General features: G+C 39.3%; 3 protein-coding genes and 1 long non-coding RNA gene across 11 annotated transcripts in view; 2 read left to right on the top strand and 2 right to left on the bottom strand.

The window, feature by feature from the left end:
* Positions 1-17,046: 17,046 nt before the first annotated feature.
* Positions 17,047-94,613, bottom strand: PIKFYVE (phosphoinositide kinase, FYVE-type zinc finger containing). 8 transcript variants are annotated; one of them, XM_029225104.1, is made up of 43 exons: positions 94,582-94,613; positions 90,806-90,986; positions 88,881-89,030; positions 88,595-88,630; positions 85,769-85,887; positions 84,722-84,893; positions 78,297-78,504; positions 76,404-76,493; positions 69,445-69,583; positions 68,141-68,298; positions 66,896-67,007; positions 65,779-65,926; positions 65,070-65,237; positions 59,375-59,434; positions 57,629-57,758; positions 57,023-57,203; positions 56,343-56,417; positions 53,157-53,264; positions 49,628-49,768; positions 48,830-48,956; positions 47,438-48,597; positions 45,379-45,479; positions 44,116-44,187; positions 43,279-43,450; positions 41,083-41,261; positions 39,337-39,450; positions 38,843-38,951; positions 38,584-38,738; positions 37,601-37,691; positions 34,115-34,175; positions 33,097-33,234; positions 32,156-32,276; positions 31,281-31,376; positions 29,652-29,735; positions 28,791-28,888; positions 26,981-27,145; positions 25,527-25,586; positions 24,670-24,846; positions 23,785-23,888; positions 22,756-22,884; positions 21,407-21,668; positions 20,910-20,984; positions 17,047-20,338 (listed from the first exon to the last, which is right to left on the bottom strand). In XM_029225104.1, exons 2-43 carry the CDS (start codon positions 90,975-90,977, stop codon positions 20,223-20,225), a joined length of 6,333 nt encoding a protein of 2,110 aa, XP_029080937.1. In that variant the 5' UTR covers positions 90,978-90,986; positions 94,582-94,613; the 3' UTR covers positions 17,047-20,222. The 8 variants fall into 8 exon arrangements, with proteins under 8 accessions (XP_029080937.1, XP_029080936.1, XP_029080938.1 ...); XM_029225103.1 differs by having other exon boundaries at positions 94,439-94,588; XM_029225105.1 differs by lacking the exon at positions 94,582-94,613 and adding an exon at positions 93,436-93,519.
* A 1,296-nt stretch (positions 94,614-95,909) lies between these two features.
* LOC114897074 lies at positions 95,910-98,396 on the bottom strand. Its single transcript, XR_003793992.1, has 3 exons — positions 97,978-98,396; positions 97,237-97,344; positions 95,910-96,130 (listed from the first exon to the last, which is right to left on the bottom strand). It is a non-coding gene; the product is annotated as an uncharacterized LOC114897074 (long non-coding RNA).
* Positions 98,397-98,548: 152 nt separating this feature from the next.
* Positions 98,549-118,164, top strand: IDH1 (isocitrate dehydrogenase (NADP(+)) 1, cytosolic). The gene is made up of 10 exons (XM_029225728.1): positions 98,549-98,719; positions 99,738-99,803; positions 102,139-102,276; positions 105,666-105,957; positions 108,582-108,687; positions 109,980-110,157; positions 111,498-111,649; positions 114,569-114,709; positions 115,410-115,572; positions 117,226-118,164. The coding sequence occupies exons 3-10, from the start codon at positions 102,155-102,157 to the stop codon at positions 117,314-117,316; spliced, it is 1,245 nt and encodes a 414-aa protein (XP_029081561.1). The 5' UTR covers positions 98,549-98,719; positions 99,738-99,803; positions 102,139-102,154; the 3' UTR covers positions 117,317-118,164.
* Positions 118,165-136,115: 17,951 nt separating this feature from the next.
* Positions 136,116-139,116, top strand: part of CUNH2orf80 (chromosome unknown C2orf80 homolog) — a 12,563-nt gene continuing 9,562 nt past the window's right edge. The window contains exons 1-2 of the mRNA XM_029224552.1: positions 136,116-136,156; positions 138,136-138,217. Coding sequence (XP_029080385.1) covers positions 136,116-136,156; positions 138,136-138,217 — 123 coding nt within the window. The remainder of the gene's footprint in view (positions 136,157-138,135; positions 138,218-139,116) is intronic.

The following is a 139,116-nucleotide window of genomic DNA, read 5'->3' on the forward strand; positions in this document are numbered from 1 at the left end:
TTGGCAAGAAGGTGCTATTCCAGGTCTACATACCCACAGCAACCTGCAAACTAACAGGAGCTAAATCCTATTTGCATGCTAGAAATTAAAAGATGCCTTTCATCATCAGTCCTCCAGTGCTTCTGTTATCTTTTGACATTTATGAGAGTTAATAAACTGCCATGGTTTCTGCAAATACAACTGGCAGTAATCCACAATTGATTGAATTAATTACACAGAACAGTTGTCAAGAGCTAAAAATAATGTGAAGGAAGGATTTTAATGAAACGGTGCATAATGCTATAGAGCTGCACAAAAGGGTGTAGACAGTTTATTTGCAAATTTTCCCTAATAAACCGCGCGTGTGTGTGTGTGTGTGTGTGTGCTTGTTTTTAATGTATCATTCTATAAAGTATAGCATATTCCTAACATTCAGAGTAATGGAAAATAAATTTTTAGAAATTCAGTCTTTTCCAATAGCTTGACTGTATAATACTTTCTGATGTTTAAATTCTGATACAATGAAAGCATCTTCTCATGATGAATGCCCATTTATTATTAATCATAATCTTTTTTAAATTTATTTATTTATTTTTGGCTGCATTGGGTCTTCATTGCTACGTGCAGGCTTTCTCTAGCTGCGGCGAGTGGGGGACTACTCTTCATTGCGGTGTACCTGCTTCTCGTTGCGGTGACTTCTCTTGTTGCGGAGCACAGGCTCTAAGTGTGTGGGCTTCAGTAGTTGTGGCACGCAGGCTCAGTAGTTGTGGCTCGAGGGCTCTAGAGCACATACTCAGTAGTTGTGGCACACAGGCTTAGTTGCTCCACGGCATGTGGGATCTTCCCGGACCAGGGCTCGAACCTGTGTCCCCTGCATTGGCAGGTGGATTCTTAACCACTGCACTACCAGGGAAGTCCATAATCATAATCTTTTGATTCTAAGATAAAGGGGGCAAAGATGTTGATGCTAAGGTTACTTTATTCAAGTCAACATATTCATTAAATGTTCAAATATTCTTTCGTTGCTTTCTTATTATGTGTGCGCAACGCTGCAAGGAACCTGGGCTACAGGATATTCACTGCTTACATCCACGAGTTCTTACCAGGTATCAGACCTTGGGTGGGTAGAAGGATAACCAAACACCAGAAGAAGCAGAGTTTCAGGGATCTGGGCAGTGAATTTGTGTGTGTCGTATTCTAATAGTTTGACCATCATTTTTGACAGTTTTCTTTCTAAAGTCGTGTTTATTTCACCACTTCTACTTTGTCTATTCCAGAGCAGTTACTCTTACTTGATATTTCAAATCACACAATCTGTAAACATGTATTTCATTCAAAGATAGAGGATTTCAGGAGTTGCAATAGCTAGGTACCAACACAGAGTAGGCAGATAGATAAATATGACCTAACAGTTTACCCCAAGTCTTGATGGAACGGGGCTCATGAGTGGACACAACAGAAGAAAGAGGTCTCATGGCAGTGTTGAGGAATGGCATGAAATGTTACCCAAGATGAGACCTTCCTGAAAGTATGTATGAAATTCTAACTTTAGTGGTGTTAGGTCCAATGCAATTGGTCTTAAGCTGTTGCAAGTTCATCCTGACCTCATCTACTACTATGTAGCCTATCTCCTCAAGGAGTTTGTGAACTGGCTTTGAGTGCAAGAGCCCTGCACCCAAATCCAGGTTCTGTCAGTGCCAGAATCATCTGTGATCCTAGAATAAGTTATTTAACCCTTAAGCACCAGTTTCCTGCTTTTTGTAAAGCAAAGCAGAGAACAATACCTATATCAGAGATTTGTTGCAATGATGGAATCCGTGACTGAGACAGATGTGGTCACTCCCCTTCAGAGAATAGTCAAGTAAAAAGATTACAATACCTCTAAGTATACTAGTATGATGGTAGAATAAAAAAGCAAAATCTCCCCAATGTCATTTTGACTCAGTCATTTTCATTATGGAAAATGATCTAATTGCAAAGAACAGAGCCACACTTTTAAAAGGGGATAAAATTCTAATATGATTAAGTGGCTCTCATTTCTGAAGCCCCAGGCGTTTGTCCTATAGGAATCAAAGCAGCAGAGTCAGGAGCTCCAGCGATTGGGAAGGCAGGGACAGAGAATGTACCGGCGGGAGACTTTTAGGAGGGTGCGTAGTGTTGTAAGTCAGGAACTGCTTGTTGGATTAACGTTTTAACTTAAAATTCTACCAATTATTAATTAGGCTTTAAATATAGAATATAAATTCTTAAAATTTTTACCTTACTTGTTATGGGCTGAATGTTTGTGTACCCCCAAAATTCATATGTTGAAGTCCTAACCCCCAATGTGATGGTATTTGGAGGTGGAGTTTGGAGCTCTCTTTCTGCCATGTGAGGGTACTGCAAGAACCCTAACCTTGAACTTCCCAGCCTCCAGAACTGTGAGAAATAAATGTCTGTTATGTAAGCAACCCAGCCTGTGGTATTTTGTTACAGCAGCCTGAACTAAAACATTATACAAATAAATTGTTATGCTTCTTAGCAGGTTCTCTTTTTCTGTGACTCTCTCTGCTTGTCTCCCTCCAACTGTCTCACTAAATATTGATTGATGGCAGTGTGCCAAGTGCTCAGAGCTTCACAAGTATCAATTTATTTAAGCCTCACAACTCATTATTGTATTGATGTGGATACAGTCCAGATGTATATGAAATATAGATGTAATTATACAGCTGTCTGTATCTATGTCAATACTGTATCTACAGCCATCTGTAGCATCTGGGTGTATCTACATTTAAATCCATGGATCACAACACAGGCTCAATGTGTTACACATACACAATGTATACACACATTGTTGTGAGTTATATGAGCACAACTCATCAGGGATTAACCTATGATGTCCAGAAGATGAATATGATGAAGGATATAAGTCTAAATCTCACTTTCTCTTAAATGAGGTAACTGGGACACCTTCTTTGCCAGAATTATGAAACAAATGAAAGATTTGATGATTCAGATCTTTTCAAGGATTCAGTATTTGAAGAGACATAGTAAAATCAAGAGTGGAGAACAGTACATAGTAAAATCAAGAGTGGAGAACAGTGATCTAGCTACTTAAAATGATTACTAACAGAACATGGTAGAAATGAATGCCCAGATTTCTGGGTCTCTGAGTCAGTGTAGGCGTGGTGAGTTTTTTCATATGTGTGTTTCAGGAGGGAAACACTTGTTTGGTTTAATATGAATAAAACTTCTTTTTCTTACAGAAGAACTTTTTTCTCAGTTTAACTCTATTGTCCTGGTAGTTGGTAATTTTGGCAGTAATTTATCGGTCAAATTTGTTTCTTTATCTTCCGGGTCTAGGTCTTCATAGGTCTTTTACTATGAAGTTGGGAGAATTCACATCAAGGCTGAAAGCCTGATTCCATTTCAAATCCAGAGCCCTACAAATAAATTTGACCCTGGAGATTGACTGGTAATATGTGGTTGAAAATTAGAGAATGAACCACTGCAAAAAAGATTACAGCCCAGGAGAGAGTTGCAGTGTTTCCCGATCTTTACATTACCCTGACACCTCTTAACCTCACCAGGGTTTCTTTCATTGACCACAGAGCTTTATGGAGCAAAGCCTAGAAGTGGAAATGCTGGGTCAAAACATAAAAATATTTTAAAAGTTTCTATTATGTGCATCAATTTGTGCTCCCAAAATGTGTGTTGATTTGCAACCCTATCCATAAAATGTACACAACAATTTTAAAAGTATTAATTTGAGAGGCACAATCGCATTTTAACTTGCATTTCTTTGAATATTAATGAGGGAACATTTTTGACGTGTTTATTAACCACTTTTACTGCTTGTTTTTTAAATGACCTGTTCATGTCCTTTACCTAACAGGCCACCTGAAAATAATCATAGCACATGTCCAAATAAAGAACATGGTTTCTTGGGACAGATTGTTTCTCTGTATTTTTTAAAGAAAGGTATTAAATGAAAGCGTTATTATCACTATCAGGTTAACAATTGTAACTTGGAGAATGACAAGTACACATAAAATTTTTCTATCCAATATTTTAAAGCAAAGGCTTTTATTTCTTTTCTAAGAAGGGAGTGCAGGATGGGATGATTCCCTGAGTCTCAGCACAAAATTGATAGTGAACTGTTTTCATTGTGGATCATTACCACCATCCCTCACACCCAGACTTTAAGTTCAAGCTATTAGCAATCGACATGTTCCCCATTCATTACTTCAACCAAATGTTGTATTTCTAGATTGTTTTCCTGGGACCGTTTACAGTCCAGAAGAAATTTAGATAAAGAGGCCAAAAATAATCACATTTTTCTATGCTGCACAATATGGCCAGAATATATAACATTTTAGAGAGTTGTTAGTGTTGTCACTGAATATTGTCTGAGTTTCACAAGGACATTTCAACATTTAAGCAATTCTACCTTTTGCAACAATTCTACCAGGAAATTTAAGGAATTCCTTACACCTTCTAAAGTGCCGTGGGGTCCGTGACAATGTTATTATTTCTCCTTGGCCGTATATACCGCTCCCCTTGTAAACTTCTGCCTTGTAGCTACACGAGAGCAGTTAAGCAGGGATGCCCGATTGTTGGAGGAGGTCATCAAGAGGACGTGACCCATACCTGACATATGAGCTGCACCTGGACAATCGGAGGCTCCCCACCCTCTGCCCACCGTTCCCATAGCCAGAGCCATTTTCAAGGACACAACCTTGAGAGAGCAATGTGTTATTGAGACCATCTGGACACTGAACTCAGATAAAACCTCTATATCAACTTTTAAGATTCTGGCAGGCAGGTGCAGAGATCTACTTCTCGTGGCCTCCCAAGACAAGCTTCATATGTAAGTTCCTTTGCTAATTAAACCGGCCACCTACCAATCTTTGGTCTCTCGTTGCCCTCCATGTCCACGGGCCAGTTTCAGATTTCACCCAGGGAGCGCCTAAGGTTCTGAAGCAACACAGATACACCCTTACTTCATATCCATGATCTTTAAAAAATTTCTGCCCAAAGTTTAAGTATCAATTGGTATATGCTGTACAAATAATAAAAGGAAAATCATCCTTGCTTTATATCCAAATTACACTTAAAAAGAAAGAAAAATATTTAGCACCTTGCAATCTCTAACTACTTCCCCTGGAGTAGTTTTCTCACTGATGAATTTCTAGAGAAGATAACAGTGTGCCTGTAAAACAGTCTTGGCACAGGAATTGAGGGTTTGGGCCAGCCCTAGATCTACCCGTTAGTGTGAAACAGAAAGAGTAAACTGGTTAGTGCCCAGGTGCAGCTCTTAGGCAGACTAGACTAATAGTAAGTCAGCGCCCCAGGTCTCCCAAGGGGACAGTAATGGGAAGGCAGAGCAAGGAGCTTAGAGCGGAATCAATGCTGAAGGCCCAGCTTTATGATCCAGGGCACACTAACAGCACAGAGTGAACCTCAGAGAATAACAGAGCGTACTGGTCAACGCTGGGCTGATAAACCCCAGGATGAGTTGGCAGCTGGGGGTGACCTGTATGGCCAACCAGAGATCCGTAAGTACAGAGTAATATCAAAATTTCCTTGAAATAGCTTAAGTTCTTCCTGCCTCTGTCTGATGGTTCAGTAACTAGAGCGGAAAAAGGCCTAAAGCCTGAAGACTGCCTCTAAAGGTGAGGGGTTCAGGAGATCAGACTCAACAGTGAGATGGGATGGGCAGTTTTCCAAGCCAAGTTTCCCATGTACCTGCTCCATCCACATTCTCCGTGTATTACCTGGACAATTCCTGCATTGATGGGGAAGCTTTTTGATTCTCTAAGTTGGCGGATATATAGCATCCAAAGAGCTATCCTATTTCTTCTTTTAAAAATCAAGTATGGTAAAAGCATTTTGGAAAACAGTTGGGCAATTTATCATCTTAAACACATGCTTATCATAGGACCTAGCAATTCTACGACTATGTATTTAGTTAATAAGGTAGCTATCATCACCCCCATTTTATAAACAAGCCTCCATGAAGGGTAAGTGATTTGCCCAAAGTCACAGAGTTAATGAGTGATGGGAGCTGAAATTGATATTTAGGGGCATGTCCCCTCTACCAAGCCTGGCATTCCATTATACATGGCACCTCCTCAAAAAAAAGAAAGAAAGATTTTTATTCCAAGTTTGGTTTAGGAGAAAAGTAGTCAAAAAATGAAACACTTTTTAAAAAATAACTCATTATTAAGAAAACTATTTTTCTGAATATTTCCATCATAGTGATTTTAATAATACCATTCACATGTTTCTTGTTTTATTAAAATATATGAATATTTACGGCTTCCCTGGTGGCGCAGTGGTTAAGAGTCCACCTGCCGATGCAGGGGACACGGGTTCGTGCCCTGGTCCAGGAAGATTCCACATGCCGTGGAAAGGCTGGGCCCGTGAGTCATGGCCGCTGAGCCTGCGCATCCGGAGCCTGTGCTCCGCAACGGGAGAGGCCACGGCAGTGAGAGGCCCGCGTACCGCAAAAAAAAAAAAATATATATATATATGAATATTTAATATGTCCAATCAATTGTTTATGGTGCTGACTTCATAAAAATGGGGCCTATATGATTATTATTAAAAATAGTTCGCTAGAGTTTTTATGGAAATCAATTTCTCATTTCAAGGCTGATTTGGGAAAGAATGAAACATGCCCACTTGGTTAAATATCATGAGTTAAACGAGACTATTATTTTCCTGGAAAACAATTTTACATTCATTTCCAATTTGTTTACTAACATAGAATATAGGTCTGTAGAACTTATCTTTAGTAATTTCTCTATTCTCTGGATATAAACATGAACCTGATTAGAGAATAAAGAAACCTAAATAGAATAAAGAATAAATAAAGAATAAAGAAATTACTAAAGATAGGTTCTATGGATCTATAATATTATGCAGCAAACAAATTGGAAATGAATATAAAATTTGTTTTTCTGGGGGAAAAATCAAAACGATTATACACTTTGATTAATATAAATAGGCCAGAATTTTACCTCTAATGTAAGACGGAACCACACAGGGCTTGTAAGGGCTGGCAGTGTATCAGAATAAAAATCATGACTGCACCAAAGAAACTCTTTTATGTCCTTTGTAGTAACAACTAGTTAGACTCCAAAGAGCATAGCTGAGAGGTACTGTAAGGTACCTCTGAGAGCTGTAAGGTACTGCTGGCAATACTCCTGTTTGAGAGGAAGTAGTTATTATTGAATTTTATTGAAACAGAAATAACTTTTCACCAGAATAAAGGTTATTCTTTATATGTGAGTTATTATTTTCAGTAAGTGAAGATCTGCCAGTGAAATGAGTCAAAAAAGAAAACTAACAAAGAAAAACTACCAAAATTTATAGAATGATAGGTCAGGCTCTGTTTAGAACTTCCATGATCTTAATTTAGCAATAAATGCTTGCCTGTGAATTCAGGCTTAAATTAAATTCATAGGAGCCTAATACAAATCCAGCAACAATCCTTAAATAATCTGGCTACTTTCTTGCCTTCCTGTATTTTTCCATGTCCTTATGAAATTCTTGAGCTTTCATGAAGAGGCCATTATATTTCCCGCATGTATACTTATAGTTTTTTACTAGTTATAACATTTATTCATATGAAAGGTCTGGGTTAATCATTTAAAAATATTTACTAAATGCTTTTAAATAGGAACTGGGAAAAAACCCATATTGTCAGCTGCCCTATAAATTCAGTGCCACCTGGAAACTCCCAAATGGCCCACTGAGTTGGCTTGATAACTTAATTAAATTAAACCAAAACAGATCTGGATTCTGTTAAGAGCTCAAGTCAGTCTTAGGCACTAAGGAAGGATACCAGCTATGCCTATGAGACCAAACATGTCTGAATAACAGTTTTTCCCCCATTTGAATCTGAATTCCTGATTTTATGTGTGCAGACAGACCATTTTTTAAAAAAAAGGGGGAAAAAAGCACATGTTCTCAAGCCCCTGAGGAAAGGGGATGCATTAGGTGCTGAAGACAATCATCTGTCAAATGTACCTTAGACACTTGAAAGAGGCATCTTCCATTACAGGGCTGGGAATGGGAGCACATAATAAGGAAAGATGGAAGGGGGACTGGGTACTGCAGAGAACAGAGCTCGTATATGTGAATATGACCAAGGCATGTGCTAAATATTATGAATGAAGAAATAAAATGCTACGTCACGGAGTGGAACCTAGATTTTAATTGATGATGCAGATTTCTTTTTTCTTATTCTTACTTAATTGCCTGTGTGGGCTGGGGAGCAAGTCCAAAAATAATAGCAAAACCCTGTGGGTCCTCTTACGAATCAATTTACAGATTGTAAATGAGCTTCTGCTGATCAATTCTCGCGGTAACATGAAATTTCGACTTCAAACAAGGACAAGTTTTACAACCATATTTAATCTTCAGTCAAACAAAACCTATCTGATGAAAATCACATATTTGGAGTCCTAATTTTATTTGTATGTACAAAATGCGTTAAAATCTAACAGCAGGTATTTGGATTTAAATAAGAACTAGTCTAAAATAATACGGATAATAAAATTTCTTCTCAAGCTTGCCGGGTAGGTTTTCTTTGTACTACTTTCTAGAGTGCTCATTTACATTAAAAAGCATAGTAGTTCAAGTTATGCCATTTAACACTATATTATTTTGGCAAAAATGCAAGCATTACTGACTGAAAAACATAAAACAACATGGTGAATTTGGCATGCTGCTACAATGTGTGATATGGCAATGGAGGTATTAATAATTCCTTCTAGAATTATTAGCGCCTAATAATTAGGCATTAGACTCTCACAAGCTGTAAGGAGCCGGCTACTCCCAGGTCACCCAACAGGCATTTGTTACATATGCGCAGGAAAAAAGTGGGAAACCCTCAGACCTATTTGGGCTTCACGGAGAGCTAGAAAAGTCATTCTTATTCACGAGGAAGTGTCAACTCTCACAACTCAAAGGTGTGCCGGAGACATGAACGTCTAGTCATCCCACCAGAAGCCAGCTCTCTCTAACTCCTTCTACTGAGCCCACAACACTCACGACTCAGCTTCCCTCTCAGTTTCTCCCTCTGACGTCCCATCCCGGCTGACACACACAATCCCAGGTTCTACTGCCTTCCCCGGGACATCAAAACGACCAACAGAGAGAATTTGGCTGGATCCATTAGACACTATCCAACATGGAGCATCTCTATTGGACTGAGTCCTCAAATCAGATCACCTCATTGGCTGGTGGGCTCTATGCTTCTAACCTATGTGGCGAGTTGCTTTGGGCGTAAAGAAGGGTTCGATCCATCAGTAAGAGTCATGATAACCAAGTCACATGACAAAAAAACTGAAGAAACTACAGCTAAAAATAGTAGCACTCTGTCCCTAGAGTGCCCTGGCCTTGTCTCTAGTTCAACTATGCAAAGAACTGTTACCGAGGACACAAAAGTGAGTAAGGAGAGATACCTACCTTCCTAGAGCAGTTTCAAACTATTAATATGTTTTTAGGTGGGATTTCATGTTGATCATTTTCCCTGTGAATTAGAATATACATACACACAGCAATTTGGGAAAATGTTGCAAAATCACACAAGAATTGAGAACCAAAATAACATGAAGCAAAATAGCCATGGGTTGATTTATTCCAGGGAAACCCTCTATTCACTCAGTGATTTATTACCACCAGGATAGAGCATAAAGTGTTGCTGATATAGTATGAAGAATAGCACATGCCATGTTGCTGAGAAGTAGCAGACAAAAATCCCACTCCTGTGGCAGCCAGACTGAATGTGCCAGGTAGCATCTTCCCAACTTGGATTAAGGCAGTGAGTATCCACCTTCCAACATAACCAAAGAGCTTGGATTTCTCAGTCATCTCATCCAGTTTCTCCAGTGTCACCGATAATTATATTCACTTCTAATGGACAGAAGGAAAGCACAATCCTCTTAAAGTAAGAAAAATCCTTATCATTTCCACCTCTGGGCATTTATAGATGAACACAGAAAAGAAACAACAGGAGCCCTGTGCAGTAGAGATGAGACCAGTCAAAATATAGAATTTACTAAAGGAATCATTTCCAGAATGCTGAGGTGTAGGCTTCTGGAAGCAGCTTGAACTGCATTCCCCTAAGGAGTAGCTCTTTAGTAATATCATGTTGTCGTTTGGCCCTTTAAGTGATATTACTAGAGGGGATGATGACCGTCAGTCTGGGGGGTTGCAGCTGCCAGATGCGTTTTTCCTGCATGAAGTGGCAAGTTAGCAGCAGAAATGACAATCAAATTCTATGTGGAAAAGTCTAGAAGAAGCTGCCAAGTTCTGCTGCCGATAAGCTAAAGGGCAATTAATTATACCTAGACATTCTTGAGCAATCTCGATGTGCAGCAGCGCTTTCAAGATGAGAAGCTAAAAGGCAAAGATGGTGGCAACACCAGGAGTCTGGCTCACGCGTTGTGTCTCCCTGGAGTGTGCTCTGTCCAGGAGATGACATGTGTCTGTGGATAGGGTCACAAACATGCTCAAGGCATATTTTCCCATATTGAGCTAATTAAAAATTTCTCTTCCTAAAAAAAAAATTTCTCTTCCTGGTATGCTATTGTCTACTCTGATTTGTTGCAGATAACAGGACTTCAATTAGGAGAAGAGACTGGATTTTTAAAAAACATTTTTAAAACAGTAATGAATAGAGAACTACCTTTTACTTTGGACAGAGAAAACATTGTATCAATGATCCAACACAGCATTTAGATATAATCATTATAAAATTTCGTCTGACTTGGCCTTCTGCTTCTGGGCAAGGTGAGATAATAGGGACCAGATTTACCCTCCTGCTTGAAACAATCAAGAAAACCAGGCAAAATATACAAAACAGCAGTTTTCCAGAGGGCGGCAGATACTAGCCAATAAAGGACAGTAATCCTGGAGAAAGAGGAAACAAGTCAGGTGAGCCCTGTTTGTCTCGTTATGCCTGGAAGGATCCTGTTCTACTCCCTGGGGTCAGGAGACAGAGCTGAGAATCCAGGGAGACCAAGACCCTGAGTTTGAAGGGCAGAGTACTAGAGGAGAGAGCTGCAGAGAGAGAGAGCCTCAGAGATCTGCAGAGGATGGGTATCCAGCAGGGCACTGATCTGACATACATGAAGAAACTACCCAAGGCCAGGGAGAGAGCCATCAGAAATGGCTCTACAGTCATCCCTCATTATCAGTGAGGAATTGGTTCCAGGCCCCCCACAGATACCAAAAGCCATAGTTGCTCAAGTCCCTTGCAGTTGGCCATCCATATCCACAGATGCAGAACCCAACTGTGTATCTTCATTTCACTTGCTTAGCTTCAAAATGTAGAGCAATTGGTTCTTTGGATTGGGGAAAGAAAAAATATTTTAATAGGACAGTAAGAACAAAAAAGACCTTCTAACTTAATCTCACTAAAATCAACGTCTCTAAGGTAGGGCTCTTCCTATCCACTGTAGAATCACTCATTTTATTGTTTTTGTTTTGTTTGTTGGTTACAGAAGAATAGCAAAGATAGTATAGACACTTTCCATCTACTACTATTTCTGTACCCTGTTTCTCCTGTACCCTGTTTCTCCTACTATTGATGTCTTACATTTAGTAAAGTACAACTGTCACAATTAATGAATCAATGTTGAAACATTATTATTAATTCAAGTCCACACTTTATTGAGATTTCTCTAGTTTTTCCTAATGTCCTTTTTCTGATAGTCACTCATTTGTACAGTCTTGACTCTACTATTTCAGGGATGCGTGGACAACAAATTTATCAAGCACGTGCTCTGTCAAATGAAAAGCTTTTAGTGTTACCTTCATCTGAAAAAAGAATTACACTCAGTAAAAAATATTAAGCTATTTCCAACTTAAACCTCCATATGAAAACGACATATTCTAAGATTTAACGCACTCTTGTAAAAGAATAACTTAGGACTCTGGCAAAGATTTGGGGGACTTGGGTTCCCCCAGTCCCACTGGTCCCTCTAACGGCTTCATACTGCTCTGCCAAGCAGATCTGTAAATCTTAAGATCAAGTAGTGATACTTCAGAGCCCTCCACTGGCCACTGCTCACTACTGCAACCTCATTTTGGTCCATTCTTGACCCTAGCAATCTCCCTGAAAACATCCTCCTCCACCAACACGAGCGAGGTCAGCTTTTATGGAACCTTGCTAAAAGCCACATAAGTGCAAACAATGTCTTAAAGGTGAAAATTTATACAGTTAAAAGTTTACACCCCGCCACACATATTGTGGCAAATTTGAAAAATTTTAAAGTAATAGCAAACAACAACCAATCAGGGCCAAATTCAAGACACCTAACTCCAAAGATGCATTAAAGGGCATTGACTACAGTAAAATTATCTTTTCATAAATTTTATTTTCAATTTAACAAATCAGGAGAAGATATAAAGTTAAAAAAATTTCTTAATTAAAAAAAATTTTAACTTCTTTCAGTAAGGTGAAGACATCAGAAAAAATTCCTAGGGCAGCAACTGGTGATTTGCTCATATATCTCACTCATGACTATCAGTTTCAAATCACTTTACTTTGATCTCTGCCTCATCTTTCTTTTGTTTTGGCCTAAGACATCAGTATACATGTTCTGGAACAAAAATTTTCTTCGGGGGCATAAATTGTTAACAAGAATGAAATCATACCAAGTATCTTTACCAACCACAATGGAATGAAATGACAAACCAGTAACAGTAGGAAAACTAGAAATTTCACAAATATATGAAAATTAAACAACACATTCTTGACCAACCAAAAGATCAAAGAAGAAATCACAAGAGATTAGAAAAAAATCTCAAGATAAGTGAAAATGTAAACACAACATACCAAAACTTAAGGGATGCAGTAAAAGAAGAACTAAGAGGGAAGTTCACAGGTGTAAATATGTACATTAAAAAAGAAAGAAATCAATAACCTAACTTTATACCTCAAGGAACTAGAAAAAGGAGAACAAACTAAACCCAAAGTTAGCAGATGGAATGAAAAAATAAAGATTAGAGCAGAGATAAACAAAATAGAGAATAGAAACACAATAGGAAAAAAATCCAAGAAACTAACAGTTGGTTTTTTGGAAAGATCAACAAAATTAACAATCCCTTAGCTAGATTAACTAAGAAAAAGAAAAGAGAAGACTCAAATAAGTAAAATCACAAATGAAAGAGGGGACATTACAACTGATGCCACAGAAATAAAAAGGATCATAAGAGAATACTACAAACAACTATAGGCCAACAAATTGGATAACCTGGAAGAAATGGATAAATTCCTAGAAACATACAACCTACCAAGACTGAATCATGAATAGAAAGTCTGAACAGATCTATAACTAGTAAGGAGATTGAATCAGTAATTGAAAACCTCCCAACAAAGAAAAATCAGGACCAGATGGCTTAACTGGTGAATTCTACCAAACGTTTAAAGAAGAATTAATGCCAATCCCACCAAAAAATTGAAGAGATGGAAATACTCCCAAACTCATTTTATGAAGGCAGCATTACCCTGACCTCAAAGCTAGAGAAGGACACTACAAGAAAAGAAAATTATAGGCCAATATTCCTAACGCATACAGTTGCAAAAATCCACAGCGCAGTGGTTGAGAGTACGCCTGCCGATGCAGGGGACACTGGCTCGTGCCCTGGTCCCGGTGGGTCCCACATGCCGCGGAGCAGCTAGGCCCGTGAGCCATGGCCGCTGAGCCTGTGCGTCCGGAGCCTGTGCTCTGCAACGGGAAAGGCCACAACAGTGAGAGGCCCGCGTACCACAAGAAAAAAAAAAAAAATCCACAGCAAAATACTAGCAAACTGAATTCAACAGCATGTTAAAAGGATCAGACAACCATGATGAAGTGGGATTTATCCCTTGGATGCAAGGATGGTTCAGCATATGAAAATCAATCAGTGTAATATACCACATTAACTGAAGGACAAAAAACACTTGATCATCTCAATCAGTGCAGAAAAAGCACCTGACAATAGTGAATACAGCTTCATGATAAAAATACTCAGTAAACTGGGAATACATGAAAACTACTTCAACATAATAAAGGTCATATATGAAAAGTCCACAGCTAACATCAGCCTCAATGGTGAAAACAGAGCTTTTGCTGTAAAGACAGGAACAAGGCAAGAATGCCCACACTTGTCACTTCCATTCAAAATAGTATTAGAAGTCCTAGCCAGAACAATTAGGCAAGAAAACAAAAGGCACAAAAATTGAAAAGGAAGAAGTAAAATGATCTCTGTTTGCAAATGAAATGTATACAAAAAACCTTAAAGAGTACACACAAAATAGTTAGAAGTAATAAATTCAGCAAAGTTGCAGATACAGAATCAACACAGAAAAATCAGTTGTGTTTCTATACACTAATAATGAACAATCCAAAAAGAAAATTAACAAAACAATTCAATTTATAATAGCATCAAAAAGAATAAAATACTTAGGAATAAACCTAACCAAAAGGTGAAAGACTTGTACTCTGAAAACTACAAAACATTGCTGAAAGAAATTAAAGAAAGAGCAAAAATGGAAAAGCATCTTGTGTTCATGAATTGGAAAATTTAATATTGTTAGTATGTCCATATTACTCAACACAATCTACAGATTAAACACAATCCCTATCAACATGCCAAAGGCATTTTTTGCAGAGATAGAAAAATTCACCCTAAAACACCTCTAGAATCTCAAAGGACCCAAAATAGCCAAAACAATTTTGGAAAAGAAAAATGAAGTTGGAGAGAGATCTCACACTTCCTTATTTTAAAACATACTACAAAGCTATAATAATCAAAATAACATGGTACTGGCATAAAGACAGATATATAGACCAATGGGATAGAATACAGAGCTCAGAAATAAACCCTTGTTTATAGTCAAATGATCTTTGATAAGGACCACTCAACTGGGAAAGGACAGTATCTTTACCAAATGGTGTTAGGAAAACTGGATATCCAAGTGCCAAAGAATGAAGTTGGACCCTTATTTTACACCACATACAAAAATTAGCTCAAAATGGGATAAAGACCTAAATGTAAGACCTAAAACTATAAAATTCCTAGAAGAAAACAGGGGAAAAGTTTCAAGACATGAGATTTGGCAATGATTTCTGGATATGACACCAAAAGCACAGGCAACAAAAATAAAAGTAGACCAATGGCACTACATCAAACTTAAAAACGTTTGTGCATGAGAGGATACAATCAATAGAATCAAAAGGCAACCAATGGAATGAGAGAAAATATCAGCAAATCATATACCTGATAAGGTGTTAATATCAAGAATATATAAAGAACTCCTACAATTCAGCAACAAAAAAATCAAGTAACCCGATTAAAAAGTGGCCAAAACATTTGGACATTTCTCCAAAGATAATATTTAAATGACCAACAAGCATACGAAAATACACTCAACGTCACTAGTCATCAGAGAAATGCAAATCAATACCACAATATTATGTCACACTCATCAGGATGCCTACCATCAAAATAAATAGATAAGCATTGGAGAGGATGTGGAGAAACTGGAACACTTGTGCACTGTTGATGGGATTGTAAAATAGTGCAACTACTGTGGAAAACAGTATGAAGTTTCCTCAAAACGTTAAAAAATAGAACCACCATATGATCCAGCAATCCCACTTCTCTGTATTTACCCAAAAGAATTTTTAAAGGAATTTGAAGACATATTTGCACTACCATGTTCATAGAAGCATTATTCATAATAGCCAGGAGGTGGAAGTAATCTAAATGTCCATTGATGAATAAATAAAGAAAATGTAGCAACATACACACAACGGAATACCTTTCAACCTTAAAAAAAAGTAAGGAAATGCTACAACGTGGATGAACGTTGAGGACATTATGCTAAGGGGCCAAATCCAGTTACAAAAAGACAAATACTGCATGATTTCACTTATAAGGACGAATCTAAAGTAGTCAAATTCATGGTAATGGAAAGTAGACTGTGGTGGTTAACCACCGGCTAGGGTGAGGGGGAAAAAGAGTTAATGGGTATAGTTTCAGTGTTTGCCAGAAGAAAAAGTTCTGGAGATGTATTGTGCCATGTAACAGTTCTGAAGTATATGCTTAAAAACAAGATGATAATTTTTAATTTCTTTTCTGTAATTAAAAAAAATAGGTTTAGGGACTTCCCTGGTGGCACAGTGGTTAAGAATCCACCTGCCAACGCAGGGGATGTTCAAGCCCTGGTTCGGGAGGATCCCACATGCTGCGGAGCAACTAAGCCCGTGCGCCACAACTACTGAGCCCGCGCACCTAGAGCCCGCGCTCTGCAACAAGAGAAACCACCGCAATGAGAAGCCTTAGCACCGCAATGAAGAGTAGCCCCCCCTCGCCGCAACTAGAGAAAGCCTGCGTGCAGCAACGAAGACCCAACGCAGCCAAAAATAATTAATTTTTAAAAAATAGTTTTAAAAACAGTCTCTTTTAGCGTTAACCCAGGAATTTTATAAGTAATTAATTTCTGACACGAGACGTCAAGATAGTGGGGACAGAAAACTGGTACTATGCATACACCTTTTCCACCACTGTTGGGGGTTGAGAGGGAGCAGAGCCAGGACGCCTGGGCATCCCTGGGCACAGGGGCCATCCCCTCTGTCCAGCGGTTCTCACTTTCGCCCTGTGAGTCTGGGCATGGTGAGTGGGAGTCGCTGTGCTTACAGCTGCGGGTTGCAGCACATTGGATCCACTTCAGGGATCCTGTGAAGGGTGGGAACAACTAACAGTGGAGGCTGCCCTCCAGGTGGACTCAGCCATTCCCCGATGGGCAAGGCCAAGCTTTCTAGAGCGCTCCATAAGGAAAGCAGAAACAGAATTGAAGAGAGGCGGGAGGACAGAAAAGGCCAGGCCCATACAGGGCAAAGTGAACCCAAGGATTTAGCACCCCCTTTCTGAGACCTAAAGAGGAGGGTTATTTACTGGAGAAAGAGTTCAATTCTCCCGTCGGAAGGGGGAAAGAATGAACAGAAGACAACACTGCTGGGCCGGGGGCACCAACTCCATCTCCTCTTAATTTCCTCAAGCAGATTCAAAACAAAGTGAAGTTGATTCTCAGTTTATTGTAAGTCCTCTTTTTACAGTATAAGTCTCCAAAAGGTCAAGGCAGTTTTATCTCATAAATAACATGTCAATCATATAAAACAGCGGAACCAAAGTAGAGAAATATATACAATATAATACATTAAGTATTTTCAATATTGTTAATTGAATTTTTCATATTAAATTAAAAGAGGCTATTTTGATTTACAATGTCATTTCTCTAGTTAAAATTAAACCTGTCAAAGACGTAATATACATTTCTTACAAAACAAGCAGAGCAGCATTAATAAAACTGCTCATGATTGTAATTTTTATTTTTCTATAATACAACTGCACCCGTGTTACAAAAACAAACAAAAAAGGCATTGCACTAGATGGTTTGAATACTGCTTAAGTCAGTATGTTAACACTTGAGGAATAATGAATGGCCTGATCTGTTTCACCACCAGGCTCATTTGCAAGGGTTTTCACTCCACCAGCTAAGCAAACTTTCTATACAGGTAGATTATTTTCCTCAGCAGTTTTATGCAAGCCCACGACACTAATGGGTAAAAAGCCAAGGAGAAGCTGATGCCACAAAAAACAATACAACCCTACTATTTACAATACCCAATAAAGGCCAAAGCTAGAAAACCACTCACTGCTGGATCCAGGAAAAAATTATAAGTAGGACATTCTGTAGGAAAATTTGAATATCTATAAATTTAAAATATTCAATAGACTACAAAAGGGCTTGCAACAGCTTATTCCCCTTATTTTTCTTAGGCTTGGGTAAGAAAAAAGTGAATCTTTTTTTTTTTTAAATAAAGTTTTGATGGCATCAAAACACTCACATTTATAAATAAGATTTTTATACAATGCGACATGTCCACATAGCTTTCTTGTGCTATCAATTATTCTCAGAATTCATTTTTTTATTCTAAAGAAGAAAGTATTAAGACTTCTTCCTCGTTCTTAACTTATCATCATCAAGGTTCTCCAGGCCTCAATGGGGAATTCAAGAGAGGTAAACAGCCATTCGTGCCTGACACTGAGTACACAGTATTTGAAAAGCCTTATGTACCTGGTAGTGGCCTAAACAAGAGCAGCAAGAGGCCGGGTGTATAGTTCTACCACTCAAAACAAATTAAATTTTATATTTCCCCTCCATTAAGACAGTTTTAAAAGGACAGATCACCCTTGCAAGGCAACAAGTATTGTTTCAGATTATATCATATTGGAATTTTTTTTAGCCACAAAATTACCTAAGCAGCAGCAGTACTTTAAAAAAAAAATCGGTTCTTCAAGTCATGGGCAAGGAAAACAAAATCAACATGACACATTATTGTCAAGAGCTATTCCAATGGAGCATTCAAGCTATACACGTGCTACTGAGACTGAAACAAAGAAACAACGTGATTACAGCGGCCGGAAGACACCTGCCCCTGGAAGTGCTCCTGACTGGGGTGAGGGAAATGGACAGGATAAATAACCCCAAGCCTCCTGACAGAAAAAATAAACAGATGCAAAATATGTTTGCATTCAATATGAGATGCAAAATCCATGTTCCTGACACATGAGAAGTGAATAATGTTCCACATCTTTCAGCCCCGTACAACTCCTTTACTGGCCTTTGATATCAAAACTAAAATCGTCATTGTTTTGTACGTTTTCAAAAGGCACATCACATGTTAAAAAAGAAAAAAGTGCTTATCATCAGATCAGTAGTAAGTCCTTGGTCAGTTTGTTTCTAGTACAGAACAAATCATGTTTCTAAATAAGCACCAAACACCAAACTAATGCTTTCGTTTTCTCGAGCAAACTTTCCATAATGTTCCTATTTTACATACTTAGTCTCTGTAATTGGAATGTAACCAGATTTTTTTCTTATTATGTGAAAGGTGCAATAGAAACGTGCTACTATAGGAAGCCTGAAAAGAGTGGAACCCTTAAAACTTTACAAACCCCAAATTATCCTTATTACGGGAAAGAAACCAAGAGAAAATATTCGGGGTTGTGTTATTTCCTCAAAGACAGTTTAGTACACTTCTGATCACTTTTTAAATAAACAAAAACTCTAGTAAACAATAAGTTTCTCACTAAGAATATCTTAACTGTTAACATTTCTCAAGAGTCAGAACTGGCCTAGAAACTGGTACAGAAAGTTAGAAAACAGGGATGTCCATACTGGAAACTTCTTAATTTTATAGATGCCACATAAATTGCTAGTTATATTGAAAAGGATACTTTACCTTTATAAAAAATAAAGCAAGTGCTTCCCTCACCCAATTTATTGGATCAGGCCTAATTTATTTTTTATATTAAAAAAAAAACCCTTCATCAATAATTATCCCTTTGGGGATTTAGTCACTGTAGACTAATTTACTAATGTTTCCCTGAAAGTGGGAGAAAAATCTAGAGTATGAGCATGTGTAGACAAGTGCAGTTCAGCATATTACTTGCACAAAAGCTGTAAATAAGCTTAAAAAAACAGCTCCAGGAAAAGGCTTAAAGTTAATGGCTGTAGCCTCCCGTCACCCACAGAGAAGTAGAGACAGAACTTGAAAAATATCAAACACACTTGAAAACAGGGAAAGATACAGAACATGACAGGATTCTCAATTTAAGTCAAATTCCTCAGTAAAACAAGAATAGATTGTATCAATCTGTTTAACTGGCCATTAATAAAATAATTCAGAATTTTTTTAAGGTTTCAGAAATTCTGATAAGAGGTAACATTAAATTGTTACATAAGAAACACAAAACAAATTCACCAGCTCTACAAATGCTTTCTAGGTAAAGAATCTGTCTAATATGATGCCAGGAGAGTCATAATCTATGAGACACTGTTTTCTCAACAGGATTGTTAGCAAATATGACAACCCATTTTTTCACCGTATCTCATCTCTAACCATACATTTGTCCTCAGCCCTTTGAAATGTGCCTAGATTTCAGCTTAAGTGAACAAAATGTTCATGCAACGTCCCAGCCTACGGATAGCTCATTTGTAGGTTTCAAAAACCAAAGTGCAAGTCCATAGAGTTTTAACCCTTCAGGCTACAGATGGCCTCCACAGCCGCAAAACTGAAAGGGCTTTGCATACAGTGGTGAATGTGATGAAGGAATAAAACATGTAGCTTATTTTTGGTCCTTGGTTCCAGGCCCCTTTTCTTCCTGGTCCATTTCAAAATATGTGCTTTGTTTCAGCAGTTCAGACCCAAGCCTGTCCAGTGGTCTGGTACCATCAGGAAATACTTGTCCATTGCTTCACAAAATCTGGTCCTATACAACTCTGGAGAGACCACAGTCGGCATTTTACCTAGGATTATGAAAGAGAAGAGGGAAAAGGAAGCCGTTACATAATTGATAAGACAACTGACTTCAACGGCTATGTTCTTTCATGTCAACAGACATAAAATGCCATGGTCTGTAAACAAACACACCTCGGCGGGTTCAGAAAGGAGGGAGGGTGTTCACTGTGCCACATGACAAGGGACAGGTCCTTCTTGGTAGGAGTTTTTTTTTTTTATTTTAAAAGACGCTCTTGCTTAGAGATGAGAGATGTCTAAAAGCACAAATGGCACTGGCAGCTCTCAGAGAACTTAGAGGGTTTCAAGTGTTAATTCAGGACAACCTCCTGTTCAGAACTTCTGGCCTTTTTAACTTATCATTTTGAGAACCTCTGGCATCTTAACACAAATTTAAAACCCCATATTTCCCCACCTAAACAATTCCCCTTATTATTTGATCACCTTGGAAATGATGATAAAATCAAAGATAACCACTTATGTTTTAGAATTTTTTTTAAAGTATCCATTTAGTATATGTTAACTGATGAGGAAGATAATGACAACAGTTTAAAGAGTAAACAGAACAAAAATTCTGCTCACCTTGTCCTCCTAAAATTCCTGTTGATTTCACAACCATCTCAAGCTTTTTGTCCCATGTAAATGTTCGGATATAATCTGTTGCAGGGGGCGAGATTAGCAGTAAAGGTTCTCTTAATAAATATAAGCAGATGACAACCGCAATTACCATTACTATTACTTCTACAATAGTTATTGAGTGCTGGCAATACTGCAGGTGCGGACAATATGCCAGGGACTGTCCTAAGGGTTTTTACCATATTAATTCATTTAATCCTCATAACAACCTCATAGGGCTTCATCTTCAAGTGACTTTTGAATACAGATATTTTTGGTAAAAATAATGAAAATGGAAATGAGGAACCTGAATAAAAGGTACCAGAACAGAAAAACTATTATTTTTAAAATTTCAAATGAAAGTTTGTGAAATTATTCAATAAGCTATTACTACACCAGACAGTCTTCAAATTTTACTCTGGCTTAAATCATGAACTATACATAAGGCATGCTCATCAACTTACCTATAATTCCAACTACCAGCTCATTGCTGGTATCATCTCGCCCAACCAGCAAAGAATAATCTATAATGAGGTGGCTAGAAAGGAAGTGGGAGTCGCTACGGATTGAGGCTCTCAGCACAGCTTTGGAATGAGAACGGATATACAGAGGGTTGTCTCGAACCATTTTTAAGAGATTTTCATCCAGCAGGACTACATCACAACTCTCTTTCCCGGTATCGGTTTTTACATTTCGATTCCTAAGTGAACCCTTCAAATCAAAAACCTAGCAGAAAGAAAACTCTCTGTCATTTATGTGTGAGCTGTTACAAATGGTTAATTAAATTAAAAAGGCAGAAAGCTTCCTTGTAGCCACTACAGTTATAAACACTTTAAAATGTAATTTTAAAACCTAATAGCTTATGTAAGTCACTAAATGCATACATTGTAATTGTATAATACATAAAACACATGGTGATGTAATTGTATCATGAAATTAATAGCTAGGTACTCATTTATTGAAATATACTGACCCATTTAATCAGCTCTAAGAAACATTAACAAGTAACTCCAAAAATATATTGTTGAATCATAAAGCAGTTTAAAAAACAGATGCAAACATTCAGAGGAAACTTTTAAGTACTGATACCAAAACTGTGCAATTACGTAGGACAATGTAGAAGCAACAGCATATCTCTAGGAATTTCTGGGCATTAGGAAAAGCAACGCACTCAAAGGTCAGGGACCTGGGTAGTAGACCAGTGCGACCTGAAGTGTTATTCAACAGACCACTGCTAGACAGGCTTTCCTGGTTCATGATGACAGAGAGGCTAGTGCCAGAATGTAAATCAATTACATCATTAAACCCACAATTTAGTACAGCAGATGCTTCTGCCATAGCAAGACATTCTCGATGAAGAAAGCAGTGCATTAAATTACATTCTATTGATTAGTACAAGCTCTTATCTCACCACGGACTGGAAACAGCTCAAGGACCAGCACATTGAAGAGTACTGTTCTAGAATCTAGACCAACCTGAGTTCTAGGCATAGCTGTGTGACTTTGATAAAGTACTCAATGTCTCTGAGCCTCAGTTTCTTCATCTTTAAAACTGTTATGTTGCATCTGCCTTCTTTTTCTATAATTCTGTGTTTCTAGGATGTTGGATATGTTAAATTTTAGGACCAGTCCACAATATTCCTCTTTATTCTTTCCTACAGGGTTCAATAACTCAAAAGTTAAACTTTGCCTAGTAACCAAAGTTTAATATTTACTCTCAAATATCATGTTACTCTCTGACTCATTATGTTCAGGAAGCAGAAATACAAAGGGTAAATGCTAGCTAAATGCTTTGCATAGTCCAGTATCCTTACCTGTGCCATCTTTCTCCCATAGAAAAGATTTTCCATGACAAGGAGATCTAGCTTCTTCTCAGTGTTGTTCTGGGAATTCTTATAACCAATTCTGTAAACTCCAAGAATCTTGGCCAATGCAGTGGGCCTCTAATCAAGAAAATAGTAAACTCTTATCAAAAAGGACTATGTATGAATAGTATGCTTAGTGAAATAAGTCAGTGAAAGATAAATACTGTATGATATCACTTATATGTGGAATCTAAAAGTAATACAAATGAATGTACATGCAAAACAGAAACAGACTTAGATATAGAAAACAAGCTTGTGGTTACCAAAAGGGAAAGGGAATGGGGGAGAGACAAATTTTTTGTATGAGATTAATAAACTACTCTGTATCAAACAGATAAGCAATAAGGGTATATTATATACACAGGGAATTATAGCCATTATCTTGTAACAACTTACAATGAAGTATAATCTGCAAAAATACCAAATCACTATGCCGTACACTTGAAACTAATATTGTAAATCAACTATACTTCAATTTTTCAAAAGGATTATTTATAATTTAATACCAATATCTGGATTATTCGTGTATTACCCAAACATGATTTTCTATTAATATGATCAGTCAGAGGACCTTAAAACAAACTCAAACCTTTGAATCTATGAAGTAAAGCACCAATGCCAACAAAATTATTAGATCTTTAACATTCTCCCAAGGGGTAATCGTTCTCAATTTCTCAAACTCACAAATTTTATTATGACATAATTCCTCCAATAATAGGCAATAAACCCATAAATGGAAAAAAATCTATGTGACTCTTTCATACTCACGGGAGGCTCACTGCTTCATGACAAGTGGGTAATCTCTCTATATATATGTAGGAAAAAGAGTTTGAAATCCCTGCATTCTACCACACCTCAATAGCACAGCAGAGATCTAGTCATGTTCTGTTCACATATTACCACGGAGAAAACTGCCATTAGGACTCTCAGGATGTGAAAAAGCCCAGTAAACTTACAGATCAAGGTTTGGGTTTCTACCTTTTGTTGAACGGCATTTGTAATATAATTGAAGTAGTGTGGTGCAAAGTCAAGGAAAGACTGGACTTCCAGACGAGGCATTTGCTTCAAAATGAATCTATCATCTAAAAGGCAAAAATTTCATGTTTATTCAATTGTAATATTTACTGAGGTATTCCAAAATAAATCATTCTAAAAATCCCAAATGATCTGTTTGCTTCACATTTTTAAGGGATATTTTCTGACACCACTGAGAAGATTTTGATCAGAACACAGTTCTCAAGTAATTGAAGGTTTGGAAGGGCTTCTGAGGATTTATATAGTCAAGAAACCTCTACTTGCGACAGTACCACACCTGAAGTCATAGCTAAATGATCTATTTTTTTTTAACTACCAAGTAAAATGTTATAAATTCCTTTGTTAACAATCCAATAAGTAACAGTTATGAAAGTTCTCATCTAGCACATCTTTCCTGATGTATTTTCTCAAATAATTTCGCTTTCAGTGAGTATGGAAAATAGAATGTGAAATAAAAATGGTCATGATCTTCTGTAAAACTTTGTAGGTTAAGAACTTGGCCTTCTGGTTTTCAGGTCAAATGTTTCTATTTTTATCTTTCTCTCATGAGCTCTGAGGTACCTTCTGAGTCTTCTAGAAGTTCTCTGTTATTATTTACATTTGGAAAACTCAGGACTAGAAAGAATTTAATAAGGATTTGATCAATATTTGTCTCTCATTACACACCATATATTCTTTTAAATATGCTTCTTTCATCCTCTCAAGCATAAAAAGAAAAACATGTTTGCAAAAAGACAGTATCGTATTACCTCAGTTCAAGGGGTTCATAAATTATCCGAGGGAAAAAGATGGATACCGCTTAATTAGTAAATGATTAAAAAGACTTACCTTCAGTCGCGTAAAAGGCAGCTCCTGATTTGCCTCCTCGGGCCTGCCACGGAGAAGAGTGAGAAAGGGAACGAATGAAATCTTCTTCGCTGCTGCCCAGAATCACTTCTCGCATCTTATGAAACTCTCCCGCATAGTAGAGACGACAGTAAAACTTGGCGTTGGCATCGGAAAATTCTATAAACAGAAGTGTTTTTTTAAAAAAAAGCTCCTCTGGATCAGAAATACCTTTTCCTTTTCCTTCTTGCTCACTCCCCACCCCCACCAAATGCAATCATTTAAGTTTCTCCACGATAGCATTTTTCACATTAAGTCTACTACATCCCTGTTTATCACAATTCAGTTAAAGTTATCTTCAGGAAGGATTAAAGAGCATCTTATGACCACCCTTCATATTTCTAGAAAAATCAAACAGAAAATAAGACCCATTTCTAATTTTATGCTGGTCACTGTATTTTCATCATTGTACTTTTACATCTTAAATTTTTCTATAGTGTTATAATGCTGGATAATAAATTTTGGCACTCACATGTACACACACAATTCTAGATGCCTTACTAAGGCTCTTTGGCTCTAGATTACACAAAAAGTAATTATTTAAACATCAGACATTGCATTAAATTATAATTTATAAATTAATTATAATTTTAATTAAATTTATAAATAAATTTCCTTCTAAATTAATGTATATTTTATAAACTAAATTTAGACTAAACAAATGTTCATCAGTACACAGACTTAATATTCATTTCAAGAAGTAGAATATTTATCTAGTGAGAAGCTGGAAGCTTCAAATAATGGAGTTTGCTCAATTATAGTCCTGGTCCCCAAACCAAAGGTATTTATCTCATACTTACGGAGCTCCACGTGAGGATTTGTGAGTTGTTTCTTCTGTGTATCTCCTCCATCTACTTCATCTAAAAGATTTAACATCATTAGTAAAGCCAAAGTTTTAGACAGTTATCAGGTCATTTTGTCTGTTCTTTTTCCCCTGATATAATACTAAAAACAAGTCAATTCATGTTATCCTAGTCAAGTCACTCTCAAGCAAGCATCATGTATACAATTAACTGTGTAAATTACAATAAAAATCTATGTACCTTTTGAAAGATTAATTTTTAGATTAAAATCAGAGAATTCAGATTGAAGAATAATTTTTCTTATAGTTAAGTAATCTCTATGATAGCAATAAAATAACTCAGCTCTAACATCACGACTTTCTGTGGCTTCTTTACCAGAGTTTATGACCAGTTTTCCCTGTGTATGGAATAATGCTTCCCCAATAGTCTGAGATGCTTTCTTTATCATACACTAAGATATATGTACAATATAGAAAATATACTAGTGTCTACTTCAGAGCTATTTTTTTTATTTGACTGATTTGTCTGGCAAACCTACTGCCAGATCCACTCTAATTATTGCAGAGTTGCGATACATTTTAATATCTAGAAGAACAAGTCATCCACTAAGTTTCACATTTCAAAATTACTTTTTTCAAAGCACCAACGCCTTCCAAGGATCACAGCTCAATAGCAGCCTATAGAATACTTAACGCATATCTTAATTACTGATGAAAACTTACCATGCAGTTCCTATTTTTTAAACTAATAATTCATGATCTAACCCAGGGGTTGCCAAACTATTCCTGTAAAGGGCCAGATGGTAACTATTTTACTCAGTTGCAACTACTCAACTTGCCAATATAATGCAAAACCAGCCAGACAGTAAGTAAATGAAAGGGTGTGCCTGTGTTCCAACAAAACTTTATTAACAAAGACAGGTCAGCATAGTTTGCCAACTCCTGGTCTAATAACCCTGTATTCAAACACAATCAGGTAGATATATTTTTTAAATATCCAAATGAAGGTGGGTATCAACAGCTTCCACCTTACAGAGACTGGAAAAGAAAGGAAACGTCTGAGGGGGTAGTGGGATGAAAACATTTGAATATATACTGTGAGCTACATAGTGAGACACATGTTTTACATGTATAATGTCACTTAGTCCTCAGTAAACCTTAGTCCTCAGTAAACCCAGTAAACCTTGGAAGACACTGCTTTTCCAGTTTACGAGTACAGAAAGTAAGGATTTCTAATTCCACCACACAGTAAGTGATAGCAATGACATCTGAAACCAGTTGGATCCTCCAAGCGCCATGCTTTTCCCACTCTACCCCCACCAAGGTGTGAGAAGAGAGGGAATGCCCTGGTCTCAGCAACAGAAGCATCTACTTCAAGCTATAAGGAACATAACCAACTGAAATAAGTAAATCGAAACCTAGAATAAGCACATTTGGTCTCCTTTAACACACCTTGAGGCTCAATGCCTTGATTCTCCGTTCCCTCCTTGCCCGTCTGCCCAACCTGGTAGTAAGCACTATCTGCTCCACGTAAGGTCTCTCTCTTCTGGGAAGAGAGATCAGGGCTTTTCCCTGCTGTCCCTCGGAAGAAGGACAACATTCCAGAAGCCTTTTTGGCTAAAAATAAGAGGTAACATATTAAGTACAGGTCACTGCAAGTAGAAAAATAAAAATTTTCAACTCATTCCTTTGTTAGCAGTAACCATTACATGAGAGTAATAAATATGAGTAACACTGATAGTCTTATTTGCACAGATTATTATTCCACATGTTTCATGGGATCTTTAGGGGGGCAGTCAAGCACTCTTATTATCAGAAACATGAAAGAAAAGCAATGTTCAGATAGCTATATATCAAAATGTGAGAAATTGTATAGAAAGCCTTTTAAAAATATATTTCTAAGGCTGTCAGAATATCTTAAGCAACAAGATTAAGTTAAGGCTGGGTTCTTACAGTATCACAGTATAGTTAATTAAACTAATACAAAACAGTATTCCAAGCTACAATGCGTCAAAGTTAAAGGTTTTTATATCATCTGTCTTCCTACACTTCAACAGAGCAAAATATACAATTTTAGTTTTAGCATTTTTCAGAAATAAGTAGTACAGGATGACCAAAACTATCACTAAAGCTTGCTCTATACTTTTCTTCTTAGTTTTGAGCTTCATCATATCACTAATACATATGATCCTAATCTTGTACATTTACCATTAACAAAACCCACATCAAATGTCGATCATGAAGTGCTTACTTAGGGCAGCAGACACCATTATGGCCTTAATATCCTTAATATCCAATCCCACCTTGTTCCTTGCTAACAGAACTCCAATTTTGTTTGAGGCAGCAATGTGTAGAGTCCCAGGAAATGAATCATGATTTATGTAAGCCAACCAGGACAATGCCGCTTACCACTTTATAAGTCTCCTTTGCAGGAAAGGGTGGCCATGAGACTCACTTCTAACCAATGAGATTGAAGGGGGAAGGGAATTTCCCAATAAAACAGAACAGTTGCAGCTTGTACCTCCCTTCCTTCTGCCTCAAATGCAGGCATTAAGTGGGACATTTTTGACCATGAGTAAAACAAGAGAATCAAAGAGAAACTACCCCTATGTTGTCATTACAATGCTGAGTAGCTGAACCAATGCTAGCAACTGTCTACCTGCAGTTGCTATCTTAGAAAAATAAACTGTCATTCAAGACCCAATAGTCACTTGAGTTTTCTGCTCCTCGTAGTGAATATTCCTGACTGACAAAGTCAAAGAGATCCAAGTTCAAATCCCAGCTCCCCATTACTTGTGTAACCTTCAGCAAATTGCATTATCTAAGTCTTAACTTACTTTCTGAAAAATGGAGATATGTCAAATAACTCTTATGGGGTTATTATGGGAATTAAAGGAGACAATACATGAAAAGTTCTTTTCACAATGCCAACAATGCTGCAAAAACAAACAAACAAGCAAAAACTGCTGTTATATTTCTTCAGTTATATGCTTTAAACTGAAAGCTCTAGCCAGGAAGGCAGATTTTTTGCATAGACCTATGAGTTTCTAGGAGTTTCAAACTCAATAAACTTAAGGTAAGAATCAAAGAAAAGTGAAATATGTACAAAAGAAGATATACAAAAAATTTTACATCCATACTGTATTTCAAAGACCAGAAGTAATATATCCTTGCCAGATGGCATTTCTTATTTAATGTGTTTTCTTCTTCAAACCACAATTACAAACAAAACTAGGAATTACTTCTCCATTTGTAATCTTACTTGGTTGTGGTTCTACTTCTGCTGTACGGTTTGTCTGTCCTCCACTGATCTCAGGTAATCTAATAGGGCTGCTACTCTTTGGTCTGCTGTCTAAAGTACTAAAATGAAAAACAAAAGGAAAGTTGGTTTTATATGATTCAGACACAAAATAGCAAGTACTCTAATTCCTATATTAATCTACCCCCCACCTAACCCCACCCACAATATCAGAAATCTGATTCATAATTTATATAAACACAGGTTAGCATGGAAGAAAAAGGCTTGAAATGTCTACTGGGCTTAAGAAAAAGCAAAATGATAAAGCTATAAAAGCGTATGGAAAAATATATGAAAGTATATAGGCTCTTGTAATATTTTTCACAAGTCTATCAGAGCTATATTAGCATCCATAAGTCCAACAATGACGACAATTTCTGTCTCAAATGTCTAAAATACTGAACACACTTAAAGAGCTGGTTTGGTGGGGGGCTGTTTTATTTTTTAACTGTTAAGATCTTTAATTATTATGGAAATTTCATAAATACTTTAAATTACAAAATCAAGCAGTAGTTTACTAATTTCAGAGTTATTATTTTTTAAATGAAAACAATAAAGAGAACTTAAAATGTTGAAAGTTTAAATCTGCAATACACAATGAAATTCTATGACAAATTATCAGAAAACTGTATCCTAAGAGACTTCTTAAGGTCTTTTGCTATACCTGAATTTTGTTCTATCAACTATTGGCTAAAGGATGAGTGCCACTGACTATATTCTAGAAACTTTTATATTGACAATAAGCTAAAATAAAATTGGAGTACGAGAACCTAGAAAATGATGACGTAGCTCAATGAAAATAGATTTTAATCAATCGCAGATCACCTGTTTGTTGAAAGCCCTTCTTCAGCACTGTTCCGCAGAGTCACTTTGGACAATTCTTCTAAGGCATTCCGGTATTCTTTACAACTTAGGGTAGAAATAGGTTGAAAAATGTTAAACATTATGGTCTTCTTTTAAAGTAAATCATATGCTTTAGAATAAGCTTTGCATTGTAGAAACACAATCATTGTAAGCATCCATAATTAAACAAACACAAGTTAACTAACAAAAGTTATCAAGTACAAGCTTCATGAAGAAGGTCAATGTCTTCACAAAAATAATACAAAATATGACCCAACACACCAACCAGGCTCAATATCCTAAATATGATTGTCAAGGCCTCCACACTAACATTTAGATCAAATGCCTTCAGGGGTTGAACAGCTAACTGAAGAGCACGAAACTTCACTGTTTAGTATAATAGAGAGGAAAGGAACTTAGAGTACTTTTCAACTTAAAGGTATTGAACTTTAAGAAAAAGCATATTTTTTTAGTTTGCATTGGCCAAAAACATCCAACTCTTGGACTAGCAGTCTGGAAGCACTGATTTAGATAAATCAGATGTTAGGGAACAAGGGAAGCATCTTAGCATGTATTATTTTTCCAAGACATTAGAAAAAGGTGACCTCAGCTAGAAAACTTGCTTCCTCATAGTACAAAATATATGTTTTTCTTGGTTGACTTTCTTGCCTTTCTTATCTATTAATGTAGTATGTCTAAACCAATAAAAGGAGAAGCAAATACTATTTTCATAAACGTCAAAAGGCAAAGATAAAAAATTTATCATATGGAATCTTCTAAAGGAAAAAAATTCTTCATTATCCAAATAGTAACTCTAAACTACATAAATGCTGAAGCCTATAAATCCATCTTGTTTACCCCTGTATACCCAGTACCTAGTATACCACACATTGCAGACATTCAAATATTTGTTGATAAATGGACAACTTGTAACCAATATTAAAAATAAAATTTTAATTTCAATGTCTTCCAAGAGGAAAAAAATTTTTATTAAACATCTTAGATTCTACTTAAACTAGGTTCTACCACTACCAAGATACCATTAAGATTAAAAAGCTTTATTCTTTTACACATGATATATAAATATTTTTAAAGAGGGGTCCTTCTTTAAGACACATGATAACTGTGGGCATGTAAATGGGTTAAGGCATAGGAACAGCATTACTCTAAGTAAGGAAACTTTACCTGCTATGTGTGGGAAGCAGGAAGGAAATGAATGAAGAATACAAAAAAGACATTCAGATGATATAAGGCAGATATGTTCCAAGTATTATGTCAATAAATAAAGCAAAGGAAAGGATACAATGGATACATATTATAATACAGAGAATGGTTAAAGGATATTAAGGATTAGTAAATAACTTGCCTAGTTAATTTAATTATTAGGAGCTTAAGAATCATCCTGTTATTATTTGGGTAAAGCGTACATTATCAGAAACAAAAAGAATAAGCTGTCACATCCAAAGATATATTCTTTTACTTATATTTAATATTTTACATTTACTTATATTTTGCTCTACTCTATGTAACAGAACTCAAAATACAACGATTAATAAATACACACAAAATATAAAGATACAACAATAGGTGAAAAAGCCCCATGAATAATACCTGAGAGCAAAAGCAATGATGGAGCTGGGCTCCTTCTCACAGACTGCAATGGGCACTCGTTCATGTTCATACATTAAGTAGTGTTTATCTGGATCACTGTTCAAAATTTTTAAATACATAAATCAGAACAAAATTAGCAGAAAATCACATATACAAACCATTAGCACTACTACAAGTAAATCTCAGGACAATTTTAAGTTAACTAAATAATGCACAATTACAAGAATATAATTAAGCCAAAATGTATGCAGAACTTGAACAAACAGCCAAGGAAAATACATCAATAGAAAGTTTTTGAAGACAACTGAAAATTATCAGAATTCTTTTTCAAATCAGAGAGTTCTGGAATCATCACTCCAAACAAAGCTTTCCACACTGGCAGTGTAGAAAGCCAGCCCTATGTTTTTCCCCACTCTGAGTAAGTCCAATACAAACAAAATCACACGAAAACTTGTATAGCCATTGCAATTCATCATCACTATTAAAAAAGCATCACGTCCCAGTAAATTACTGGGTCAGTAATATCCTCATATACAATCAGCAATATGTTTTTATGAGATCAATGGATGTAGCAGTATATCTTAATAATATATATATATAAGCAATTCTTTTCAGAATCAGTACTCTTAAGCATTAATATTAGTTAATGCTTTTTTAATCCACTCATTTACTATATAATGATTACATGTTCTACAAATTATATTATACCAAAAGACATCTTTTTTACTATGATGAAGTATAATTTTGGATTGAGAAATACATATATGCAGTTAAATAAACATATTTAAATATGTAGAGAGTATATCTATAGAAAGATTTTTTAAATGAAGTAAAAATAAAACCACCCAACAGCCACTGGCTTTTATAATACTTACAAAGGAAACGGAATAGGGTTATAGCTGTTTCCTGGAAGCAAATTTGCAAAGATGGCTTTCATGGTTGATTTTTCCTTCACCTGGCTGTCTGTGGATCCCAGCAAATGTCCATCAAATACATCTAGAATGAAAAATATTCTACTTATACGTTAATATTCAGAAAGAGTAAAAGAAAGTATAAAGCGTCAACTATATTTCATTTCCTCTTTGGAACACAGACATGTGCACACCATAATTACCAATTATGGTGTAAAATTTTTGATCTAGGAATAATGACTATCAAACAGGAAGCAATAGTGAAGCATACATACCACTGACCCCAAGTGGCTTGTTTTTTTTTTTTTACATTTCAACATGTTTGAAGTTGAGATCATCCTGCAACCGATGGCCTCTTATCATCACAGGGCCAGGCGGCAGCCATGACATAATTACTGGCCGAGCATGCGTGAACTCAGTCACAGCTGTTCCTGTTGCCACTTCAACTCAGTTATGCACACTGTGGCTATTACATCTGAGTTTAATTGCAATTTAAAAGATATTTTTAAAGTTTACGCTACAATTAAGTAGTTGGTGCTTAAACAGAAAGCAAGGAAAGAAAGAAAAAAGGTATAAATTTGCTATTAGTGAAACAAATATTTGTTGTTAGACAAAGGCTGCAATTTCTCTTTCCTTCTTACAAGGCAAAAATCATGGGCTTTAATGAGACTTAAGAAAGTAATATCCCCAGAAAGTAGATGAAGCTGAAATAACATTTTGTTACTGAGATATTCACATGTCAAGCAGTGCAACTGAAGAAGGGATATGGTAAAAAGCTACATCTGAAACAGCCCTTTCAATAGTAAAAACTTTAAATCCTAAAGGGCTAAGAAAGAATTGTGTCACAGCACTCAGAGTGTTTGTCTCTATTGGACGAAGTGCAGTAAAAGTGACTTGACCTGTACCTTCGGAACTGCTGGTGGTATCAAGTTCTGGGGGCCCTCCCACGGCCTGCTCAGGCACGCCTTCGGGAGGAGTGGGCAGCTGGAGGTGGGGGGAACTGGTGGAGCTCTGACTGGACAGGGTAGCTAAGAAGCGGTCCTCTAAAGAAAAACAGAGTGCAAACGAGTCACTTTAAAACATTAAGTCCATTTCTATCCAACAGCAATGTTTTTAAAATGCCAACTCCTATTTCTACTTCATAAACCAAAGAATTTTAGCTTCTTAAAAGTTACATAGGCCATTTCAGTGCATATTTTAGAAATGGATACAAAAATCCAGACAGGTTATATGACTTGACCCCAAGCAGATCTTAGTGACAGCACTGTGACTGGTAACCAATTTTGGCTCCTATGCCATATTCTTTGCACTAGACCATAATGCCTACCTAAATATTAGTTCATTCAATTTAATAGAGAATGCAATTATGACACTACTGGGGGAAAAAAAATCACATGCTTATTCTCAGGGGGGAAATTCACTTACTTATGATAGAAAAATGCCAAGAATTCTGAGTTGAGCTCTTGTTCTACAAAGATAGTCTAAGTAAATTTCCCTACCAATTTTCTAGGATAGCACCTAGAAAAGTTATTCTATGAAATACTGAGGAAAAATTAAGTCTGGAAAGGATTTTAGTGATATAAAAATATAAATTAAACTTTATAAGATTTTTTTCCATGAAACCTGGCAGTTGACTTTATAACAATCCAGACAGAAATTCAGTTTCCTTTTGTCTTTTTGTTCTTTCCCTAAAAGCAATCTTCTCTATTTATCATGTATTTCTATATCCTAACTTATCTTATGCAATGTACTTTATGATAATCTTAAACTCAGAGTGCTACAAACGTTTTAAAGGAAGGAAAAAAAAGTCTGTGTCCAATTGCATCAGAAAAAAATTCTCAATATTTAGTAGTTAAAAACAACTTATAGACTAAGAAATGTCTTAAATTCAATGACAGGTGATCACCAGACTCAAGGACCAACCTTTTTCCCCATTTTGAAGTCCTGGAGAAGCATTCCGTGGAGATGCATCCATTGCACTTATCTGTAGAGAACAAAATACTTTGTTCTTAAGGAAACATTAAATTTAAAATTTTAAATTAAAAAAAAAATTTTTTTAACCCAGTGAATCTTAACCGTTTTGTCCTCAAGACCCTTTCAACCTCTTAAGAATCACTAAGACACTCAGATAGCTTTTGTTTATGTGGGTTATATCTTCCAATTTTTCCTTATTAGAAAATCAAAACTGAAAAAGTTACAGAACGTACATTTATTAATTCATTTAAAAATAACAATAATAAACCCATTACATATTAACATAAAAAACATATTTTAATTAAAAATAGATTTTTTTAAAAAAAATTAAGAGTGGCATTGTTTTACACTTTTACAATTACTTTAATGCCTAGCTTAATAGAAGACAGTTAAATTCCTCTCCGACTTCTGCATTTAACCTGTTGAGCTATATTATTATGATTGAAGTATATAAAGAAAATCTAGCCTCACACAGATATACAGTTGAAAAAGGGAAGGCTTCCCTGGTGGCACAGTGGTTAAGAATCCTCCTGCCAATGCAGGGGACACGGGTTCGATCCCTGGTCCGGGAAGATCTCACATGCTGCGGAGCAACTAAGCCCATTAGCCACAACTACTGAGCCCGCGTGCCACAACTACTGAAGCCCGTGCGCCCAAAGCCCATGCTCTGCAACAAGAAGCCACAGCAATGAGAAGCCCGTGCACCGCAGCAAAGAGTAGCCCATGCTCGCCACAACTAGAGAAAGCCGGTGCGCAGCAACAAAGACCCAACACAGCCATAAATTAATTAATTAATTAATTAATTAAAAAAGAGAAACCTTGTGGAGCCCTTGAAAGGGTCTTGGACCCCCAGGATCCTTGAACCATACTTTGAGAATACTGTTCTAAACAATAGCTCACAGACCCATTAAAGCATCTAGGAACTACTTATGATTATCCATTAAGCCTAGTAATCTTTGATTACCCACTGGACTTTCACAAGTCCCATTATTCATAGATAAGATACATTTTAAATGACTATCAGCCCTGTGTACAATTTCATTACAAAGTCATTTCTTAGACTGCTACTTAAAATGTTCTTTGATTTGTTCACCATACCAGAGAGACCTCCCTGGGCACCCTATGTAAAATAACTCACCATCACCTACTCCCCCAGCAATACTCTCCATTTCTTTTAATTTTTTTCTTCATAGCCTTGTTTCCATTTGTTTTTTAAATGTTTATTGGTTCATCTGTTTATTGTCAGTCTCATTAGACGAACGTTCCATAGGGACAATAACTATGGCCTTCATTCACAAACATGAATTCCTTGCACTCAGAACAGTGCCTAAAAGCACTCAAGAACTATTTATCAAATGAATGAATACAAAGGCAGTGCTACAGATTTTCAAATCAACTTTTGATCTTTCAAAAAGATAATCATTGGGGCTTCCCTGGTGGCGCAGTGGTTGAGGGTCTGGCTGCTGATGCAGGGGACACAGGTTCGTGCCCCGGTCCGGGAAGATCCCACATGCCGCGGAGTGGCTGGGCCCGTGAGCCATGGCCGCTAAGCCTGCGCGTCTGGACCCTGTGCTCCGCAACGGGAGAGGCCACAACAGTGAGAGGCCCGCGTATCGCACAAGAAAAAAAAAAAAAAAAAAGATAATCATCTACTGACTGATTTTGTATTTTCAATTCTATGTCTCAATATTATAATTAGACGTCTTACACCACTAGCTTCACTGTTTCATCAGTAGGCAAACAGGCCACTAGCAGTTTGTGATAGCCGTTAATTGTCCTTAACTACTTGGCAAATACTAATAAATCATCTTCAGTAATTCTTATTCTTACTCTCACCTAAACTTTAAGGAAAAGTGATTCCTACACAGTTATTTATGAGACAAAAAGGAGGAATACAGTTACACAGTGTTACTAAATAACACCAAGATCCAAGGCACTTGAACCCATCATTCCATGAAAATACTCTGCTACAAATACTACACACTTGTACAAAAAGATATTCTCTCAAAAGCCCTCATGATAACAGAATATTAAGCCCTTATAATATATTGACATTAATTCATCTGTTCATGGTTAGCATGGTAAGTAGGATTCTGTGATGGCCCCCAAGAACTCCACCCCCTGGCATACACACACACAGTTATTCAACCAAACATTAATCCAGATACTGTTGTGAAGGGATTTTACCATGTATGTAAGGTCCCAAATCAGTTAACCTTAAACTACAGAGATTAACCAGGTAGGCCTGACCTAATCACATGTGTCCTTTAAATCTGTGTCCAGAGGTCAGACACAGCAGAAGAATTCAGAGATTTGAAACATGAAAAGGATTCAATCCACTGCTGTAGGCTCTGAAGATGAACAGAGCCACATGCAAGGAATCAGGCAGCCTCTAGGAGTTGAGAATCGCCTCTAGTCAACTGCCAGCAACAAATGGGGGACCTCAGTCCTATAACCACTAGGAATTGAACTCTGCCAACAACCTAAATGAGCTTGGAAGAAGATCCTGAGCCTCAGGTAACAGCCCTGGCCAAAGCCTTCATCTCAGTTCTGTGAGCAGAGAACCCAGCCACACTGTGCCAGAGTCCTGACACACTGTGAGATAATAAATTTATGTTTTAGGTCACTAAGTTTGGGGTAATGTGCTGTGCAGCAAGAGAAAACTAATACAGTTAGGAAAGGTTAATTAACTCAACATGTAGAACTAACCTGGTGCAGACCCCTTAAGAAAAGCTTCTCACTTAAGCACAGAGATAAGAACACCCAAAACTCACAGTAAAGTAAATTAGGACTCTATTATACACTCAGCACATCCACACCTTCTCCTTTATAGCATTTACTGCCTCTGTGATACTATCCTCAGTGACGCCAGGAGACAGTAGCTTTTGATAAATGTTTCCAATAAATGAATTATAATGTATTTTATTTCAGGCTAAGATAAAAAAAATTAATCCAGGTCACATCACCAAGAAACCTCATAACTTCAAAACTAAAAACTCCTACTATTATTAATAAAGTATATATTAAGCTACCACTTTATTTTTTTTTGGCTGCATTGGGTCTTCATTGCTGCATGTGGGCTTTTCTAGTTGCAACGAGCGGGGGCTACTCTTCGTTGTTGTGCGCGGGCTTCTCACTGCGGTGGCTTCTCTTGTTGTGGAGCACGGGCTCTAGGGGCGCGGGCTTCAGTAGTCGTGGCTCGTGGGCTCTAGAGCACAGGCTCAGTAGTTGTGGCACACGGTCTTAGTTGCTCCGTGGCATGTGGGATCTTCCCGGACCAGGGATCGAACCCGTGTCCCTTGCGTTGGCAGGTGGATTCTTAACCAATGCACCACCAGGGAAGTCCCTAAACTACCACTTCTAAGTGTCATAAGAGAAATTAATTATATCTATAACAATATATATAGGCTCAAAGACAAAACTACATTTCATTACCTTGCTTTCTTCCCCTTGCCTCAGTCTTCCAGGACTTGGAGGAACTGAAGGCCGCTTTCTACCCTTTTCTTGCTGGAAAAGGTCCTGCAACCTATAGTTAATGAAAAAAAGGAAAAGAGAAAAGAAGAATATGATTTTCCTTCCAATATCCTGAATAATGTTTATACATATTCTCCTTATAGCTTTGAAACCACAAGAATTAGATTTTCCTATTTCGAATGCAATAGATTTTAAAGCTGTACATAACTAAGACTAAATTTTTGTTTTCTTTCTAATCAATTAATCACTTGTTACTGATATGACTATAGTAATAAAAGAATAGCAAGTTATAATGAGACAATACAACATAACATAAAAAATACGGGTGTTAAAGACCAACAGACCTGGGCTCAAAGCCAAGCTCTGACAATTAACAGCTCTATAACTTGGGCAAATCCCTCAGTCTCGTACAGCCACAGTTTCCTCTGTAAAATGGAATCAGTATACATACATTGTAGGACTCAAAATCAAATAAAAGAGTGCATGTCCATCTACTGCCTTACTTAGTGCCTAGCATGGTCCAAGTGCTCAATAAATGCTATAATAATCTAACTGAACTTTTCAATAAGCATTAAAGGGAAATATTTCCCCAAATAAATATTTAAATAAAGGTACAAGATACACAAAATAATAGAGTTGAAAGTAATGGCCTAAAACCCAATAATCACTCCATGACATACTAATACAGATAAATTAGGTTCATTAAGCACACACACTGTATTTGCAACAGCAATGAAGGCTATTCTCATCTTTGTTTTTATCTTCACAACCTACACTTTAAAGGATGAAAGAGGTGAAGGGTGGTAGTGGCAATAAAAATAAAGCTCCTACAACTTGAGAGTAAAAGGAAACATCCAAATTAATAAGGACATTTACATCAAAAACATGATAGCAGAGCAAATTTTGCAATAATGTAAAAGAAACACCGGACTGCAAAGTCACACCTGTTATTCCAAGCCTGCAGCACTTCGCAGAGGCTTTGTTTCTTGGCGATGAGTGACTCAAAGACCGACTGCAGTTGCTGAGGGGTCTCCACAGAGGAAGACAGGAGCCGTGCTTGCATCTTCTCAGTCCAGCTCTTGAACTCGCTTTCTTCCATCTACAAGGAACAGAAACCACTCCAGCAATCTGAGACACACCCCAAAAGGAACCTCTAACAAGTTCACAGCTAACATTTGGGTTTCTGTCAGAAAAATGAATTACCTCTTTTTGTGCAAAGATATCTTCCATTTTCTCCTCTCTTGTTTTGCTAAATGTATCAGTTTTCAAAGATGCGAGTCTTTCATCCACAGCAAGATATACCTGTGAAACTCTAACAATATAAACATAAACAATATTAAGCACTTTAGAAAAGTCAGAATCAAATTGTCTAATCTCACACAAGTAGAAAAAAGATGTACACACAAAACTTTAACTAGGTCTTATCTAATTAAGAATCACATACAATTTTGCAGAAAAAGGACGTATATCAAAATTTTAATAGTTGTTATGCCTGAGAGCGTTTGACTTCTTTGTTAGTACTTTTATGAACTGTCTACACTTTTCCTTTTTTACATCAGGCATATATAATATACAATTAGAAAAACAGGTTATTTCTGTTTTCGAAGAAAGCTAAAGGAACAAACATGATATTTAAAATAGTTTAGATTTCAGGCAGTACTAAACAAAAACAGATGACCAAAGAAAATAAAACTTACTTTTGAAAGAAGTCCTTCAGATCCTGAAGAAGGGCCACTTTTAGTGGGACCTGACGTTTAATGAATATTTTGGGAAGTGGAACACACACTTCAAGAAGCCGAATGGGAGAATAACTGAGAGGAAAAAATACAAGTAATAGTAGAAAAGTGAAAAATATTTTAATATTTTGAGTAGAGGTGCCAACTAAGTCCTATGAGGTGCAAGAGATCATAAAGTTTCTATGAAATGGCATTTTTAAAACAATCAAAGATACTGAAGGCAACTTTCAGCCATTACAAATACCCTCCCCAGTTTTAAAAAGATTTTGTTTTATTTTTCCCCTGCATTGGGGTGTCATCGTTTATCCCCCGAGGCCATCCTCATGTGCTTTAAAAACAAATGACTGGGATATAAACCTCCATGAATGAGCAGAGGGACTCCTTCCTACAATTAGCTTGGACACAGGTATTCACTACCTTCTCAGTTCCCAGGGATTCTTTGTGAGTTTCCTTTCCACCTGAAGTTCATGATGTCTAGTAAATGCTACATCTCACCTAGGCCCTAGGTTCATGGTTAATAGCTCTTGCTTAAAAAAGGAAATAGGGTTCAATTACAAGTATTTCCTATTTGTGTACCTATTTGTGCCTATTATGTGTCAGATGCTGTTTTAGGTGCTGAGATACGGCATGGAGTAAGGGCCAAAATTCTTGCTCTCGTGATTCAGGAATAATAAGGCTTGGGCGATAAACAAAAACAAATACTTAAAACATATCTTACGCCGGACAGTAGGTGCTACAGGGCAAAATAAAGCAGGAAAGGGAAGCAAGGAGTGCCGGGGTGAGAGGGAGTCAGGGCAGGTGAAATCTGAACAAAGACCTGCAGGAAATAAGGAAAAGTAGGCAGATATCTGGGAGCAGGCAGCTCAGAGATGAAGAGCAAGTGCAGGGCTCCCAGGTAGGAGCCTACCTGACATAGCTGAGGTCCAGCCAGGAGGCCAGTGAGGCTGAAGTACAGTGAGCGAGGGGGGGTGTAGTAGGGGGTGAGAAGCCAGAGCATGTAGGGGCTCACAGGCTCGTAAATGGCCTCTGGCCTTCACTCAGGGTGAAACAGACACCCACTGGAGGCTCTAGAGCACATGAGTGGCCTGAGTTGATTTTCATATAACAGGACCACTGTGACTGCTGTGCTGAGAACAGGCTGCAGCGGGTAAGGCCAAAAGGAAACTGATTGAGGTTAGTGCAATAATCTAGTAAAAGACAACAGAGGTTCAGCCCAGAGTGGTAGTGGTGGAGGTGGTGAGACATGTTCTGGGCATATTCTGAAGGCACAGCCCGAAGGCTTTCTCAAATCATTTAAGAACAAGTGTAAACACCCATTCTTTGAACTAGTGATTTTAGCTCTATCCGGAATATCCGATTACCCTTATGGCTAAGTAATGTCTTAGCAAAAATTCTGATAAGCTCTCAGATGCAAAAACAATGGTTAAGAGTAACACCTGCAGTAGCAAGAATCATGGATCATGACTTGCTAGCTCTATTTGTCAGCTATAAGCTCTCTAAGTTAGGGTGATAATAATACATATTTCTTAAAGGATTAAATAAAATAATAACACTGAAAGCTCTTCACAGAGTATGGCCCTCTGCCTTTGCAAGAGTGGGAATGGGGAACAACACACACCAAAAATTAATTCAATCTAGTAATACTGGAAATGTTATAAAGCCTTCCAGGGAGTATGTGATTGTGACAACGTCGCTCAGACTTCTTACCTGAAAGATGCCACCATCTGGTTATAGGAGAAATACTGGTGATAATCATGGTGGATGGAGTGACCACACGGCTCAGCATTGGCTCTACGGGTGTACTGGTGCCCATAAAACCTAAGTTCAAGGTATTTTGCAAATGACATGGACCAGGACTCATTGGAAAGAGCAACAACTGGTGTTACCTGAAATTCAGCATAAATTGTTATCTAATCACATATTGAGAATCTCTTTTTTAAGAAACAATGTATTTTCTTCTCTAGTACAAATCTAGTATATTCTGACTACAGAAAACTAGAAGAAGAAAAAAATGCTTCGAGGTGGGTGGAGTTAGGGATGGCTGGGGAAAACTCTCTTGCCAGTAATCCCACTACCACCATCAATATGCTGGTATGTTTGCTTTCTTTCTATACATGAATACATATATGCTTAGCTGGGATGTTTATAAATAAAAATTGTTCCCTATAATTAGCTTCATAACCTTTTTTTATTAGCAATATATCATATTTTCCCACATAGAATATTCTTATACAAGTTGATTTTTAATGGCTGCAGAGTATCCCATAATATGGAATTATTTAACCAATCCCTATTGATGTGCATTTAAGACATTACAAGTTTTTCACTATTTTCATGAACTTCCCTGTTGTGTGTGTGTGTGTATGTATGTATATATATACACATATATATATACACTTATAAATATCCATAATTATTATTTCCTTGAAATAAATTAATGAAAATGGAAATTGGTAGGTCAAAGGGCATGGACATTTATATGGTCTTTGATACTTTCTGCCACATTGTGTAAACCAGTACACCTGTTTTGGGAGACAATCTCCAATAGTATCTGAGAATATCAATTTCCCTACTTTCTTACCAATCTCAGGAATTATAAATCTTTGAAATGTAACTTCTTTAAAAACTAAATAAATAAAAACACATTCCATTTATTTTATTTATTTATACTTCTTTGATTATTACTAATGAGTAAAATGTATTTGCACATGTCTACTGGCCATTTGTATTAAATTGCTTTGTCACACCCCTTGCCCATTTTTCTATTATCATGGCTTACAGAAATTTAATAGTAAGTATACTAATATTTGGTCATATATAACTTTTTTGGACACCTAAAAGTTTTCATTTCTGTGTAACAAAAACTGTTTACCTTTTCCTTTCTAACATAACCCCAAAGGCAGAAGTTTTTGTTTTAAAATAAAGTGCATACACCAAACATGCAAGATATAAAGATCGAATTTAAGTTATTCATTTAGTTCACTGGTCAATCTACAGAAGTTCACATATTCTACAACAAAATATTGCCAGCTGTCTAACAGCAACTAAAGGCCTAGAAGAACAAGTATAAGAAGACCAATCATTGCAAGAAATGATCTCATGGCTCTTTGTTCCTACCGAAGAAGGCACTACCTTTGACTTTGCCCTCCTCAACCTCTGATACTGAAATGGGTTGCACTATTATTTTATCTATAATTCCCATATGTGCTTCCAAACATACACTCCAAAATAAGCCAATTAAGATAACAATGAAGTTAAATTTGGCATATGCTCACTGTTAACAATTTGAATAAAAAGTATATATTAAAAACATAATACTGGCACCAAATATTCCCTGCAGAGTTAGAAAAACACACAGAAGAAATAAAACACATGGTTCTTTCCTGAAGAATGTATATGAAAACCAGCAGAGATGAATTAAACATGGCCTCTCATCTGTATGTCTTAAGATAGAAATGTTGACATAGACTTAAACTTACACAAGCATTCTGGCATACTGTAATCACTGTAAGTCTGTCTCCCCCGCTAGAGGACAGGAGCCTGACCTTGTTCTTCCTTCTTTCCTAGGGCCTAGCACAGTACCTGGCACCTAGGTGGTGCTCAATAAGCATTTACTGAATGAATAAACAAACATAATGGAGAACTGTCAAGATAAAACCTCCATCTATTTTACTGGGCATGGTACCCTATGTTTTATATGATGACTGATAAATCCTAAAATGGAATCTTTAGGAAACAAACATTAAAGGGAACATACAGCACTAGAAGGTAAAATAAATAAGAGCCCAAAGACAAATACTAAATCCAAAAAAACAGAGGCCACCCTCCCCCCTAAAAAAGAACTATACTAATACAGAAATAAAAGATACTATGTGATATATTATAGCAACAGGGTACACTTACCTGTTTGCAGATTCTGCACCAGGAATAGGTGAGAATTGTATGCTGATATCCAGGTACTGGAGAATCCAACTCCTTCAGGATTATCTGCACACAGCCTTGGCCATGGACAAAGCGTCGAATGTGATGCACCATGGGGGTATCACAGAACATGCTAGGACACTGATAGGAAGGCCTTTGACAAAAAGAAAGTCCTCACATTAACCACGAAACCGAGGAGCAGTGTATAGTGAATCCTGGCTAAACAGGACCACTGTAGAGAAAGTGCAGCATCCTCTCAAGAGTAAGGACGACTGGTGGATGATCTGCTCGGAGTACCATTCATCCTGCTCAGAGCCTGCAGCTGAACATCCTGCCTTCAACCACATCACAGTGATAGGTTCCACTTGTTAAGCACCTTCTATTTGCCAAGTATTTCTAAAACATCATCTCATTTTACCTATTAAAACTCCTGACATTTGTGGAGTTTGTTAATACCTATAAAGGGGGATGGTAAAGATTAAACTACTTGTTCTTTGTCATATTAAGTGGCAGGTGATAGCTCTAAGACTTAAACTGAGGTCCTTAGCTTCTCTTGCCTCTCATTTGAATCACTGTAAAAACAGACATCCTAAAAAAAGTCTGTGGATTGCAGGGCAATTAGATGGGCAAAGATCTGAGGAATGAACTGGAGAAGACATGCTGGGTTGAAATATGAAAGGATTACTTCTCTGCAAACCCTGGCATGTGGCATGAACAGGAAGGTCACACAACAGTGCTCCAACTCATGTTTATATTTAGGTTGAAATTCTGGGCATCAAAAAAGCATAAATGGAACATAAGGAGAAAATTGGTTCTTACCGGAAACAGTATCTCTCTAAAAATATTCCTAATGTAAGATCATTTTTTCCATAAAATTCCATTGTTACAATCCTAAAAGAAAAGATTTCTTAGAAACATATCATATGAATTATCAGCCAGCAAAAGATATTTCATGAGACTCCAAACTGATACCTGTTAGATCTGCTTATAATACAGTATTAAAACAGGTACTATTCTTTTGTTGTTACAGAACAGGTTTTACCTCATCTGATAAAACAGGTTTGTACTAGCCACACTACAGCATCGTATCCATTCCCAGTCCATTAGTATCCTATGAAACTATTTAATCAGGATGCACAAACTGTAATATTAAATGAGTAAAACTGATTTGAGTTAGGAAGAAGTAGAAGTTTCCTTTACAAAGCCTTAAGCCCGGTCAGTATAAAATGGGACTCCTGTCTCTGCTCTCTAGTCCACACCATTACTGAGCACAAAGAGCAGCAGCTCACATTCCTCCAGGAAAGCCAATTCTTAACTTTATACCCAACTTATAAATGCCCACAAATAAGAGAGTTCAGCTATACATACCCTGTCGAAACCCACATCTTATATCAAGCCTTGACCTAAACTCCCAGAGAAAATTCCCATGGGCTCGCCCAGCCCCAAGTCAGACTGCTAGAGCTCTACTGATGCTGGAAGAATTCCTGATCTCACTGGTAGAAATAAGTGTTTCTGGTGTCCAAAATTAAAATACGGAACACATTTTGTCATGGAAAGTACTCCAAAAACAAGCAGTTATGTTCTTTAGTACTTTTAAAACTAAACTATGTAATAACTAGGCTTTTGTGACTACCACTGGAAATAAATTATAACATTATAAAATGTGTTTCTATCAATCTACTTAGAATTAAGTTTTAGAATAAAACTTAAGACAAAAGACTGACTGCTTTTATGAAAGCGATGCCTAAAGAAAACCTGCCTGATTTGTACATGTTATCAAAATGCTTAAAACTAGCTTTTATGTATCAACTTTCTCACTTTTATAACTACAAATTTCTCTTCCATCCCTCACATACGTTTTCACTCTCACTAAAGGTACTTTCATTTATTTCTACCCATGAACAAATACAAATTTCATATGTAATTCACAAGTTCAAAAGTTCCATCAATTCACATATGACCAGCAGCATGCCATGCACCTAAAAACAGAGCCTAATGGCTGAATTGTTTTCAGACTTGCTGGAATTCTATCCTCAAGTACAATAGTGGGGGGGTGCAGGGGGGGTGGGCAAGGAATCCTACCACGGACTGACACAGGCACTGGGAGCGTTGCTGGACTGGGCAGAAGAGCTGCTGAAGAGCACGCACAGTCTCTGGTGGTTGGCAGGATTCAGACAGTCCACCTGGAAGAGAAGGAACATCCAGATGAACACCCGCAAGTCATAACGCACTCCAACCTCAGGCCCGGCTCCAACATCCAACACACTCCACTCGATCTGTAAAGCCTCTGTCATCACTACAGGGGTTTCAGTGAAGATTCAAAACTACAAGACACTAAATATAAGGAAGAAGAGCAGTTAGTTTTTGAGGTAAAACAATCCAAAAGGTTTAAGTGAAACGTAAAAATACCAATAGATGTCTAAACAGCTTGTTTTCTTAAATACTCTTATTTTTACAAAACTACATTAAATTATCTTGGAAGTAAATAGTTAATTAAATATGAAATAGTCTGAATTGATAGCTGGATATAACATCAACCTGTGACACCCAGAAATCTAAATCCTGAGGTATTTATTTATTTGTACTTTATACCTGTTTTTGATCATTACAAAGGTAACACCTGTCTCTGCTGAAATTCAAACAGTACAGAGGTATATGAAGAAGTTCATGAAGTACTTAAAGCCTCTCCTCCTTTGATGCTGCCCTACCTCCCAAATTGACAAATTTGACTGTATGGTTAAAAACCATGTACTTTCGCTAGCTCATACATATAAACACACAAAAACACTCACTTAAGTATACACAGGTGATTTTGGTTTTTTACAAAAATGGTTTGATGCTACGTATATTAAAACACAATTTGCTTTTTTTTTCTTTTTTTTTTGTGGTACGCGGGCCTCTCCCGTAGGGAGCACAGGCTCCGGAGGCGCAGGCCCAGCGGCCATGGCCCACGGGCCAAGCCACTCCGCGGCATGCGGGATCCTCCCAGACCGGTGCACGAACCCGTGTCCCCTGCATCGGCAGGTGGACTCCCAACCACTGCGCCACCAGGGAAGCCCCAATTTGCTTTTTAACACTAGAAAATATATCATGGGTTCTCTCTGGGTCATTAAACGAGATCCAACTCATCCTTTTAACAGCAAACAATTAGAAATAATGCTTCAGTAAACACCCTTGTACATATATTATAATAAAATGTAAGCATCCTTATACCAAATGCTTACTTATCTGCAGAAATAAGTTATAAAAGATGGGAATCCTAAATCAAAAATATATATGTACTCATGTAAATTTAAAAGACCACCCTATCACTTTTAATAAGTTTACATAAATGTATATAAACATAAATTTATTTAGTTTATTATAAGTATTTTTCCATACCTCATTAGTCATGGCTCTTATCACATTCTTTTTTGCCAATTTCATGTATTAAAAACGGTGTACCATTATTAATCATTCCCAGACTTGTGAAAGCAAACATCTTTTTGTTTTATTAAAAAACTGTATTTCCTCATCTAGAGATAAATTTGTTCATTAGTTTTATTACCACCATTATCAATAATGTATCCATGAATAAATCTTCCTTATTTTTTTAAAACACATCCATTTCCTACAATAAACTTCCAACCCTTACTGTCCTGCTCACTGCCATTAAAAGGATCAAGGACACATCACACTAAACCCGAGTCATCATGCCAGAAATTTTAAGCAGCTCCACGCTGCCGCCCTACCTCAGAGCTCCTCCTGAGTTTACTGTGAACTTAGCCTGAAACCCTCAAAATCCAGTTTCATTACATTACACTCCTATTTCATACTTTAAAGCAACACATAAGCCGAAAGACCTAGACAAAAAAAGCATAGAGGAAATATTTAATAAATCTGCATGCAATTTGTCATATTTGATTATTTTTACCCTGCCATAGCAGAGATTTTCAACACATTTTTTTTAAAGACATGTATGTTACGTAGATTTATTTATTTATTTGGCCACACCTCAAGGCATGTGAGATCTTAAGTTACCCGACCAGGGATAGAACCTGCGCCCCCTGCAGTGGGAGCGTGAAGTCTTAACCACTGGACGGCCAGGGAAGTCCCCAACACATTTTAAATTTACACAAGCACAAAAAGTGGACTTGCTCACCTTTGTTGACCACACTGCATCACTTGTAATCAACCCTTTCTCTTCGTCACCTTCACTTTTGCTTCCAGATTTGCCACTTGAAGTACCCGATGCATCCTTAGAATAAGCGAAAGGGTCTGAATTTTTTTGCTGAATTCTTCCTCCTCTGGCCCGATAATCGGCCAGCATTCTCCCCAGGCTCTGGCTATCACCCAGGTGCTCGGCAATTCTGGTGCTCACTAGCTCGTGTGAGGGCAGGACTTGAATAGACTTGGCCTGAACACTTCCATTCATGCCCTGAAGGCCAGAGAGATCCCTGAGCATCTGTTTCTTCCGCCTGCTCTCCATTTCTTTGAACTCTTTATTGAGGAGAGGAGACCAGTAAACCTGCTCCGCAAAATAATCTCGGGTAGAGCACCTCATCCCCTTTTCAGTTAAAAGGAAGGGCTCCCGGAATGTGATTACTGGGGAGATACAGAGGATCACATCTTTCAATTCCTGTTTAAAGGTCAAAGAATAAGTCTTTCGTTTATCTTCAGAGGAGGTAACTTCCTCAGTAATATACAGGCCAGTGTCATCCTGTAGAGGGTCTCTAAAGGCTCTCATCTGGCTTTTGCGATCCTGTAGCTCCTCTGTTTGCTGCAAAGCCTCTGGCTGCTCACTGCCTATGGCATCCTGTTGGTCATCTATATGGAGCGGCAGCAATGATTCTGGTACCGATGGAAAGAGAGCACAGGGGGCACCTGCTGGGCAAGCTGCTGTGGCATGCTCTTGATGCTTTGAAGAGGCAACATCCTGTGGCACACTTTTAGTTTCCTGATCACCCTTCTCAAACAGAATCCTTGATTCCAGCAAACTGCTATCATCAGAGGGCAGAAAGTCCGGAGGGAAGTCAGGCTCCCGGGGGAGGGGACTTCCGCTGAATGGCTCTTGTGCAGCCCCTTCATCCTCCTGTCCCTCAATCAGAGAATGGAAGGAGGGGTTTGGTGTTAATGTAGGAGGCATAGCAAATTCATCCATGAGGAAGGAGATTTCTAGTTGAGAATGATAAGCTACACAGATCATAAATATTAGGATCTCCTTAACTCGAGCCAGCTCGTAATCAGAGCCTCCTCTAAGCTTGATTGTACAGCCCAAGTGCTGTGGACAGCCTTCAAAAAACATCAGTGTTTTGGTTTGTTCTACAAATAAACACAAGGTTAAGAAGGCTTAGGTGGCAATCCAGAAGTCCAGACAGAATTCACCATCTTAACATCAACCAGAGAAAAACCCTTAAGTAAAACAACAGTTGCCTGTCCTCATTTAACCACTGCTAATAGCTATTTCCTACTAAGTCACCCTTGTAGTACTGATGAATTTACTCATGTCCTCAGGTCCCCAATTACAGGTAAATCTATACTAGAGATCACTCACCATTAGGCAACTGAAACATCTGCATGTAAAATTTGTGACAGGTGCCCAGGTGAGGTTTTGTAAGCAGCTGGTCCATCGACATCACCAAATCACCTTGGGTCATCCGACTGATTCGTTCTAAAACTTGCTAGAACACAGAACAACATTATATTACGAAATTTGACACAGAAGAATAAAATTCTTAGAAAATTTAATATGAAAAAATAATAGGAACATATGAAAATGCCCTCGCAATGAATTTCCTTGATTTTAATAATTAAATGACTTTTACTGACTCTAGATTAGTCTACACTTAGAAATCAATATGAGCCTACTAAAATAAACCATACTCATATTAATGACATTATCAGAAGACATTTAAGCATCATGCACTGGCAAAAGGTACTGATTCAGGAGCGGAGGGTGGGAAGCTTCCAGGAGGGTGGGAAACCTCCAGAACTGACCTCTGTTCTGAAGAGGGTAACTTTTCAAGGGAGAGAACATTTTCTGCTACAAAATGAAGTCTCCACAAATACTACTTATTAACTAATGTCTATTACACCTTTGGTCTTGTAGAACCTATGATGAGCATTATATAACTCGTATGAGTGCTATATGAATCGTACTTTCTTCCAGCCTGAGTTCCTCCAGTCTTATAAATAATGAAATCACTGCCATACCTGTCCTACTTTCAATATATATGGCACAGCAAAAAAATAAATAATTAAAGATCCCTGCATATCTACCACACATGCATATAAATTTACAAGCCGTGATTATTTTTAAATGATATAAAAATAGAAAAATAAGAACACTCACTGATTTTACATTAATGACCAAAGTAATGCCATGTTCCAGTAACATATCCTGGGCAATTCGAGATACCGTTTTCTCAACTAAAACCAATGTGGGCCGAACATCAACTATTCGCTGAACGTAGTTCTTCAAGAATTCCCTTTCCTAAGTAAGATAAATCAAAAATATTATGTGTGGTACAATTCAAGATCTAGACATGTAAGAATATCAGGATAGTTTGACTATTAATATCAAACTCAGCCTAAGTTTTCTTTGCCCACAAACCACTACTAATAAATATTTCCTACTAAGTAAACACTGTAGTACTGATATGTTAACTCATTTCTCAGGTCCCCAATCTCAGGTGAAACTATGCTAAAGATCACTCGCCATTGCTATAAGCAAATTAACTCAAACACAACCAAGAATATTTTTCATCATTCTAATCTGCCGATTATGCTGAAGAGTTTCAGGAGAAATTTCATTCTCCAACTCACTACCTTTACTTTGAAGGATTTTGAATTCTTAATAACCTATGACATAAAAGCCAAGAATCCAATTAGCTAGCTCTCAAAGGTTATAAATAAATTAATTAATTAAAAACCCTAACCCTAAATGAAAGCAATTTCTAAACGTTTTTAATATAGTTATGAATTCCCCCTTTTACATTCTGAAACTAACCAGAATAGCTCTTCTTTTGGGTATCTGAATAAATAACTCTCTAACAGATGCTATTTCAGCTACTTCCTAATTTCAATCTCCGAACAGATAATATTCCACCTAGAACAGCTATAGTTAAAAATTAAAACATTTTTAATACAATTTCATGACAAAGGCTTACTCTCAAAGCAAATGAATATTGTAAATAACAACCAGAGTTAAAACAATATAATTCATTAATTGTTTCATAAAATTTCTGGGCTCAGAGAGGTGACAATGGAATGCGGGAGCACGTCTGTCACTTCTGCTCCCTATGCCCAGTGCTTTCTGAGTAAGACTGTATTCATGGTCAGTGCCACCAGCAATGGACGAGCCTATCCCCTGCAATGAACCTGCCCTGTTAGATGGAGTATATTTCTTCTCACCCTTCTCTGTTTTACTGATAGAAATTGTACATTTTCAAATTCTCCCATTATTAACAAAATGGAATTTTTTTCCTTGAAACGTGTTAATTTCCTTCTCTGCTTACTAAATTGTTATTTAATGACATTTTAAATGATTTTATTTGTGCAGCTCTAATAAAGAATAACTAAAATAGGGCTTCCCTGGTGACTTAGTGGTTGAGAGTCCGCCTGCCGATGCAGGGGACACGGATTCGTGCCCCGGTCCGGGAAGATCCCACATGCCACGGAGCGGCTGGGCCCGTGAGCCATGGCTGCTGAGCCTGCGTGTCCGGAGCCTGTGCTCCGCAACAGGAGAGGCCACAACAGTGAGAGGCCCACATACCGCAAAAAAAAAAAAAAAAAAAAAGAATAACTAAAATAAGTTGATTTTTTTTTTTTTAAGTTTCTGGCCTCTGATATAGGGATAGCAAATACATTTCCTCTCAGTTCCAGCTCCAGTCAACTATTATGATTATACATGAAGCACCATGCTAAAAAGGGGTCCTGGGAGAGGCTCAGCAAGGAAAGAGTATCAGAAGGTAGGCCAGGAACACGATGGAGCAGTGGCAGACCAACAGATCTTGAGGGCTGACCTTGTGAAGACAGTATGGCACCACAGGCTAATTATCTCTTTGCCCACTGTTTCTCATCCACCTTTTTTATTTACCTTTCAGCTTGTTCTTTGATTGGTTATTCCACAATGAGTGGACCAAAAAAAAAGGATTAAAAAAAAGTCATATCAATTGATACTTTCTATCAATTCAAACTAAAAACTTTAATAGGTCACTTAAAGATATAATAAACTATGTTTTATAGCACTGATGAACCAGATGCTTTAAATTATATGAATTAAATTTAATGTTTACTAATATACATTGCCCAGAGCATACTTCTCTAACATAAAGTTTTTAGTCTGTTAACCTGGTCGTAAGGATGGAGTTAAAATAAAGCAGATAAATTTAAGTATAACTTTTTTGTAACTAAGTATCTATGGATTCTGATTATTAGTTCATCAACTCCAAGACATAAAATTGTACACATTTTAACATCTCTGCAATTAGGATGCATCTTGCAATCCATGTGGTTGTGATCTAAACCTAGAACAGTCTTTCACTGACATCTTCAGTGAGATCAAGAAAAGTCCCAGCATCACAGTACCTTAGATTCCACGAACGATAATTGTTTCCCCTTTTTCCTTATTCCAGTTGTCATTGAAAAGTCATAGTAAATAAGAGCTAGAAGGAATGGTATAAATCTAGCTGAAACCCCTCACTTTTACTGATACATAGCTGAATTCCAAAAAGGAAACAGTCCCAGTTAACAGAGTTCCTTAAGCAATAGAGCAGAGTTTCATGACCCGTGGTGCCTTTCACCACAATTAAGTTTTTTCTGTTGCTGTCTATGAATTCAGAACAAAAGTGATTGCTCTTACCACTCTTGAGAAAATGTACCTATCACCTAAGAATTTTCAAGCAATGCTTTTCCTAAATGTTTCTGGAACTGAATGTAAGTGTTTCTGCTATAATAGGAATACACATTCCTGAAAACTTTGCATTTTGAACAACTACAAATTAATTAATAGCATTTATGGGAGAAAAGAGGTTGGGGCAGACAACTTTTAAAACCTATGTAACTTCATATTCAGAGCACTAACAAGAATAAAAATTGGTACCTTGACAGAGAACTTGGACAGCCCAGACAGGCAGCTCAGTGTAGCTGGAGGTGGCCTCAAGGGAAATTTAAAACGTACAAAAGCAAGTGCAACAGTACAATTGGAAATGGAACTCTGAACAGTGAACGCCTAAGAGCCATCCAGGACCAGGGGCTGCATCTCTCTAGGGAGAGAACTCTTGGAAGAGGAGCTCACTTCTAATTTCTTAAAATAGAACTAAAAGGGTTCCTGCCTTTATAGGAGCTGAGCTGAGGCTGATTTTCTTTCCAGCTGAGGGTTATAATCCTACCACAGTTATTCTGGGCCTCCACACTTAGGCAAAACCAGACAGAAACTGACACAACTTCCATAGGATGTTATTGCCTTTTACCAACTGTGTGTAAGCTACTCAGTGTTCTAGAAACACGTGTTTTAGTAGAACAGACCTATTAAAAAATCAGGTATTATCATTGGGAACCTGATTAAGTTAGAGAAATCCTTAAAGTAAATCCATGACCCAGGTGGGAAGGAAAAACAGGATTTGGATTGTCACATTTTCTTCATATATTCTCAAAAAGTCATGTGTTGCCTTTAACACTTTGAAACTAAAAATAGTGACAGAGGTTTTGGTAAGCTTCTAAAGTGTGATACATAAAAGCACCTTTTATAATAAATTTTTTTAAATGAAACAGCAGCAATTAAGTTTGTCAAATTTAACCAGCTGGAATGCGTTATAAGAGCTGGCAAGCATCATAGCACACCAACATCCCTCCAGATTACTGTTTCAGTAAGTTCTTACCTGAAGCACAATAGGATCAATGCAAGTAAATTTAGTTTCTTCTCTGTAGAGATACTCAATGGAACACTTCAACAGAAGAATTTTGGGGTTTTTAATAGAAGAATTCATCTAAAAAATAAATGAACAGTTTGTTAAAACTCTGAAGTTTGCACCTTATAGTCCTCCTTTAAGCACAACTTTAAATTCACACTGTTCATAATTCCTCTTAAATAGATGATCTCATTATATTCATATTAAAATACTCTCATTTAGTTCTTTTGTGGTATTCTCTTACTTTTTTTCAAAGCAAATTATTAGTTTAGGGCTATGCAAAATTCTTCAAAAATTGGCTTCTTTTCTACTAATGCTATTTTACCTAATCTTCTATACTCTTAACTTTTTTTTTTTTTAATTTCTAATGTTGCAAGAAAAGCTATCCAGCCCTGGGTAGGGCAGAGAGGGGCTTAAAGACAGTCTACTCCACAAACTCCCACAAATCAGCAACTCTGAAGGCAGAATTTAACTCTTCTGAAATTCAAGAAGGGTAGATGAGGGAGAAAAGATTTAAAACACCTGCTGAATATATTTTTAATGGAGTAAATTTCCAAGCAGTCATAAATTTGCAAGCCAAATTGGGTAATAAGAAGTTAAAACAGAAAACCTTAAAGCATATCCTGAAGCAGTGACTCAAACAATATATCCTAACCACGCAACTAAAGCCACAAGCAGAATAGCCAGGGTCCTGCAATCGAAGTTTCTGACTGACCAAGCTTATCAGGGCCAAACCGGTAAATGGTCCTGAAAACAGTGACTCATCAGCTGGGAAACTACATTCAGGGCTCTTTTAGCAACTACAAATTAAAGACTACCTCTAAATATGGTCAGTGGAGCAAGATAGTCATTCATGCATATGTGTCTACCACACCCACATAGCAGTTTTTAATTCTGGAGATGAGCACAACATACCTACCTCTGAATTCAACAAAGACCCTTTAATTTGATTTAAAGTACTACTTTGGGGACTTCCCTGGTGGTCCAGTGGTAAAGAATCCACCTTGCAATACAGGTGACTTGATCCCTGGTTAGGGAACTAAGATCCCATGTGCCGCAGGGCAACTAAGCCTGCGCACCACAACTACTGAGTTTGCCGCCTCAACTAGAGCCCGAGTGCCGCAAACTACAGAGCCCACGTGCTCTGGAGCCCACGCACCACAACTAGAGAAGAGAAAACCCGCATGACACAACAAAGATCCCGTGTGCTGCAACTAAGACCTGACACAGCCAAAAATAAAAAAAAAAAACTTTAAAAAAAATAAATAAATAAAATAAAAAATAAATAAATCTTTAAAAAACTAAAGTACTACTTTGATGGGTAAAATGTTTTAATAAGACTCTATGTAGAAATATGAACTCTGGATCATTGCTATAATATCAAATCCAAACATACTTTTATTTCTCTTTGGTCACTAACAACTTTCAGGAGGCTTAATGACTTACAAAAAAAAAATTATTAGACTCTGCTTAGAAAAGAGTGAAAACAGGACTGCAGTTTCTCCATCTAGTTGTTCAGGCTTGAGATCTGCCTGAGGTCTCACTGTAACCAAATCAGGTGGGGCCAGGGTGTCTCTATGTTTAATAAGTTCCCTTAGTGATTCTGAAGCACAGCAAGGTTTGAGAACACTGTACAGATCAATGGCTTCTCAAAATGTGAGAACCCATAAACGATACTGGAAACACCCAGAGTGCCTCCATTAAAAGCAGTCCCAGATGAATGTGAATTGGTGCAGCCACTATGGAAAGCAGTATGGAGGTTCCTTAAAAAAATAAAAACAGAGTTACCACATGATCCGCAATCCCAGTCCTGAGGATACATCCAGAGAAAACTCTAATTTGAAAAGATACATGCACCCCAATGTTCATAGCAGCACTATTTACAATAGCCAAGACACGGAAGCCGTCTAAACATCTATCGACAGATGAATGGATAAAGAAAATGTGGTACATATATACACAATGGAGTACTACTCAGCCATAAAAAGGAATGAAATAATGCCATTTGCAACAACGAGGATGGATCTAGAGATTACCACACTAAGTGAAGACAGACAGAGAAAGACAAATATTACATAATATCACTTATATGTGGAATCTAAAATATGACACAAATGAACTTATATAGAAAACAGAAACAGACTCACAGACATAGAAAACAAACTTATGGTTACCAAAGGGGAAAGGAGTGCAGGGAGGGATAAATTGGGAGTTTGGGAATGGTAGATGCAAGCCACTGTGTATAAAATAAATAAACAACAAGGTCCTACTGTACAGCACAGGGAACTATATTCAATATCCTGTAATAAACTATAATGGAAAAGAATATGAAAATATATATATGTGTATAAAAAACTAAATCACTTTGTTGTACACTGGAAACTAACATAACATTGTAAATTAACTATACTTCCTTAAAAAAAATTTTTTTTAAGTAGTCCCACCCTTCCCGTACTCACCCCCCAACTCCCACCCCCCTAAACCTACTGAATGAGAATTTCCAGGGTTTGGACTTAGGGATCTACATTTTTAACAAGGTCCACAGGTGATCCTGATGCACACTACACTTTGCTAATCAGTAGCCTTCAGAATAAAGTGAGATACAAAGCCCCTGCCTGCTTCCTCCAGCCCCATCTCCTGCCATTTCCCATCTTGCACCTTAGGATCTCAGAGTTTCCTTAGTCCACCAGGTTATTTCACCCTACTCTCTGTGCTAGTGCTAGAAAGAGCCTCAGGGTTGACGGTAGAGATAAAAGGGAAGAAGGATAACAGAATTCCAGTGATAATTCTGAGCTCAGCCCTATGAGGAAGAACAAAGTTGTCAAATGGTAGGCCTCTGGAAGGACTCCAGTCTGTTAGAAAATCCTGTCTCCCTGAGATGCAGTGGGGTGAAGGCAGAAATGATACCAGTGTCCTGTCAGCCTGCTGGTTGGGAAGCCTTCTTCTTCTGTCTGATGAGTTCCCACTGTACAAGTCCCAATCATCATCGGCTCTGGGAGACTCTCCCTCAACCCCCAACTCTCCCTACGGGAGACACTGCTAGTCACCCCTCAATGTCCAATCTCCTTTTCTTCCATGATTAAGGTACCCCCAGCTTGTTAGCTTGGCACACAGTCATAGTTTGCTGAACTTCACTGTTGAACTGAATCACATTACCTTTTTATGTGCAATATTCTTGGTACAAACAAACCCATTGACAACCACAGAATCAAACTTCTTTCCACCTGGGATCTAATGAAACAATTAAGAAAACAATAAAATTCAATGATACATCCTTAGAATCCAGTCAAATGAATTCTATTATTTATTTCCAAATAAGTACAAAAAGTTCCAGGATGCATTTCTTCCTTTCAACCAATAATGAAAGGCCTCTTAGCATGATCATCAACACTCTTAACATACTACCTGGTACTTGATGCCAGATGTCAATTAAGACCACTATTAAGTTACATATCATAGGCAAAAAATACAGGCAAAACTCCACTACTCTCTAAATAAAGCAATTACCCACTGCTTTTACTCAGAACAGTGACAGTAATCTGTAGGAAGAGGACTTCTCATAGATGACCCATCAAGAAGAGGAAGCAAGAAAGTTTGGGTTCCCAACTCATTGCAAGCCCAACTTACCCCCCACCCCCATTCGCCTCTCACTTCCTAACAGTGGCTTCTATGACCCTTAAGTGCACTGCTAACAAATAGAGCAGGCAGAAAAACTTCCCCCTCCTCACCTAGCACCCCTCCTGGTAATGACCCTTTCAGATTACCATTAAGAGACAAATTATTATCAGGCCCATCTCATCAATTCCTAGCATTAGGAAAGCATTAGCAGAGCTCACTTTTTTGATGTGGACAAACTGACGGACATCCATGTCATCATCCCGGTTCTTGACATCAGGTCGGACTGTCTGAACAACCTGGCAGACTAGTGATACAATGATGTCCCTCCAAGATGGTGACAATGACTCACTGTGGAGCAACTGCTGGAGTAGTGCCATCATGTGGTTGTGATTAGCTGAGCTACAAAAATGTTACAGGAAAGAAGTCTGCATAGTTAATACTGCCAGAGACAACAGTTTTGAAGATACAACACAGTCTACAAAGAAATAAGCACACTAATTATGGCTCACAGATGAGATTTTCTCGGTCAATTTTATTCTTTCTGCATATCTGCACCTTAATGATTTTTCACATAAAGAAAATCTGTGAATATCCTCAACTAAGATGACCCATTTAATATGATTAAACTTTAACACATAAATGACAATGGGGACAGACAAGGACAATTTAGGACACTTTTTTATAAGAAATTTCATCAGAACAGGCTTTATTTCCTAAGTAATGTTAGTATTTTTGACTTTCTAAGGAAGAACTATGCACATGCCTATCAAGTCACTGAAGATTATAAAAATGGAGAATGAAAATTAAAAAGCTCACTGCCTTACAGCAACCTCTCCATGGCTTGTTTCTCTCCATTCTCCTCCCTCAGCAGCTCCAGGTTGTTATGATGCCAACCCAAAGGTGTGAAAGGCAGCTCTTTGGATTTTTCCTCAACTCGACGGTTAAATAAGGATTCTAAGTGTAAAATAAGAAATTATACTTCATTGTCACGTTTTATACCATCCACTCGTAGATTTAGAAATTGCCAACTTAACGTTTTTACATTTTTTAAGTTAGCCAATTCAATTGTTGGTGTAAAAAAAGCAAGGACATGTTTAAATTCGTAAATAAAAAAATGAACTCTGAGTTAGATCATCAATATTCTCAACAGACAAAATCAGAGACAGAAGTGTGAAAAGTAAATTTACATAAGCAACCAGGACTCTCAAGAAAATAATTATAAATACAGCTTCTGAAAAGCAAATGAGATTTTTTTTACACTCTTTTTACTTATTTGGGGACATTAACAAAACGAGGTGCTTTATTTTTCCTATAAAATCACAAACTGAAAACTGCATTCAATAGAAGTCGGAATGCAAGCAGAACACGTGATAGTGTGGGTGCTGAACTTTAAAGAGAAAAGCTCAGCCCTTATATGTCTGAACTAGTACATGACAGTATAGAAAGTCTACTCAGACAATCTTTTTAGTGTTTCTTTTTCAATACAGGAACAAAAGGCTTTCTTTTTAATTGGCAAAACTTTTACAAGTCAGACCTAAAAATTAACTGTAAAGAAATTAAAACACGGTAAATAGCAATTTATGTAAAATTTTGTTAATGGATCAAGACCAAAAAAATAACAGATAATACTACATGCTTTGCAAAAAAAGATGCTCACTAAATGTTGAAAAATGTAATTGAATAAATGGAAAGAAAAGAGGTGAGAAATGCTTACAAAAATTGTCAAATCTTTCCCCTCTTAAAGCAAACTAAACAAACAAAAAAACTTTCAACTAAACATTCCAGCAGCTTACACAGTAAAGCAAGTGTCCATGACAAGTGAAGTACAAAAATGGCACATTTCAATTATTTAAACCCCTGGTCTATAAACATCTAGTTGAACCAGATGCTTGGAGGTGAATTTAGAAACACTGCTAAGTTATGACACCAGCTGCAAGTGGCTGCCTTTGTACCAGTTTGCCCTACCTTCTCTCTTTTATGTGAAACCCTCCCATTATCTGAGGCCTAAGCTGTAGAGTGTTATGGACCAATTAAGTAAGTGTGTCTTCACTCCACAGCAAGCTAAGTAGGGTCACAGTTAGAAAAGGCTTGTACTTCCTCTTGTCTCCAGGGAAATGATCAGCATTATCTCTTTATCTCTTCTGTCCACTTGTCTTCCCAACTCCCCAGGGCAAGCAGCATCCTCAATTGGATGAGATCTGCCTATAGGCTTTTTGATAAGCTTGACAATCACTGATGATACGTATATCAATACTTAATACTATACTCATGATATAGGAAAGCATAAGCTATTCATGCCTTTAAATGAATAAAATTCAAAATCTATTTAAAAGCTTTTAAACAATTACTTTTCAGATCAGAGACCTTCTTTCAAACCAAGTCCAAGTTTACATTTTTGGTTCTCAACACTCTCAAAGTTACTACACATATTAAAACCTGTGTTCCCATGATACTACAATAATCAAATACATTGTCAGTACCTAGTCTGCACCTATCAATGTGCTAAGCCCCAAGTATATCCCCATGAACAAAAGAGACACCATCCCATGTATAGCTTTTGATAAAATTACCTTTGATGAAGGCGTCACTTATTGAGAGCTGTTGTCCTCCATTGTCAGAAATCAAATACTCTGCATAGCAGGGAGAGAGGAGAGAGAGGAGGAAGGAAAGGAGAAGCTTATGACTATAACATGCCAGCATAATTATACAGAAAACACACCCACACACAAAGTATTACCCATACTAAACCCATCAGTACACAGCCAAGTCACGAAAACTTTGGGCTAAAATGATGCTTTATAACTTGTTCTGCACACTTCATACTAAACTTGACAGACTTAAATTAATAACTCAACAGAACCTTGAAACAGTAATGACAGATAATCTTTAACAGATCATTTTTCCCTTATCAAAACTGAACTTGTTTATGAAAACTGAGATTGTCAGTAATTTTCATGACAAGCCTAAAAAGTTACTTTTTCTCATGTACAACTGTATTATTTAACAATGAGTTCAGATAGAGAAGCCACCTCATAACACAATATAAGGTGGGGTTTTTTAAATTTCAGAATATAAGCTATAAAATAAATTAATACAAAAGTGACAATGGCAGGGAATAAAGATGTAACTCGTAAGGATTTATATTAGTTTTTAGAGTTTTAATTTTCAAAAATTCTAACCAAATACTTCCAAATAGTTGCTGCAAGATAACTTCTGAACACACTGTGAATGTGTTCTTTTAGAACTTTTAGAATAGTAAATATTTTTCTTACAAGTGAAACTTACTCTTTACTTCCCCATGACCTTTTCTCTAGGTCTGTGACCAAGCATAGCTCAAATGAGGTTCTTTCTACCGTGCAAATTTAACCACAATGCATTTTAAGCCCTTTAAGGTAAAGGTGCTCCACAAAATTCTTTGCAGGTAGAGTTTATTTATAAACAAATAGGCTTCAAAAGTCAATGTGTCTATAAGCCAATATGCTCATTCTTCAAACAAGAAAGTGGAGGAAAAAATTTAGTAAGTTCAAGTGTGCCATGTCAGATACAATAAAATCAAGTATTATATGGACCAGTGAAAACAGATGTTATACTTTATTCCTATACCTCCCGCACAGAAATTAATAATGTCTACCCCTATTCGTTCAACTAATGTAGAGGCTTTACAAGCTTTACTCTTCATACTAAAGGATATATATACATATATATATAAAATTCCAGAAGCGATGGATTTTCCCCATTTTATTATGAAAAAATTTCAAACATACAGAAAATCCTGTATACCCTCCACCTAGACTGAACAATTGTTAATGATTTGCCATATCTGATTTCTCTCTATATGTTTGCTTTTTTCCAGACCATTTGAAATTATATATATCATGACATTTTACCACTAATACTTCAGCATGCATCTCTTAAAAATAAGGGCATTCTCCTCTATAGCCGTAATATTTACACACTTAAGAAAACTGACAATTTCTTAATATCATTGAGTTAGTCCATATTCAAATTTATCTAACTGTTCCCAAAATGCTTTAATAAATGTTTTTTTCCCCCTCAAACCTGGATCCATTAAGGTTCATACATTACATTCTCTTTATTCTCTTTTAGTCCAAAGTAGACTTCCTACTTTTTTTTTCATGATATTGAATTTTGAAAGAACCCAGGCCAAATGTCCTGGTGAACATCCCACATTCTGGATTTGATGGATTGTTTCCTCATGGTGCTATTTAAATTGCTCTTATACCCCGTTTCCCTATAAATCGGAAATTAGGTCTAGAGGTTTGCGGAAGCCACGATTTTCACCTTCTTCTCTAGGTTCTACTTGCTAACTTTCCAAGAATGGTTCAGAATCCTGCGTCCAACACAGAATAAAATATATTTTAATTGCATAACTCTCCAAGACCAATAATGAAAAATTAATCAAACCAGAAGATCACATTGTCTCAGTTTTACAAGTTTCTGAAAATGAGGGGTTTGCTTATGTAACATAAAAAACATGACCAGTTTTCTGTTTGTTTGTTTTTGCGGTACACGGGCCTCTCACTGCTGCGGCCCCTCCCACCGCGGAGCACAGGCTCCGGACGCACAGGCCCAGCGGCCATGGCTCACGGGCCCAGCCACTCCGCGGCATGTGGGATCCTCCTGGACCGGGGCACGAACCCGTGTCCCCTGCATCGGCAGGCGGACTCCCAACCACTGCACCACCAGGGAAGCCCGACCAGTTTTTTTTTAAGTATAGCTATTTCAGTCAATTTTATAAATTCAAATTTCCTCAGCCTTAAAAGCTAGCAGATGATCCCAAAGAAAAGATTTAATAAGTATTACCTTTAACTTTAATGGAAAGATAAAAAGCACCCATTCTCATTTTTATTTAAGAGAAATGAAAACCAGAAGCAGAGGAAGTCTTTCACTTCCCTAACTAGGTCACTCTGACGACCTTATTTTCTGGTAATCAGAGTTCCTTGTAATTACAGTGAAGAAAAAAATAATTTATTGTATCTCAACTTCACAAGAAAAATAGAAAAAAGAAAAATTCCTGTTAGTATGCTAAAAACTAACAAGAGAGAACTGTGAAAGCCAGAAATGTTTATTAAGGGATTTATACGGTCCTCAAATACAGGCTCTCAAGGTTGCAAATGACCTAAGAGGTCAATCTAATAATTACCTTCTTTCTGGGGTAGGTGGGTGTGTGAGTGTGAGTGTGTGTGTGTGTGTGTGTGTGTACACATATACAACGTAATATTACTCAGCCACAAGAAAGAATAAAATCTTGCCATTTCTGAAAACATGGGTGGAACTAGAGGGTATTATGTTAGGTGAAATGAGTCAGAGAAAGACAAATTCTGTATGATTTCACTTATTTGTGCAATCTCAAAAACAAAACAAATGAAGAAACAGAACAGAAAAGAAAGAGAGTTACAGATACAGAGAACAAACAGGGGTTGCCAGAGGGGAGGGGGGTGGAAGGAGAAAAGAAATAGGTAAGGAAGATTAGGGATACAAACTTTCAGTTGCAAAATAACTAAGTCATGGGTGTAAAATATACAAGGTGGGCCATATAGTCAATAACTATGTAATATCTTTGTACGGTGACATACTGTAACTAGGCTTAACTGGTGATCATTTCAAAATGTATAGAAATATGGAATCACTATGATGTGTAACAGTTGGAGGTCAATTATACTTCAAAAACAAACTCAGAAAAAGAGATCAGATTGGCAGTTACTAGAGGAAGGGGGTGGGGAAGGGGAAATTAGACGAAGGCAGTCAAAAGGTAGAAACTTCCAGTACTAGGGACGGATGTACAACACAATAAATACAATTAACACTGCTGTATGTCATATATGAAAGTTGTCAAGAGAGTAAATTCTAAGAGTTCTCATCACAAAGAAAAGAATTTTTTCTATTTCTTTAATTTTCTATCTGTGTGAGACGATGGATGTTCACTAAACTTATGCTGCACACGTTAAACTTACACAGTGCTTTATGTCAATTATATCTCAGTAAAAGTAGAAGGGAAAAAAAACAACAACGAGGCACCCTCTAACTCTTCATTATTTTGGACTTCACGTCCTCTTAACAGAGAGTGTTCTTTCCTGGTTAAGATTATCTTGACAGAGGTTAAAAAAAAAAAAAAAGGCCAATTAATATTGTATCAACTTCTCCAAATAACTGGCCTAATTTTTCTTTCTTTGCATCACAATTTTAAAAATCTTTCCCAAGATATCCTTGGCATTTCCTCCAATCTTCAGTGCAGTCTGGACTTCTGCTATCCTGCCACTTTTCTAAAAGCACTGGGCCCTCTTTCAGACTGATCCTCATATGAAGGTTTCCTCTCACAATTTTTCTAGAAAAAAATTTTTAAAGGTTGAGATCAGAAAGTTGCCAGAGGAGTCATGATGGTTTTTTTCAACTGCAGGTGCTGCCCCTTTAATTTTCCTTATAAATGCAGTTTGAGGTTGTACTGTAAAAACGTCATATCGGAGCCTTCTATTCCCATTCTTCCCCCAGCATTATGAAGTTAGGTTTCCTAAAGCAAGTGCCTAACTGTGCTCAGCAGTCCACCTTTTGCTATTATCAGTTGCGTGATGACAGGTCACTTTCTTCATGATTTTCAAAAGTTCCTTAACTTTACAAGAGATGAAATCACCAGCAAGTCAAAAATGTATTTCACACTCTTCTTTCAGCACAATGAAATTGCCAACAGAAGTGTCCAGAGAACAGATACCCTCCACAGATCATCCCACCTCTGAACCACATGTCATTTATGTTACAAAAATCCAATATCCTCCATGTGACCACAGTCTACAGTTAATTCTCCCACAAGTGCCACGTCTGCTTCACTGTCCTTTCATACTCACCCAAATGTCTGCCATCATTTTTCCAATTTCTGCTTTGAGGATTCCTATAAAGATGTGTATCTTACTTGCGCTCAATGCTAGTCAGGTCTCCTCTTTTCTCACACCCTCTCTAAGTTTCTATTCTTAAATAAGATATACCTATTACTATAACCCTTAAATGCCATTTTACCACATCGTGATGATAGTGGCTAATATCGACAATTATGAGAAATCTGTTGTAGAAATGTGAATTTGTTTCCAATTATTTTAGCATAGATGTTTACATTCAAAAGCTTCTATCTTCTGATAATATTCTGAGGCTCAAAGTAGGCAGCAGCAAAGAATTAGGCAGGAATTTCACATCTAAGTAAGGAGACAATTCAAATTTAGAGCGCTAAATATTAAAAATTCAAAGTACAGGTGAAATCATGGAATAAATTGCTTCATCTGTAGAATAATGATTTTTCAGTTACTGTAACATAATGAAATGCCACAGTTACTTATTACTTATGTTTTTTTCCTTTTCTTGGCCACACAGCATGTGGGACCTTAGTTCCCTGACCAGGGATCGAACCCGTGCCACCTGCGGTGAAGTGCGGGGTCCTAACCACTGGACCGCCAAGGAATTCCCAATTATGTATTTTTTATTTATTTACCTTTACTAATGCCACTTTAGAGCTAAAATTTAAATTTCCTTTTAATTATATCCAACAAAGTAAACATCATCATCGATTTTTAAAGAAAGCATTTCATTTCTATGTACTGCTATGTTAGATTTTAGTAATGGTTTACCTTATTTTTCCTTTTATACCGAATTTCTTTGAATTATTATTTTTCAGTAGACTAAAGCCTCAAATAAGACATCTAAAAGAATGAATGTGTTTTGTATTAAAGAAGAAGCCTTCTTATAAATAGAGCATATGCACAATAAGCATTTTAGATTAGAGTAGAAAGATGTTTTGGAATGTGTGAATGCTTTTCACCAATCTAGTTCAAGCATCTGGAAAGGTTTAGTGGAATACTATGCTACTGGGTAATAGCATAAGCAAATAAGCTTTAAAATATTAAATGAAGAAAGAGAAATGAATAGAGCAGAACATCCATGTTATAAATGCAAAGAAATGCCACCTTGGAAGTTGCACATTATGCTAAGGGAAAAGCAGTCAGATGTAGTTTCCTTTTAAAGACTACAAGCTTTAAACTGGGTGTGGTGGTACTGAGGTAGAAAACAAGAAATAAAAGGAACCAGAACCAACCAAAAAAAAAAACAAACATGTGGGGAAGAGGTGTGGGGAAAATGAGAAGGGGTGGACCAAAACCCATACCAAATCCCCTCAGCCATAGGGGTCAGAGGAAGCCAGAAGGACAAGCTGGCTTGAGATCTCTCCAGCCTGTGTTTGGATTGCAGATGGTGACTACCTCCTACCTTTTTGGTCAGCAGGGTGAGGGGGCACATGTGGGTACTTGGAGGGCTTCTTGATATGGAAGTTCACGTTGTCCAGCTCCACGTTCAGGCTGATAGAAGCGGCTGAGTCACTGTCCACTGTGGACTGGAAACTGCTTACTGATGTGCGCTTGCTAGGACTGGCAGAATCTTTTAGTGTTGGGGAGGGGAAAGAAATATAGGGAGAGGAGGGGAGTAAAAATGGGTTTCATCAGGGTATTGGAGGAAAGGAGAAAAATGTTTTTTTTAATATACAAGCCCAATGTGCAATACCAAAATGGATACAGTATTTTCATGTACTTCTGTGTAGACTTAATAAAATTTGAGCAAGTTAAATATAAAATGAATTTTTAAAATGAAGAAATATGTTGGAGGTTCTGCAGAGAGAAGGTCTGATATCATAGTGAAGAGGTGAGAAAGTTGTCTACTGCAATATTAGCTCGGAGTTATTTTTAAGCTGCTGCAAACTAAAGACTATGGCGAAATCTGAAAACACCAGTAGCCTAACAAGTTGGTTTCTTAAGAAAATACTGTATCTAGGACAAGGATTGCTGTCAGATGTTGTTACATTTAGTTGGAGCCATAAATCTTAAAAGTAGGCCTGTTTCAACTACATAAACAAAACACTCATTTTATCATACGTACACAGTAATGATTCATAAAAACTAAAATGTCAGAAAGTGAAACTCACTGGTCAAATTATCGTCACCTTCTTCAGCTATCTGCTCTGTGTCGCTGTCATCAAACTTTATGTCTTTAAACCAGGATGGCTCAGAGTGTCCTTCCACAGAGTTCACTGAGTCACTGTCCGGAGAAGGGGTCTCGGAAAATTCTGTACTCTGAAAGGGTCAAGACAGGATCCAAGCAATTGACCCTCAATGGCAACAATGTTGAGGCTGTCACACTACAAATAAATTCTAGCCCAATATTTGTACAAGGCTAACCACTAAGTAAATTTATGTAAAAATAAGCAAATTAATAGAAGCTAAGTTGTAAACCAGCATCATGCTGGCAACTCCACTCTTACAATTATAATATTTATGAATCAGTAAGCTTAAAGGCAGCATATTACGAACAAAACATAATATACAGATTTTATAGTGTTTCATTTCATCTTTTATTCCTGAGAGTAAAGACAGCTTAGAATTTATCCTAACCCTGTGCCAACATCCTGGAAAACAACTGTTAGATTTTAACACATAACACCACACTACTGTTTTGGGTCATTTGTCTTTTCTAATCAATCATTGATTTTTCAATTTTAGTTCACAAAGGTGTTACTGAATATTATTTATATCAAATTAACATAAACCAAAAGTGAAAGTATATCTTTTTAAAAAGTTCTACCTTCAAGTAATTTCCAATTTCCTAAGTAAAAAAAAAAACCAGAAAAGAGAATATTCACCGTTTTACCATTACTATACAGTTGAATACTGCTATAGAGTCAAAATCTATTGCAATGGTACCATTAAGTTTTTTCAATTGTTTTACTATATATCCTCCCTCTTAGTCCTAAAAATACAGACATAGTAAAACTGAAAAGCACTGAAGATAAATGACAAGCAAGTACAATATCACAAAGCCAAGCTTAAGAGAAGCCACACCAACTGAACAGTGTTTGATTCCAATGGGTTTTTTAATCACCACTACCTATCAAGTAAAAATGTTTAACTTTCCTCAAATGGCAGGGAAAACATGTTAGAAAAGTGTATCTTGGGTACACTTCAACTAGTTTTTATTCCCACTGATGAAGAAGACTTGGCAACAAAGCTCACTATACTCTCATTGGCGGTACCACTGAACACTACCTGCAGCGGTCTGTACAGCGCATACTCATCCCTGAAGAGCTGGTCATGATGACTGACACAATCCAGCCAACGTCCATCCACCATTGCCTGTCCAATTGCTATAGCTTGTGCCCTGAATCAAGACCAAGAGAAAAGAAAACTTTTAAAAGTCAGTCAGAATAATTTTACAAGTACAAGATGAGACACAAACTGAATTTTTTTTCCATTCTAATCAGAGTTGGAATTTCAAATGGTCCTTGGATAGGTGAGGGATAAAACAAGAGAGACTTGAAGCTAAATTAAAAGATCTTCCCATGTACCATAGTAAAGGAGAACTAGTCCCAAGAAAACCTAATTTCAATTACACAAACATTTACAAGTACTCAGTGCATGCATACCCCTGTACTTACTAGGAGTAAAAAGTGTTGAGAATAGCATGGCTCCTGTCCTCAAGGAGCTTACAGTCTTTGATGAGAAGACAATACCAAATATTATAAATATAGATATAAAATGTATATCTATATATATACATGAAATAGACACTTATTAACACATTACATTTATATGGCAATGTACCAAACACATTAGCCCATATTATTTCATTCTCACAGCTTCTTCATAGGATCACAAATTGTCCTCATATTAGAGCTGAGAGGTCAAGTCTCTAAGAGATTGAATAACTTGACGAAGGGCACAAAACTAAAAAGAGATACAACCCAAACTGGAACCCAGGGCTTCACTGCTTACAGCTGTTTCTTCTCTTCCTACATACTTGTTTCTTCTAAGCAAGCAGAAAAGCCAGGTGACGCATTACCCTGAAAGGCAACAAGACCTGTCTGTCTCTTTCTCACAAATGATTTGTGAGGCAGGGTAGGACACTCCAGGTGTGGTTAATGGACCCAATTCTCAAGACAGGTTGAAAGTTCAGATTAGGGAGCAGTAGCAGGAGAATCTACTGTGGCCTTAGGATCTAGCTGCATTCCCCAATCCGGCTTAACTAGAGAGCTCTGGGCTTTGGGAATTAACTGCACATTTCTGCTTTTAATAAATAATGTGAACTGTGACCCCATTTGGCTCCTTGCATCTATTCTTTACTCATTACAACTCAGAAGGGAGGAGGGTTGAGTAATTAGCACCCCAAACACCAAATGCAGAAAACAAGCAGCACCCCACTCACAAGAAATTTGCTCCCTTTATATCTACATGATATGTCATTAAAAATAAATTCATAAATAATATCAAAAAGTCTTTCTTAAGCTCCATTACCTTGTAGCAATGTGTCCATTTCGGATTAACCAGTTGACTAACTCCTTTCCTACAATGCAGTTGGGATGAGTTCTCAGCCAGTAGCGGTGATCCTGAAACTCCATTCCGCTACTGTGATGGCAAATTTTTTTCCACAGATCTTTTAACTGAACACTGTCCTGAAATCACATTATGAGGAAGTAATTACTCCTGAGAGGATGCTATATACCTTTTCAGACTGCTTCTTGTGATTTTTAGATTCATAAAAGGAAACTCAATTCAGATTTTTTTGTCATAGCTAACTTACATGATTTAATAGAAATGACACATGCATGGGGAACAGCTTGAACTCAGCTCATCTAATTGCAAACACAACTTTTTCTCTTGAGGAAAAAAAAAACAAAACTATCCCAAATAATTTTTTTTTTCAGTCAATGGCACATACTACAGTCTCCTGATTATCTAAACACAGAATGTCACACCCCTCTTTGGAGACAGAACAAAAGAGAAGGCGGGAACAGTGAATCACATTAATCTAAAGTAACTTTCTGTAGCTTTTACCCCACCCAGATTCTTACCATTCTCTCATATACCCAACTGCCAGGTGAATTTCCTAGAGAAAGGCCATCAGGGAATTACTCCCTGCTCAAAAAAACCTCAACACTGCTCAGCACCTACAGGTTCAAATCTAAAACTTATAGAGACTGAATTCACCACCTTCCACCAAGTAGCCCCAAATAACTTTCCATTCTCATTGCCCACAGAATTGAACTTAATATCCCTCCCAACATCTCCCAATTAATAGACCTCACTTCAGTCCACAAAAAATGCCATGCTTATTCTCATCTCTATACCTTCTGAATTATAAACCTGAGGACAGAAGCCATATCTTCCATTTCTTTGAGTCACTCTTATGATTGAACACAGTATTTTACAAAGATAAATTCAATAAACAACTGATTACTACCTACTTAAACATATAATATTAAATGTCTGAAAAGTATTCCATGTATATAAGAAACATGTTCCAAAGTTTAAACAGCGATCTGGGACCTAACTCAAAGTTAAGCTCTAGTATTATGTAAGCATCTGAATTCTGATTTTGCCAGATGAAAGCAGTCAAGAAAATATTAATGTAGCATATGAGCATGGAATGCTTGACCAATTTCAGGTCATCCTAAGAAAAACTTAAGCAAATTATTTCCTCTATTTAATTTATATGATAACTGGCTATTTCATTTGTATTTGTCTTAAAAAAATAATTAGTGAGATAAACATTCTTTATGCTCAAAAGTTGCAATGGGTCAAAGACACTAGACCAGTACCAGAAGAATTTTGCGTTCATCCTCAGTGGTCTCTGTCCTAACATATGTTCGGTTAGCCTGGGGACTGACAGATGTCTCATATGATGGTACCATGGGAGACCCAGATCGATCCAGTGACAGGTTAGTAATGCTGGCTGATCTGGAAATAAAAACAGAAAGTGAAAACACAGTTGTAAGTTCTTCATCAATAAACAGGATTACAATGAAAGTTCATTTTTAAATAAATGGTTACTTGCCAATGTTAAGGGCACTTTTAAAAGTAGTTATGATAGTTATGTATGATACTATCATTGGGGAAGCTGGGACAAGAGTATCCAGAAATTCTCTGCACTATTATTTCCAACTTCTATGTTAGTCTGTAATTATTTCAAATTAAGTTTAAAAGAAAGTCATTATGGACCTAAGTGTCCATCGACAGATGAATGGATAAAGAAGATGTGGCATATATATACAATGGAATATTACTCAGCCACAAAAAGAAACAAAATTGAGTTATTTGTAGTGAGGTGGATGGACCTAGAGTCTGTCATATGGAGTGAAGTAAGTCAGAAAGAGAAAAACAAACACCATATGCTAACGCATATATACGGAATCTAAAAAAAAAAAAAAATGGTTCTGAAGAACCTAGGGGCAGGACAGGAATAAAGACGCAGACGTAGAGGATGGACTTGAGGATGTGGGGAGGGGGAAGGGTAAGCTGGGACGAAGTGAGAGAGTGGCATGGACATATATACACTACCAAATGTAAAACAGATAGCTAGTGGGAAGCAGCTGCATAGCACAGGGAGATCAGCTCAGTGCTTTGTGACCACCTAGAGGGGTGGGATAAGGAGGGTGGGAGGGAGATGCAAGAGGGAGGAGATATAGGGATATATGTATATGTACAGCTGATTCACTTTGTTATAAAGCAGAAACTAACACATCATTCTAAAGCAATTATATCCCAATAAAGATGTTTAAAAAAAAAGTCATTATGAAAAAACTACAGGAAAAAAATTATAGATTTAGTTCATACAGCAGTAATATCTCAAATGAAATAAATACAAACTCTTCTTAAAATGCTGAAAATTAGGGTGTTTTCTTTTTTTTAATTGATGAATACAAAGCATCACAGTCTAAATGCAGAAAAAATCTTGCAGATCAGGCATGGGAAATTATGGCCCACAATCCAAAAACTTTTTGCATAACCACTGAACTAACGAGTTTCTTTTTGGTTGAACATCTATAATATTCTGATGACAAGAAACCCCCTAATTTTCAACCCCAACTCAGCAAAATCACCCCCGAAAAAGAATTCCTTTCTTCTCATTAGTAGACCTATGTTAAAAATATTGTCCTCAATTATTATTATATTTTGAATTTGGTCAATAGAAAAAGTAGTGAAAATTTATTTCCTCTCTTGGTATATAAGTACTTACAAAATATCCTTTTTTTTTTTAACACAGGAAAAAATTGTATTTCTAAAGTTCACAGTCAATCATTAGGTAAGTGTAATATCAATAAGTTACCAGATAAGTGACTTGCAAATGAAATATCAATAGCAGCAAGCAAGCTTTTACTTATAAATTTTAACTAGAAATTTAGTTAGCTTCTACACAGAAAAAATGAAACTCAATTTTAGCTTCTATATAAAGGATAAAAGGCAGAAGCATCTACAATGTGTTCAAGTCCCTCCCAGCATGTATTTTCCCTCATTTGGTCTCACAGAATCCTACTGAATATGTACAACTAGATCCATTCTACAGATAAAGAAATCAAGAGTCAGAGATTAAGGAATTTGTCTAACTCAGCTAATAAATAACAGGACTGCCATTCAAACCAGGTCTCAATTGAAAACCTATGTTCTCCTAGCATAAAAATACTCATAAAATAATTTAAGAAATTATTCACAGGTCTGTAACAGGTTTAGGCAAAACAAAATCGTTCTTAATAAGAAACCCTGATATCAAATAAATATAGTCTATAAACAAGACTTTTTAAATAACCAGTTCTTCATGGGTTTTTTTTCCTCTTTTTTTTTTTTCTTCTTCATGACTTGGCATGTTCTTTTAGTGAAAAGTTGCCACTATGTCTTATTCAACCAATTAAAGTCTCTTGTCCAATATGTGCTTTATCCATGCATTCTTCTTCTCTAAAAGTCCATCATCCCTACACATATTCTGATATAGTGGCAATGAAAGTAAAAGAAAATTAGTCAATTTTGTTGTCAAATATTCAAATAAGGAGCCTAGTGGTAAGAATGCTAGCTAAAATTTTATTTAGAGACAGTACTCACTGACTAAATTACATCTTTCCTAAAGACATACATCAATATTAGCACTAATTCAAAACACACAGAGATATACTGTAAACTAGCACAGCTATCTCTACATTTGTATCTGTGCCAACAGGAATCTTGGAAATTGTCCCATCTTTTAAAAAACTGTCTTGACTTCACATTCTTCTAGTGCATTCCCCTGCTTCAGTATAACAAAACTCGTCTCCAATTCTTCTTCCACTTTCGCCAGATCCTCGAACAACCCACTGAAATGGTCTATACCACTGTTATTGTTAAATCCCATAATCAGTTTTTACTCCTCATCTCATTTGACATATCAGCAGGATAACTCCCTCTTCCCTGAAATACAATACTTTCTTCACTTGGCTACTAAGACAACACACTCTCCTGACTCCCTTTCACCTTATCACTAGTCTCTCCTTCTCAGTCTCCTTTTCTGGTTCCTCTTCAGTTCCCCAGTCTCAGTCCCTGGTCCATACTTCCTCACTTTCCACACTCACTCTTTTGATGATCTCCACACAGGTTCATAGTTTTAAATACCATCCACATGATAACAACACCCAAGTTTATATCTCCGACTTGTACCCCTCTCCTGAACTCTATATGTATACCTCCAACTATTTGATATCTCAGTTGGATGTCTAGAAGGTATATCAAATTCAACATGTCTAAATGTTCCTCCCCTCTTCCCCATATCAATAAATGGCAACTCTGTCAAATGCTCAGGCAGGAACAAGGCAAGGATGTCCTCTCTTAACACTTATTTTCAAAATCATACTGGAAGCACTAGCTACTGTAATAAGAAAAGGAAATAAAAGGAATACAGAATGAGAAGGAAGAATTAAAACTGTCTTTCTTCACAGATGGCATGGTCATCTATGTAAAAATCTGAAAGAATCAACCAAAAAAACTCCCAGAACTATAGCAAGGTTGCATGATGCAAAGTTAATATACAAAAGTCAGTCACTTTCCTATATAACAGCAATGAATAAGTGAAGTTAAAAATTAAAACACAGGGCTTCCCTGGTGGCGCAGTGGTTGAGAGTCCACCTGCTGATGCAGGGGACGCGGGTTTGTGCCCCGGTCTGGGAGGATCCCACATGCCGCAGAGCGGCTGGGCCTGTGAGCCATGGCCGCTGGGCCTGCACGTCCGGAGCCTGTGCTCCGCGGCGGGAGAGGCCGCAGCAGTGAGAGGCCCGCGTACCGCAAAAAAAAAAAAAAAAATTAAAGCACATTACCATTTACATCAGCACCCAAAAAAATGAAATACTTAGGTATAAATCTCACAAAATATATACAAGATCTGAATGAGGAAAACCACAAAACTCTGATGAAAGATATCAAAGAACTAAATTAATGGAGAAATAGTCATTGTTCATGGATAGGAAGACTCAATATTGTGAAGGTGTCAGTTCTTCTCAACCTGATCTACAGAGTCAATACAATCTCAATCAAAATCCCAGCAAGTTATTCTGTGGATACTGACAAACTGATTCTAAGGTTTATATGTTGAGGCAAAAGACCCAGAATAGCCAGCATAATACTGAAGGAGAAGAACAAAGTCGGAGGACTGACACAATCCAACTTTAAGACTTACCATAAAGCTACAGTAACCAAGACAATGTGGTACTGGTAAAAGAACAAATAGATCAATGGAACAAAACAGAGAGCCCAGAAATAGATCCACATAAATATAGTCACTAATCTTTGATGAAGGAGAAAAGGCAATACAATGGAGCAAAGACAGTCTTTTCAACAAATGGTGCTGGAACAACTGGACATCCACATGCAAAAAAATTAACCTAGACACATACCTTCTACCTTTCTAAAAAATTAACTCCAAATGAATCACAGACCTAAATGTAAAACGTAAAACTAACTCCAGAAAATTACATAGGAGAAAATCTAGATGACCTAGGGTATGGAGATGACTTTTTGGATACAACACGAAAGCATAATCCATGAAAAATTGATAAGCTGTACTTCATTAAAATTAAAAACTTATGCTCTGCAAAAGACAACAGCAAGAGAGTTAGCAGACAAGCCAGAGACTGGGAGAAAATATCTGCGAAAGACCCATTTGATGAAGGACGGTTATCCAAAATATACAAAGAACTCTTAAAACTCAACAATAAGGAAACTCAGTTAAAAAATGGGCCAAAGCCTAGACAGACACGTCACCAAAGAAGGTATACAGATAGAAAGGATGGAAGCATATGAAAAGATGTTCAACATCACATCGTTAGGTAAACGCAAATTATGAGACAGCATTATACACCTATTAGAATGGCCAAAATCCAGAATACAGATGACACCAAATACTGCCAAGGATATGTAACAACAGAACTCCCATTCATTGCTGGTGGGAATGCAAAATAGTACAGCCATTTTAGAAGAGAGTTTGGCAGTTTCTCACAAAACTAAACATACTCTTAACCACAGGATCCAGTGATCACAATCCTTGGTATTTACCCAAATGAATAAAAAACATATCCATACGAAAACCCGCACATGGATGTTTATGAAGCCTTATTCATAGTTGCCAAAACTTGGGAGCAACCAAGATGTCCTTCAATAGGTGAGTGGATAAATATAACCGTGGTACTTCCAGACAATGGAATATTCTTCAGTGCTAAAAAGAAATGAGTTATCGAGCCTTAAAAACACAAGAAGGAAACTAAAATGCATATTGCTAAGTGAAAGGAATCAACCTGAAAAGATTATATACTGTATGACTCCAACTATATAACATTCTGGAAAAGGCAAAACTATGAAGACAGTAAAAAGATCAGTGGTTGCCACGGGTTGAGGCAGGGAGGGAGGGATCAATAAGCAGAGCACAGATGATTTTTAAAACACGGAAACTATTCTGTACTTTACTATAATGGTGAATATATGTCATTATATATTTGTTTAAACCCACAAAATGTACAACACCAAGAGTGAACCCTAATGTAAGCTACAGACTTGGATGATAATGCTGTGTCATTGCAGGTTCGTCAACTTTAACAACATGCCTCTCTAGTGTGAGATGGTTATAGTGAGGGAGGCTGTGGGAAGCAGGGGGATATGGGAACTCTCTGTACTTTCCCGTCAATCCTGCTGTGAACCTAAAACTGCTCTACGAAGTGAAGTTTATAAATTTTTTTTGAAGTAAAGGATGATGTCTGCAACTTACTCTCAAATAGTCTAGGAAAAAAAAGTAACAAAGCAAATGGGCAAAATGTAAATTAGTGAACCTTAATGAAGAATATATGAAAACTTAATTTAACTCTATTACTTGTGACTTTTTTGCAAGTATAAAATATTTTCAAAATAAATAAAAAATGAAACTCGCCAACGGCTTCCCATCTCACTCATTAAACGACAAAGTCCTTACAATGAATTGTAAGAAGGTTCTACTCCTGGCATACAGGACTCTTTGTTATTCCCTGCCAGGCATGTTCCCTATCAGGAATTAGCGATTCCCTGTTTGCTTGGTAAACTCTTCTACAAAATTTCCACATGGCTTACTCCCTCACTTCCTCAAGTCTTTGCTTAAACATCACCATCTCTGAGGTCTTCACTGACCACACTATTCAAAATTCCAACCTTGGGACTTCCCTGGTGGTCCAATGGTTAAGACGTCGCCTTCTAATGCCAGGTGGCGGTGGGGGGGGGGGGGGGTTCAACCCCTGGTCGAGGAGCTAAGATCCCACACACCTCACCACCAAAAATCCAAAACATAAAACAGAAGCAATATTGTAACAAATTCAAAGACTTTAAAAATGGTCCACATCAAAAAAAAAATCTAAAAAAAACACAAAAATTCCAACCTCCTCCCCTATTCCTTATGTTTTCATATGCTTTAAATTTTTGTTTATTTGATTCACTGTTATACAAGTACCTAGTTCGTAGGTACTTATTAATTACTTGTTGAAGAATAAATTCAAAGTATGTTAAACCATGGTGAGTCAGATATCTAGTTCTTCAGGTTTCTAACCACTTACCAATTGATTTTGTAATGACTATTTTTGGTGGGGAGGTGTGGATGTTAGTAACACTCTAGTAAGTTGAAAAGGAGAAGGAAGTGTGCAGGTATAGAACAGTTATGGGCTATTATTTCAAGGAATTTGCCTAAGAAAATAAATTGAGACTACAGATAACTAGAGGTAAAACACAAAGGAGGGGTTTTGTTTGTTTGTTTTTAATAGGTAAGACATGAGTTTAAATGCAGACAGTAAGGAGTCAGCAGAGAAAAATGAAAGATAAGGAACACTAATAGGGTAACTAATAAAAACTAGTAAGGGATGAGAACCAGAACACAAGTGGAGAACCAGAAGTAAAGAGAAAGGATGAGCTGCAACTATAATCAAGTTGGTAAGTGATGTTAAGAGTTGAGGACATCCTCGTCTGTTATCTCCCCCTCTTCGTTGTGTAACTGAAAGAGAGGTCACCTGTTAAGCGTGAAGAAAGAAGGAATGAAGTTTCCGAGATCTGAAGCCAATAGAGAATAGTAGAAAACGGCCACTGAGAGAATGCAAGTGACAGCTAACTAGCAAAAAGGAAACGATAGTTTAGTTCAGCTTTTAGACCTAAGAAAGTGTATAACAATCAATCCCCTCCATTTTATGTCTGTTCTTCTCATTACTATAAAAAAGAAAAACCAGACACAGAACAGTGTTTTCATTTGGCAGTTTACCTATTTCGAGCAGGAGATTTCCCAGCGTCCTCTTGAACAGATACAAGTCTTGTTGAAAGAGCATTATTTGAGGAGTCTGGATGAATCAAACTATAAAGAAAATAAGAAAATACTGAGATGATTTAAGAGAGTTACAGGCAAATCCAATTTCAATAAAATGCTTTAACATTTAAAAGCAGGTTGTTTTTCTGCAATAATGAGCTTATGGGTCATTTTTGTTCTCTTCTTTTAGTTGAAGTGGAAATAGGATGGGTTTTGTCTTAAGGATATCAAATACCAAAAGAGCGATAAAGAGAGTTATATTAAGTAAATGGGTGTCAATAAAATAATAAAATTGGCTGGATGAGTGACTTGTAGAACTCCTTCTCACATCACATATACAAAACTGAAGTGCTTTGAGGGGGGCCAGAATCCTGAGTTCAAATATTTTATTCTCAGTCCCCATAACTAGGTGGAATAGCACTGCAGAGTCACACAAACCTAGGTCCAAGTGCAGGCTCTACCTCTTACTAGTTGTGTGACCTTGGGCACGTTACTTAATCTCTCTGAACTTCAGCACCCACATCTGTCAAAAGGAGAAAGTAGTGCCTACCACAGAGATATGATGGCTAAAAGAGAATGAACATTAAACTATTAGCACAGAACCTAAAGTTATTCTGCCTTTGACATCTATCCAGCATCTCCCAGGAAGCTTTCAAACCTGGTTTGTTTTATTAAATCACACTTGCCAATTCTGGGCTCACACAACAGGGCCAGGCATCCACATGGTATTGCTTACTGAAGTAAGAAGTGAAGAATCCCTCTCCTTTCTTTCTTGTTCATTAAATGCAGAGTCAATCTTTAAAACTTATAGAATATATGTAAGGTATAAAGAATCAGGATGCCACAAACACCAATGCACCCATGGAGCAATTTAAGAAAAAGAACATTACCATCGACTTTGAAGTGCTTGTTCGCCTGACCCAACCCCATTCCCTTCCCTGCCCTCAATGAAACTACTGTTGTAAATTTTATATTTATCATTCTCCTCCTTTTCTTTAAGTTTACCATGTTTGTATCCCTAGATAGTGTATTCATTTGTATATTTTTGAACTTTCTATAAATAATCACTGGCTATATCATATGTGACTTTCTTTTCTCCTCCACATTATATCCCCGAGATTCATACATGTTGAATGTAGGTATAATTCATTCATTTTTTACTTTTGTCTAAATTCATTGGTTACCTATTAATTCCTCACTCCATTAAGAGGTAACTGAGAAAATAACAGAAAGATGCTACTTAAAACTTCAAGCACTTTGATGTGGCCATATTTGGTACGATGCATGAGAAAATTATTTAGCTAACGAAAAACAACCAGAAACTGATGAATCTAGGATTCTAATTCAAACAGTTCCAGGTAAAGAAAGAGTAACATCCTCCACAACCAGACAGTGTAGCGTATTTAGACATACAAGAAAAGATGAAATGTTCCTCAGGAAGGAAAAAAATCTAATTTCATTTGCAAATATTATGAACACAAATCTTATGAGCATCCTCCTTCTCAAAGAAGGCTACGTTAGAAATTATTAATGGAAATAACTTCTGTTGTTTATTAAACAAATATTATCAGGATCATATATACGCCACACACTGTTCTTGGTGCCAGGTGTAGAAGAGCAAACAAGAAAAAGTCTCTCCTCTTGTGGAGCTAACATTCTAATTAGTCAACATTATCACTATCCACAAACATCTTCTGTGATCCTTCCTAAGGCAAGCTGAGAAAAAAGGAGAAAATGGTGTATTTCCAGGAAACAATTCAAAGAAGTTAAATGTTAACTTAAAGCACCCTTAGGTCACAAGACTATCAGTATTTATCAAATATAAATAAAATTACATGTAAGTGACAGTACCTTTGCCAGGCAAAATCATCCTCTAAAAATATGTTGCGGCTGGCTTTTCTACTCCCTACAGGTGTTCGGGGTTCACTCGGATCAAGTACAGACACAGAGGAAGCAGAATCTGAAAGAGCATTCAAGTCTTCACCAATGGAATTACTGTCTGTGGAATGAGCATAACTTAAGGCTATTTTTCTACAGTATGTACAGGCTCGGAGGTCCCCTAGGAGGAAAAAAAAAAAGAAAATTAAGTAAAAGATAACTAACATATTACTTACCAGAACACATTAAACCCTTGGGTTACTAGTTAATCTAATAACAGGAACCATCCTCAAGTAAAGACTACCAAAAAAGACATCTTTTAAAAGTAAAGTAACTTTGTTAGCTCTGTTATATATTTTAAAAACCATCATTATGCAAAATCCATCAAGGTATCCAAATTACCTCAAATATTTATAACAAGAAAATATGACTTAAGGTACTAGAAAACTCTGCTAAAAGAATATTCCTCAAGGTTCTAAAAATGAAGTAAGGGATCTATCAGAGACAGAATGTTCAAGAAAAAAAATTTTTTTAATTGAGTATATAAACCAATACAAATAGAAGTAACACTTTTTCCCTGAATAACAAGTAAGGAGGAAAATGTTATTTAGCTATCTATATGAAGCCATGAAGAGTGGTCTCCACAAGGGGGCACAGTTTTAAAAACAAACTAACAAAATTGGCTTACAAGCAATATGAAATATAGGGGGGGAAGTATAAAGGAAATTCTTATAGTGAAAGTAAGGGTGGAAATGAAATATTCTTGGGAAGACAAACAATAAGGCTATTTAATAATTTTAAATGCATCTTTTTTCAGGATGCAGTCCTGCCCAACTGTAAGTTTTCATTTCTACCCTTTTTCTGTTACAATTTTTTGTGTGATTCTGTAACAATTTAGTGTACTAAAAAAGGAGGTAAGATAATTAAACTTTACTAATAACATGTTACGTAACAATTCTACTGTAATTCTTTTTACCATTAACATTAGAGAACTGAAGTGACATGAACAAAAGACTTCTGAAAGTCAACTGTACTGTGTTTTTACCATAATTACTACCAAGTACAATAAAGGGTCTTTTATTTTTCATTTTAAGAAAACTATTACATAGTACTCAGCTTTATTAAATTATGCATGTATTTTAAGCAAAGTTAAATATCACTTGTTGTGTTACTCATTTTTAACACCATGATTCAACAGATGAATCTAAAGAACGATATCTCTAATCAAGAGCCCCCCAAAAAAAATTGAATTCCAGTCCAGGATAAATGAGAGTGCTAGGACATACTACCACCAGCTGACCAAAGTAGAATTGTAGTAAGGAGATGAAATTACTTCCTGCAGAAAGGTTCTTAAGTTGACATAACAAAGGCTTGGTTCTTACACTGTAAAGGAAATCTCCCTTCGTCGTTCAGCTGTTAGAATGAAAATGATCAGATCAATAAAGGGAGCCAACCCAGACCAGAAAAGTTCTCATTTCCTGAAGAATCCTCACCAGCAAGGGCCTACTGAGCGCATGCCTAAATTAAAGGATGTGGTAAAAAGGTCGATGAGACACAGCCCTGCCATCAAAGAACTGGGGACAGGAGACACATATAATCAGAAAGTTGCACAGCAGATACAGAGATAGCACTGCTACACCACTATAACTTAACATTCATTGATCTGTTTCTATGTGCCTAGGTATTCTAGGTATTTATTCGCAGCCTGGATATACAATTGTGCCCAGAATTCATTGTCCCATCTGCAACGGTTAATTTTATGTGTCAACTTGGCAAGGCTGATTATTTGGTCCAACAATGGTCTAGTTGTTACTGTGAAGGTTTTTTTTTTTAAGACATGATTAATATTTACCATCTGTTGACTTTAACCAGATTACCCTCCATAATGTGGATGGATCTCATCCAATCATTTGAAGGCCTTATGATCAAAGACTGAGGATTCTTAAAAAAAGGAAAAAATTCTGTCTCAAGTCTTATTTATTATTTTTGGCTGCGTTGGGTCTTCATTGCTGTGCACGGGCTTTCTCTAGTTGTGGCGAGCAGGGGCTACTCTTTGTTGCGGTGCACGGGCTTCTCGTTGCGGTGGCTTCTCTTGTTGCGGAGCACTGGCTCTAGGCACATGGGCTTCAGTAGCTGTGGCTCGCAGGCTCTAGAGCGCAGGCTCAGTAGTTGTGGCGCACGGGCTTAGTTGCTCCATGGCATGTGGGACCTTCCCAGACCAGGGATCGAACCCGTGTCCCCTGAATTGGCAAGAGGATTCTTAACCACTGCGCCACCAGGGAAGCCCTGTCTAGAGTCTTTAAGACAGAAATTCTGCCTGAGTTTCCAGCCCGCTGTCCTATCCTAAGAATTTCAGACTTGCCAGCTCCCTTAATCACTTGAGCCAGTTCCTTAAAATAAATCTTTCTTTCTATATAAATGTGTGTGTGCTGGGCGGGTGGCAGGGAGGGGCGTAAATACCCTATTAGTTCTGTTTCTCTGGAGAACCCTAACACAAATTTTGGTACCAAGAGAAGTTCTAGAGCAACAAAATCTTAAGGTTGAATTTTCTGAATTAGTTTTTGGGTTTCTGGAATTGGTTCTCTAATTAGATTTAAAGGCAATAAGGACTCTATTCCCAGTAGTAAAGAGAATGCTGATAGTCCACGGTGTGATGGGGCAACAGAGTCACGTAAGTATCACCTATGGATACTCCTAATCAAATACTTATAAGAGGCAAAGACCTGACTTACCATGTACTGCACATCTTAGAGCATTTTTGTCAAACTAATGAGTATGAGATTAGCTGCTCCTAATTGCACTGGACCAAAAGGGAAAAGAATGACATCAGGAATTCAGATTCCCAGCTCAAGAACTGTACAACGTACCTCAAAGTGTCTATGTCTTCCCTGAAAGAACCATATACAGCTGCAGAACTGAGATTGCTGAAAATCAAACCAAGAGTCTCATCATGCAAGTGACTGAACCACAACACACACTGAATCACTTAACCTTACGGTGTGTCTATTAAAGTTAGGGCATTGATTAGAAAGGAATGAAATCCTGAAAACTGGAAGGGGATATTTGGGGAAGCTGGGAACACTGAACTGCCAACTTCTACTTAGTCTTCTTTGCAAGTAGAAGTAGCCTTTCCACCCTGTCTGAGATTAACCCTGCTTTGCCTGAGAAATTCACAACGGCCTCCCATGAGTTAGCTGCCTTGCAAGACCCTGCTTATTCTCCTCAGGACCCACTCCCACTACCCTCTTTGCTTCTAGGCCTATAATAAGACTCAGGTCCCCTGAAAGGAGAGTTACAAAGTGTGACCCATGAGGAAGTACACTACACTCCAAAAGAACTACATGATTTTTCCAATTTAGACAAACAGAAATCCAGGGAATATGTGTGGGAATGGCTACCAAGGGTATAGAATAATACTGGAAAGAACATAAAGTCAGATCAAACTGGATCTATTGATATGGACCCACTAAGCAGAGATTCTGGATTTAATGTTATAGCTCAAGGTGTTCAAAGGGGCTCTAACAGTCTGGTTAATTGGTTGGTTGGCTAAAACATGGACCAAAAGTGTCCTATACTAAATGAAGTTGAAATGCCAGAATTACCCTGGAATGCTATAAAGGAAGGGATCCAAAAGCTTAGGGAGACTGTTAAGAGCAGATTTACCATGTAAGATCTGCTCGCTTGCCCCAGGAGGGTCCAGGGGACATACCTTTCACCATGACTGTGAGAAAAAAAATTTGTGAGGGGAGCCCCAGCATCCCTGTAGATCTTTGCAGTCACCCATTATAGTGGGAACTGCTGGTGCTAAACTGGGAAATCTAAATGCACTGGGGACCACTGGATCCCAGGTTGGCAGGGGCAGAGTGGTGGCATTTAATCGACAAAGACAAGGTAGGCATGTTACCAGAACAGACATCAGTGTCAAAGCTGTAAGCAGAATAGTGTAACATATACAGAGATCTATGACACATCTGATCATGGTGTTCCTAAAAGTAAATGGGCAGTCTTCTAAACTCTTACTGGATTTGTATAAGAAAAAGAGTTCTAGATCAAGTGAACAAAACTCAAACTTGAATCAAAAAGAGTCATGACCCCTCAACCAATTCTCAGACTTAAGCCATTTACAGACCCAGAATTCCTTGAATGAAGGGAGGCTGGGTCACCTTGAGGAAGGGCCCCACTACACTGCCAAAAAATGTATACTGTTTATCTTCCTAAAAGGCTTCCCCAAAGGACCTAGAGCCTTTCACCAGAGTGACAGTGCATTGAGAAAAAGGTAATAGTCAAACTTTTAGGAGATGACTGGACTTTGGCACTGAATTAACACTAATTCCAAGAGGCACAAAATGTTACTATGGTTTCAAGTCAGAGCAGGGGCTTACAGAGGTCAGGTGATCAACAGAGTTCCAGCTTAGGTCCATCTTACAGTGGGTTCAGTGAGTCCCCGAACCCATTTGTGGTTATCCCTCAGTTCTAGAATATATAACTGGAATAAACATACTCAGCAAATGACAAATCCCTACATTTGTTCCTGACTGGTGGAATGAGGGCTATTATGGTAGTTCTGGCCTCCAGAACTGTGAGACAACAAATTTCTGTTTGTCCTAACCCATTCAGTTTGTGGTATTTTGTTAAGAAAGCCCTAGGGAATCCATACACCAACCATATTAACAAGATAGGATTTTACCCTATAGGTAATGAGAACTCTGAAAGGGTTTTATGCAAGGGAATTTGACATGATCAAATTAGCATTTAATAGGATACTGACTAGAGTATGAAAAATGAATTCGAGATAGGGAAAAACTAAAGGTAAAAAAATCTTTTAAAAGCTGCAGCCATAATCTGGACGAAAGATAACTGGGGTCTGAACTCTGAAGCAGTTTAGGTTAAAAAAAAAAATCTTTTTTTTTAAAGTGAGTAAGGCCAAAAGGAAGATCTACATGATAATAAAAATAACATGAGAGAGATACTAACAGTGTTCTCAGACTTCCCTGGTAGTTCAGTGGCTAAGACTCTGCGCTCCCAATGCAGGGGGCCTGGATTCAATCCCTGGTCAGGGAACTAGATTCCACGTGCTGCAACTCAGAGTTCACATGCCACAGCTAAAGATCCCACATGCCGCAACTAAAAGATTCCCACATGCTGCAACTAAAGACCTGGTGCAGCCAACATAAATAAATAAATTTTTTTTTTAATTATACACACACACACACACACACACACACATACACACACACACACACACATATATATATATATATACTTTAACAAAAAAGAACTGTTCTCTTTTTGGTAACTTCTGCCCACCTTCCACTTCCACGCCCTAATCACTACACACACCGTTTAGTTTTTTTCTGCTTCAACAAATAATTTTAAATCTCTGTATTACTAAAATTTAGGGAAGAATATGAGTAAATGCAATTTGCTAAAGCACACTGTCATGTAACTCAAGGGATATCTGTATTTTGTAAAATAAAAACTCTCATAGGGCTTCCCTGGTGGCGCAGTGGTTGAGAGTCCACCTGCCGATGCAGGGGACATGGGTTCGTGCCCCGGTCTGGGAAGATCCCACATGCCGCGGAGCGGCTGGGCCCGTGAGCCATGGCCGCTGAGCCTGAGCGTCCGGAGCCTGTGCTCCGCAACGGGAGAGGCCACAGCAGTGAGAGGCCCGTGTACCGCAAAAAAAAAAACAAAACTCTCATAATAATATAAATTAGTGATCACTCCAACCAACTTGTCTAATAAACATTAACGGGGCTTACCTGGCGGCGCAGTGGTTAAGAATCCGCCTGTCAATGCAGAGGACACGGGTTCGAGCCCTGGCCCAGGAAGATCCCACATGCTATGGAGCAACTAAGCCCGTGCGCCACAACTACTGGGCTTGCGCTCTAGAGCCCACGAGCCACAACTACTGAGCCCACGTGCCACAACTACTGAAGCCTGCGCGCCGAGAGCCCGTGCTCCGCAAGAGAAGCCACGACAATGAGAAGCCTGCGCACCGCAACAAACAGCAGCCCCCACTCACTGCAACTAGAGAAAGCCCGCGCACAGCAACGAAGACCCAACATAGCCAAAAATAAATAAATAAATAAATAAATTTATTTTTAAAAAAATTTAAAGAAAAAAAGCAACAAAAAAACATTAACGGTCCCATGGTTTTTTGGTAGCATCTATGATACACTGTCTTTTACTCATGTTATTCATGAATATCCCCATCTACTTTATTATTTGACTATAAGGTCCTTAAAAGCAAAGTCATGTCTCCCTCATATTTGTGCACCCCATAATTCACACATGATGTCCAAAATTAAAAAATGACTTAACATGTGTCCTGTATTATAACTATCTTATTGTTATGATCTTTAAAAATTGTAAACTTGTCAATACAGCTCATTTACCTGTATAACCCATAAATTTTCCAGGGATTTCTTGATTGCAGCAACGACTGCAGAAAATCTGCCCACACAGTCGGCAGTGGTGTCTGCGTCTAAAAGTGGTAAATTTCTCATTACAGTCATAGCACTCTTTACACTGGCTATCTGGCATCCAATATTGCTTCAGGTCACTATCCTGTAACAATAAAAATGTGTGAAGGCTTCTTGAAACTATTGATTATTAAAATGCAATGGCAAATGCAATGCTAATCAAAATCCTAGAAAATTTCTTTTGCAGAAATTAACAAGCTATTTCTAAAATTTATATGGGAACGCAAAAGGTCAAAATGACCAAGACAATCTTGAAGCAGAATAAACTGAAGGACGTATAATGTCAGCCATTAAGATTTATTCCAAAGCTACAGTAATTTTAGACAGAGTATTAGTGGGAGGAAAACACGGAGCTGTGGAAGAAAAAGGAGAGCCCTGGACATATATGGACTCACCCTCACACTTATAAATGGATTTCTGACAAGATCTGTAATGCAGTCAGTGAAGGGTTGTCTTTAAAAAAAAATGGTGCTGGGATTTCCCCAGTGGTCCAGTGGTTAAGACTCTGAGCTTCCGCTGCAGGGGGCACGGGTTTGATCCGTGGTCCAGGAACTAAGAACCGCATGCCATGTGGCGCAGCCAATAAATAAATAAATAAATAAATTTTAAAAATTTTAAAAATGATACTGGGTCCAACTGGACATCCATGGGGAAAAAAGTGAATCTTTATCCGTATACTTCACACAAATAATAAAGCTTCTTAAAGAAACCATGGGAGAATATTTACTACCCCGGGCTAGAAAAACATTTCTTAAACAGAACACAAAAAGCGCAATCCATAAAATGAAAAAAATTGATAAACTAAAATTAGGAACTTATGAGTAAAAAATATGGTGTCCACAGGTGAAGTTAGTATTAACTGAACTTTCTTTCAAGTGGCATTGTACCATTTTTAGTGAGTCCCACATGGTCCCCAGGTAAGTGCTTAATAAGTAATCTTCTGAAGCCTCTAGACAGTACCTGGCTCTTCCCCTCCATGATTTCCTTGAGGCGTTTTAATACTGTGCTGAGGCTTCGGAGCTGAACAGCTGTACGAGGGTCATGACCTCCAAAGGCAGGTTCTGCCTTCCTTCTGGTATCTGAGTCAGATTTACAAAACAAAAAACAAAAAACACTACCTTAATAGTCTCTAGTATCAATGCAAAGTTCCTCCTATTTTTAGCATATATCAATACTTACATTCTCCCAGCCAGTGACACAGACTGAGAGTTAAAACTAGGCTTTATAAGGGTAAGAGGCTGTTGGAAGTGTTTCTTATTACCATGTGAAACACTGCTTCACAAGCAAATGAGGGCTACCTGAGACAAACACTGTCTGTGACCACTGATGATTTTAAGGCCTGGATGGGAGCATCACTTAACATGGCCCAAAATTCATTAATGATTTCTTGGGCCCTTCGGTCCTGCTAGAAATTCCTGCGAGAAATTTAACAGAAGGAAAAGCAATCCCTGTGTGTTACCTAGCCCAGTCTCTACAGTCAAACAGGTCAGCGACAGGGTTGAACAGTTCAGTTCAGTCTGCAGACCACAAACCCAAAGGCTCGTGGAGTAGATCATCAGAAAGGAATTTAATAGCCAACCCCAGAGTCTGACAGACTTCAGAACATCCAGGATGGTAATTTATCCACAAACTTCCCTTCACCGATGTCCAAGCAGACTTCTCTTCCCCAAAGAATTGCTAGAACCCCAATGCAACCCTTCCCTGCCACCTCCCTACTCCTACAGTTCCAAACTAGATGGGATCACTTGCTCTTGAAACAGCAATACTGAAGCCAGTCCTGTCAATAATAAAACACACCCATGTTCCAGCTTTGTGTCCACCAAAGTTGTCATGTATCATTTCCTTATTTTAGAGCAAGATTACAACTGAAGTTTCTACCTATTCCTGGCTCCAGCAGTTATTAAAACTAAGGATGAAGTAGAGGTGGCTTGACAAAAAGGATGAACATCCTTATTAGCTTAAACTCATTACCCTAATAACCTATGGTAAAGCAAGATGGAAAATAGCTCTCACTATATCCTTCCCAAACTCACTTGTTTGCTAGATTAGATTTAGGTGTTCTTTGTTTTGGTTGAGTGGGAAAGAAAAGGTTACAAAAAAATGTGAAGTTGGTATAAATTGATGAAGAATTTTCCAAGATATTAATTACGGAAATAATTATCTAAACAGCACCTATGTTAGAAAACTTTATTTCTATAAATAATATCTTAATTTCAGCAGATACCTCACTGTTATTACTAGAATAAAAATGTATGTGTATTAGAATGAGCAAATTGTTCTTGAGTCTCTGTGATAAACCAACGCTCCATGATTTACAAATTGAAAAAGGAGACAGATGAAGCTGTTAGAACAGTAAGGCTGTGCTCCCAAGCACAGGCAACAATTAGTTGTGAAGCCCCTTGCATTTAGCCACTTAGGAGTATGAGAAAGTAAAAACAGCATCATCCACAGAAAAAGCAGGAGCAAGACTGTTCCTGGAACCAACAGATGATGGTTTCATCATGGATGAAGATGAAAGAAACATGAGAGAAAATCTGGTCTAGCACTCTGTCCTCAAGCAAATCATCTTAGTTGCTTCTCTTGTAAAATGAATATTAGAAAATTAAATAACTTCCCAAGGTCACAGAGCTAGTAGACTGTGGAATCACAGCCTTTTAGTAGGAAAAGATGGGTAAAACAGTCCCAGGCTTGTGAAACTCAAATGCCTCTAGCAGCTAAGGCAAAATCAAAGAATCAAGTGGACTTGATAAAAGACAGTAAAGAATGGTGGGGATTGCAGCAAACTAGACATTACAAGCTCCACCTAGTGATATTTAAATTCAAGTTTATCAAAACATCAAGCCAAGGTTTGGTAGGCTGTCAGTTTGTAACCCCTAAATGATTAGACTCTAGTCCAACTCCTCAATTTTATAAACAAATAAATCCTATGCTTGACTCAGTATAGGATTTAGTCAAAAGAGCTCCCTTAACAAAAATAGGAGTGTTGCCACAGGCCAGGTTCAAGACCTAAGGAGAGTTTAAGGTTAAAAGTGGGGATGGTCTCTTCCTTCCATCCATTTGGAGTAAAGAGCTCATTTCTCTCTTCCTACCTTCTGATTCTTCCTTCCAAACAGCTGATATGACGCAGGCTGAGTCCCTTTGCCCTGGGAAACCTACAGAGGCGATACAGCCAGCTCCGCTCCAGTCCTTAGCGTGAAACTCTTCTTCTGCTTGGTTTCTCCTTCTCCTCTGACCCACCAGAAGAAGGTTCTGAGCCAAGTCTCAACTAGCAATAAAATATCCTTCTGCCAACAACCATTACCTATGCCCGCCTACTTTTCACTAGAAGACCTCATGGGGAAGACTAGCCAGACAAGGCAGGATCTGACATTCACGGACACCTGATTTCCAATGCTACATCCCTTTCCCTCTCTTATGCCACCTCTCATTGCCTTTCTCCTGCCACCTTGAGTTGGGCAAACCACTGCACTGAGTTTAATAATCTAACAGAAATAAAACATAAAACAACTCACTTTATCTAGTCTGTGGATTCAGGCTGATCCCAGTACAGCATGAAAATGAAGGACATGACCACGTAGCAGACCAGGATGGAGAACAAACAGGCAAGAGGAGCTCAGCTTATCCAGCCACAATGACAGCTTGCACCCCGACAAGGACAGAAGGCCAAGAGCAAGTGGCAGCCCGCTAATGGAACTGAGAGACTTCTGCAGCCAGAGGCATGCACATCACATTACACTGGCCACCCCAAGAACAGATGCAGCAGTCAGTCACAAAGTTGAAACTAACCTGTGTTCTCCTGGGGGTGTCGCAAACTGTCCTCTGCTGAAACCCAAGCATGTAATTAATCAAAAAACAGTCAAAGAAAGTTCTGCTTTGCCTAAAGTTCAATGAAATGTTTAAGAACTCTTGTTTAGGTATCAACAGTTATCCAGGTAACAGTTTCATTAATTCTCAAGAGTACCTGACTATCCCAAATAGAAAAAAAGTTAAGTCAATAAACAACCTGCAAAACACAATGACTATGGGAAAAGTCTAATACACAGAGAGGAATGAAATGAGAACAGTGTCATACCTAACACTGAAGATCGCCGCTGAAGCTCCTCATTAAGCTGTTTTTTATAAGGTGTAGGTGATCTCACAGATTGTGTCCTTGAAGGGAGCTGGGGGCTGGTCCAACTTCCACTCAGAGATGGTTGCTCTCCCTGACCCCCTTCTCCTCTCTCTGCAGCAAACAAAAGCTTGGAATTATTGGAAAAACTAAGACTCAGAGTTCAGCAAAGAGAAGGAAATAGATGAGAATTTTTTAGGAAAGAATGTGTACTTGTGTTACATGCCTAAGTAAACATTAGGGTTTTCTTAAAGAAAAAAGAGAGAGAAATTCAAAGAAGGTGGCAAAATTACATCCTTGGTATATATGACCTTCACTTTTTTTTTTTTTTAATATTTATTTATTTGGCTGAGCCAGGTCTTAGTTGCAACATGTGGGATCTAGTTCCCTAACCAGGAATCGAACCCGGGCCCCCTGCACTGGGATCACAGAGTCTTAACCACTGGACTACCAGGGAAGTCCCTGTTTTACTTTTCATTAGAAATTTCTTGAGCATATTTAAGGAAACAGAATGCAAGCTCTACACAAAGGCAGTGATTTTTTTGTTGTTCTGCTTTATTTATGGGATAGATCCCTTGTACTATTAAAATAGTGCCCAGTGGATAGTAGGTGCTCAATAAACATATGCTAAATAAAAAGACTACTGTCATTTAATGGCTAAATGTAACGTATCCTAGACAGGATCCTGGAAAAGAAAAAGGACATTAGGTAAAAACTGAAGAAATATGAATAAAATACTTACTTCAGTTACTAATAATGTATCAATAATAGTTCATTAATTGTAATAAACGTACTCTACCAATGTAAGATGTTAATAACACAGGAAACTGGGTGTAGGGGTATATGAAAACTTCCTGTATTATTTTCCTAATTTTTCCATAAATCCAAAACTATTCTAAAAAATAAGATTGTTGTGGTTTCTTTAAAAAAAAAAAGATTATTGTCTTCAAAATGGACTAACAGGTTTTACAGAGCTTTCAACATGTCTGTTAATAAAAGTCAGTTAATACTATTAAAATTTCTACTGAGTTAATTAAACTATTAACCCCCAAATCCGTTACAACTAGAGGGATTACTTTCTAACACATTTCAAACAATACAGCTAAATATAAAGCAAAAGATGTAGGCCTTTTTTTTTTTTTTTAATTCTTCTAACAAGTAAAAAATATATTACTTAAAAAGAGCTCATTTTAAAAATATCTTTTCACTTGGTGTCATTAAATGTATACCTTAACAGGTCAACAACAAGCCTGCTGACAGCTTTCAATTTTTGAAAAATATGAACCCTTCCTCCCACGTGCTGGTCCTTTAGTTTCATTGCTTTAATTAAAATCTTTTGGGGGCTTCCCTGGTGGCGCAGTGGTTGAGAGTCCGCCTGCAGATGCAGGGGACACGGGTTTGTGCCCCGGTCCGGGAAGATCCCACATGCCGCGAAGTGGCTGGGCCCATGAGCCATGGCTGCTGAGCCTGCACGTCCGGAGCCTGTGCTCCGCAACGGGAGAGGCCACAACAGTGAGAGGTCCGCATACCGCAAAAAAAAAAAATTTTTTGGCTATTAACCCCTAAAAGAGAAAAGTCCATTCTATGAACTTAAGAAAACTGAGATATATTAAGAAAGGAAAAAAAAAGAGTGCTAACTTCTCTTTAAAAAGAGACCTCCTTGTAACATTTAGTTTTCAATTCTGATCTTCAGTTGCCAATAATTAATAAGATTAAAGTGAAAATTCTAGCTTTCTCTTCTTATGCAGTTAACTCCAGTGACCTATGATTATAAAGCTACCTCCTTGTTAATATTTCACTTTCTTGCAAAGACACAGCATGAAAGTTGAACAAGAGAATTTCAGAGAATCAAGATGGTAGGGTCTCTGATCTTTAAGAATAAGTCTTACCTTTGTTAAATCGAAAGAGATTTACAAAAGAACTATAGGCGGATTTAAAAGGAGGTTCGTCCTGATCAGGAGTCAAAGGTTTAAAGTGTGTGAGGTGAGAAGGACTAGTAGGAGATCGAGGCAAATCATCAGCAGAGTCCAATGTAGGGGACGTCTTATCATCTGTGGCCATTTCATGAGTCTAATAAACAAAAGAAATAAGCAAAAGTAAGTTCCTCAGGAAGCCCAAAGGTTGATTCCAAACAGCATCCAAATATCTAGAAATCTGACTTCAAAAATTCAGACCTAAACAAACCAACGAGTAAATAAATCTAGCTCAGCATGCACTCCAAATTAAGACTTGAAAACACTGAAGTCTAGATCATAAGGAAGAGTCTCAGTTATCTAAAACTAGGAACATATAGTCAATCTCATTTTCAAAATTACTATTCAAATACAGAAAAATACCAAAATTATTAAAAATTTGAAGGTAAGGCATAAATGTGAGCAGGCAAAAAGGAAAAAAGAGGATTTTCACATGATTTATATAGTTTTCATTTTAAGACTTTTTTGAAAAAATAGCTTTTTAAAGGGGAAAACTGGTTTTACACAAGCATACAAATTCCTCAAAGTTTTATTTTACTTATTTCAATGTTTTCTTTCAAAAAAATATAAAAAACGAGTATTTCCAAGAACAGGAAACGAAATAGTCATCCCTTAATGACATTTCTGTATAACCTCAAAAGTTACCTCAAACTATGCCTCATCACCTATAAGAACTATCCAAATCCACAAGCTGACTGATCCCCATCATATGTCTTCCTAGGCACAGGAGCCTGGTTTTTCTCCTTTTAAGCCTCAATTCATATAGGCATTAAAATGAAGATCTTAACAGGCTTTTCTTTTTAACAACCAAAAATTATAATTCAACCAAAGCTGTAAAGCTAACCACATCACCAGATGCAGGTAACAGAAAAGCACTGATGTCTATTTTCTGCCATATTGATTAATACTTCAAAGAGAAGACCATGAATTATGCATAACTCATTAAAATGCTATAGCTTGTAATCTAATTTATATTTACAAGGAGGACACTACACTCTTACAAAATGCTTTTTTCACTTTCAAAATCCTATCTACCATCTCATTTCATTTTTCTAAAAGCCTGAAAGATACAGAGCTGGGCTTATTACTACATTTTACCTCTGAAGCAACCAATGTACAGTGAACCCAAAACAACTTTCTCGAGGGTCACGTAGCTAGTCAGTGGTAGGGCTGTAACTAGATGCCAAGTTTTACCCCAGAATTACTCTTTATTTTTTCCTGCGGGCAGCATTTTATTTAATTATTTCTTCTTTTAATTAAAGAGATATTTCGAGCTTGCATTGGTTTTGAAGGCAGACACTCTTGGTTTCAAATTCTGACTCTGAAATATCTTCGTTGAGTAAACTTGGGTAAGAGCCCTGTGAGATATGTATTACCATCTTCATTTTACATAGTGGAAACTGAATCTTAGTGTGATTAAGTGGGACAGTATATGTGAAGCACTTTTAGCAAAGTGCTTGCCCATAAGAGGCACAGAATTAGTCTTTAGAGCAAAATTATCTTGTAGCTTTTCCCACTTTCAATTCTGGTCTACCTGAATTCTAACTACTCAGGACACAGCCAAATTAAAACGTTAATTGATTATTAATTAAACAAAGCAAAAATAAAACCACTGATGAGGAGAATTTCGGCAACAAATGTTTATTGGAATGGAGGGAGGGGGAAGAAAAAGAGGAAGGAGAAGAGGAAGGGGCGGAGGAAGAGGGGGGGGGGGGGGAGAAGAGGAAGAAGGAAAGAGGGAAAGGACACGTCCTTCTAAAGTGTCTTGACAACCCATATTCCAGCATAAGGGACTGGGAAATCAGCTGGTGATTGATCAAGTGTAAATTCAAAAAGGTAAAAAGAGGAAAAAGAAAAAAAGAGGGTCCTGGAGAGAAAAATAATGTGATAGCAGTAACAACCTGAAGGCCTCAGAGAACATCCTACATTCTACTTTGACGCAAGTAATATGAGAGTTAGCAACCTTCCTAAAGAATCTTAGCATCACACCTAAGGGTCACCCATGTAGAAACTTTTATTAGGTTTTGAAGACGTGAGGATAAAAATTACCAAGAAAACACCCACCAGTGTAGTTTCTAAAACAATACAATCACAGTTAATATTAATAACTACATAATAATACCAGGACTCTGAAAAAACTACCTTACAACTCTTATTCTGTGGTAGCTTAATAACTGTCTGTGATATAAACTAGGATTCTTTCCTATCTGAGAGGTAATTAGAAGCATTCACTTACTCATTCAAAGACCTCTCATATATCACCAGCACTCTGCCTCTTCTCACTTGAATGCGACTAGTATACGCAGACCCACTCAGCACTATCAAAAGCCCTGTCAAGAACTGAAATTTAGAAAATAAGCCTGCTCTACCAGCCAAACCAAAATTTTAGCAAACAGAAAAATGCAAGTATCAGTTCAGTCATTTCTAAGTACAGTGTGTTTTTTTTTAATACTCAAAATATATCTAACAATGCAGGACAGCTGAATACTAGAAATGTTAGTTTCCATCTACAAAGATTTTTTTTGTTCAATTTTTGATCAACGTACCAACAGATGGAGGTTTTCTAAAGGAAAACCATATGATCCATATTATTCTTCCCAGAAAGAAGAAAAAGAGAAGACACAGGAAAGTAGTCTTGCTCTGCAAAAGAAACTTAACCTGCCCTTCTTTGTCACAAACTCGAATCTAACGGAAAGAAACTAAGAACTTTTTTGTAACAATCCTGATAGTGGGAGTGCCAAAAAACAAGATTCAAATAAATCAGAAATAAGACACTACAATATACCAAGAGACCACCTCTACTGTCAAGGATGCACTGAATCAGTACGGGATAATATAATAAATACACCAGATAAACAGGAATAACTTGACTAAAACAGAATTCCAGCATTTCTCATATTTCTTGAATGCCTTAACAGTGACTTCTACATAGAACATAAGACCCCTAATTCCTAAAAATATTCCACTCTCATCCTTTTGTTGGGAACGTTCTAAACAAGGGGAAAATACTAACTGGGAAATCAAGTCTTCTCAAGAGACTTTTAAACATAGGTACAAATGGAATAGCCTTAAAGAGCAGAGGCAAGCATTTAAGGAAGTATATAAACCCTACTACCGGTACCGTTTCTGCAGATGAGCAACTTTCTTGTCCCGTCTATGTATACACCTCTGAAACACAGGCTCGGAGCTTATCCATCAGAGGGAGGAGGAACTGGACTATGCACCTCCGAAATAAGTTCAAGTACACGGGACAAGAGAGGACCAAGAGAACTTCAAATGCTTCCAAGGAAACCTCTTCCAGAACAGCCCCACCCGGCTCCCTTCCCCACTCGCCAGACAAGGGGCAGCCGGGGAATCAAGGGAGCCGCCTGAATGCGGGCACAGGTTCTCTGCCCTTCCTTGCCCAGCCTCGGCCGCAGCCGCGGTTGCGAAGCCCCAGCTCTCGCCTTCACTTCAGACTTCCCCTCCGCTCCGGCCCCAAACCTTCCTAAACCCGCCTTCTTCCCCACTCTCAGGCCCAGCCGGCCGCGCGCCAGCCCCCTCCCTTACCTGCGCCTCCCGCCGCGGCCCCGCCGGCCACCCTCCACCCCAGCCCCCGCTTCACCGGGCCCAAGCACAGGAAGGAAGCTTCAGAGCCCAGCGCCGCGATTCTCAGGCAGCCGGCGGTTGCGGCAGGAAGCAAAGCTGCTTACATGGTTGCTGCGGCTTCTCTCGTCCGCCCCCCCCAGGCTCCGCCCTCTGTTCCTCCTCCCCTCCAATCCGTAACTCTCCCGGGCGCCGGCTCCGCCCTCCCTGCTCCGCCCGCACGACGTTCGGATCAGACGCTCAGGCAGAAGGAGTCCAACCCAGATAGAGTCGTGCTCAACACCTTGACCGAGATTAGGCCGCCTCAGCCTTCCTAGAGGAAGCCACGGCGACTGCGCGCGTGAGCGCCAAGTGTGCGGGGTCACCGGATGGGTGCTGGCTGGACTGCGGTTACCGTATGTGTCCGATGATATGGGCACTCATAATATGTTACCGCGCTCAGCGTTCTTACGGACTGATACTCACTTGCATAACACTTGTGCCTAAAGCGAATGTTGTTATCAGACTTGGGTGACTACGCCAATAACTAGCCAAGTTACCTTAAATTACCAATTTCTTTAGGCTCCAGGCCTCTAATCTGTAAAACGGAGCTAATGATAGTACCCTTCACAGATAGTTTTTTGAAGATTAAGTAAAACATTGTACGTAAATGTTTGTAGACATTTGGCACAATGTCTAATCCGGAATAAGTGATGTTAGCTCTATAGCTATTTTTTTCACTCAAGTTTTGTGTTGCAAAGACTGGCGCAAATAAAGTTACCAAGCCCCGTATTGCTCAGCCTGGCTAGCATTAGCCATCATTTTGTCCTGCTAGAGTGTTTTGCCATTAGCTGAAGAGAACATACCAAAACCTGCTGACAGGATTGTGGGACTTGGCAGGGGCAGTCAGAAAGGAAGTGAAACCCAAAGTGAGGTGCTGTTTTAGTTAAATTCTGCAGACCCATTTCCCCCAAGAGTTTTGGCAAGTTCCTACCCATTTCTCCTTGAGCTGGGTCTTTTCAGCCACTGGAGAGTAGCATCGAAGCCTGAAGGCTGATAGCAGTATCAATGCCAGTCACCACTCTTAGCTGAGACCCTCAGCAATCTTCCTAGGAGTCAGCAGTCAACTTCCTCTTCCATTCTTCACTACTGCTATTCCGCACCAACACCATCTTTACTATCATTCTCAGCAAGAGAATCTCATCTACCTGAGTGAAATAGCCGAGGTGCTGGGTGCGATCCCTAACTACCTAACCACCCCAATCACATTTACCTGCATTCACATCCACCCTGGCCTGACTCCTGCCCTCATTTCTGGGAGAAAAGAGCCTCTTCTGCTCAATCTTCCCAGCTCTCAATCCAGTCTCTCCTCTCTTCCCTGGGAGTGTCACCAAGTCCAAGCTCCAACTGCTGGCAGCGCGACAGGCCAATAAATCGAGAGATGAGGTGTTGGGGCAAGCGACTTTATTCAGAAACCCAGCAAACCAAGAAGATGGTGAACTCGTGCCCCCAAAGAACCATCTTGCCTGAGTTAGAATTCAGGCTTCTTTTATACTAAAAGGGGAGGGAGTGAAGTCAAACATTTCCTGGTTCCAGTCAGCCTCCATAAAAGATGTGTTAATTTCTTCCTCCCTGCAGTCATCCACAGGTCCGCCTGGTCAGGATGTCTCCTGTGAGCTAAACAAAGGTATTTTAGCTTAATGCTCATTACCTGGGAGGCAGGATTCCCAGAGATGGGCCATTATGTATAATTTAAGCTTACAGGCGACATTTCTTTAGTGATTAACTCATAATAGAGTACAAAGTGTCTTTAACTCATAATAGAGTACAAAGTGTCTTCCCTATTACAGAAGTTTGTGCCCTCTCTTCAACCTCTCTTTTTCCAATGACTCCTTCCTCCTTAACCCGTGAAAGTGCTCAAGTCTATGCCTTCCAGAAACAAAGACAAGCAAAAAAATTCCCCCCTCTTGTAGTTAGCCTGGTGATGTTAATATTTCATAAACATACAATAAAGTATAAATTAGTCCAAGGGATCACATGAACAGAATAGATAGCCCAGTAAAGATCGCCCACTGTACAGCAAAGTGATTCAGTTATACAGGTGTATACATTCTTATTTATATTCTTTTCTAATCTGTTTTATCACAGGATATTGAATATAGTTCCCTGAGATATACAGTAGGACCTGGCTGTTTATCCATCCTATACATGATAGTTTGCATGTGCTAAACCGAAATTCCCAATCCCTTCCAACCCCACCCACTCTCCCCCTTGGCAACCACAGGTCCGTTCTCTATGTCTGTGAGTCTGGAAGACTGGTGTTCTAAATGAATCCTCACATGGCATCCAGTGGAAAAGCCAAGCTAAATTCAAAAGAACCAGAATGTAAGCAGTGAGTTTTATATTCAAATTGCAAGCAGTAATTTAATTTCAGCCAAACATCGTTTGTTACATTTAATTAATGTTGACAATGGTAATATATTTTTTATAGTTTTGCTTCTAGTCATTTTGTCTATAAGTTTGTTATTTTATAGTTGTATGAGAGCTATCAGCATAAGGAGCATATATCTGTATATATTAATATAAGTCACTGCTCGGGATCTACAAAAAAACTTTTCAGTTGAAAAGTACTTCCTACATTACTGACTTAGGAAACGCTGTTTTAGATTTTTAGAAAGGTAACGCTGTTACCTTTCCTCCCACATTGGCTTAGAGCCAAATTTGTAGCCCCCCTTTCGGCACTGTTTAGGATTTGATGGAATACATTTTGTGATTAAACTCACCTTGGTTCTGTACAATTTCCTGTATTTATTCTGTCTTTTCCTCACCTATATTCAATGTCCTTTGTCGTGCTATACTGTATGTATCTTGAAGGTTGCTCTAAATCCTTTCTGGAACAAGAATGAATGTAAATAATTTTAGCAGTGGACAAGGGGTAATAACGTGAGCCTGATATAATATACAGTAAATTTACAATCTCAGGTGATTTGGAGTCTCAAATTAGAGATGAAAATACAAGACCATATACCTCTATAATCAGTTCTATAGGAATAAATGGAAGTGACCGCTACTTTCAGTTAATCCATCTCAATAATCAACAAGCGCGAGGCTGCGTATGCTTTCCTTCTTCCTTTTCTCTTGGGAAAAATACCAGTGCCCTCTAGTGACCAAAATGCACCTCGCATAGTACCCTTCATAAGAGTAATAATAATAACCCGATATTAGAGATAATTTTAAAAACTAAACTTGGGGGCATTGAATCCTGGACCAAGCATGCGATTATCCTACAAATCACGATCTAAAATACTTCTCCCCCGCCTTGCATGTTTTCAAGAGTAAGGAATACACAAAAAATAATCCCCTGCAGAGGACAGAATTTTTTTTAATCCACTGTTCTCTAAGACTTCCGATCTTTATTTGAACTTCTCTGGAACCCAGATAATAGTCTCATTATCCTTATCTTCTAATGCAAATGACGACAGCGTTTATTTATAGTACTCAGTAGTAATTGAAATTATAGATACCGAAGCTCTAAAGACTTAGTCATCGGCGGTGGCGGAAATTTACTGTACCATGCCTGCTTGTGCAACTGTTCAACCCTTTGCAGTCCAGCTGCGCGAAGCCCCCAAAGCGATGTCACGCTTGCCCAGGGCACTTTTCCTTCTGTCCAAGCGCGTTCCAGTCTACCACACAGCCGGGGCGCGCAGGGAAGGGGATCGGTCCGAGCCGCGCCGTCCCCGGTTTGCCTTTATTGCAGACGTGTAAACTCACTCCGCCGGGCCCTAGGTTGTTACAAAGCCCGGGGGGCCCCTTCGCGGCGGAGGATTCAGAAGACCAGCCCAGGCGTGCCCTGCTCCCCAGCCTGCAGGTGGCAATCTCGTCCTTCTGCCGTAGAGCAGTGGCGGCCGACTCCAAAGGCGCTGCAAGCCCTTCCCCACCTCGAGCGCTTGGAATTCGCCGCGGAATTCGACCTAGTCTTCCGGGACCCGCCCCTGGCCCCTGGCCCCGCCCATCTCAGCGGGTCAGCGCGCGGCGATTGGCGACGGGGCAGGGGCGGAGCTCCGGGAGGTGGACTGAGGGGGCCGGGCCTGGGTCTGGGCAAAAGCCTGGAAGCGCGGCCGTTCCAGCTCTCGGTTTCTGCAGAGGCCGTGTCAGAGGCCGAAACAGCTGGAGCACAGCTGGGATTGCCAGAGTGTGCGCTTGTGGGGTTAACCGTGTGAGGGCTGTGGCGTTCCCGGGTCATCGCCAGCGTACCTTCTCCTGCAGGTAACCGCAGGCTTCGAAGGGCGTCTCCGGCCCCTGGCTTTTGTGGGGAGGCTCTGTCAATAGCTGGAGTGGGAAAAAGGAAGGAAGCTCAGATCTTGGGTATGGTAGGGGCAACTTAGCGGCGAGTCGTGGTCGTAAGGCAGGGGAAAGAAATCCAGGTATTGGGCGTGGTTTTGGAAATGGGGAGGAAGAAGGTGCTGGATGCCTGGATGTGTAGAAGGCCCGCTCTTAGGAAAGGGAGGACGAAAACCGGGCGGCGGAAGGTTGCATGCCATGACAGACGGAAGGCCAAGTCTGCAACAGAAAGGAAAATCGGGGTGGGAGGATGCAGGGACGCGTGGAAGTCGAAGTCTTGCGTTTACGGGGAAGAAAACTTGCGGCCTCGGGAGCTGGAGGACTTGGGAGTGTGCATCGACCTTGGGCTGCTGGGACTGGCGGTGCGGCGAGCTGGATGCGTCCGCCTGGGGAGCCTGAAGGGGGGCGGCGAGGGGCGTTCGCTAGGCCACCTGGTGGCGGTCGGGGGCGGAGTGAGAGTGGAGGAAACCACGCCGCCGCCAGCTTCTCCAGTTCTGGAGGAGGCGTCCTTCGGCCTGTTCCTGGCGCCCGGGTTTTAAAGGTCCCGGCACCTGGGAGGGAAGAGGCGGACGTGGAGACCTGGAAGGAGAAACCGAGCCAGCTTCGGATGCAGCCCTCTTGCACAGTGGCCACAAGGACGCATGCAGGCCATGAGCCCGCTGGTCACAGCGTCCCCTAAGGACGTGCAAACCCCAAGACTAGCTAACGGACGACGAACCCGGGACTCCCCACGGACGCACCCTCCAGTGTGTGCAGAGATATTTACTTTATTTGAAAGGTGCCTGCGGACCTAAAACTGCCCTTTGCCCCGCCTGGGCACACTCAGCACTGTACTTTAAACCAGACAAACCGGGTTGCCTGGCCCGTATTGAAATCAGCTAAATTCTCCTGACAGGAGTGCCTTGTACCTTACCTTTCTCTTCCCTTTTTTGATTTGTTTTAGGAGATAAACTGCACTCAGCTGAGTCTGCAAGATTGAGAGGAGTTGGGGTGATTAGAAATTGTAAAGGTGAGAATTAGCAATTTCTCCCATTCTTTGATATGGCAATACTGAGTTTAATTGGTCTTGGAGGTCTTGGAAGTGGTCAGAGCCACTGCAAGAGTGAGTCAGGAATATTTCCAACAATAAATTGCACTTGCTTCCTTGTTTCTTTCAGTCTAGACTTCTCTGCAAGAGACTTTGGTTTTTTGGGGGGGTTGCCCAGAAATTAATGTAGTTTATGAACTCAGCCCCCCAAAAAATGTGGCTAAAATTTTGGGAATAATGAAAATAAAATTAAACAGGGTGAGCAGCTCTTTTTTCTTAAACTACTTTGTATTAGTCCAGGTTTATTTTCTAGCATTGCACATGTGTATCAGGAGATTGGAATTCAGCTGCTTTCAGAATAAATGAACTGGCTTGTTGGAAAAGGCCTTCCTTCTGAAGTCAGGGTTTGGGTGGAGACAGAAAATCTGAGGGACTATGGTAGAAAGTGAATTCAGTGGTGTCTAATGCTCACTGCATGGAATTCAAATCTAGGAGAAATAAAATAGTGTCCTACATTGTAGTAAGCCAGGGTCTACAATAAAGCTTCACTTTTTTAGTGAAAAGATAGTAAAAATGTAATGGATAAGTAACGTGAAGAAAACATGAAATGTTTCAGTTATGCATTATGAAATATCGAAAGATTACTGCAGAAAGTGTTTGTTTCAATTGAGAAGAAAATAATTAACTAAAAACATTGTCACTCATTATTGAAATTTCAAGTATGATGTATGACCTTTTATTAACTGTATTTGCCGTCAAAGAAAATTAGCCATCATAGCCCTTGCATAATACTATGTAGGAGTATGGCCTCAGAAATGTATCAAAACTAAGATAAGTTTGCTGCCTCTTTTTGTTTTGTTTTAAATACAAGGACAGATGTGACAGTGGGATCAGCATGACTAAATCATACACTTTAAGCTGTACTTTAAATTATACTTGAAATTACAAATGGGAAGTAGCTGACTCATTCACACCAGTTTGTTCACTTTTTTATTCTAGTTGAGTTCCAGATGGTTCCCCAGTAATGGTCTAGGGAACCTCCTAAATACTAATAAGCAGGATCCCAGAGTTAGAAATTGGGAAGTGAAAATGGGCCTAGGGGTTAGGAATATGTCCTGGCTTGTGGTGAGGAACTGAAGCTCACAGTCTACTAATCATTACGTTTTAAAATTTAAAGACCAAGTTACTTTCGCTTAACTTTTTAAGAAATACTGTTTACAGGCCTCTTACTTCATATTTTTTTTAGTCAGTTCTCCTGACTTCCAGTCCTCAGCCATAACTTAAAAGAATAAAAGCAATCTGCAGTTATGTTGCTAGGGAGAAAAAAAGTTTCCATTAGAGCACCATGAAAGGGAACCTTTAGCAGGCTCAGGGCCTCCTCTGCCTCTCAGGAAACACGCCTTTCTTTAAGCCTCATCCAAAGGGTGTACCCCTGCCCTCTCTGGGAATCAGATTGACTTGAATCTGGCATCCCCCCACATCCCAAGAAGACACCTCTTCCTGGAACAATTCCAATCCCCTGTCCCACCCACTGGCAGCTTTGCCCACCAACCGCCAGAAGAAGAGTCCAGGAGTTGGGATACCGAGGACAGAACAGGGGCGTGTCCTGGACAGTAGTCCTTCTCTATACGTACAGATTTCTCTGAGAAATCACTTTGTATTCAGTGTGACATCCCCAATATCCGTTATTGTCTCTAGGAAAATATAGTTCCACCTGGAATTCTTCATATTTCACTTTTAAAAGGACTTAAAGTTTCTTTAAAATGGGTCGCTGGAACTTGTTGAATCTCCTCAAGGATAGTTGTTTTAACCAAAACAGCCTCTTAAAAGAGGGGAAATAGTAGCACACATCATTCTGCTCCTCTTGAGGGCCCAGTAGAATGAGGAGTTGGATAGAGGTTTTCAAATAAACATGATATTGTGGAAATAATCTCATTTTATAGGACAAACCAACAGTCAAGAATAATGATTACATTATTAAGGGCATGTGACCGGCTCAGGCTCCCCGACCTTCCAGCCGACCCTCCAGCCGGATGGCCTTGCGAAAGCTTTTTTTCTTTTAGCAAAGTAGAATGGAAAAATAATTTCCATCTTACAGGGTTGTTGTGTTGATTCAGAAACCACACAAGAAGCATGTAACACAATGCTTTATACAGCAAACGTATTCGATTCTAATGGTTAATGTAATTGTTATTAGCTTTTTATGCAGTCATGCTGTTATGAGTTGTTCTTTTAGAAGTCACCAAATTGTATTTTGTTTTTACATGGTAATGAGGCAAATGATGAGCTATGTGTCTTATCATTTTTCCTCTTGAAGGTTTATTGAAGTCAAAATGTCTCAAAAAATCCAAGGCGGTTCTGTAGTAGAGATGCAAGGAGATGAAATGACACGAATCATTTGGGAGTTGATTAAAGAGAAACTTATTTTTCCCTATGTGGAATTGGACCTGCACAGGTAAATGAATCACTCTGCCAAGCAGCAAAGTCAGAAAGCATGTGTGATTTCAGGTTATAAGTCACTTTCTTACATAGATACCACTGTACCTTGTGTATAAAGCTTTTGGTGAGCTTATAAGCAAATGAATGTGTAACTGGTGTGCCCCTGGTGCAGAAAGCCAAACTCTTGACAGTAGGTGTTTGCAGCAAAGTAAGGGGTTATTTGCAGGGCGCCAAGAAGGGAGTGGGAGACAAGTCTCAGATCCACTCCAAATTGGTCTTTGAGTTGGGGTTGTTTTTAAAGGGGAAGAACTGAAGAACTGAGAAGCTTGTGAAATTTCTGTGACATTTCTTAAATGTTAGTTTCAGTGGGTCAGGATGTGTCCTGTTTACCTTCTCTGGCCAGGTGGTTCATGGCTTGGGGGTCTGTTAGCTCATCTTGACCTGGAGAAACATTCCTTTTCATTCCTTGTCTTTTTCATTCCTTGTCTTTTACCCTTTGCATACAATTGTAGCACAGAAAGAATTCTTGACGTTATCTAATACAACCCTGACCTTTCAGAAGTTCCGTAAACCATTTGTGTCCTGGAGATTGGAGCCTTTACCCTGTATTAAAAGTATTTGGGGGGCTTCCCTGGTGGCACAGTGGTTGAGAGTCCGCCTGCCAGTGCAGGGGACACAGGTTCGTGCCCCGGTCTAGGAAGATCCCACATGCCGCAGAGCGGCTGGGCCCGTGAGACATGGCCGCTGATCCTGCGCGTCCGGAGCCTGTGCTCCACAACGGGAGAGGCCACAACAGTGAGAGGCCCGTGTACCGCAAAAAAAAAAAAAAAAAAAAAGTATTTGGGGACAGATATGAAAATCTCTATGGCATTCTTTCATTTTTCTTCCCCCTATGTTTTTCATACATTTGCTCATGCTCTTTGTACATTTGGACTAGGTAGAGACAGAATTTTCACAGGGGTGGAGAGGCTGAAGACTGGCAGGGTAATATGTTGAACAACACATTTCAGCCAAACTATTGGCAACTGTAAGCGTGTTTGCCTTGACCCAGAATTATTCCTCAGACTGTCCTGAGGACCTGTTATTTGCTTGGGTGTAGACATTTAATTCACATGTTGTCATTAAATGCCCTTTTTAATTATTCTAAGCCTAAGGTGTGGATAATATCTATATTGCAGCCATGAGAGGGAGGGAGCAAATATCTGCAGAGGTCCACCAAACACACAGGAAATGACACTATAAAAACATCATCCAGGGACTTCCCTGGTGGTGCAGTGGTTAGGAATCCGCCTGCCAATGCAGGGGACACAGGTTCAATCCCTGGTCTGCGAAGAACCCACATGCCGCGGAGCAAATAAACCCGTGCGCCACAACTACTGAAGCCTGCGTGCCTAGAGCCCGTGCTCGCAACGAGAGAAGCCACTGCAATGAGAAGCCCCCGCACTGCAACTAAGCGGAACTAGAGAAAGCCCAGCCAGGAAGACTCAATGCAGCCCTAATTAATTAATTAATTAAAGTTAAAAAAAAAAAATCATCCAAGTGGTTAAAGAAGCATTTTACAAACACTTTACATGATAATAGGTGAATTTGCAGAGCTCTTCCCAGTATAGTAGCTGCAAAGTGCTTTTGAGCTGCTTTAGTATAGAGGCATAAGGAGGTTTAAAGGACAGTCATTATGCCTAGAAGGCAAAGTCACTGGCTGAAGACTAAAGAATTTTTGGAGACTTAAACAAGTGTAAGTTGTTCCAAAATTGCTATTATTATTACATGATTGGCTCTTTTTGAGGGGAGTGGAGTGACTCATTTGTTTTATTTTCTGTTGGCTAGGCAGTAATCGAGGCCATTTATTCATTCTTTTCGCTTAGAAATGTTAAGAAGAGAAGCAAAAAATCCACTAATTTGCTGGCAGGTTCTTCTGATGAAAAATGCTTCCTACGAACATAAATACTGCTGACCACATTGCTTGTTTGAGTTAGGAGTAGACATTTATAGATATTGAGCACTCCCTAAACCATAAGATAAGAAAGTCAGTGGCTTTGTAAGTGTCCATGAAAAAAAAAATTAACCAATAATCGATCTAAGAAAGAAATGGAAAATTTTATTCATGCCAACTTGAGGATTATAACCCAGGAGACAGTCTTTCAGAAAGCTCTGAGGACTGTTCTGCCCGCTAGAGGTGAAAGAGCAGTTAAGGAAGTTTTTGAGTAAAGGGTTGTATTGACCCAAATGATGTATTGACAGTTTACACACAATCCACATCTGCGTGTACAAAGCAAGTAGTGGGTCATCATGACCCCTTACAAGACTAAGAAGGAAGGGTATCTCCTAAGGAGGCCTGGTTAATGCAAATGCACGATACACCCTCAAGGGGAGGGAGGAAGCCAAAACAGTCAAGGCAGTTTGGAATTATTATTTGGAAATACATTGTAAGATTGGATTCCCTTTTGCATTTCCGTCACAAGTTGGGATATCTAAGGAAAGGAAAATACAGGAACTGAAGCGAGAAATCTAGAGGCTTAATGGTTCAGCAAGTTTTGAAGGGTGAAAAAATTTGGAAAACTTTTAAAGCCTTGGCGAACAAAATAAACTGTTCATTACTGTTTTGTTTTTCCTGCTTTTGGCAAACTATTACATACTTTAAATAAAGCTTTACAGTCTTTTTCTATACTTCATGGACAACCAGCATTCTTTCCTGCTCTGAATAACCTGCAGTCTGGGTGTTGGTGTGTATTAAGCTATAATTCACTGGGGTCTATAAAACCACTGCTAGATTCCATTACTTATTCTATAAACTGCAGGCTTGTTTCCAGAAGAAAGAGATTTGCCCAAGATTTAGGGAAAGCTTCTTCATATGACTAACTGTCATTAATGAAGGGGTCATTAGCTTTTTTTGGCAGTGTCCGTCTCATCTGTAACTCCAACACTTCAGTGCCAAAATACTAGAAACCCTCTGACCCCTTTACTTGTAGAGCACAATATTTACTAAGGGAAAATTAATGTTTGGGCTTGCATTCTTATGTTAATCGTGCGGAAGGCAGTCTGCAGAAATGTTGCTGGTGTGCTATTATTATTGCCTCTATGGTGAAGAGCAGGCAGCAGGGCAGAGCGCAGTGGTTTCCATTTAGTTTCCTTCTAGACAGCTTCCCACACACGGGGAGGCATGCGTGGCCTAGCAGTCCAGCCTTTCTTGGTGCTTTTTTTTTAGTTGGCAGCCATCTTCTGTGTCTAGGATACACTAATGCTAAAACTTGGCAGATTTGGGTACATATGGAGTCTTCACTTTCTGCAGGGCAGGCCCTGCATGCCATCACCATAAACAGAGTGGTGCATGGGGATAGAATAGGAGTACCCTCAATCTCCTGTCGGTTTGCCTGGAAAGTTACGCTTACAATTTTTCCCTCCCAGCTATGATTTAGGCATAGAGAATCGCGATGCCACCAATGACCAGGTCACCAAGGACGCTGCAGAAGCTATAAAGAAATACAACGTTGGTGTCAAGTGTGCCACCATCACCCCCGATGAGAAGAGGGTAGAGGAGTTCAAGTTGAAACAAATGTGGAAATCACCAAATGGCACCATCCGAAATATTCTGGGTGGCACTGTGTTCAGAGAAGCTATTATCTGCAAAAATATCCCCCGGCTTGTGAGTGGATGGGTAAAACCCATCATCATAGGTCGTCATGCTTATGGCGATCAAGTAAGTGGTGTTGGCATAACTTGATTTTCCATATTCTTTTTTTTTTTTACATCTTTATTGGAGTATAATTGCTTTACAATGGTGTGTTAGTTTCTGCTTTATAACAAAGTGAATCAGTTATACATATACATATGTTCCCATATCTCTTCCCTCTTGCATCTCCCTCCCACCCTCCCTATCCCACCTCTCCAGGCGGTCACAAAGCATTAATCATTAGAGAAATGCAAATCAAAACTACAATGAGATATCATCTCACACCAGTCAGAATGGCCATCATCAAAAAATCCATATTATTTTTTCACGGACTTTGCCCAGCAGTTCTGATTTATATGTGCTTTATTCTTATCTTTATTTTATCTTATCTACTCCCATTAAGTGAGGTACAGAATTGAGAAATGAATGTATGTATACATTTAGATAAAAGTAAATACAGATAAACTTACAGATGGGTACCTGTCTCAACACAAATGATGTTTTTCAGGCATGTTTTTTTCTTCCTTATCTTTTTATTAGATTAAACCATATGATGTAGACATTTTTATTTAGATAATTTCCTGTGGTTCGGCCAAATCAGTGGTTCAGCCAAACCCTGTGGCTGTACAGTAAGGTCCCTTTACAGGTTTTTTGGTGTTTGTTTTATTTTGCTTCGCGTTTTAAAAAAATTTTGTTTGTTTTAATTCCAGTGCCTGAGTCCCACCCTATACCAGCTAAATCTGAATTCCATGGCATTTTAAAGCTCCCCAGGTGATTCTAATGTGCAGACAGAGTTGAGAACTACCGAAGATTATATTAAACATGATCGTTTCATGCATAAAAGGAAAAACTGACTCAGTAGTTGAAAACAGTCTCTTTAAAACATTCCCTTCCTGCTTGGGAAAAAAAAAGTACAGTTTCTGTACTTCTATACAAGTAGGCTTGTTGCCAAATTAAACAAAAATTGCCAGCTAAACAAAATAAAAGTTCTGTGTTGAAACTGAAGTTTTAGACTTTCATAGAAAGCAGCTTATGTATTAAAAGAGCCTTAAAAACAAGTCTCCCTGATGCTGACACCCAGAGGCTTTGATGTAGCCGTCCTTAAAAATAGTATGGGTAGAGCAGACCACTCTCCGTTCCTGGGGGCAGGGTCACCAGGTCGTCCTTGAGGGGTAGTTCACTTTGTTCTACCGTGTGGCTCAGACTATCCCTTCATCCTGGCCAGTCCCTTCACAGATACCTCTCAGAGGCCCAGGAGAGGGGATGTAGATGGGAGTGCTACAAGCTCGCTAATCCTGGGAACACCACTCTTAAGTTCTTACGAGTTCAATGATGTCCTTTTCCTTTTTTTTTTTTTTAATTATTATTTTGGCATCAATCACCTGGAAGAATGGTCATTCTATTTACTAAAGTCTAGATTGAAAATTCCAAACCTCTAGAAAGCATTTATTGTACTTTGGTGCCTCGGTTTCTGCCTTTTGAGAAATGGGAATCAATTACCACCCATAGTGAAGGACTTTATATGTCAGAAATATTCTGCATAGAGTAGATATTTAATCTGCATCGTTATCTGACAGCTTTTCTGCCAGCTGTTATTAGTATTATTCTACACAAAACAGACAAATAGATTTGGCTGGCATCGGCTGGTACCTGACCCTGAAAGTATTCTAATCTAAGCCATTGAAGAAGATACAAGGCAGCAAAGATTGACATAAGCCTAGTGTGGGCTGGGCACATTTTCCATACCAAAGGTAGCAGTCCTCCACAGGCCCTTTCCTAAGGGTCGTCAGCCTGTTGCAGCTGCTTTCAGAATGATTGCTTCCTGTGGACAGGTCCTGGGCTGGGCATTAGTAGCAGTGATTACCATGAAGAGACCGAGTCCTGAAGGTCCAAGGACCAGATCCCGAGTCTTTTGACCCTAGATGCATTATTTCCACTACATCACAGTTCCTCCCTTGTAAGATTGATGGAAGAATCAGATGAGGTAATAAGGGATACAAGTTAATCACTTAAAGTATGTCATATAGTGAGAACCAGGCAGCATTCCCATCATCATGTTCAGTGCTACAGCTAGTATATTATCTCCCTATAGGAAGGCTTCCTTGACCTCCAGGTTATAGTCATTCCTCTTCCTCTGTCTTCCAATAGCATTTTTTTGTTTGTTTGTTTTTTTGTGGTACACGGGCCTCTCACTGTTGTGGCCTCTCCCGTTGCGGAGCACAGCCTCCGGACACGCAGGCTCAGCGGCCATGGCTCATGGCTCACGGGCCCTGCCGCTCCGCGGCATGTGGGATCTTCCCGGACCGGGGCACGAACCCGCGTCCCCTGCATCGGCAGGTGGACTCTCAACCACTGCGCCACCAGGGAAACCCTCCAATAGCATTTTTTATCTGTGCCCCCTTTTGACATTTGAAAGCTCTAATGTTACTTCTTTTTTTGTCTTTGTTAGGTCTTAAGCTTCATAAGGGGAAATACTTTGTTATTCTCTTTCATACCCATATCTGTACTCAGAAAACTGCCCCATGCATGGTAGGCCCCTGATAAATATTGATTTCTAATGTGTACTACCACTAACTAGCTAGGACAGTTTTGGGTTTTTGTGGGGGGTTTTTTGTTTTTGTTTTTTTAATATAACTTTTTCCCCCATACAGTACAGAGCAACTGATTTTGTTGTCCCGGGGCCTGGAAAAGTAGAGATATCCTACACGCCAAGCGATGGATCCCCCAAAACGACATTCCTGGTACATAACTTCACAGGTATGTGTAAGTCCACCATGAGCTACATCTTTCATTTTTTTAGCAGATCGTTTAGACAGCATTATTACTGGTTTTTTTTAAAGTTCTGTGAAAATTGTGTGGCTGCCTAAAAATACAACCTGAATCTATAGCATTTCCATAGGACTCAAAATCAATGCCATGGCTTCCTGTGGCATTGCTAAAGGCATAAAAAGAACTAGCCACTTAATTGGAAATGCATATAGATAATTGGAAATGCAAGTAGATAATTATGCGTCTCTCTTAAAACATGGAGGGAAGGTTGACAGGAGTCTGTTGTGCACAAATTAAACATTAATAGCCCCAAATCGCCTGTCATGTAATCCTGCCCTTTGGCTCTGGTAGGGTTTGTATTTGAAAATGGCTGCATTATTTATTTGCTGAAGTTTTCTTCTTGTCCTTCTGAGTATTGGTTCTGTGAAAGTGGAAAGTTTGTTTTTTTTGCCTCTTCTTTCCCCCCCCCACCCCGTCCTGCTGCTTCTAAGGTCCATTATGGCAAATCCCTCCCAAAAGCTGTTGAAAGAACAGAGGACCCCCTTTCTCCACTGTTAAGGTTGTTAAAAGCACTCACACAAACAAAACCTCAGAACTTACCTAGCTGTTGTTTTCCTTGACTCCTCTAAATCATATCATTTTAATGGACTCTAGTTCTGCCAGTTTCAGCAGCTCTAACATCCTCAGCCCAAGCTGGCTCTGGGCAGTGGCACAGATTCAAGTTCTAGCTTTCAGTAATAACAAAGTTCAAACACTAAGAGCTGTGAAACACCAGTGATTACATGGAGTGTAATTATTTCTACCAATGACAGAATGAACTTTCAGTATCCGCCAGGAAATTACAAGAATTTTCATCCAGTATTTGAAATGCAAAGTTTTCTCAGTAGCTAAGGATTGAGTTCACACTTAGAGTTTAGAAAACATGCTTGAAATTTTTAAAGTATGAAAAGAGACTTTAAAAATTATTCAACTCTTGAGTATATTTCTGGTTCGTTTCAGTAGCTTTTGGTATTTCAAGAACTTTAGGATCCTGAAGACCATGTTTTTCTCTTTGTTGCCCTTTCATGTTGCCCTTTCAGAACAAGTTAGAATGTCCTTACCTAGAACTGACTTTCCTCTGATTATGTGTCTCAGGAGCTCATGGAATATTGAAGTTTGAAGCCTGGACTCAGACATGAGAGCTGGGAATTGAGTGTTTTGGGGGTGGTGGGTGTATATAGACTTGTTACAACTATACCCTGTTTACCTTTCTTTTTTCCCTCATTGTTGTCCCCCCACAGAGGGTGGTGGTGTTGCCATGGGGATGTACAATCAAGATAAGGCAATCAAAGATTTTGCACACAGTTCCTTCCTGATGGCTCTGTCTAAGAATTGGCCTTTGTATCTGAGCACCAAAAACACTATTCTAAAGAAATATGATGGACGTTTTAAAGACATCTTTCAGGAGATATATGACAAGTAACTACAGTTCTTTTTCTTTTTTGTCACATAAGCTGGCATTTATAATATAGAATTTGTATGCTTATCCCTTTGATTGTGGGACAAATTGAGTGAAAACCATCACTATCCCATTCAGATAAGGACAAAACTGAGATTTAACAGGAGTGAAACGAAACTCTTGAATTGCTTTTAGAAGGGAAGTGTGTTCTCAGATAAAGTCCCGACGTTTATTTTCTTCAGGGCCAGAGTTATTTAATGTGTGAGTAAAGGTACCCTGTTAGTGATAGAAAGTTCTGATTTTTCATGGGTGTGAGTTTGAGTTTGGGCCCATTTCCATTCTTTCTGAAGCCCACTGTTAAGATTTAAAACTGCTTTTGGGGGCTTCCCTGGTGGCGCAGTGGTTGAGAGTCCGCCTGCCGATGCAGGGGACACGGGTTCGTGCCCCGGTCCGGGAAGATCCCACGTGCCGCGGAGCGGCTGGGCCCGTGAGCCATGGCCGCTGAGCCTGCGCGTCCGGAGCCTGTGCTCCACAACAGGAGAGGCCACAACAGTGAGAGGCCCACGTACAGCAAACAAACAAACAAATAAACAAACAAACAAACAAACTGCTTTTGGGAATTCCCTGGTGGTCCAGTGGTTAGTCCACGCTTTTACTGCTGAGGGCATGGGTTCAATCCCTAGTCCAGGGAATTAAGATCCCATAAGCCGTGGGCCAAAAAGTTTAAATTAATTAATTGATTGATTTTATTAAAAATAAATAAATAAAACTCTGCTTTAGTGGAGTCATTTGAACTTAAGTCTACATTTATAACAACCTTGAGTTCAACAATACCTGAGCACTTGTTGACTTTTAAGATGGCGTCCCTCCCGTTTAGATACAAGCATTCAGGCCACGGCTAGGATTTTAGGTATCTTTCCTGAGACATTTTAATTCCTCCTTCTACTACCTATCTATATCAAACCTAGAAGCTGTCCTGGTTTCCTGAATGATATTGAGCAGTAAAGTAGTCTTTTTCTCCCCAATTACATTCTTAAAGAAAGCTGAATCTCATGAATCTCATTAGTGGTGTATTGAAAACTGTAAAAGTAGTACTTGGGACACTCCACCGCCTTGTTTAATTCTCACATCTCTGCAGAGTGGATGAAATCACCCTTACAGAAGGGGAAATTGGGGTTTCACAACTAGAAAATGAGTGGGCAGAGATTTGAGCCCATGTCTGTCTGGTTCTCAAATTTGTGTTGCTTCAACTAAAATGTGCTGCTTCCAACCCCACCCCGACTCCTTTGGAGAGGCACATGGTATCCCAACAAAACCAGTTTTCTTTGTCTGTTGTTCTCTTTTCTTTCTTGTTTCTTAGGCAGTACAAATCTCAGTTTGAAGCTCAGAATATCTGGTATGAGCACAGGCTCATCGATGACATGGTGGCCCAAGCTATGAAATCAGAAGGAGGCTTCATCTGGGCCTGTAAAAACTATGATGGGGATGTGCAGTCAGACTCCGTGGCCCAAGGTAAGGAGCTGGAGAACCAAGTGGAGGTGGGCTTGGCCTGCAGCAGACAGGTCGTGCCCTGCTAGCTCTCTGGTACAGGAAGGGGGATTCTGTAGCCCTTTGCTGCTAAAAGTCATGAAATGTTAACGCCGCAAGGCGTCCAGGTCCATCTTCTTAGCTGACAGATGAGGAGATTAAGCTCAGACTGGGTAGGCGACTTCTGGCAGGGACGCACAGGAATTAACTCGTGGGTTGAGACTCCCGGCTCCAGCCTCAGAGGCTGACATAGCTTATGTCTCAGCCCTTTCCCCGCTTGAAGCTTCCCTGCCTCCAATGGTAGCCCAGCGGCCCGATCTGAAAACCACCCCCCACCCTTATCTGCCTTCTGATGAGAACCTGAAAAGCTAGGGGACTCGGGCAAGGAGGGCCCAGGGTTGTCTCCTAAGCGAGGGGCCTCCCTCCGAGAGCCCATTCATCTGGAGACAGTTACAGATCGTGCCCCTTTTGCCAGCCTTGACGGCTCTTCTGTCACCCTGTAAGACACATGTGTTTACTGCTTAGCTTGAAACACACAGAATTGAGCAAAGAAGCCCCGGGCTCTTCACAGAAATTCCAGGAACCAGGAGCTTCATGCCAGAGATAAGGACCAAATGAGCAAAAATGCTCCCTTCCCTGATTTCCTCGGCACCAAGTTGCCCTCGAACTTCAGTTACTCAGGGTAGCTGTGTAAACTGAATTTCCCCCGATGAATGTTTGTGGTAGCTTTAATTATGTTTGCTTTTCCCCAGGAAGTACTACTTTTTCTTTCTCTTATGAAAAGTTAATCATCTATCAGTTTGAAAATCAGTAAATCTGCCTGGTTAAAGATAACTTTTATGTCAGATAAATGAGTTACCCAGTTCTCCTTCTTTACCCTCCTTCTGTTTCTCTTACGTCCTCACAATCGTTTATATTGAATGCAGTAGAGGAAGGAGTGTTGCTTTGTGGTGATTCTGTGGTGTGTAAAAAAGCTTCCTGGTAATCAGAGTTCTTAGAAAGGGACCCAAATCATTCCATCATTTCTAAATGTCCTCATGGCAATAAGAAGAGGGTAAAAAAAAAAAAGTAGAGGGTATCTGGAGGGATATCTCCAATGTAATTGTCAAGTTATGGAGGTTCAAAGGATTTCAAAATAGGAATGTGGAATTGCAGTGTCCAGCAGTGCACCGATAAGATGCCTGGAACCAAGGCTCTGTGTTTGAGCAGCACCTGTAGATAAAGGTGACCTCAACGCTCAACGTAGCTAAACAGATTAAAAGGCAGCCGAGCTGTTCTTTTTTTTTTTGGCGGTACGCGGGCCTCTCACTGTTGTGGCCTCTCCCGTTGCAGAGCACAGGCTCAGCAGCCACGGCTTATGGGCCCAGCCGCTCCGCGGCATGTGGGATCCTCCCAGACCGGGGCACGAACCCGTGTCCCCTGCATCGACAGGCGGACTCTCAACCATTGCACCACCAGGGAAGCCCCCAGCCGAGCTGTTCTTACGTTCATTCTTCTCTAGAGGCATGAACTACTTTAGACTCACACCAAACATTTTATTTCTGTCCTCAGTTTTGACAGTGGTACCAACTAGTGTCTCCTAATATAAATAGATAGACACATTCACCGTGGATATGGCCCTAAACGTCTCCAATCAATGAATATTTGAGACTCTACTAAAGCCTCATACCAACACAGTGATAGGAAAGGAGCTGCTAATTCAGCACAGAAATTGCCATTGTACTCAAAGATGAGTTTAAAAAGGGTTTATTTACTAACTCTCAAACAAACAAAGTAGCAGCCTATTATAAATTTGCATTATTAACTCCACAGGTGTTATTGGGAGGTAGCAAAAATGGAGAAAAGTGTTCTTGGAATTCGAGTGTAAAAAAAGAAAAAAGAAGAAAAACCAATTGTATGGACTTAAAAGTTGTAATGTGGTTCTCTGAATAGGAAACCACAGAATAGAGTCGTTTTGGGGAGGCTGTGAAAGAGAGCAGGGGCGAGTGGGAGGTGCTTGGACCCATCCCATTCTGTGTTTTTTGTTGTTGCTTTTTTAAAATTTATTTAATTTATTTATTTTTGGCTGCGTTGGGTCTTTGTTGCTGCGTGCAGGCTTTCTTTAGCTGTGGCAAGCGGGGGCTACTCTTCGTTGTGGTGCGTAGGCTTCTCATTGCGGTGGCTTCTCTTGTTGCGGAGCACGGGCTGTAGGTGCGCAGGCTTCAGGAGTTGTGGCTCACGGGCTCTGGAGCGCAGGCTCAGTAGTTGTGGCACATGGGCTTAGTTGCTCCACAGCATGTGGAATCTTCCCAGACCAGGGCTTGAACCCGTGTCCCCTGCATTGGCAGGCGGATTCTTAACCACTGTGCCACCAGGGAAGCCCCATCCCACTCTGTTTTTAATCAGCTTTCTCTTCCCAGTCCCACATGAGCCTGTGAGCAGCTTGATGGCAGGAGACAACTCATTAATCTTTATTTTCCTGGAACAGCAGAGTATCTGCACGTAAGCATGACAGTAATATATTGAGCTCTTACTCTGTGGAATATGTATTCTTTTCATATATATTCACGAACATATGCATATTCATCTCGTTCTCACAACAACCCTATGAAATAGGTGTTTCTACTATTCCCATTTTACAGGTAAGAAAACTGAGCCACAGTAGTTAGGGAGTCACGGAACTAGGGTGGAATGCAGGCAGTCAGACCATGAGTTCTTCATCATGGAGCAGGTGCCTCTGAGGTAGATAAGTGAAGTAAAAGCACAGCCTTTTCTGAAAGGCAGAAGAATTATTGGTGACTCCATGTGCTCATGTTTATTTTGCTCACTGAGACCTGTCAAGACGAAGTCATTTTCTCTCATCTCTGGGAGACCCAGTGCTCTTCATGCAGTTGAATCCCATACTTCATGTTCTGCCACTCATAGGTTATGGCTCTCTTGGCATGATGACCAGTGTGCTGGTTTGTCCAGATGGCAAGACAGTAGAAGCAGAGGCTGCCCATGGGACTGTAACACGTCACTACCGAATGTACCAGAAAGGACAGGAGACATCCACCAATCCCATTGGTAAGATATTGTTTGCTGCTACATTGATTTCCAACCAGAGTAGAAATCTCCAAAGGGGCTCAGATGTGTTCCTTTGGCTGCCCAGTGCCTTGTGTATAAAATCATCACCAAACAGCTGATTTGCTCTACTCATAAGAACTGTTTTAATATGTTTCTTAAAATACACACAATATATGCTTTTCCAGTTTGTGGGAGAATATTCATTACAGAGAAGAATGTTATCAACAAGCATTTTCCTTTTCCTCTGCTGCAGTGAAATGTCACATGTAGCTAAGAATCTAAAGCCACATTGTTAGATCCTTTTAACTAGGTTTTAGGGATAGCACTTTAAAACAGATTATAGCCTGGAAAGAGGAGAAGAGACCAATATAGACAAGAGGTAGAAGAGATTGTGACCTTTTCCAAATTCATAAATGCCTTAAGCGTCATGTATTCCTACCCTGAATATGTGCTTTCTTAAAGGTCTAACAAAATCCAAAACATTTCCTCTACAAAAGTGCAAGTTTTTTGAAAAGTTTCAATTTGGTAAAATGTTTCCAACTTTCCTAAAACTTACAGCTCATGCAGATAGCATCCAATGAAGTCAGTTACCTAAACAAACAAACAAAAAAAATGTTCTATTTTGGGGAACTGAGGCACTTGGGAATATTTCTAACCAGTGTGATTGAAGTGTGTTTTTTTTTTTCTCCCTCTCTTTTAGCTTCCATTTTTGCCTGGACCAGAGGCTTAGCCCACAGAGCTAAACTTGATAACAATAAAGACCTCAGCTTCTTTGCAAAGGTTTTGGAAGAAGTCTGTATTGAGACCATTGAGGCTGGCTTCATGACCAAGGACTTGGCTGCTTGTATTAAAGGTTTACCCAAGTAAGTATAAGATGCCCTAAGCTCTGTGGTCAAATTACCATTTATCCTCACTGGACTCAAAATATCAAGAGCTTTTTGGAGTTGCATGAATTAGTATTTGTCATCTGGTTCAGGAGTCAGCAGACATCTGTAAATTGTCAGATAATAAACATTTCAGGCTTTGTGGAACATACGGCAATTATTAAACTTTGCCTCCATGGCAGGAAAGCAGTCAGTGGTGACACAAAAGCTAATGGGTGTGGCAGTGTTCCAATCAAACCCTGTGTACAGAACTGGGCTGCAGCCCAGACTGGGTTCATGGGCCAAGCTGTAGTTTGCTCACCCCTGATCTAGTTACAGTCAAGTGGGTGGCAAGGTTCTGCTTAATTTAACAAGAAAATTATAGGCATTTAGAAACAAAGGGACCCCCAAGACTATTTTATTCTACCTCTTTATTTTCTTCAATTTACAGTAAGAAAAGTAAGCAGTGCAGGTATAAGATGTCCGGTTTATCATAGTCCCTTCCTTAAGTATCTGTAACCAGCAGTCAGATACTTGAGGGCCCATGTATCGCCCAGGACTTTTTTGAGAACGTGGTAGCCTGTATCCCAGCTGGGTCAGCTGCTGCTCAGGGATTCCTCCCTCAATCAAAGTTGGCTACTATGACTCACATCAAGAAACAATACTAAAATTTAACACCAATCCCATGTCCCATCCATGTGTCCTCAGAGATCTCTGTTAGGGTCAGTATACCTCAGTAATGGGGATACACTCCATCACTACATCTTTCTTATCTTAAATTTCCAGCAAGAATACAGTGTTTGAAATGTTCCTATGGGTGTGTTACTTCCAAGCCGATTTGAGTAGGCACCTATTAGCAGGATTAGATAGCCAGTCCATTGTCTTTTGCTTTTTAAGTAAGACAAAGGTAGAAATAAGAGCACTAAAGCTTTTCTTTTTAATGTGAAAAGAAGTGATGAAATTGTCTTTATTTTCAGGTTATAAATTATGTATCTATAAAATTCAAACAATTCAACAACAAAAGGCTAAGGTAGCCGGATACTAGATAAATAAGCAACAACAAAGTAGCTTTTCCTTACACCACCAATAAACAAAAATGGAAATGGAAGAACCATCACATTCACAGTGGGAGCAAAACTATTTTTTTTTGAAATATTTGAAAAACATATTTGAAATATTCTATTTATGATAGCATCAAAAAGAATAAAATACTTAGGAATAAATTTTTTACTAAAGGTTTTTTTTGAGGACATGTGACATTTTGTGGGGATATGAGTAAAAGCATGACTATACCTGGATATGTTCTATTATTTTTAAGAATGAGGAATAAGAAGTGGGATGATTTCAGTGTCCCAGGCATTAGTCTGAATGAAGCTCTGGGGCAGTTTCACCCTCAAAGCTACATGGCCAGGAACCTCCTGTGAGTGTGTGTGTGGCCCAGCCTCTGCTCAGACTGCCTTGTAACCTGGGTTAGCCCCTTGAACCTTGAACGCAGTCATCGGCCATAAACTTATAGCTTGTTCACATTAATCAGTTTTCTTCTAGAAATAAATAGAATGTTACTTTAAGTAGCATTTCTAGGACTTTTCCTCTACCTGCCACCAGATCAAAGACAAACTAAATTTCCTTCTTTTCTTTTTCCTCTGCTATTAGTGTGCAGCGTTCTGACTACTTGAATACATTTGAGTTCATGGATAAACTCGGAGAAAACTTGAAGACAAAACTAGCTCAGGCCAAACTTTAAGGTCATCCCTTGTCTTTGGAGGATGTGTGTTTTTGGTAACTAGGTCCACTGGTTTACAGTTTTCTCTATAACACTCAAGAGTAAAGGCAAAATCAATTCTGTAATTTGTTTAGAAGCCAGAGTTTATCTTTTCTATAAGTTTACAGCCTTTTTCTTATCCATATAGTTATGCCACCTTTGTGAATGTGGCAGGGGACTTTTTTAAAATTTTATTTTACTTTCTACTAGTAGCCTAGGAATTACTTTTAGTGTCCATTTGTACTCACTGTCACTTTTCTTCATGTTCTGATATAAATGACCAAAATGAAGAGTGCTTGAAAGGGTAAACTATAGCCACAGTACTATTCCCTAAAATTGTATCAAGTAGAAATTCATTCCCTTTCCCACTTTTCATGGCCTGTGGCTCTGGGTGGTTTTGATTTAACAGATGTCCCATTATGTGAGGTAGAAGCTGTACGTTAAACTCGTGTATGATTTGGAATGAAGAGCATGGCTGTAACTGAAAGGTGTTGAAGACACAGTCATCCTTGTAAAGAGCTCTAGCTGAATGTTTCAAAAATACTACATATTTTTGAGCTCACTGAAGAATCCAGAATAAATACTAACTAGGGGTTTGTCCTCTGTATTTGTCTCCTCCTCCTTGCCTTGTGAGGCCTAAGTATTATGCTACCCTGAGCAGCATATTTCATCCACGTGCAATACTACAAGCTGCACCTTGCTTGGACTTCTGCTGACCTGTTTTATTTCCTTTATATAAATGTGATTTTTCAGAAGTTGATTGTAAACACTATTCTAGTCCTGTTCTTAGTCGAAACTATCAATTTTAATTAAAATTAAGTGCTAATGACTAGTGTTCTGAGTTTTTATTTATCAAGTATACTTCAGTTGCCAGGCTAGGTCTTAACCATAGGAATTTGATTTTAAAAAGTCTCTGTCGGGCTTCCCTGGTGGCGCAGTGGTTGAGAGTCCGCCTGCCGATGTAGGGGACACGGGTTCGTGCCCCGGTCCGGGAGGATCCCACATGCCGCGGAGCGGCTGGGCCCGTGAGCCATGGCCGCTGAGCCTGCGCGTCCGGAGCCTGTGCTCCACAGCGGGAGGGGCCGCAGCGGTAGAGAGGCCCGCGTACCGCAAAAAAAATAAACTATCCATTTTAATTAAAATTAAATGCTGATGACTAGTCTTCTGAGTTTTTATTTATCAAGTATACTTCAGTTGCTAGGCTAGGTCCTAGCCATAGGAATTTGATTTTAAAAGGTCTCTGTCGGGCTTCCCTGGTGGCGCAGTGGTTGAGAGTCCGCCTGCTGATGCAGGGGACACGGGTTCGTGCCCCGGTCTGAGCGGCTGGGCCCGTGAGCCATGGCCGCTGAGCCTGCGCGTCCAGAGCCTGTGCTCCGCAACGAGAGAGGCCACAACAGTGAGAGGCCGGCGTACCGCAAAAAATAAATAAATAAAATAAAGCCTTCATAAAAAAATTTTTTTAAATAAAGAGGAGGAGGATGATGAATGGCGAGCAATCCCTAACAGGTGCAATTTAAGGTGTATTACTTACTTTATGCCCCTTGTATTATTTACTTGAATTACTTGTATTATTTATGCCCCTTGTGTTATTTACTTTATGCCCCATCGGCAATTTTCATTTATAGAAACTTTCTCTGAGGTTCACTATCCAACCTGTTGTTTTCAACTTCCTTTCTTCCACTTCGGAACCCATAGGCTTTATCAAATACTTAAGCTAGGGTTGGTGTCACTGTCATTCTTTTAAGAACTCCCAGTGGTGAGGTCAGGAGAGTGTCAGGGCCAGCTGTGGTACTTTGTAAAACAGGTCATTTGTAAAGCAGGAGTTCTTGATTCTCTAGCTATTGAGATATTTGTCCTAGTTTTCAGGCAACTCTATGATATCTTCCCCAACATCTCCTGGATAAAATGCACATTTGCATTCAAAGCCACCTTGTATGTGAAAACCTTAATGATAAAGGCCATTAATCACAGATACATCAGGAGAGATGCTATCACAACATTGTTACAACTGCAGCAGGGAAATATAGCTCAGGTTTTATATATATATATATATATATATTTTTTTTTTTTTTTTTTTTTTTGCGTTACGCGGGCTTCTCACTGTTGTGGCCTCTCCCGTTGCGGAGCACAGGCTCCGGACGCGCAGGCTCAGCGGCCATGGCTCACGGGCCCAGCCGCTCTGCGGCATGTGGGATCTTCCCGGACCGAGGCACAAACCCGCGTCCCCTGCATTGGCAGGCGGACTCTCAACCATTGCGCCACAAGGAAAGCCCTCAGGTTATATTTTAATGGTGTTTTGTGATAACTCAGATAAAGAGTTCAAATTGATGATGCAGAAACTGTTCCGTCATCTGTGTGGGTGTGGGCGTGGGTGTGTCCCCAGCACCCCTACCCTCCTCCCCCTGTCCCACACATCGTTTTTTTCCTCTCTCATTTTTTTCTTTCTGTGTAGGGATTAAGTATTACAGACAAGGTTGACTGGGCTGAGTTAGTCATAGTGAATCCAGATTTCAGGGCAACCTCCAAAAACACCCATACAGATCACAGGCAAGGACTAAAACCTAAGGGTTAATGATTCGGCATTTTCCAAAGTCTGAAGTTCTAAGTATTTATCCAGATGCTGCCCAAGGGCTTCTATTGCTGCAGTGCCTCCCTGCTCTGCCAGGCAGCTATAGTCAGCACTTTTGGGTGAAATGGCCCCTCCTTGGTTTCCGACCAGGCACTAACTCTGGAGGGAAATTCAGACTCCTTGGGGGTGACCTCAGGACACCATGCTCCGAATCAATTCTGCCTCCCCTTCTGTCAATTCTTCCTTCCAAAGGTTGTCTGCTGTCCTGACCTGTAGGTGCAATAACTATGTGGTCAGGAGGTAGGAGTAGGGTGGGAATTATAATTTTTTGTTTAATGGTGCACAGTGAAAAGAGGGCTTTGATTTAGCACACTGTGTGCTCAAATTGGGGAAAGGGAGAAGGCCTTTTTTAATGCTGTGTATTACAAAGTGGGCTTCCAACTAGCTGAAATGTTGTTCAAGCAACAGACATTTTCCATAAAAGAATGTTCTTCGTCCCAAGGAGCAGATTAGCACCCACAAATACTTTTAACCCATATAGAACAAATAAGTTACTCCCTCTGGGGTTGAGGTAGAGGGGGGTAACTTAATAGAACCATCATTTATTTTTAGAATGTACACTTACCCCACAGGCAAACCACAGGGTAGAGGTCATACAAGGATGTGCTCAAGATAGAAGCCACTCCATTGCCAAGTTCTTGTGGCTTGCTCTCAGTCTCTGGGGATAAGTGGGTACAAGTCATTTAGTGTCATTCTGGAATTGACCCAGAGCTAAATGGGCTATTTAATATCTTGCTTGTCCTTTTGTTATAATTTGGATACACAGTAATAATAACTGGAGCTAACATTTATGAACCTCATTAAGCACTGCCCTAGATTCTTTACTCGATTACTTGTTTCATGCTTGCAATAAACTGTCATGCAGTCACTATTACTTTTTCATAAGTAAATAAAAAACCTGGGGCACAGAGGTGCCCAGGTCACATTGATGGTATTCTGGTCATCTTTTGTCGCCTAATGAGTTATCTCAAACCCTAGTGGCTTAAAGCAATAATATTACTTTACTGTTACCTCGCTAGAGGTTGACTAGGCTCAGCTGGGCAGTTCTTATTTAGAGATTCTCACCTGGGGTCTCACACGTGGTTGCAGTCAGATGGCAGCTGTGGCTGTTTCCCCACTCATGTGTCTATTGACTGGGACCCCAGATGGGGCTGTCATGCAGAACCCCACAATAACCTCTCCATGTGGCCTGGACATACCTATAGCATCGCAGCTGGGCTCCAAAAACAAGCATCCCGAAAGGACAGATGAAACCTGTACGGCCTAAAAAAACAAACAAAAAAAACCTTTTTATATTGAGTTAATTATAGACTAACAGGAAGTTGCAAATATAGTAATAGAGTCCCGTGAACCCATCACTCAGCTTCCCCCAGTAGTGATCTTCTGTAACTGTAGGCCAATATCATAACCAGGAAATTAACAATACAATTAACTAGACTGTGAACTTACTCCATTTTACCAGTTATTATATGCCCTCATTTGTGTATGTGTGTGCCTGCACGTGTGTTCTGTGCAATTCGATTTCACGTTAAGATGCATGTAATTGCCACCACAATCAACATACAAAACTGTTCCATCCAGGGACTCCCTTGTGCTATTTCTTTATAGTCACGCCCACTCCTCCCCACCCTGATACCTGTCCCTTGGCAACAGCACACCTGTTCTTCAACTCTATAGCTTTATCATTTCAAGAATGTTACATAAATGGAATCGCACAGTACGTAACCTTTTAAGATTGGCTTTTTTTCACTACACATAATGCCCTTCAGATCCATCCACTTGTGCATGTATCAATTGTTAGTTCCTTGTGTTGCTGTGTAATGGTCCACATATGCCTTTTAAGACCTAGTCTTCAAAGTCACATAGTTTTACTTCTATGATAATTAGAGACCTGTCCAGATTCAAGGGGATAAATCTGCCCCCTACCTTGATAGGTAGCCCCCTTGAGCATGAGGGGGCTTCCCTGGTGGCGCAGTGGTTAAGAATCCACCTGCCAAAGCAGGGGACACAGGTTTGAGCCCTGGTCCGGGAAGATCCCACATGCCACGGAGCAACTAAGCCCGTGCGCTACAACTACTGAGCCTGCGCTCTAGAGTCCGTGAGCCACAACTACTGAGCCCGCGTGCCACAACTACTGAAGCCTGTGCACCTAGAGCCGGTGCTCCGCAACAAGAGAAGCCACCGCAATGAGAAGCCTGTGCACCACAATGAAGAGTTGCCCCCGCTCTCTGCAACTAGAGAAAGCCCGGGCGCAGCAAAAAGACCCAACACAGCCAAAAATAAATATATAAGGAAAAAAAAAAAAGAAGAAGAAGAGCAAGAGGAACAGGAGGACTGTGTGTCCATCTGGGAAAATGTAACCTGCCACAGATGGTAAGTGGCAAAGATGGGATTCAAACCCAGGTAGTTTGACTCCAGGTCCCATATTTTTAGGGTGACAACATGGCCATTCTTGCCGCAACAAAGGGAATGAAATCATTACAAACTTAATTGAAGAACAGGCTGATAAGCATATTTTAAATATGCAACATTCGTTATATTTAATTTAAAGAATTCGGAGACAATTAGGAAAGGCTTAGCAACATTAGAATCCTATATGTTCGCTGAAAAAAAAAATGATGATAAGAAACACTTAGGTAAGCATCCTGGAAGTAAAAAGACATATATTATAATTCCTTTTTCATTTTACAGAACTTCTGATCTCTTAGCTTTCTGTTGACTGGAAATACTCCATGAATGTTTACTACTTAGGAAGATCTCTAACTGAAGTTGGAACCTAAAAAGCCCTATCTTAGAGGTAGATTGTCCAGAATACTTTTCTGAGAGGAAAGAATTCTGGAACCACAGCACAGTTACTGCCCCAAATAAGTTAATCTTCTGTCCTCTCTAGGACTATCACTAGCCCATAGGCACCTTTGAGTGAATTAGGAGAAGACACCCCTTCCTCTGGGCAGATGCAGCCTGGCACCAACTCTCATAGCTTAGCCTTTGTTGATGTGAGATAATAGAAAATGTATATATTCATCTCTGCTCCCAGTTCCTGGCACAGAGCTCCTAAAACCCTTGTAATTTTCTAAATAGATACACCAGGAGCATCTTTTATTCTAATATGGGTCTTTGACCCTGCATCCTGACACGAAGCTCCTAAATCCCTTGGAATTTCCTGGATAATAGGAATGTATTTTGTTCTAATGAGGTGACTCTTGGTGGGCTTCTGGATGGGACTGGTCATCAGAAAGGCCAAGCCATGATTAGAAGCTTGAAACTTTCTCCTCCACCCACCCACCCAGTTCTCTGAAGAAGGGCTGGAAATTCAGTTAATGTTCAATCATGCCTATGTGATGAAACTTCCATAAAAATCCCCAGTTGGCACTTTTATGCTCTGAATAAACATAGCAATCAGTTGAGCTCTACCTCCTGCCCTGCAGTGGTAAAGGGTAAACCTAGGATGATAATTCAAATCTCTGTTATTCCAGGGTTTGGGTTCATCACTAAGCTGCATCCATTTCTCTCTCCAAAAGACAAATAAAAGTACTCTCATTTTTATGGCTAAGTAATATTCCATTGTATATATGTACCACATGTTCTTCATCCATTCCTCTGTTGATGGACATTCATGTTGCTTCCATGTCTTGGCAATTGTAAATAGTACTGTAGTGAACATTGGGTTGCATGTATCAATATCTTTTCCAATTAGGGTTTTCTCTGGATATATCCCATTTGCAGCAACATGGATTGACCTAGAGATTATCATACTAAATGAAGTAAGTCAGACAGAGAAACACAAATATCATATGATATTGTTTATATGTGGAATCTAAAAAAAGATACAAATGAACTTATTTACAAAACAGAAAGACTCAGAGACTTCAATAACAAATTTATGGTTACCAAAGGGGAAAGGTGGCAGGAGAGGGATAAATTAGGAGTTTGGGGATTAACATACACACACTACTATATATAAAATAGATAATCAACAAGGACCTACTATATAGCACAGGAAACTCTACTCAATAATCTTTAATAACCTATATGGGAAAAGAATCTGAAAAGAATGGATATATGTATATGTATAACTGAATCACTTTGCTGTACACCTGAAACAAACACAACATTGTAAATCAACTATACTTTAACATAAAAAAAATTAAATTTAAGAAAGTACTCTTAAAAACAATCTACAGAACCTACCAACTTTTCACTTTAAGTTAGAACCTTGGAAGGAATGAGACTAAGCTCTGTTCAAATATGGTAACAAAAAAGTTGGATTTAATCAAGCAAATAAATCAGAGAAAGTAAGGAATTAGAAGTGAAAAGGAAAGTTAGAGAAAAAAGCCTTTCACTGATTTTTTTGGATTTCCCCTCAGATTGTCACTTGTATACTACTATGTTATACTGATTACAATAGTGGGTTCATTTATTCCAAATTCCGAGGTGAAGAGTTTACAGTACAGCATTTGTCATCTTTGTCATCTTTCTGAATGACGTTCTTTATAGAACCCCCTTTCAGAGCATTTCTCAGCATAGTACATGCCTTTAGAATGTAGCATAAATTCTAAAAGAAATTGAGGAGGCAGGAATAGACTGGGATAGGACTCCTCATTATATAGAAAGACTTGTTTAAGCAACTATCGTCACTCAAAACCTAGAGCCCCTGTCCAGTCATTTACTCTAGCAAATCCCATGCTGAAGAACATTCTCAGCACTGGCAGGGTGTCTGGGCACCCAGTCCCCCACTCCACCAAGCTAGACAAGGCTACAGCAACACTCCCAATCACCCCTGAGTTACAGTGAGTAGATGCAGAGTCCCTGGGCCCTCCTGGACCTTGGGTGCTACCAGGCTAAGAGCAGCCAGAAGTAAACCTGGCCAGGCAATCACAGAGGTTTCTTTTATGCTGAGGTGAATGCTAAAGAGGAACAGCTTCAATAACAGCTCTGTTTGACACCCATATGACATTCCTGGCCTGATCCCGTGAGTCTGTGGCATCACCACTTCTATACATCCAGAGCCGCCATTTAAAAATGTCCCAGTCTTGATGGTGCGCCAGTGGCATACAGATGGGTGTCCACAGATGTCCTCAAACTTTTTTTTTTTTTTTTGCGGTACGCGGGCCTCTCACTGTTGTGGCCTCTCCCATTGCGGAGCACAGGCTCCGGACGCGCTGGCTTAGCGGCCATGGCTCACGGGCCCAGCCGCTCCGCGGCACGTGGGATCTTCCCGGACCGGGGCACGAACCCATGTCCCCTGCATCGGCAGGCGGACTCTCAACCACTGCGCCACCAGGGAAGCCCTTTTTTTCTTTTCTTAATTAATTTTTATTGGAGTATAGTTGCTTTACAGATGTCCTCAAACTTTGTAAAAGCTCCATTTCCAAACATATTTCTCTATTAGTGCCTTTATCTTATCCTCAAGAATAGGAGGTTATCTTTGAATTCTGCAGAGAACCAAACAGTGCTTGTTATGAGGTAGCAAGTTTTGGCTGATTTACAACCCCAGTAGAACAAATTCTATATCTAATCACGGCTGGGCATGATTGCCTCCCCACCACCTTGCATATCCTTCCTTTAGAATAATTTTTGTACCTTCCGAGCTAACATCTGACAACTTTAAAACTAAGGAACATCTTCTTTGCATTGCCTAAAACAAGATTGGCAATCTTTAACCTTGGTGTCCAAATGGGCCCATTGATTTAGGACACAGGTCATCAAAAACAGTCACATTGGGCTTCCCTGGTGGTGCAGTGGTTGAGAGTCTGCCTGCTAGTGCAGGGGATACGGGTTCGAGCCCTGGTCTGGGAGGATCCCACATGCCGCGGAGCAACTAGGCCCGTGAGCCACAACTACTGAGCCTGCACGTCTGGAGCCTGTGCTCCGCAACAAGAGAGGCCACAATAGTGAGAGGCCTGCACACCGCAAAGAAGAGAGGCCCCCGCTTGCTGCAACTAGAGAAAGCCCTCGCACAGAAATGAAGACCCAACACAGCAAAAATAAATAAATAAATTACTAAACTCCTACCCCCAACATCTTCTAAAAAAAAAAAAAAAAAAGAAAGAAAGTCACATTCTCTCTAGAAACTACTATCAAAATCTAGGGCATATGTGAGAATATCACCGGGTGTGGGTCATGCTACCTTGAGAGAAGCAGGGAAAGAGCTATAAATAGAACCCAGAAACAAGGAAATGAACAATGGATAAGAGGGAGAGAGATTTTCACCTTTTCCTCTCCTCCACCCCTGCTCTTGGCTCTACTAGGTTAGGGAGTCTTCTGTTGCCAGATTTAATAAATAAAAATACAGTCTGTCTAGTTAAATTTCAGATAAATGATGAATAATTTTATAGTATAAGTATAACCCTGTGGAATATTTGGGACATACTTATGCTAAACAAAATTATTTACTCTAACTGAAATTCACATTTGACTGGAGCAAACTGTACTATGGTGAGAACAGCAAAGATTTTGAAACAAGGCGAACATAGATTTGAATCCTGCAAAATTGCTTATTATTTGTGAGCCTCTGGCCATGTCATGTAGCTACTTTGAGCCTCAGTCTCCACATCTTCAGATGAAGAAATGACATTACTTCATAGAGTTGTCATGGGGATCAGAAACAAGCAAATGCTGCAGCTAGCGAGTGCTCAGCAAGATGATGTCCTCTGGTTAATCCTCTTAAATTGTTGTTATACTTTCTGCTTCATTCTTCTTTCTACTTCTGATCTAAAATACATCTAAAATCCAAATATTTTTACAGCCTTCTTCTCCCCCCACCCATTACCACTCCACTTCATGTAATATGGAGAACACATATTCATTTTCCACAGCTTTTTTCCCCCACTACAGATAATTTATTGTCATAGGAGCCATAAAGTGTCCTAAAACTATGGCATTTTCATTTGCAGCAACATACTAAGTGAAGTAAGTCAGACAGAGAAAGACAAATACCATATGATATCACTTAAATGTGGAATCTAAAATATGACACAAATGAACTTATCTACGAAACAGACTCACAGACAGAGAACGACTTGTGGTTGCCAAGGGGGAGGGAGGTGGGGGAGGGAAGGAGTGGGATTTCGGGGTTAGCAGATGCAAACTCTTATATACAGAATGGATAAGCAACAAGGCCCTATAGGGAACTATATTCAGTATCCTGGGATAAACCATAATGGAAAAGAATATGAAAAATAATGTATATTTATGTGTAACAGAATCTCTTTGCTGTACAGCAGAAATGAACACAACATTGTAAATCGACTGTACATCAATAAAATAAACTAAAAAAAAAAAGACAACTATGGCATTGTAATTCCCTGGCTCAAGATAGGCCTGGAGGGTCCTGCAAAGTTGAGAGCTGGGACTATTGCAGGGACAAGAGAGCACAGTGTGATTAGAGGGGGTTACAGCACAGAATACCAGCTATCCGTGTTATTCCTTAACCACCGAACAATAAACGAAGCTATTCACTGGAGAGAAGCTAAGAGTTTAGTAGGTCTCTCTTCCTACGTAAGCTCTGGAAAAGCCAAAGGGAATGATTTTTAGGGTTAAAAAATGGTTTGGGCTTCTCCCCCCTGAGTCGTTTAGGAGGAGAGACAGGGTTGCAATCCAGATCAGATAATTACAACTGACCTACTGACAGCTGTAACCACACTTAGAACACAAACTGCTGCTGAGGGGAGGAAGTGTGCTTGGAAAGTTTTATTAATAAAGCATAGCATTATGAAAGAAACCTCACAGACATGAAAAGAAATGCTTACCTCAGAAACCACAAGCGTACAAATCCTGTCCTCCATTACCTACTGGAGCAAACTCTACAGCCCAGGAATTGAAGGACTGCTTTCAATAGCTGAGGGGTCCAACGTACTCTGGAAAATTTGCCAAAATCTCTGTCTGCTCACACAAAATCCTGGTGATGCCCCATCATACAGGGAGACTCAGCTGACAGTGAGACTGATGACTCCACGCAATGTTGGGGGAAAGTAAATGGACACAGCCATTCTATCAGCTTCTGTCAATATTTAAATGCACCCGTCCCTTAATTCAACAATTCCACTCCGAAAGATCTCTCTTAAGGACATGCTTATTCACAAAGTTAAATATGTATTTTTAGAAAACTGTCTCTGCGAAATTGCTTATTGTAGCAAACAATTAGAAATATCCTAAATGTCTCTCAATAGAGGAACAAGTGAATGTACGACAGTGTAGTTTTACTGTGAAATATACGCCGCAGTTAAAAAGAATGAGATATGTTTATATATCCTAATAAGGAGAGCTTTCTAAGACATATTTTAAGAAGGTGGGAGAACTGCAAAAAATATCAGTATAATCCAATTATATTAAAATAAACAAGTGTTTCTGTATTTACCTGTGTATGTAAATGCTTAGTGTAGTGTCTTGAGGGTTGTGATAGCACTGACAACTAGAGAAAAAAGATTACTGGGGGAAATGGAGGGACGTCCCCACACATTGATTCAGTATACCTCTGTACCATTTGAGTTTTTAACAAGGTGTATTTGAGAATTGGTTGTATCATTTTAACTACTCACTCTTAAAAAGAAACGTAAAAAAATTAAATTCACTACTTTGAATATTCTCCCCAAATCTTATTTACTTACCTAAAAGCTCTACTTTTTGAAACGAATCGCAGAGAAAATCTAAATTGTGTACCTGCGGCAAATTCACATGTATCTAGGATTTCCTGAGCATATTCGCCCAGGATTCTGGCATTTAATTGCTCCAGAGGTGGAGGAGACTCAGAGAAAGAATTCACACCCTGGATCAAGTAAAAATACTCGGGCTTTGGTCAAGAATTCTGCAGAACCATCCAAAAAGAGGAGAGGGGTCGTTTGTGAGTACACAAGGATAATCACGAGGGTCCTCAGATTGCCCTCAAACACAGGGAATTATAACAAAGTCGTAGAGGAAGAAGGCTATTTAAAACACTAACCAGGGCTTCCCTGGTGGTGCAGTGGTTGAGAGTCCGCCTGCCGATGCAGGGGACACGGGTTCATGCCCCGGTCCGGGAAGATCCCACATGCCGCGGAGTGGCTAGGCCCATGAGCCATGGCCGCTTGGACCTGCACGTCCGTTGCTCCACAACGGGAGAGGCCACAACAGAGAGAGGCCCGCGTACCGCAAAAAAAAAAAAAAAAAAAAAGTCTCCCTCAGATTAAAGGTTAGTGTAACTGCAATAATGGAGCATTACCTAGGATGTCCCTAGGTCTTTCACATGTCAGTGTTTCCCAACCTCATCTGCATATTGGAACCCCTGGAGAAATGTAAAGAATATGGATGGCTGAGTTCTACTCTCAAAGATTCTGAGTTAATTGTTCTGGGGAGTTTTAGAGGCGCCTCAGGTGATTCTAAAGTACAGCCAATGTTGAGAACCACTGATGCAAATAGAATCTTGGTCTAATTCTACAATCCCTGGTCCTCCAGACTTGCCCAGATATGCTCAGGCTTGTCAAAATCCTAGGGTGAGCATAGTCATAGCTTTGTTACCCTTCAATGTCTGGTCTCTTGTGTTCACAGAGAGGATTACTAAAACTCATCTTATTTATTTATTTATTTATTTGGCTGCACCGGGTCTTAGTTGCGGCACGTTGGAGCTTCGTTGCGGCATGTGGGATCTGTAGTTGCGGCATGCGAACTCTTCTTAGTGGAGGCATGCGGACTCTTAGTTGCAGCGTGTAGGATCTTGTTCCCTAACCCAGGCCCCCTGCTTTGGGAGCGCGGTGCCTTAGCCACTGGACCACCAGGGAAGTCCCTTTTCTTTTTTTTTTTTCATGTAAAACCTGTGAGCTATGCTCACATATGCTGGCTTACCATACACTATCTATATGTGCACGCAGGGATTTTTTCCCCTACCAAATGCAAATGCTAAAAACACTACCATCTGGTCAACCCCTGCTGACCCCCTAATTGTTCAACCAATAAGGGCAAGAACATTCTTAAAAATGAGAGCAGAGATTTTATCTGTTAAATGTGTTCAGAGTTCTCATTACCTTCAGAACATAAAACAATTTCCCATTCCAGATAATGTTTAGTGAATGCATGATAAGCACAAAGCGTTATTATGCATCTTATTTGAGAAGCACAAAGATATTGATAGAAAACACGATGTTTACACTGTAGGAGCTTACCACTGAAATAAGGAGATTCAACGTAAACCACTAAGAGAGTACTTTTAAAGAGCAAAGGATGAATAAATACAATTAAGATGCAAACACTACGATATTAATGACTACCATCTGTGAAAGACCTCTAAGTGTCTCAGGTCAAAATATTTTTTATATATAGAAAGTTTTTCTAATGTTTGGAACAACCTGTGAGATAGATTCTCCCTGTGCTTTAAAGAACAGAGAAATAAAGTGCAGAAGTTAAGTAACTTACCCCAAATCACAGAGTTACTATTCCATTATCATACTATGTAGTAGTATTATTCTTCAGTAATTTAAATATACATTTTGATGAAGACAAAAACTTCATACCAACATTCTGTGAAAATGTAATTCCATTTCCACAGTATCAAGTCAATATATTACATGCAGCTATCATGACTATTTTAGGAATTTTAGAAAGTTTAAAGAAGACATTAAAATGTCCAGTGAAGATGCAGTGCTTGGGAAGTCAGAGCTGATAAAATGACTTCCCCCAGCAAACCATCCCCCTTTCCATCCGTGGTTTCCTTATGTATAAAACATGGATACTATTTTTACACCTGCCTCAAGGACATGCCATGAGAACAGAGAATTTCCTCACTGAGGTGTAAGAGTGGTTTTGTTTTGATTTTAATGTCCTGAGATGAAGAAGTTTGAGAGGTGGGTTTTCTCCCAAAGCTAAAGCAGCCAAGGTGGAGGGTCTCACATTTTCCTGGGTTCTTCCAAGGCTGAATGTGTCCTCCATGGGGGTTGCGAGGAGGGGGCAGCAGCCTGGCCCCAGCCAGAGGCCACCCTCCGTGCCCGGCAGGTGGTCCTGGCATTGTGGCAGGACAGGCACACTGCTAGCATTGCCTTCACCAATGAGTCTTTTTTTTTTTTTAGAAGTAAAGAATATCTGGGCTTTTTTAAATTATTATTTATTTTATCTATTTATTTTTGGCTGTGTTGGGTCTTTGTTGCTGTGCACAGGCTTTCTCTAGTTGCAGCGAGCAGGGGCTCCTCTTCACTGCAGTGCCTGGGCTTCTCATTGCGGTGGCTTCTCTTGTTGCAGAGCACGGGCTCTAGGCACTTGAGCTTCAGTAGTTGTGGCACGAGGGCTCAGTAGTTGTGGCTCACAGGCTTAGTTGCTTTGCGGCATGTGGAATCATCCTGGGCCAGGGATCGAACGTGTGTCCTGTGCATTGGCAGGCAGATTCTTAACCACTGCGCCACCAGGGAAGTCCCACCAATGAGTCTTGGCAACAAGCAGCCACCAGGGAAGTCCCACCAATGAGTCTTGGCAACAAGCAGCCCCTGACGGACCACTGAGCACCCGAACCTTCTCTCTGTCTCCAAGGACCAGAGCCGGGGAGGGGAACACTGAAGTTGACGAGTACTTGGCTGAGTTGGACAAGCTTCAGCAACCTCAGCTGGGGGGTCGGGGAATGGAGGTGGGTGTGGGTGTAGGGTTGAGGGGAGGGGGAGCGCAGGGGTGAAGAAGCCTAGCAAGGTCAAGGCTAAAATCTTCCAGGAGTTGCCCTGAGGAAGGAGCATCTCCTGAGAAGGAAATTGTGGAAAACGTAATGAAGGAGACATTACCAACATGGAATCAATAAGCTGAAAAATAACTTTTAGTTTATTCTAATACTTTATTTATAATTTCAAATAAATTGTAAACAACTACACTAGAGGAAAGACAATTTTCTTTCCAATCTCTCTATAGAAAATAATTATTACAAAATCTTTGTCACATCAAGAGGTAATCAAAGAATATGCAAGAAAAAAAGATTTTAGGGTATGTTGGTGAGCTAATAAAGATAATACTGAGTTTTTTTCTTTATTTTTAATGTTTGTGGTATTTGTTAGCTCTTTCAAATGTGTAATTTGTGGTGATTAATAGTTCTAAATAAACATTCAATCTTGTATTCACATTTTTGCATTCCTTGTCTTAAAGAGCGTCCCCAAATTGTATAAACTTCAGGCTCACAAAACCTGGAACGTCTGAGTACAATATAAATTCAATGTGGAGTGAACAACTAGTCTATAAAAATCCAAATCTAGAGTGTTACTGTCACTGATAGAACACCTGAGATATCAGGTAGATGAGAGACTTGGACGGTGGAGAGGGGTGGAAAAGAGAGTTAAGTGGTAATGATAACAGACACTCAGGACTAGATGGGGCAGAGTGACAGTCTGCCCCTGTCCAAGGGCATAGAGGACACTCACTCACAGGCCACGGTTAGGAGTTTAGATCTTACTCTAAGAGCAATGGGAAATCATCAGCAAGCTTTAAGCAAGGGAGGAAGCAAGTGTGTGTGCAGGGAGACCACTTAGCAGGAGAGAAATGGTGATAGTTGTTCAGGATTTCCCCTGCCCCATGTCTATGGTCACCAAGTAGAATCAGCCTACCTGTGAGGAGCCCGAGGTTCACTGGCTCCCCCAGAAATCCTCGCTTGGTCAGTTGACTCCTGAGTCTGCAGCCGAGCACTACAAAAACCCCTGGGGGAGGTGGACAGCTCGCATGCTCTCAGCTTTCCATGAATCATTTAGATGGGAAATTGAATCCTGCTCAGATAAAAAAGATCTGTGAACTTCAGGTCGGGATCATACTCCTGTCCCAAATGTATGACTTTTTCTCCCCCTTCAGGGAGTGTGGGTGTATTTAAAAAACAAACTATTTTCATTCAGTCACCGTTTCCTAGCAACCAAAAAAAAAGCATCTATTTTCCGGATGCCTGTGAGCCCCAGCCCAGTGGATGCTCAAGCACGCCTCCAGAAGCACGGAGAGAACAGAAGCATTGGGATCACTCGGTTGGTGAGAGATTCTGAAAGGGGAATCTGTTAATAGAACACGGTCTGAAGGACCGGTACCATAGATGCCGGGGTGCAGAGCGGGGACCTGTAGGGAGTGTACAGATTTTCTTCAGGGCATGATATTCCTATAGAAAATGGGGGCTGTGACTTCTGGGGGGGGTTGGTTTCTATGAAACAGCTAATGCATGAGGCAGCTGACATCTTTCCAGCAGCTCTTTTATGTGTATTTCCAGCCAGAGTCTTGTTTTCATTAAAATTCTATAGACAGAAAAGAGGGGCAACTGGCTGAATTCAAATCCAAGCTGAACAGAGTCTGTGCAAATGGTCCTCTTTCAACCAGGCACAGAGACTCGATGCATGGAAATCACTGAACTGGACAGCTGGCAGAAACCTCTTCAATCATTCAGTGCTTTTTTTTACAGAGGAGGAAACATGAAAACACAGAGAGGAAAATGAACTTGTCCAAGGTAGCCTCAACAGGGTCTCCTAACCTCCAGCCTAGTGGGAATGGAAGATGCTCATATTTTAAAAATCTTTATGAGAATTCCCTGGCAGTCCCGTGGTTAGGACTCTGTGCTTTCACTGCTGAGGGTGCGGGTTCATTTGCTGGTCAGGGAACTAAGATCCCGCAAGCCGTGTGGTATGGCCGGAAAAAAAAAAAAAATCTTTGCATATTATGCCACAGTGAGTGGTAAGGGGGAGGAAGAATGGGTCTAAGAGGAAGCTGTCCCAACAACCAAGAGACTCACATTTTATAATTGGTGTTTCTGAAATTCAAAGGACTGGCTCAGAATTACAAAACAAGAATAGGTTAGAGCAAACGCTAAATCTTTTGCTTTTTGAAAAGGAATCTTGGGCTTCCCTGGTGGCGCAGTGGTTGAGAGTCTGCCTGCCGATGCAGGGGACACGGGTTTGTGTCCCGGTCCGGGAAGATCCCACGTGCCGCGGAGCGGCTGGGCCCGTGAGCCATGGCCGCTGAGCCTGTGCGTCCAGAGCCTGTGCTCCACACGGGAGAGGCCACAACAGTGAGAGGACTGCATACCGCAAAAAAAAAAAAAAAAAGGCATCTAAGCTAAGGAAGTGCCACTCCCCCACCCCAGTCAAGGAATTGAGGTAGGACAAATGTTCTACCAACAAATGTTTTTAAAATTTTTGAGTTAGAAGAATGATAACACATGTCAGCCTTTATGGAGTTGTGGAATGTTAGGGTGAAAGGTGCTCTGGGTGCTGTTAACCAGGCGCATCACATTTTAGATGACACCTGAGACTGGGGTGCAGAAGAGCCAGGAGGCTTGGCCACAGCCATGGCCACAGCAGTCAGTGGTGGAGTGGACTCCACATTCTGACATCTGGCCTCCCCAGGTGCAGCACTTTTCCTTGTCTAGGCCACCAGGCAACCTTTCTGGCTTGCGGTGTCCTCTCCCAACTGATTCTCCTGTAGGGCGCAGCATTACTCTCTTTATAGTTAATCCATTCCTGTGGAATGCTCTGACTTTATTCCCTTTTTTACGTCCCATCCAAGGCTTTAGCAGATGCAGCCACAGCAAGAATGGTCCAAAATAATTAAACCAATTCGGTGAAGAATTTATTTAAATCAGTGGCATCCTGTTTCCTCTCTGATTATTGTTGGAGAGCTGAATCGAATGAAGTTTAATGTTTATAAGCTACAATTTAAAGAAAGTTTCTAAGGCTTCCCTGGTGGCGCAGTGGTTGAGAGTCCACCTGCCGATGCAGGGGACACGGGTTCGTGCCCCGGTCCGGGGAGATCCCACATGCCGCGGAGCGGCTGGGCCGCTGAGCCTGCGGGTCCTGAGCCTGTGCTCCGCAATGGGAGAGGCCACAACAGTGAGAGGCCCGTGTACCACAAAAAAAAAAAAAAGAAAAGTTTCTAAAGTTTTTTTTCCCAACCATTTCAGAGTAGTGATTTAAAAACATGTGCATAATTTCAGAAGTATAGAAGGTAATATAATGAACATCTATGGACCTATCATCCCAGAGACAACAAATGTTAATAATTTTCTTATATGTGTATTAGGGTTCTCCAGAGAAACAGAAACAACAGGACGTGTATATATACATAAAGAGAAAATTAATTTACTGAATAGGCTCATATGATTGCGGTGGCTTGACCAGTCCAAAATCTGATGGGGTAGGCTGGCAGGACTGAGACTCAAGGAAGAGTTGCAATTCAAGTCTGAAGGCGGTCTGCTGGCAGAATTCCTTCCTGCTCAGGAAAGGTCAGCCTTTGTTCTTTTAAGGCCTTCAGCTAATTGGATGAGGTCCACCCACATAATGGAGAGTAATCTGCTTTACTCAAAGTCTACTCATTTAAATGCTGATCTCATCCAGAAAATACCTTCCCAAAAAGAATCAGAATAATGTTGGACCAAATATCTGGGCACAGTGGCCCAGCCAAGTTGACACATAAAATTAATTAACCATTACAACTTGCTTTAAATCTTTTTTAAGAAACAAAACATTGCAGGTAAAGTTGATATCCCGTTTATACCTCTCCCTGGGCACTCCATTCAATAGCGATGATTTCTAAAATTAAGTCCTTTTTGTGACTCCAGGCCCCCTTTGACCCCATCACCTGAACTTCAATTTCTGGTTCAATGTGGGGTTGAGAATTGAAGGTATGGCCTCACCTTTGCCATCACCACACGTTCTTACCGGGACCTGCAGGCCATAGGAAGTTGTACCTGGGTTCTATAGAAACCTCCATCATGAGCCAGGAACCAGGTAGGTTCACGGAGAGTCGCTATGTTGAATGCACACAGAACTCAAACATAATCAGATCACAAGCCATCTTTGCTTGGATTTTTCTGTATAGCTAGACTCATCCACGATTACATGAGCTGTGTCTGTTTTATTGACACTTGCAAGGTTATGGCAAGAATAAGCAAATGATGAATATTGGAAAAGTGTGGAAGGAATAAGAGGTGTCAGATCAACTCAAGGTACAGTGTGCTGGCCTCCAGACAGCTTTCTGACCTGGAACCTGCTGGATAAGAGGCCTGCACACTCTCGGATCCCTTCCAGAGCCTAGGACTCCATGACTGGTATTAGGAGTGATAGCATCCCTAACTCAAATTCTCTCTGATTTGCTGCTGTAGCTTCTAGGTTCAGAGAGGCTGGGTCTTTCCAAAGGAAAACAGGTGCAGTGTAGCTGCAGATCCCTGCTCAGCTGGATAAGCCTTTAATCATGGAAAGAAGGCTACTAAAGAAGGAAATGAGAAAACTCCTGTAAGTCTGATTGAGAATAACTTACATTTACTGCACTGAGCATTTGGTGGGGTTTATGTCATAGATGGTCTGGATATTGGCAGTGGGGTAAAAACCTAAGGAAGAATCTGCTCCTGGGCTATAGGAGAAAGCCGGATGATCTGGCCTCTGTCTCCTGCCCAAGAGGCCTCACATGTGGTGCAAAGCAGGATGCTGAACCTCTTGGGAGGATGTGTCTGCCAGCAGCGTGCACATCCGAGGCATCCCCATTCTAGAGTCTAAGATCTGAGCCCACAGTCCCCGCCTGTGCTGGTCAGGGTATGCCTTTGAAAGGGCCCGACTGGTAAAAGATATAGGAGAGATTTCTGGAAAAATGTACCCAAGGGCCCAGCATTTAAATTGCAGACTCTGCTTCTTCTATTGTCAGGCTTATTGATTAAATAATTTATCTCCATTTTCTGCCCTCCGAACTTTGTTTTAAACACATAAAGAAAACATTAAGTTTTCCCATGGAAATTTTTTTCCTCCTGTGGTAGCTTTTCTTTGACTTGGTACTTTGTTAAGAGGTTGGTGAAAATCACAGACCATATAAAAAGAGGAGAAAAAGGTTATTATGTTCTATTTCATGATTATAGGCACAACAATAATACCCTTTTATTAGAGATCTTATCATAGTCTCCATTAAATGTCCTTTCTCTGCCTACTAAGGTAATTATCTTTTAACAAGTTCTTTAAGAAATGCTGCAATAGGGGCTTCCCTGGTGGCACAGTGGTTGAGAGTCTGCCTGCCGATGCAGGGGACACGGGTTCGTGCCCTGGTCTGGGAGGATCCCACATGCCGCGGAGCGGCTGGGCCCGTGGGCTGCTGAGCCTGCGCATCTGGAGCCTGTGCTCCACAACGGGAGAGGCCACAACAGTGAGAGGCCCGCGAACCGCAAAAAAAAAAAAAAAAGAAATGCTGCAATAAACTATGTATGAATTCACACATGTTTACATGTATGTGTTTGGAGGTCAACATAATAAAGAACAAGCCATGATTAGGAATGCCAGTTCCTCTACATATCTCATCCAAAGAACTGGAATTTCAAAACTGATATAAATATAATTTTTTATGTATATATAGTTTAATTTTACCCAAAGAATCTATTTAGGCTACTTTAAATAAAGTGTCTTGGAATTACAAAGCAAAATTTCAAGAATTTTTATCCATCTAGAATAGCTTAATGACTCAGAAGAAGGGCTCTTAGAACCCCAAAGCAAATTTATTCCCAGCATAGGAACTTGCCCAAAGTGTTTGGTAAAGACCTTGACAAACAGAACTGTCCTTATGTAACATTGTGAGATCGACCTTGGAGACCCCAGAGTCCTTTTGCCTATATCCATTCCCTCTTCTTGACTTTCCCAGAGTAGTACTCCTTTCTATTCACCTCCCAGGGCCCTTATTCTACCCTCCCCTTATTAAAAGTCTGTTAGGAAAGGATCTGATAAGGATACACTAAAGTGGAATCACTAATATGTTTTTACACATAACTCCTCCTAACGGTATTTGCATTCTAATGGGCAAAAAGCCTTCAGGCAAAAGAACACATCTGTATGGAATATCATATATCTGGAAGTTATCAACTTTGGACATCCTGCCTGAATTTAGCAAGGGCAGCAAGGGAATCTTTCTTTTAAATAGTGGGTCTCAATCCTTTCGGTTTTGTAATATCTGTTCTGCCTTTGGGGATTTATCATACTCCCTGCTTTCCTAGAAATTCGGTTCTATGTGAGTTTAATTTTACAATAAATGTGATTTGTTCATGATGGTTAGACACTTTAAACCTGCAAGGTAGCAGAATGGCTGTTTAAATCAAAATGAATATTAACTCAGCTACCAGAGCCATCGGTGACTTCGCTTGTATTTGGTGGAGGAGGGAGGGATGGGGAAGGAATGTTCTTCTGCAGACCGTGCTCCCATGTCTTTCCCTCTGGTTCAATCCTGCTCTCTTGCTTTTAAGGGGAGATTATATTGGCATCAGACTTCGGGAAAATGAATTTGACCCAAAAGGAAGAAGGCAACTCACCTTTCTAGATGATATGGTAAAGAAAGGCATGCTGCCACGAGTCACATCTGTGTCATACGTGTATTATGGGGACAGAACGGGGATCTAATATCTATCACAAGCAAGGCTAATCTTGATCCCCCCAGAATGTCCTCTTCCTCATCTTCTCAACCTAGGATTCTCCATGTGGTCTCTTCAACTCATTAAACTGAAAGCAAGAAGAATGAGAAAATTAAAGTCATGAGACTTTTGCTCTTTATTTACTATTAGGAGAGAAAAGATTTAAAAGCAAAACGAGTACAAGATTAAATGTGACAGACATGATGTTAAAAGCTTGTTGACAAGATTAACTGTCGTGTAGTTCTCAAATATAATTTTTTACCATTTATGGAGAAAACCAAATAATTGAATAATCCTAAAATCCTTTTTTATTATATTATACATGTTGAAACTCAGATTCATACTATGTAATCAAAGTTCACTTCACATAAATTAAGGAAGCTATGTAAAGATCTAATCCAAAAGAGATTAGTAAACCCTCAGCTTTTTTATGCTACCCATTTACTATTCTCGCACTAATGAGGAAGAAGAAATCACCTGTCTCTCCCTGCCCCCTCCCCTTCCCTGTCTGATTTCTCTGGAGCGGAGTGAGCAGTTAAGGCTTGGTGTTCTAAACTACTTCTCTGTGCACGTATTAAGTGGAGAAATTAAATTAATTAGATAAGTGCTTCTCAAACTTTAATGAGGTCTTATTACAAGACCGTTTTGATTAAGGGGTTCAGGGGTGGGGCTGGAAATTTGCATTTCTAATGAACAAACACGTGATGTCAGTGCTGCTGGTCCAGGCATCAATCTTTGTATTAGGCTTCAACAAGTGAGCACGGTCCTTCCTTCCTTCCTTCCTTCCTTCCTTCCTTCCTTCCTTCCTTCCTTCCT

Source organism: Monodon monoceros, unplaced genomic scaffold (assembly GCF_005190385.1).
Source record: "Monodon monoceros isolate NGI ecotype Baffin Bay Population unplaced genomic scaffold, NGI_Narwhal_1 Super_Scaffold_16, whole genome shotgun sequence".
Lineage (NCBI taxonomy): Eukaryota > Metazoa > Chordata > Mammalia > Artiodactyla > Monodontidae > Monodon > Monodon monoceros.

Coding starts and splice junctions, on each gene's coding strand:
- IDH1 (XM_029225728.1), top strand. CDS start 102,155: ATGTCTCAAAAAATCCAAGGCGGTTCTGTAGTAGAGATGCAAGGAGAT. Junction 102,277..105,665: donor GTGGAATTGGACCTGCACAG/GTAAATGAATCA, acceptor TTTCCCTCCCAG/CTATGATTTAGGCATAGAGA. Junction 108,688..109,979: donor CCTGGTACATAACTTCACAG/GTATGTGTAAGT, acceptor GTCCCCCCACAG/AGGGTGGTGGTGTTGCCATG.
- PIKFYVE (XM_029225104.1), bottom strand. CDS start 90,977: ATGGCCACAGATGATAAGACGTCCCCTACATTGGACTCTGCTGATGAT. Junction 41,262..43,278: donor GGTGCAGAATCTGCAAACAG/GTAAGTGTACCC, acceptor GCTGAATTTCAG/GTAACACCAGTTGTTGCTCT. Junction 38,952..39,336: donor CTGAAGGACTTCTTTCAAAA/GTAAGTTTTATT, acceptor TTATATTGTTAG/AGTTTCACAGGTATATCTTG.